We start from the raw sequence: 144,179 nt of genomic DNA, 5'->3' as shown, positions 1-144,179 counted from the left end.
ACTAATATTCCACAAAGAAGTCAGAGTGAACAGAATGAGAATGACCATAGAATGGTCACTCAAGCATTTTTGTATGAGAGCATAATCCATATATATATATATATATATATCACAAAATCTGTTGATCGTCGTGTCGCTCGAGCGGTCTCAGTAACCTCTACATTCGTCCTATCTCTAAGATTTTAAAAGCTTCTAAATGCTTCAGGGTCAGGGGAATGAGATTCAGCTGGTTACTGGCTTTGGTATATAGATACACCATGGGAAGCTTGCGAGGCTGTCCCATGTGGGCAGGAAACTCTCAGTAGCTTGCAAGTTTCTCCCAAAGGGAAAAGTAGGTTATAAAGTACACACACACACACACACACACACACACACACACACACACACACACACACACATATATATATATATATATACACACATGAATATATATACATGTTCACATTCATTTCCAGGCCATGAAATAATATTTAAGGGTTCACCTAATGTCACCTAAAAGGATAGTTTCTGGCTTTTCAGTGTTTATCACTGCAACTTTTCTTCTTAAGCTGAGAATGTCCTCGGAATGAAAAAAGCCAGTCTCTCTGTGCTCATTATACTACTTGTACCTTTACCCAAGACTTCATTCTAGTTTCTTGGGCTGTGAAAGGAAAGATAAATGAGCACTCTTACCCCTTGTGAGATCTTCTAGTAGCCAAACCGCCAACTTGGGATTCCATATTCCAGACCCAATGTATTCTGCATGAATGATACTTTGGCTGCACTTCAGTATCTCAAGCCAATCCCTCAATCATTTTATAATCCATTTTGTATTACTGTACCTGGATAATTTACTTTTTAATTTCCATATCAGCAGCCAATTATGTGGATTGCTTCACTTCAGCCAAAAGATTTAAGTCAATTTATAGCATTAAGGTCAACTGAAGCCATATCAAATCTCAATGTAAGCTTACTGGTTTCATTTAACATTTGAAGAGTTGCTTTTTTAAGAAATAAAATTCAAATAAGACAAGAACTAAAAATAGCAGAAAGTGTGTTAATGATGTCTTGTTTTCTTTTCAGTTGTCAGGGGAATATTTCTAAATTGAATGTTTTAAATAAATAGTTAAATAGAAAACAATACATTCACCTATGTGAATGAGTGAACATTCAGCAATGAATGTTGATAATTCCTTATCTTTCTCACTGATATTATATTGAGAAAACCATATAAATATTGTGTCTTCATGGGTAGCCTACTTTGTGAGCAGAGGGGAGAAGACAAGTGGAATAGAGAAGGGGTCACTAAGAAAATGATGGCTGGAGGAATCAGTCATGATGGGAGATGTGTGCCGAAAGTAGATAATGGACCAAACATGATGACCTCTCAGTGTCTGTGTTGCAAGCCATAATGCCCAAAAGTAGAGAGAGAGTATGGGGAATATTGTCTGCCATGGAGGCAGGGGGAAGGTGGGAAAGGGGGAGTATACCAGGGATATTGGTGGTGGGGAATGTGCTCTGGTGGAGAGATGGGTGTTTGATCATTATGTGATTGTAATCCAAACATGAAAGCTTGTAACTATCTCACGGTGATTCAATAAAATTTTTAAAAAATGGGTATCAACAAAGACTTCAAAGAAATTAGCATGAAACTTGATTTTGAAATCTGATTGTGTGGAACACTGAGTAGATAAGAGAGATGCAGTGTACTGTGGAATCTCTCTGCAGGCACAGGTTTTATGAGATAAAATAGTGGCAGTTGGACTTTGGCGACATTGAGATGAGAGGAAGGATTTAAGGGCAGGAGGTGACAGGATTAGTCAAATTGTGATGGTGCAAAACCTAGGACCCCACAGGGAAGTTGCTCCCATACACTCCAGGTAAAGAGAAAGAGTGAGCTCAACTCATAGAACCCACCTTGTGTCTCAATCAGAAAACCAGACTTTAAGACTCTTGCTCTTTGCTGACCACCTTAAGAGTTTATTTGAAAAAGGCTTATCTCAAAAAGTAAAATTGAAAATTGATACTCCAGATTTTATTAACTTTTTCTGATTCCTACCTGTACCATTACATTGGGGAGTAATATATTAAGTTTTACATAGAAGCTCAGGAACAATTATCTTGTTTACAGGGAAAAAACACAGAAGATAATGCTTAAATTTATATACTAAAGATGCATTAATTGCAATGAATTTGAAGATGCAATAGATTACAACTCTATCAGTAGTAAATGCATGTTGTATGGCAATACAGGGTTTGAATGAAGCAGAAATGTACCTTCAAGCAAACTGTGAAAGTACAGATAGAATTTATTATTTTTTTCCTCTGCTAGGGGTTTTGGACTGGAGCCATATCACAGCAGGTAGGGCATTTGCCTTGCACGCGGCCGACCCAGGTTTAATTTCTTTGTCCCTCTCGGAGAGCCCGCCAAGCTACCAAGAGTATCTGGCCCGCATGGCAGAGCCTGGCAAGCTACCCATGGCATATTCGATATGCCAAAAACAGTAACAACAAGTCTCACAATGGAGACGTTACTGGTGCTCTCTCGAACAAATCGATGAAAAACAGGATGACAGTGCTACAGTGCTAGGGGTTTAGGTACGGGTAGATTTATTTAAAAGTTGCTTCATGGAAAGCCAACTTGTGTTAGCTAGAGGAAATATTGTTCCTGCATTGTTCCATTCTCCACAGGCTCTCCAGTGACATCATCACAGAGCAACTGAGTGTCTATCACAAGGGGGCGGGGGGCGGGGGAATGTGTGTGCAAAAAAATAAATTCATATTACACTTTGTGTGAAATTCATTCCTTAAAATTCTTTTACCCCTATCTTTAATGTGGTTTTTATAAACAGTTTATACTGCAGGTCACATAATAACCTCCCAAAGAAGTCATGTCTCAATCCCTAAAATTTGTAAATATCTCACAGGTATGACAAAGAGACTCTGCTGTTGTGATTAAGAATCCTTTGAGAGATTGCTTACTGGACTGAGCACACGCTATATATATGGGAGGCTCCTGGGATTTGATCCTAATCGTTCCCGTATCCAACACCAGGAGAGATTCCTGAGTACCCATCAAAAAAGAATCATGAGTTATCAGAGTGGACCCACAGTAATCCTAAGGCCTTTTATGAGAGTCTAATAGAAATGTCAGAGTCAAAGGAAGACTCTAGGTAATACATTTATGACTTTGAAGTGGCAAAAGGGAACATGTTCCCAGAAAAGCTTGCAACATCTAGAAATGGGAAAAAAAGGAACACCTTTTCCCCTTGTATCTCTAAGGGGAAATGGAGCCTTGCTCCATCTTTATTTTGGATTGGGAAGCCCTTGTTTTGGTCTTCTGACATCCAGAATTATGAGAAAATAAATTAGTCATTTTAAGCCATTAAATTTCTGCTGGGCTGGAGAGATAGCACAGCGGGTAGTGTGTTTGCCTTGCATGCGGCTACCCGGGTTCAATTACTCCATCCCTCTTGGAGAGCCTGGCAAGCTATCGAGAGTATCTCGCCCTCACGAGAGCCTGGCAAGCTACCATGGCATATTCGATATGCCAAAAACAGTAACAACAAGTCTCACAATGGAGATGTTACTGGAGCAAATTGATGAGCAACAGGATGACTGTGATACAGTGATACAGTGAAATTTCTGCTATTTTATTGCAGTATCAATGAATAGGAATATAACATCCATAAGAATTGAAAATCTGGACAGAAGTTTGCATTAATACAAGCAAAAGTTGTGAAAATAGAAAGCTTGTGTGCTACTTGTATAAGTATGACCTGGTATATTTATTATTAAAAACAATTTGAAGTTTTAAGAAAATTGTGTTTTTGGTATGACATGGTTTTTATTACTGCATATATAGCACTGAGAAGTATTCTCAAGTATTTCCATAAGGATATCTTTTTTTCAAGAATATTTGTATAGAATAGTTGGTGCTACTCAGGAGTAAAGGAAAGCAAAGTGTTTCACTCTAAGATAAGGGATAAGGAAGCTAGTGATATTATGCATCATTTAGAAATGTCAAGCCAGATACTATGCTATCTAGTATCTTGGGAAATAAAATATTAAATGGAAAAGACAAGAAAAATGTTTCTTAGTAGTATCTAAGCACAAAATCTCAGCATCAGCTTTTTTATTCCATTGTTTATTTTTATTAGTTTGGTCTTGTTAATATTTACTAATTCTATAAGTTATAATCAAACTAATTTTTGTTAGTTTGGTCTTGTTAATATTTACTAATTATGTAAGTTACAATCACTTATTTATTTAGTCATTTATTTTCTTGCACAGATTATTTTATTTTGAACACTGAGGGCTCCTTTACATTGGTTCCCATACTAGTTTATCTGTAACTTAATTAATTTGTTTATATTTTGCCATAATTTTTTTCAGAAAATTTGCTTAGAGTTTGGTTAATTTACAGAGGAAGAGGAAGAGGAGGGTGGGAAAAAGAAGAGAAAGCAAAACACATTGAAGTAAAACATTTGAACTTAGCATATTTCAGAAGTAAGAATGTAATTCATTCATTATTAATTAAATTCAGATGCTTTCTCATAATCGTATCACATCCATGTCCTCTCTTCGTAAGTTTGATCTCTAGTATCTTAACAACTCCAACATTTATATTCTGGGTGAACTAACAGACAATCACCAGTGAAGAGACAATAGGGGCACCATGTGGTTATTATAGAACTTACTGTAAGCGTGAAAGGACAATCCCTGAGGATTCCCAGAAGTAATGTGTGTGTGTGTGTGTGTGTGTGTGTGTGTGTGTGTGTGTATGGTGGGGGGGCGGAGCTTGCATGTGCATGGGTGTGGACACACTGTGCTTGCTACACATGTACATGCATTTGTAGTAGGTGTACATTCAGGATGAAAGCAATTTTAAGCAACTCTAAGATATTTAAGTAACTTTAGGATATTTCATTTCCAATTATTAGCAGCGTCTCACAGCTACTATGTTGACTCCAAACATAATGAAGTGCCATTTTAGAAAGCTTAACAAGATCTAGGGGCAAGGAGTGTCTTGCCCCCTCGCCTGGCTGTCTTTCCCAGGGCCCTTTGGAGGGGGTGGGCTTCAGTTTCCACCACCACCACCCCCCCGCCCTAAGCAGAGCTCCTGAAGCTGAAGACCTCTGGAGCCCAGCCACAGGCACCTCTCCACACGTTTGGACGAGCCTCACACATGAAAGAACCAACAGAGGAACCCAGGTGTGTGGGACCCAGGGCTGATACCAGGAAGCCTGCTCTGATTGGGACTGGGTCTCTTCCGCCCAAATTCCCCAATTTCCAGTAGCTAGGTGGTCACACCCAGGGACTGCTCCCAGGTGCCATGTAATCCCATCAACAGCCAACATCCAAAGACTATAAAACCAAGCTCCCAAAAGCAATATCTTATAGCCTAGTTCTCCCTCCAGGAGAACCTGGCAAGCTACCGAGAGTTTCCTGCCCACATGGAAGAGCCTCGAAAACTCCCCATGGCATATTCATATGCCAAGACCAGTAATAATGATGGGTCTCATTCCCCTGACCCTGAAAGAGCCTCCAATGTGACACTGTTGGTAAGGACGAGTAAGGAGAGGCTTTTAAAAATCTCAGGGCCAGGACAAATGGAGACGTTACTGAGACCGCTTGAGAAATTCGGCGATCAATGGGATGATGATGATGATGATGGTGAACAAGATCTAGATACAGTGTTTTCTCACCTGCCACCCTTTCCCAAGATCACTGATTCCACAGATGTACACATTCCTTCTCTAGGCACTTTTCCCCTTGGTGTCCAGGATACCATGGGTTCCAGCTCTTGCTCCTGACCTGCAAGCTATTCATTCTTCTTCTTTCACTAATCCCTTCTCATTGCCCCAACTTCTAAATGGTGACGTGTCCTAAGACTGTACTTTTGTCTTGGCTCTTCTTTATCTAAACTCTCTACTAAGATGCTTTTGCACTTAACAAAGACTCTAAGTTCAGCCTCTATATGGGTGATTTCCAGATTTATATTCCCCAACCTGGACCATTTCCCTAAGCTCTGTATGTGTCTACAAAATGGCCTCTATCTTACCTTTCCTTTTTGGTGGGGGGAGGGGAAGGGTGGCTAAAATATGTAGGAAAATTTGCAAGTCGTAAACAAAACTGTTGCTTTTATCTTACCACACCCCCCCAACTCCCTACTCAATTCACTGTCAGAAATGGCAGTATCGGTTCCTCAAGTCAAAACATTTTAAATTATTCTTGATTCATTTCTTTTCCTGTATTCCCTTATTATGTTTCTTTGTATCCCACATATGAGAGAGATTGTAACTTATCTTTCTCTCTCCTAACTTCACTCAGCATGGTACTCTCCGGATCCATTCTCATGGCAGCAAATTGTATGATTTTTGTCTATTCTGATAGCCAGCAATGATATCAATGCACAACAAAATACTGCTTGCCTGCATTTTTATCGCTCTGAGCGCTGTGCTATCCTACCATCCCCTCCTTAACCCTGGAGAAAGTTCTCAAAAGAATCATTGTTTAAACTTTGGTAAAACTATATCTCTTCTCTGCTGTAAATATTCCAAAGGTCTCCATCCTAAATGTCCATCTTTACAACAGCCTTAAGACCCTGGTTGTATGTTCCACTGCCCTCCCTTCTCTAGTCTGATTTTCTTCTCTCCAGCCATGCTGACTTCACTTTTCACTGGAAAGAATGAGGCACACATTCCTCAAAACATTTGCATTTGCCAGTTCCTCACCTAGAAGTATTTCTTCTTTTTTTAAAAAAAAAGTATTGAATCATTGTGTGATACAGTTATAAGCTTTTATGTTTGAGTTTCAATCATACAATGATCAAGCACCCATCCTTCCACCAGTGCACATTCACCACCACCAATGTCCCAAATATGCCCCCCCTTTCCAACCCTCCCCCTGCCTCCATGGCAGACAGTTTCCCCCATACTCTCTCTCTCTACTTTTGGGCATTATGGTCTGCAATACAGATAATGAGAGGTTATCATGTTTGGTCCTTTATCTACTTTCAGCACACATCTCCTATCCTTAACGAACCCTCCAACTATCATCCTCCAACTTAGTGATTCCTTCTTTATTCCACTATGCTAAATGAAATGAGCTAGAGGTATTTCTTGAACTGTGCATTATGCCGCTCTTTTCTGAATATTGTTCCTGTGGCACCAACTCAGAGCTACCTTCCACCATGTTTGGAGCTGCTTCCATACCAGGAACTTGCACTCTCTTTTCTTGATTTTATTTCCTTCCAGAGCACTCAATAGCATTTCCTTTTTTTCTTGGTCTTCTTCAGTTAGAAAAAAAAATACAGCACCCATGAAGTCAGGAACAGTCTACTCTTATTTCTCCTAGAACAGTATTTGGCACGTTCTGAGTGTTCCGTACATTGTTGATGGTTGAATGAGTTGAACGAAAGCACAAAAGTATTTCCTTGATACCGTACCAATCAAAACTGGGGCAGATATTGTTACCTCTCTGTTCAAAGAAGTTCAGTGTTTGTCACGGCTGAATTCATATTAAAAGGCAACTCTGGGGGTTTCCTCTCCAGGACTTTGGACCAGTCTCTGGCCAATGAGGGGAGTTTGTGCTTTATGGTCAGTGCCAAGGAAGGTTGAGGTCCAGAAAAGGGACAGAAAGTGGCAGAAAGAAGCAGTTGGCTAGCAAAAGAAAACTCGGCCAGTCTTCCGAATGTGCATACAGACAGTGCACTCCAAAGGCTACTGAGACAGCCTGGAAGCTCTTTCCAGAAGATCTTTATTTCAGCTGAGTAGTCAAGCATAATCTGAATAAAAGAAATAAGGCGAGTTATTCAGTTTCTAATTGCTATTTGCACAACTTTTCCTAATTGCATTTTCCATAGACCATTTGTGCCAAAACGAACATTCAAGTAATGATGCTGGCAAGACAGTTTGTCAAACACTGACACCTAGTGAATGTTACTATACAGACCTTGTTCTGGGCCCTGTTTCAGGTCCAAGAAATTCCACAGGCATTCAATTTTGGAGGCAGTCAAATCTCATTCACCTCCTTGCAGTATTAGACTTGGCAGAGGTGGACTCCAGAGCGGCGCTCCTACTCATTACGGGGCCCTTGTGCACGAGTGAGGGTGAGCCCTTGGAATGCCAGGGAAATTGCAATCAAAGAAAAACATCCAGAGGAGAAGAATGCCTGCAAAATGACCCAGAGAGTCTCACAAGCCAAGTACAAAAGATACGTTTTTGTCAACTACCTGGGTACGTGTTCAATACCCACCTCTGCTCCTTCGGTGACCCAGTGAGAAGATGTTGGCCAGGGGTGGAAGGGCAAGGGTCCCCCCTGAGTTCCTGCTGGGCCAATTCTGAGATAAGAATGACTTAAAGGCTGAGAAATGCTACTCAAGAGGTCCTCTGTGCGCGCTGGGCTTTTAGATACATAGGGAGAATAGGGATGATGGACTCAAGAACAAACAGTGGCTGTGCCTGAGGACGGCACTGCACTTAGGAAGATCTGTAGTTTTCCTTTCTAAGGTTGTTCGAAAGCAATCTCCAGGGACCTTGCTGTGAGGAGCAACAACCAAAGCAAGATCCTGCGTTTTTCTATCTGCTGTCTTGGAACCAAACAACACTGGGCTGGACCAAGCTGCAAACCGGGTGTGCCATTGAGGTCTGTGTTTTATCTCTCCCTGCCCGCCTATCCCCCTCCCCTCCCCCCCATCCCCGTCCATGGTCACAAGTGCAGGCTCTCAGATGGGAAAAGCAGGGAGGGGAGAGAATCTGCCATCGCCTCCCCTTCCCCTTTTCATTGCAACTCAGACTCAGAAAATCTACGTTGAAGCTGCCCAGAAAATGGAGAATGACCTTGGCTCCCAATCTGTTTCCCTGCTTGCTTACACAGAGCAGTATACTCTCATGCCCACCTCTCTGAAGTCTACAGACAGTCAAGATTCAGTTTTATAGATCAATGCTGAACCCAGCTGCACCTCTTAGCTGCTTGGGCTCAAAGAATTTCAGCTCTTCCCTGGTTAACCCATTTATAAAATGTGCGCACTTACTCCCTCAGTTGCTGTGAGAACTACATTGGTATGCGTATATCTTAACTAGTAATACTTATACTACCCTACGTAAATTTTAAAAAGCATCATGGTAGGGAACGTGTGGAGTGTTCCAGGAGTAAGCCCGCAGCTTCAGTGGGTGTGACTGGCCCAAAAAAGAAAAACAAAAAGGTGCACGCATGTGTGTTTTTTTGTGTGTGTTTTGTCGTGACAAGAAAGCTCATGCCAATAACCTGTGTTGATTACATTTACTCTAGCTGGTAGCCACAAGATTGAAATTTTGTTCATGTAATGTGAAATTGGAATTGCGGGGTCATATGGAAGCTCAATTTCTAGTTTTGAAGGTCTGACCGTATTGTTTTCCAGAAAGGCTGGACAAGTGGGCATTCCTAACCATGAAAGAGCGTCCCTTTCTCCCCACATTCGCACCAGCACTGGTTGCTTCTGTTCTTTTGAATATATACCAGCCTCTGTGGTGTGAGATGATATCTCATTGTTGTTTTGATTTGCATATCCCTGATGACTAGCAATGTGGAGCATTCTTTCATGTGCCTTTTGGCCATTATTATTTCTTTTTTGAGGAAACTTCTGTCCATTTCTTCTGCCCATTTTTTGATGGGGTTGGAGGTTTTTTTCTTATACAATTCTACTAGTGTCTTGGATATCCTGGATATTAATCCCTTATCAGATGGGTATTGGGTAAATATTCTTTCCAATTCTGTGAGCTCTTTCTGTATTTTGGTTACTATTTCTTTTGAAGTGCAGGAATAATTTACTTCTTAGTTTGATGTAGTCCTATTTGTTTATGGTTGCTTCCACTTGCATGGTCAGTGCTGTTTTATCCTTACAAGATAGATGCTGTTAGCTTCAATGTCATGGAGAGTTCTACCTACATTTTCCTCTATGTACCTTATAGATTCATGTCTGATATTGAGGTCTTTAATCCACTTCGATCTGACTTTTGTGCCTGGCATTAGACAGAGGTTGGGGTTCATTTTTTTGCATACCACTTCTGGGAATATATCCTGAGGATGCAAAAAAGCACAGTAGAAATGACATCTGTACCTATATGTTCATTGCAGCACTGTTCACAATAGCCAAAATCTGGAAACAACCCAAGTGCCCTAGAACAGATGATTGGTTAAAGAAACTTTGGTACATCTACACAATAGAATACTATGCAGCTCTTAGGAGAGATGAAGTCATGAAATTTGCTCATGAGTGGATAGACATAGAGAGTATCAGGCTAATTGAAATGAGTCAAAAAGAGAGAGACAGACATAGAAGAACTGCACTCATTTGTGGAGTATAGAATAACATCACATGAGGCTGACACCGAAGGACAGTAGATACAAGGGCCAGGAGGGTTTCCCCATAGCTGGAAGCCTGTTTCATGAGTGGAAGGGAGAAGGCAGATGGAATAAAGGATCACTAAAAAATGATGGCTAGAGGAATCAGTCTATTTGGGAGATGTGTGCCGAAAGTAGATAATGGACCAAAAATGATGACCTCTCAGTGTCTTTGTTGCAAGCCATAATGCCCAAAAGTAGAGAGTATGGGGAATATTGTCTGCCATGGAGGCAGGGGGAGGGTGAGAAGGGGGGGTATACCGGGGATATTGGTGGTGGGTAATGTGTACTGGTGGAGGGATGGTGTTTGATTATTGTGTAATTGTAACCCAAACATGAAAGCTTGTAACTATCTTGCAGTGAGTCAATAAAATTTTAAATAATTAAAAAAAATAAAATTGAAATGCCTATAAGAATAAAAAATAAACTGAATGGTTTGTTCCCTTTAGTCTTTGCAAAAAGTTACTTTTGGGTATCTTTTATTACTAATTTAATGTTTTACAGTCGACAGTTGTAATATATTACTGCATCGTTATATAAAAAGAGGGATTTCTAAGTCCTTATTGTACTAATTAGCTACAAGAGCTCTTTTAGGTGCATTAGTCTCCTCCTAACTCTGAATTTTGGTACATTCTTTTTGTCATCTTTGTTACTGTTAGGATATATTTCAGTCATAGCAAAACTTGGAATGAATTATGTACTTATCATCGGTCAGAAAACATGACAAATAAGACAGATACTCCTGTCTTAAAATTAGTTGTGAAGCTACTATGACTTGTATGCTTGTTAAGTATATCTGTTTCTTGCATAAATAAGCCAATAATTTATCTGAGTTATATTAGATTTTTTCCCTACTGTTATTCTTGTGTTTCCTTCAGATATGCTCATTTTGAGAAGCAGAGTGCACACCTGACAGTGTTCTGGGTTCCTCTGGACTCTGTGCTTGGGAAGCAATCCTAGCAGAGATTGGGGAACTGTATGGTGCCAGGGGCTGAACCCTGACCTCCCACACACAAAGCATACACTCAGCCTTGTAAATTCTCTACTGAGAATTCTTACTCATTTTCTATTTATTATTTTTTCCTTTAAAATGTTTATTTGGGTTGATCAAGATTTTATTTCTTTATGTTTTTACTATCCTTTACTGACTGGTTTGGGAACAACATATTTTATTTCTCTTTTATATGACTATTCTTAAAATTTTTACCTATTTATACAACATTAAGCAAGTCAGCTAATCATTATTCAAAGGTAAACCTTTACTGCTTCCAAATGATAACATTTAACAGTGAATATTTATAATTAATATTTTTACATTGACTATTATCTCCAGTAAGTTAATTCCTGAATCGACTTACCAATTTCTAATAGTTTTTGCAGTAATGGCATTTATCAAAAAAATTTAATAATTACTTCTGCATTCTGATTTTTTGTTCTTTTCTAGTCAGTTTGTCTTTTTTTACCTGCTTGATATTAAGATTTTATAGCAATAGAATTTAACATTTGGGTGTTACCTTGTTTGTGATTTGGTGGATTCCATGAATCTGTGGGCCTAGGACTCCTACATCTCTGGAAGATAGCAACCTATTATCTTTTAATATTACCTTCATTTCTCATCAGTTTATTCGAATTGAATAAGAGATATGTTTGCTTTTCTCCTTGTTTCCTTTACACTTACTAAATTTGGGGGGTATACTTCACTTTCTCTTTTATATGCTACATTATAGGCAACCACTTTACAACTATAACAGTTAATTATTTCTCTTCAAAATTGTTTCTGATATCTTATATTTCAATTCCAGTCATTGTTTTAATAGCAGTGGCTTTTTTTAATTTTGTAAAAGTAAATTATACTTGATTTTTGTTTACATCTGCATTTTAATGAGTCCTAATCCTATTTTTATTTTTTTAATAGTATAACATTTAAGTACTACTTACTGAGGTTTTTATAGTTTTCTTTGGAGTGTAAATATCCTGTTATGCTTAATGCTTTGTAATGATAGCTTACATGTTCTCATGTATTATGGTTTTGAACAACATACTATGTTGAAGCAACAAGAATGCTTTACTTAATGAAATGTTCTTGGACTTGATTGACAACAGGGTTCTCTGGAGCTAGTGTATGCTGTTTTCTGCTGCAAGACTTCTCAGATGGGTTATCTTGAGTCCTCTCAGGTGACATCTGTATTCAAAGACCATTCATGAATGTAGATTTGATTCAAAATAAATTTGAAAGCATACCTGTGGCTGCAGATTCTCAGAGATCTTTTTACACAATTGTATCTACTTTCTACCCCAATCCCACAGAGATCTGCTTTCTCTGCATAGTTCCATAAACTACTAGATGAATTTTACCTGTTAGCCTTTTCTTTTACTGGAAATTTCCCCTTTGATGGTCCTTGGATTAAAGCAAGCATTTCGATCACTTCCTCACCTTGCAAAATCTCCTTTCCTTCATGACGCCTGGGTGATCATTAAAAACGTTAGCTCCTTTCCATAGTCTGGGGTCACCTTGGCTTTCACCTTTCCTTGGCTTTCTTCTTACGTGTTCAAGTAAGGGTTTTAAGGTATGCTTGTCACATTTCCTAATTATATAGGGTGACAGAAATATTTTTCAAAGTAAGGGTCTTAAACCATAGTACACCAGGTAGAGTGCTTGCCTTACAAATGGCAGACCAGGGTTCTATCCCTGGCACCCAGTAGGACCCTCCTCTGCCAGGCGCAATTCCTGAATGTGAGCCAAAAAGTAAGCCGTGATCACCACCAGGTGTGATGCCCAAATTAAAAAAAAAATAAAAGAAGATGTTGGTAATGAGAGAGTGAAAAACTGGAACTCTTGTCCATTGCTGGTGGGAATCTAAAATGATAGAATTATTATGAAAAATAATATATTTCCTCAAAAAGTTAAATATAAAATTACATTATGAATTAACAATTCCACTTCTGGACATATACCCCAAATCAACTGAAAACAAATGCTTAGATAGTTACCTGTGTGGACATGTTCACAGCAGCATTATTCATGACAATCAGAAAGTAGACGAAATTCATATCCACTGAAGGAGTGGATCAACACAATGAGGAATGCACATACAATGGAATGTTGTTCTGTTTCCTAAAGTTAGGGAAATTTTTAAACACATATTAGAATGTACTTAAACCTTAAACATCCTGTACTAAGTGAAAAAATATCACAAACGGACAAATATTAAGTGAATTCAGGATGTATTTTAAGATATTCATATTGCGATTTTCCCAAGAACTGGCATTTTCCTAACAATTTTGTCTATTATTTTTGTTTGTTTCATTGAATGTGTTGCTGAGACAAGCAAGAGGGCAGATAAAGTCATTGGGTTCTTTTGTAGATAATTCTGGTTTTCTTCATTTGATTCCTAAGATAGTTGTATTGTATTAATATAATATAATAGAGGTATGACATGGCTCCAAAGATAAGAAACAAAGTGGAACGTATCCTCACAAAAATGTAACTGGGGCTCAAAAGATAACAGCAGTTAACGCATTTGTCCTGCAAGTAACTGACTTGAGTTTAATTCCTGGTACCCAATATGATTCTTCCTATCCCACTGGGAGTGATACCTTTGTGCAGACAGGAGTAAGCCTTGAGCACCTATCAAAAACAATCAAACAAGCAAACAAACAATGAAACAAGTGGAAATTCTATCAATGCAACTACCTACTTCCTTTTTAATGACTTTTTAAATTTCCTCTAACAATTATCCCATTATCTTCACTTTATTATGCTATCCACACACATTAGTTTGTTGTAACCCTTTCAAATGACCCAGTTTTTTCGCTCATGGAAATTCTTGAGCTGCCATTTTGGCTTATGCTCTTCTGGTAACCTCAGTAGGCTCTTGGCTTACCAAAGTACATCCTTAGCATTTCTTTAAATAAAATAATTTTATTGAGAGAGAGAGAGAGAGAGAGAGAGAGAATACATCTACAGTTGAAAAATAGGTGAATTCCCAAGATAGAAAATGCAACCGAGGGGCTGGAGCGATTGCACAGCGGGTAGGGCGTTTGCCTTGCACGCAGCCAACCCGGGTTTGAATCCCAGCATTCCATATGGTCCCCTGAGCACCGCCAGGGGTAATTCCTGAGTGAAGAGCCAGGAGTAACCCCTGTGCATCGCCGGGTGTGACCCAAAAAGCAAAAAAAAAAAAATGCAACCGAACTCCAAATTCTGAGAAGAGTCTTATTTGAGGATGATTTGCATTAAATTGTCTGAATTTATTATATTTTTTCCCAATAATGAGTATACAAGGAAGTTTCATTTCCAGCATGGAAAACTGTGAAGTCGTATAGCCCCACTCAATATCCACAAACACTAAGAAAAAATAGCTTTAAATTTTCAACCATTTATAAACAAATAATCAAATGTCAACCACTTACAGTTTATGGAAATGGTCCAAAGTGGACACAGTAAGTGAAAAAAAAAAATTCAAGGAAGTCTACTAGAAGTTGGTAAGAACAACAAAATATGTGACATTTTGACCACAACCTTCTTTGTTCACCATCCATACCAGTGTAATTCCAGAATGACTCAGCTAACAGTGTACTTTCTCTTCTTATAGTGCTCAGTTAGAGGTATAGCACCTTTTCTGTGGGAAAGAATTTTAGAATTTCTCCCAAGCACTAAATTTAGAAAAAAGAATGGATAGGGCCCTTTTCTTCAACCTACTCTCCACTGATGGGAAAGAACCTTCAGTTTAGGTACAGTAAAAATGATACTAACAACTCTTACTCTACTCATAGACAAAAGTTCAATGACCCATTTTGGCACCCAGAGACTTATAGAAATGCATCTAGACTGTGAGCTGAGTTACGACCCCATGCCTCCAGGGGAGGGGAAAGGATTTTCTCTCCCAATGCTTTCTTTCTACGGGAAGATAGCAGCGGCGGCAGCAGCAGCAGCGCCCACGTGGCATTAAACATTTTCTAGGACTCACAACCCAGAGGTACTAGCTTGTAGTGACGTGGTGCACAAGAGATCATGGGATGGGGGTGTTACCCGCATGCCCTCTGCCCAGATGAGATCTGGAGCAGCTGCGCACAACACAGCCATTCTGCTCTTTAAAAGCTATGATCTGGGAAGTCTACTAACCCATTTTGGCACCCAGAGACTTATAGAATGCATCTAGACTGTAAACTGAGCTAAAACAACAGAAATCCAAAACTGTGCGGCCGCAAGCTCCTATAATCTTCATTCTCAGCAACGGAAAACAAACTACCAAATAATTCCTTTTCAGCAGCTTTGATTGTTGGGGGAAAATTCCAAATAATAATAGTCAGTTCTCTGTTGAAATATTGAATATCCAAAGTATAGAGAGAATAAAGTGAAGATCATTGGCCACTCAGGTGTTGGGGGGTGTGGGGGGTGAGAGGGGGGTATATTGGAGTTCTTGGTGGGGGAACAGGTGCACTGGTGAAGGAATGGGGGTTTGATCATTATATGACTGAGACTTAAACCTGAAAGCTTTGTAACTTTTGTCACGGTGATTCAATAAAATAAAAAAAAACTTTTAAATTTCAATGATACGAATAGTAAGCTGAGTCTTGATCATACTGGTTCTGAACTCCTGCATCACCAAATGCCCTACATCCTAAAGCAAAGGTGTCAGAGAAATGGGTGTCACTTTCTCTACCCTGAGCTGTAGAGAGAAGTGGAAACTTCACCTATAGATTAAAGCTTCCCATAAATTAGATAATGAAAGAACTTTATAAAGAAATTGATTTCATTTGTGCCCTATGGGGAAGTTCAATGCTAAGGACTCAAATTAGGGTGCAGAGGCCAGAGAGAGTACAGCGGGTAGAACGCCTGCCTTATACATGGCCAACTTAGGTTTGATCATCAGCACCTCATATGATTTGCTGAGCACTGCAGGTGTGTTTCCTGAATACAGAGCCAGGAGTAAGCTCTGAAAACTGCTGGGTGTGACCCCAAAACAAAGACAAAAGATATGAAAAGAAATGGAGTTTGTGGTAAAAAGCAATTTCAAGAAAATTGAGTGATACAAACCAAATCATAAACCAGTTATATTACCAAAATTGAGAAATTTTTTTTAGATTTATGTATATTTCAGTTTTGATCCCACACCCAAAGGTGCTCAGGACTTATTCCTGACTCTATGATTCACTCCTTACAGGACTCAGGGGACCATGTGGTACCAGGGATCAAACCCAGGTCAATTGTATACAAGGCAAGTGCCCTGTCTACTGTACTACTTCTTTGGCAGGCCCCAAGAAATTTTTTTAGATAGATGTGGAATTTTATACCAAAATAAAAATGGTGAAAGTAGGAGCTAGAAGATATTTCCTGGGTAGGAGAAATAGCAAGAACACCAGGTAAGGTGCTTGCTTTGCATACCACTCAACCAGATCCAATCCCCGAAGCACTACCATGAGTAATTCTTGAGCACAGAGCTAGGAGTAGGCCCTGAGCACCACCAAGCATTCCTCTCCTTCAATACCACCCTCCCCCCAAAAAAAGCCTGACAGGTTAATTTTTTTTTTTGAAGAAAAGGTCAGCTGGCGTCAGGACAAATCTGAAACATTGATCTAAAATTAAAAGATCCCAAACCAAGGATTCTGAGTTTAAGTGGATAAGTTCATGAACATTTTATTTTCAGAGAATTATTAAAAGCAATATGGCATATACAACTGTGAATTAGTTGGACTTAAAGGCAAATTATGAGCAAAGAAAGAGACGCTCAAGAGGAGTCATTCAAGAATGGAAATGATGCTCCTTCTAGAAGTGACATCAGACGCTTCTGTGGGGAGAAAAGAGGAATGAAAAGAGGAAAGAGAAAGAAAAAATTCTATGGGGAGGGGGCTAGTGGAGAACACTTGCAAAAGCAATCAGATATCAAGGGCCATAAAGATGTATGGCAAATATGATTAAAAACACTATCAAAGGACACAATGTATAAAGATACATTGAAAGTGTCCAATAAAATAGAGAATATTGACAAAGTGCCTGAAACTCTGAAAAAATGGAAATTCTGGTATTTACTAAAAAATAATGAAACTATCAATTCACAAGATGGATTCAACAGCACATTTGAACTAAAAGAATTAAAAAAATGAATGAACTTGAGCATAGGTTAGTGGAACTTATGGAACCTGAATAACAGGGAAAAAAAGGAATAAATGAAAGATGAACAGGACTTTGGAGGATTATGGGAGACCTTTAAGTGCAACAATATACACGAAATGAGAGTACAAGTAGGAGAGGGCAGAAAGAAACAGAACTGGTTCAGTACTCCAAAAATGGGTAGAAAACTTCTATCTGTACATCCAATTAAGCTAAAAAAGATCTAATCAGCAGGAATTTTTTATTAGTGAGAATTCTGATGTCCTTGTATATTTTTGTTTCAATTTCATCTTACTATCATAAGTATGAGGTATATTGACTTAAATGTTATTGTAGAATATTAATTCAAATAAGGAGTATCTCTCAAAGAAACATTTTCTAAATTAACTTTTTACCCCTCTAGGAGAGAAGATGTGTTGTGTTAAAGCATTAAAGTTTGAGACTTTAATGTGCTTCTCCTCTGACATCATCCTTTTAGTTAAGCTTCTGCTTCCGGAACCAATGGAGGTGATGCCTTAAAAACTGAATCAACCTGTGGTGCTCACAAACCCAAAAAAGGTAGAATCCCTTTCCAAGGAAGCTCCAACAGGAACAAGAAAAGAAATTCAAAGAGGATCATGGACCACCCCAAATTCTACCTCCTTGGCCTACCAACAGACTTTTGCCTAGGTAGAAGCCCCACATGGGAGGAAGTTGGAGAAACCCTAGAGAAGCCACCTTGAACAAAGGAGGGGCGCACATATGCTGCCTGAGTCCATGCGCTCTTTGTATCCACATATTTGAGCATATGCGGTGCCCTAGTACCTGTCTCATTCACATCTCTCCTCTTGAGATGCGTACAGTGGTTCTCTCTGTCTCTAGAGAAGCCTGCGTTCTCTCTTGAGCATGTTACTCTCTTCCCTTCCCCCCCTTTCCTTCCTAAAAACTTCCAAATAAAATCTGCTGTGTTTCTTTTTCAAAAAAAAAAAAACTGAATCAACCTTTGACATGAATTTGAATGAGCCAATGTTGTGCTTTCATAGGGAAAGGTAGAGAGTTACCCAAGAATCACTGAAAATGGGTAGGGACACAATTTGTGCAGTGCCAGGGGACTGTGAGGCTCAAATTGAACAATTTTTAGAGCTTTTTTATTCCCTGATCATATGAGAAATTTTGAAAAGTAAATTTCTTTTGCTTTTTGGAAAAAGATTCCAAATTTGCTAAACTCATTTGCTTTTATATCAGTACTCAAATATTTTTGAATGACTACAATTTGCAGTAATAACAGAAAAATCTATAAATAAAGAAATGTTCTCTATAGTTAGCCATACATAGCGGAGATATGTTGTGGTTCTAGAACATATACTCTTTCTGAGTCTTAATCAAAAGGAGACCATAATAAGCATGTATTTAGAAAGAAGGCTAAGTGTTTAAAATACAGTGAGCGTTGTCATCCACATTCTCTTGGAAATCATAAAACTTAGAAGGAAGGAATGCCAAATAACGAAAACTAGTACTTTTTATAAACAAATCTGAATGTCAAGTGGCTTCGATTCTGATTTGATGTAAGACAGGCCACAAAATTCTATCCTCCAAATTTTATTAATAAAGTGCGGTATTAGCTCACTCCTTTGAGTCCATCTTAATGACCCTGACCACAGGGATGCAAAACATTTGGTCAAATAAAAAAATGCATATATTTTTCAGTAATTCATAAAATCTGTTAGAAAATATATTTTTCATCATAGCAAAACTTAAAAAATGTGTTGAAACAGTTTGCTTTTATGTGTTTTTAGTTTTCTTTGGGGTGAAAGAATGTATTGGACTCATCAGACTGCTGGTGGTGGTTGGAAGGGTCAGCAAGGCTGACCCCTAAGCCCAACCATGAAGAAGAGTAGACAATTCAGAGAAATCAGGGTCTTCTGGAGAGTAATCCAGACAAGAGAAGCAAAGTGCTCAAAGCTCCAGGGTAAACACACATGAGCCTGATATGTGTTGTAGCTGTCAATATGTCAACTTTGTTGAAGGAAAGTAGGGTTTGGGGGGATGGGGGGTGAGGGGGTAGTAAACCCGGCTGTCTGGAGATGGGGCTACAAAAATCAGGGAGAGACTCACCCCATAACGTAGCAGGAACTGAATGTGGCCTTAAATCAATGGGAATAATAACACGTGGAGGGATTCTAGAGATACTAAACATGAGATAAAGGGCAACAGAATATGTTGTCTTTTATGGACATCGAGGAAAGTGGAGGCAAGCATGTATGCCCTGGTGTCTGAAGCAATAGGAAACTAACATTTCCTTTCCTGAGCTCAAACGACAAGTAGAAGAAAGAGAATGTTTGGCAGGTGTGATCAAGGTGGTTGGAAGCAGAGATCAGTATTACTGGTAGCATTGTAGCACTGTTGTCCCATTCATTGATTTGTTCGAGCGGGCACCAGTGACGTTTCCATTGTGAGACTTGTTACTGTTTTGGGCATATCGAATATGCCACGGGTAGCTGGCCAGGCTCTGCCGTGTGGGTGGAATACTCTCGGTTACTTGCCAGGATCTCTGAGAGGGATGGAAGAATCGAACCCAGGTCGGTCATGTGCAAGGCAGATGTCTTGTCCGCTGTGCTATAGCCCCAGTTTTACTGGTAGTTCTACAAATTCCTCCTATTGTGAATAGTATTGCTGTTTTTGGCCTCTCTCGTTCAGAATTCAACTCTCTCTTACATGGAGTCAAAAAAGTAGAGCAGAAATATTAACCTTCACGGTTATGAGAGACACCTGTTCCATCTGATTAAGATATTCCCACAGCTGATGAATGCCCACAAGTGGTTCCGGTCAAAAGGAATTTTTTACCTGGATTTAAGACAAAGCCAGGGGATACCTTTTCCTGTTTTTCTGGGGATAATTTTCATTCTCTATTCCTTCTTTTGAAGCTTGTCGTCACGTCACAGTGAAACTTAAGTGCTTTTATAAGGGGAGGGAATGGATGTTTAAAATCATTCTCCTTTAATTTAAAATAAATAAAACTTGTTTTCCATAGTGACTATAGTTACAACATGTTTTAGATTTTTTAGTCATGTCCAGGAACATCTAAGAACACTGACCGGGATCCAGAAATGTTTTTCACATATTCTTGATGGTAAGTTAATTCGATCTTCATAAGCGCTGCCTTGGCTGTTGTCAGAGTGTGAGTAAAAATGTCTGAAGTTTGAGAGGAAACAGATCATCTTGGGAAGTCACTCCAGATGACCAGGGAGCTATAACTTTAGCATTCAAACCACATCAGCCATAAGGGTGGAGGACTACTGAGAAGCTCCATATGAAAATAGATGGGTTCTTTCCAAAGACAGAGGAGAAAAGTATATTGCAAGCACTGTGATGTTGAGTTTTAGGGGTGTGATTCTTTCTTTCAAAACATTGGAATCATTTTTAAAAGATACATTTCCTTATATGTTACGCTGACTGATCTAAAAACAATATAGCTAAGAGCAGCAGAAGGTTTTGGTTGCTAGAGTCGAGACTGATACTCTGAATATGACACATGTATATTTTCCCCGAAAATTATCGCCTGCTGGAATATTTCATATAAATTAATTTCTATAATTTGAAGATTTTTCTCAGGAAGGATAAACAATTTTGATGTTTATACATATGATAATAATATCTTTCATATGCTCTAGCTGGCAGAAGAAAATTAAGGAAGCTTATAACAAGGGAAGTGGTGGAGGTGAAACTAGAGATCACAGGACATCCTCGTTGAGGCATGAGACTGTAGGTAATGTTGATTGAAAGGGAGATGGGAATAACATATTTAAAAAATTGAAAGGTGGAAAGTATCATGTTAAGTGAAATGAGTCAGAAAGAGAGGGACAGACATAGAAAGATTGCACTCATTTGTGGAAGATAGAACTGCCTGGCCAACTCACTGTGTTGTCAGCACAAACGCTAAATCATCAAACTGACAGAGTTAAGAAAGTACCACTGGAAGTGGCCACTGAACTGTGAGTAATATTGAGGGGACCTTCTCAAAAACAGTGAGTAGAAATTTTTATGGTTCTCATAGGTAATCAAAGAAGAGAGAATTGGGCAATGACTTCATTTATGGTGGTATGTTAGTAGGGATGTGGAGTGAAGGAAAAATTGAGGGTGAAATGCTGGGAAGCAGGAGCAGGATAGATATGGCAGGAGGAAACAGGTACTTCAGTTCCTCAGTTGAGGAATGACAGCTGTAGAAAAGGAGAAAGAGTGACTCAAAATGATGAAGAAATAGAAAGGAATAGTTAAGGATAAAATTCGCAGAGCTTTAGGTCAAATTGAAGATAATTTTCTTTAAGAGGAATGTTAGTGGGTAAATTTGGTGCTGGGGAACGGGCCCACCCCCAGCAGTGCTCAGTGGACCATGCAGTGCCAGGGATCTAATCTGGGGATCTCACATATAAAACATGCACTCTGGTCTTTACAATCTTTACAACCATCACCCTAACCCTGATAAAAATATTGTAAGCAGGGGCTGAAGCGATAGCACAGGAGGTAGGGTGACCCGGGTACAATCTCCGGCATCCCAGATGGTCTCCGAAGCACTGCCAGAAGTAATTCCTGAGTGCAGAACCAGGAGTAACCCTATAGTGTCACTGGGTGTGGCAAAAAAGCAATAAATAGATATGTTTGTATGTATATATAGTAAGCAGATATCATATTAGCAAAATCATATTTATCGAAGTGTGAACAATGATTGAAAGCAAAAAAAGGGGAGAGGTGACGGAGAACAGCAGCAGATGCAAAGGAAAGATCATTGAGAATTTGTTTCAGGGCCAGATAGAGGGTACAATGGGTAGGGCACCTATCCCTAAGCTGCTGAGGGCCTAGTATCACCAGTAGTGCCCTCTGGGCCCCCTGAGGACTGCTTAGATGTCATCCTCCAAAATTAAAATAAAAAGAATATTACAAATTCCCACAGACTTGCCACTTGTCACTTGTCATCCCATTGATCTTCTATTTGCTTGAGTGGGTGCCATAACATCTCCATTTGTCCCTGTTGCGTGCTAGTGTAGCCCAATAATATCTGCTTGCTCCAGGAACACGAAGAGCCTCAAACCATTCATTCACGGTTTTGATGAAGAAGTCTGACCATCTCGTTGCGGGGCAGCCATGAAGCCTTTTGACGTCCTGTGGAATCCAGTAGGTAACAGCTGTAGTCTAGTAGTTGTCTCTAAATCGCATTACGTATTTGACCCAGCTGATTTTTGACGCCTTGGCAAACGAGACAGCATCCCTGATTTTTTAAAAATTTTTATTAGTAAATCACCGTGAGGTACAGTTACAAACTTATGAACTTTCATGTTTGTATTTGGTTTACATCCCTCCACCAGTGCTCATTCTCCACCAATGGTCCCAGTATCCCTTCCACCACCTCCACCCCAACCCCTACCACCCCTCCCTGCCTCTGTGGCAGGGCATTCCCTTTTGTTCTCTCTCCTGTTGGATGTTGTAGTTTGCAATAGAGGTATTGACTGACCATCGTGTTCGGTCTATAGTCCACTTTTGGTACGTGGCTTTCAATCCGAGTGGGTCCTCCCAACATTCTCTGCTATGTGTTCCCTTCTCTGTCTCTGCTGCCTTTTCCCCCAGCATGTGAGGCCAGTTTACAAGCCGTGGGGCAGACCTCCTGGTTCTAATCTCTACTACTCTTGGGCGTTAGTGTCTCATTCTGCTACTTTATATTCCTCATATGAATGCAATCTTTGTATGTCTGTCTCTTTCTTTCTGACTCATTTCACTCAACATGACATTCTCCATGTTGATCCACTTATAGGCAAATTTTATGACTTTATCTTTTCTAACCGCTGCATAGTATTCCATTGTTTAGCTGTACCAAATTTCTTTAACCAGTCATCTGTTTTTAGGCACTCCAGTTTTTTCCAGATTTTGGCTACTGTAAACAGTGCTGCAATGAACATACAAATGCAGATGTCATTTCTACTATACCTTTTTGCCTCTCCAGGATATATTCCCAGGAGTGGTATTTCTGGGTCAAATGGGAGCTCAATTTCTAATTTTTTGAGAATAGTCCATATTGTTTTCCAAAAGGGCTGAACCAGTCGGCATTCCCACCAGCAGTGAAGGAGAGTCCCTTTCTCCCCATATCCACGCCAACATCGGTTGCTTTTGTTTTTTTGGATGTGGGCCAGTCTCTGTGGTGTGAGATGATATCTCATTGTTGTTTTGATCTGCATCTCCCTAATGATTAGTGATGTTGAACATTTTCTCATGTGCCTCTCAGCCATTCAGCGTCCCTGATTCTTGATCGTCTACAGAGATGGGAACTCTGGATTCCTTCTCTCTCTTGAGTGAAACAAACGTGATACTCCAAGCATAGCTCTTTTGATTCCTCTTTGGGATACCCAAATAGTGCTCTCATCCTGTTTTCGTAGGTCCCAGGTCTCTGAGACGTATGTTAGTGCAGGAAGAATGGTGGAGTCAAAAAGATGTACCCGGAGCCAGAGGTTCTTTGTCCTCTTAACCACTTCTTCAACGCTCAACACACACTAAAATAAAAATAATATTTTATAAAAATGAGTATTTTTAAAATAAAAAGAATATTTCACTACACAACTACCACCATGCTCCAGCCACTTTTCCAGATGCTTGGACCGAGCTTCATGCATAAATGAAGTTCCACAGATCCAGGTAATACAGAACTTTGTGACCTTGGACTTTAGGCTCAATGGGACCCGGAAGCAGAGATGCTCTGCCTGCTTCCACCAATCTCCAGCTACCCAGGGCTCACAGCATAAGATTCACCTGTCGGCGCCAGATAAATTCCTCAGGGCCTGACCTCCACTACATAACTGCCACCACACTCCAGACCACTTTTCCGGACCACTTTGCGGCTGCGTGACACATCATAAACACTTCCTACCCATTTTCCATCATTAGAACACCATAATTGACTGGGTTCAAATATGGTGTGAACCATCAGAACACCTATAATGGCGACTGGGTTCAAATATGGTGTGAACCATCAGAACACCTATAATGGCGATTGGAAGCTGCCCTAAAAGACTCCATCCTTCTCGGAGAGCCCAGCACGCTACCGCGAGTATCCCGCCCGCACAGCAGAGCCTGGCAAGCTACCCATGACGTATTCAATATGCCAAAACCAGTAACAACAATGGGCCTCATTCCCCACAAACCAAAATAAAAAGAATATTACAGCTGGGCCAGGGATATAGCTCCATGGAAGAGCACCTTTCTTCCGAGTGTGAGGCCATTGATACAGTCCTTGGCACTGCAGATAAATAATTATCTATTATAGAAAAAGAAACCAAGCTAAAATGATAAGAAGAAACTGTCAATAGTAGTTAATGGAAATGGAGAAATGTGTTAAATTGGATGGCTATTTAGGTAGCAAATAGAACAGTGGTCAGTGATAAATTTTATATCATGACTTAAGAAGAATAATGTATCAGTAATGTTTGTGTAAAAAGATAGTTGAGATGACTTATCAAAAGAGGATTCAGTATAACAGAAAATATATTTTGCTTTTGGATATGTTTGAAAGCCCTTGAAATAGCAAAGAAAGAAAAGAATGTTAAGTGTCAAGAAGATATTTGGAGTTAGCTCAATGATTATGTTGGAATATCTGGAGCTCCTTAACACCTCTTGATCTGTTTGTAAGAAGAAAATGGTATGTTGAGCTTTGAGGCTCCCCTGTGCCAGAAAAAAATTTGCTTTCAGATCATGCAAAGACCAATTAATTCATGTATTTAATTTTATTTTGCAACCCCCTCACTTTATCATCTGAAAGCCTATATACTTTATTGAATAGCACATGTAATGAGTGACATGATTGACTTCCTTTTTTCTTACTTTTTTATTGAATCAACATGAGATAGACCACTATAAAGCTGTTCATCACTGAATTTCAGTCATACAGTCATATAGCCAACATCTATCACTCCACAAGTATACATTTTCCAGCACCAGTGTCCCCAGTTTCTGTCCCATCACTCCCCCCTCCCCGATTGCCTCTATGGCAGGAGCTTTTCTTCTCTCTCTCTTTCCCCCTCACTTTCTCTCTGTCTCTCCATTTCTACTTCTCTCTCCATCCCCCCTTTTGGGCATGTGGCTTGCAATATTGATATGTAAAGGTTGTCAAGAATATCCCTTTACCTACTTTTAACCCTCAGATCTTGTCCAGCATGACCATTGCCAGCTATTATTGTCATACTGGTCTCTTCTCTATCTTACCTACCCTCAGCCCCGCTTGCACTTGTGGTTAGTTCCAACCACTGACTAGTCCCCGTAACCCCTGTTTTCCCTGGCCATGAATATTATCTTCTACTATATATAAATATATATGTATATATGTTTATATAACAAGTTAATGCAGTCATTCTACATCTTTCCCTCTCCTTCTGACTCATTTCACTCAGCATAATACTCTCCATGTCCATCCATTTATAAGCAAATTTCATTACTTCACTTTTCCTTAACAGCTGCATAGTATTCCACTGTGTAGATGTACCATAGTTTCTTTATCCATCCATCTGCTCTTGGACACTCAGGTTATTTCCAGATTCTGGTTATGGTGAATAGTGCTGCAATGAACATGGAAGTGTAGATGGTGTTTCTACTGTGTGCTTTAGGGCCCCCAGGGTATATTTTCAGAAGTGGTATTGTTCTGTTTTAATATACTATATAGATAGCTTTTAAAGCAAACCACAATCTTTATAGTGATTTCACTAAGAAAAAAATGAGAACATTTTCCAATGATATAAAGAGAAAAAGCAAATTATTTTGTCAGCAATATTTTGGCTTCTGCTAAGGGCAAAATTCTCCTGAGATGTTGAAATTGAGAAATAAACAAACAAACGAAATCCTTTAAACTCAGAGCTTAGGATATAATGAGCTATTTTTTGTGAAATAATATAATTTTTATTGAAGAAAACTTACTTAGAAAGATGCAAGGGGAGAAGCGAAGAGCAATGCATGTTCAAGAAGAAACAAAAGCTTGAAAATAGAGCAAGCTGAGCTAAATTTTCTTTTGCACGATACATCATATACATAAAGCAAAAAGCATGTGTTTGATTTATATTATATTTATGATAAATATTTGAAAAGAAAATATCAAACAGGAATCCACAATGTCAACTACTTTACTTTTGAAAAATAAACTGCACACTTCTTTTTGATATCAAATAGTTGAGTGAAAGCCATTTAAGTTATTCTTAATATGAATTTAACTGATTTTCCCTTTAGAACCCCAGATGGCTTTATTGAACAAATAGCACTAATTAGCTATTTGCAAAGTTTTTCTTTTGCCAGTAGTGGACTCATTAACAGTATTGCTTCACTTTCATATGTTCTCAAGAAATCTGGGAATCAAAAACAAATGCAGTTCATTTAGAAAACAATCTTTTGATGTAAATGAAGATCATGCGTCACAGGCTGACATGTAAACACATTTTCTTTGATTGCAATTCCACATTGTTTCAGACACAGTATTATTGAGGTAGATCTGATGCTACTTTGTCAAATACGAGTCTTCTATTAATGGGTTCTTAGGGGTCTCACCAAGAAGTGCCTAGGGGGGCTGGAGCGATAGCACCGTGGGTAGGGCATTTGCCTTGCTCATGGCCTACCCGGGTTCAATTCCCAGCATCCCATATTGTCCCCTGAGTGATTCCTGCATGCAACGCCAGGAGCAACCCCTGTGCATTACTGGGTGTGACTCCAAAAGAAAAAAAAAAGAAGTGCCTAGGAACTACTCCTACCAGCATTCAAGGGATGATATGGAGTGCTGGCGATTGAACCCAGGTCTGCTGCATGTAAGGCAAGTGCCCTACCCAGTATACTTCAGCCCTGGCTCAGATGTGAGTCTTCTAGTTTCTATGTGTGACACACTACAGATAGCTTGATGACCAGGAAATTATGTCCATTCGGTACAGGTTACTTTTTACCATATTTCATCTTGAGAATTCATCAGGAGGGGATTTTTTGTGGTACATATTATTACAAATTCTAGAATAAATTCCTAGTTTACCTTCTGATTTAAAAGTATGACTTTCTTATGAGATATAAGCCATTCAGTTATGTCCCTTTGTTTTTACTTCTCCATACAACATTGTTTTTTGAATATTTTTTCAAAATATTGAATGTTTGTTGCCTTTCTTGAGTAGAAAAACTGCATAATTAACTATTACATATTTTAAGCTAAAGCTTAAGTTCTAGAGAGTGCTGACATATTTAGAATGTATGACTGGAATGTGTGAAGCCCTTGGTTTAATCAATTATACCACATGCTAAGACCAAAAGTTCATACTGAATAGAAATTAACTATTAAATTTTTATCTCTCCAATCCAAAATACAACTAATTTTTGTATGCTTATTTTGTATCTTATTGCTTTACTGCAGTGGTTTATTGTTTTTAATCATTTTTGGTGGAATCCTTAAGGATTTTCTCTGTATATCTTCATGCCATCTGCAAATAATGATAATTTTGTTTCTTCATTTCCGATGTAAATCTCTTTTCTTTGCCAAATTACTGTCATTAGAACTTCCAGTACTATGTTGAATAATAATGAGCTTCTTATTTAGTACCAGGTATCAGAAGGAAAACCTCAATTTCTCCCTATTGAGTATATGAGTATATTTAGCAAATTGTTTGTTGCTTATGGTCTTTACTATGTAATAGAAAGTTCATTCTGTCCACATTTAATTGATTAATTTCACAATAAATGGATATTTAATATCATCTAAAGTTTTCTCTGCATATATTGATTTTATCATATAGGTTTTATCTTTCCTTTTGTTGGTGTGCTTCTTAAATGAATTTATTTGCATATGTTGGATCAATCTTGCATCTCCGGAATAAATCCCATTTGATTATGATGTAGAATTCTTTTAGTATATTGTTGAACTTGGTTTGCTAAGGCTTTGAAGAAGTTTTTGCACATATTCTCATTAGGGATATTATTCTGTAATTGTAATAGACTTTTAGGAGTCTATTTTTTCTGTTTGTTTGTTTGGGGGGATAGAGATGCTGAGCATTTACTACTGGCTAACCTGGAGATGCTGAGTAGTTTACTCCTGGCTCTACACTCAGGAATTACTCCTGGTGGTGGTCAGGGAACCATATGGGTTGCCAGGTATTGAACCCAAGTTGGTCATGTGCATAGTAAGTGTCCTAAGCACTGTTCTATCTCTCCAGCCCCAGAGTCTATTTTTAATCTATGGCTTTTGTCTATTTGTTGTTATTTCTGGGCCACACCCAGCAGTGCTCAGGGGTTGCCCCTTGTTCCAGAACTTTTTCCATTTTAATTACATTCTGTCTTGATTTTCAACAGTTTAGGCTATTTTATTTGGAGTTCTAGGCCTCCTGAATCTGAGACTCTCCCTCAGTCCTTGGGTTAGGGGAGTTCTGGATTATTATTTCTTCAACTTAGAATTCTCTGTTCTCTCCTATCCTGGAATCTTTTTAATGTGAATTTTGTTGCTTTTGATGTTGTACCATAAATCTCTATGTTTTATTCTATACATATTTTTCTTTTTTTTTTTGGTTTTGTTTTGTTCTGTTTTTTGATGGTCTCCTTTACCACAAGCTCATGGATTCCACCTTTGACTTTTGCAAGAATCACTGCTTTTGAGCCGTGCTCTTGTGGTTTTTAGTTCAAATACTCTACTCTTCAGCTCAGTGATTTCTGTTCAGACGTTTCTTATACTTCCTCTGTCCTTATTCAGGTCCTTGTCCATTGATTTCCTCATTTTAGGAGAATCCTCAATACTGCTGCATTGATGATCATGTGGGAATTTAGGAAACTGATGTACTTGGACTCCTTCAGAGGCTTTTGTTTTTATCACTGCAGGTGAATTCCTTGATTTCTTCCTTGGGCCTAGGGTCTAGGAGTGAGGGTCTGTGTTTGAGAAGACCTGGCCGATGACCAAAGGTCCTCATTACCAATCCAGGCAGCAACTGTGACCCTGAGCAGACCTGTGTGATTGCGTTAGAACTTGTGTTTGCCAGTTCCTGGAAGCCCCTGTGATTCCACAGTAAAGCAGAGATTGGTGTCCTGTGGTATAAAGTAGCAAGAGTTTGGCAAGACCTGTGACGCCAAGTTTGAATGGACACGAGCTTCAACTGAACATTAAAAACACTCCCTTAATCTAAGGAATGAGAAAGATTCTCAGGTTCAGGAGGTTTAGAGCTTCAAACAAAATAAGCCCAACTGTTGAACATAGAGACATAGTGTAATTGGGGTTGGAGCAATAGTACAGCTGGGCGGGCATTTGCCTTACACATGGCCAACCCAGGTTAGATCTTGGGCATCTCATATGGTCCCCCAAGCACCTCCAGGTTACTGAGTGCAGAGCAAAGAGTAACCCCTGAGCATTGCTGGGTGTGACCCCAAAAGTGAAGAATAATAATAATAAAATAAAAGATATAATGAAATTAAAATGGCAATTAAATGGTGCAGCTGGGTGCCACATTTGAGCAAGCCTGGATGCTGACCAGAGAAGTTCACTGTCCTAGCGGCCCTGTGTGAATCTGCCAAGTTCACACAGGCCTGTATGACAACTTGGAGTACAAGATTAAGAGTGCCCTAGGTCACCTATGTGTCACGTTTGGTCCCAGCCAGTGGAAACCAGAAACTCAGGCTTTGAGTGTCCAGGTACAGCTTTGTGCCATGTTGGTATAATCGTGGAGGCTGTGGAAGAGCAAATCTCCTGAGGCACTGTGAAAAAAAAATGTAAAGGAGGCCTAAAATGCAGCCAGGGGGCCAGGGGTTCAAGATTGCCCAAGTCTACCACTACCTGGGACACAGAGGTATACACAGTCACATGGATCTGCACAGAGTGAGTAACCTGTGTGTGGGGGGGGGGGGGGTATGGGGAGGGATGACTCCTTCAGAGGAGGTGGGAGCCTCAGTTCTAGAACATTACTCCAGAGATGAACAGGAGTGCAACATGTGCCCTGGGAGTGGGCGGGGGTGGGGGCTGCAAACTGCCAGATATGGACTGGCTGGAACTCAACTGTTAATCTTTGGCTGGGTGAAGCTCTCCCCCCGGAGTCAGCCTCCTAATCTTCTGCACAGCAGAGAGATTTGAAATGAAATCTCTCAGCAAGGTTGTGCAGGCCCCTGAGATAGTGTCTGCCAGTGATCTTGACCCCAGTCTATGTCTGACAGAATTGTGGAATGGGAGTGTTGAGGGGGGTTGCATAAGCCCCCCACCCCATCCTTTCCCAGGGCATCTTTCTACGCCTTAGAATTCTCTTCCTGGTTGTGGCTTACTGTTCCAACCCTCACTCACTGTGCTTCCAGGGCAAAAGTTCAGTACCTTGGAATTCACTTTCTGATGGCAGCTCTCACTCAGCGATGGGGTTTCTTTCCTGGTATGAGTAGCCCTGACTCCAGTCTAGCTTGGGTGTTCCCTGCATCAGTTCCCTAGGTTCAGGATAGATTCTGGGATTAATCCAAGTTTGTAGTTACATAGTAGATGTCCACACTCCGCCCCTTTCCTTTTGTTGCTGGTGGTTTCACATGTGCACTCTTGCGATGCTTAATGAGGCTGCATGCTTCTGCTGCAGTGGTTGCACAGGGCATATGTGGTTTTTTGGGGGAAGAAGGGGTGCGGGGGGCCTTTCTCAGCTGTGGTGCATGCACACCTCCTAATGGGAGAGCTCGAAGGGCAATGCCGCGGTGCTCTCATGCATGCTCACCAGGGAACACATCCCTGGCCAATTTTTAAAAATTAATTAATTTATTTATTTATTAATAAGTGAGTCACCGTGAGGGTACAGTTACAAATTTACCTATCTTCGTGCTTGTGTTTCCCTCATACAATTTTCGAGAACCCATCCCTCCACAAGTGTTCGTTCTCCACCACCAATGAACCCAGTATCCCTCCCACCCTCCAATCCCCCACCCCCACCCCACCCCGCCTCTGTGGCAGGGTATTCCATTTTGTTCTCTCTCCTTTTGGGTGTTGTGGTTTGCGATAGGGGTATTGAATGGCCATTGTGTTCAGTCTCTAGTCTACTTTCAGCGTGCATCTCACTTCCCGAGCAGGATCTTCAACCACATTTTACTTGGTGTTCCCTTCTCTATCCAGGCTGCCTTTCCCCCAGCATGTGAGGCCAGCTTCCAAGCCATGGAGCCAATCTCTTTGTATTTTATACTACTATTCTTGGGTGTTAATCTCCTACTCTGTTATTTTATATTCCACAGATGAGTGCAATCTTTCTATGTCTGTCCCTCTCTTTCTGAATCATTTCACTTAGCATGATACTTTCCATGTTGATCCATTTATGTGCAAAGTTCATGGCTTCATCTTTTCTAACCGCTGCATAGTATTCCATTGTATAGATGTACCAAAGTTTCTTTAACCAGTCATCTGTTCTCGGGCACTCGGGTTTTTTCCAGATTCTGGCTATTGTATACAGTGCCCTGGCCATTTTTTACTCACACATCTTTGCTGGGTTTGTTGAAAGCTGCACCACAGCCATAGTCCTTGGAGATTGCACACATTGATATAATGCTGTGGGTACCACATAACCCAGCTGCAGAAATCATGTAGTGCATGTGGGTGACAGAAGGGATCAAATTTGTGACCACATGCTTACAGAGAAGGTGGGGTGTTTTGCTGGTTACCGAACTCCAAGGCCCTCTTATAGATTTTGCCACAATCATTATATTGTGTTGACACAGGTTCTACCTATTTCACCATCTCAATCCTGCCTTCACTATTGTTTGGGGGGTGGTGGTGCTGGGGGTGCACTCAACAGTGCTTTGGTGTTGTTCAGTGCTTAGGGATTGCTTCTGACAACTATGGTCCCCTGACTATGGACTATGTGGTGTCAGGAATTAGACCCGGTCCTTTTGCATGCAAAGCATTCCCTCAATCTGTGATGCTCTTTCCTGCCCCCACTGGCTGTTTTTTAAAATATTTCTGGATGCCAACACTTACTGCCTTCTCCTCTTGGACCAGAACTTAGGCAGTCAAGTCTGAAATGCTGGGAAGTGCTGTTTGCATTCTGCGCAACCTAGGGAGTAGATGAAAATTGACATTCCTGGTAAATGACAAGGTGGAAGGTAAGACTAGAGGATAACTAACCCATACAGTGCTGCATACAGTGAATTTGTTTAAACCTGGGTCCAAGGTTAAGTAATGGGAGTTATTGTTATAGAACTAAATCTAATGCCCTGTTGTATCTTGGCCATAGGGATTAGGGAGACAGTTCAGTGATTTAAACTGGCATACTAAAGTGGCATACTTTGCATGCACCAATTTTGCTTCCTAGCCCCACATGGCCTTCCTGAACTTCACCACTGAGTGTGACTGAAGAGGCCCTCGAGTGTCCGGAGGCCGACCTTCATGATTTCCACCACTGCAGAGCCTAAAGGACCCAGCCTAGTTGTTTGAATAGTCTAAGCAGTGCTTGGGAGATCACCCAAGATTTACAAAACAAAAGCAAAGAAATTTTAAAATACCTTCTGTAGTGGAAGCTAACATAGAATCTACAAATCCCATGAAGCTGCCAGCTTTTGTAGGAAAGAAAAGATGGCTTAGGGACCAGGTGTGAGCCTGGCCACAGTACCTGGGTGGACACATTCTTAGGTCTGTCTCTCGATACTACAATAAAGCAATCTCCCAAGCACCTTTGCTCTCAAGACAAATGAAGTACAGTAGCATCCTGTTGGTGATATACTGCATTCTTTAAATTTCTGGGAGACAGGGAGTTAGTCTTCAGGACAGATTAATTTGCCTTCTCCATCTGCTCTCCCACAGGAACCCTATTCTCCAAACACATTGCTCATAAATACCCAGGAAAATGATCTGTCCAAGTCACAGCGAAAAAGCATCAAAGTCATAGACACAAGGGGGAATGAAAATTACCTTACATAAATTGTGCAGCAATGCAGAAATGCAGAATCAGTTCATAAAAAAATTGGAAAACAAGGGACTATATACATTGTCTTGTGTGCATGCAGCTGACCCCAGATCAACCCCTGGCACTGAATATGGTTCCCAGAGTACATCCAAGAGTGATCCCTGAGCAAAGATCCAGAATTAAGTCCTAAGCACCACTAGGTATGTCATGGTGTCCCCCCAAGCCTTCTAAATTCCCTAAAATTGGAAAGCAGGGCTTAGGGGTAGACTTAGTAGTAGAGGATTTACTTTGCATGAGAGAGGTCCTGAATTCCTTTCCTGGTACCACATGGTTCCCTGAACATCCCAGGAATGAACCCCTGAGCTCCAAGGCAGGACTGGTCCCCAGGAACAATTGGCTGTGACCGAAGAGCAATCAAACAAACAAACAAATCAGAAGAAACACATGCTTCTGTGTAAAAAGGTTGGTTTGGGGATGACAGAATAATTAAATGTATCATAAAATTATAGACTTGTGTACTGAGAAGCAATTTTTATATATACAAAATAATTTACAGTGTAATTAATTAGGTTTTAGGGAAACTAATTAAATGTGTTTGGGGGAGTGTCGATGCCACATCCGGCTATACTCAGGACTTAATCTCAGCTCTGTGCTCAGGGATCACTCCTGGAATGACTTAAGGGATCAGATGGAGTACCGGGGATCAGATAGAATCCAGGTCAGTTGTGAACTGCCTTAGCCACTGTACCATCTCTCTTCATTGTCTTATTCAAAATTAACACTGTAGCACTGTCATACCATTGTTCATCAATTTCCTTGAGCGGGCACCAGTAACGTCTCCATTGTGAGACTTGTTGTTACTGTTTTTGGCATATTGAATACACACATGTAGCATGTCAGGCTCTGCCGTGCGGGCAGGATACTCTTGGTAGCTTGCCGGGCTCTCCGAGAGGGATGAAGGAATTGAACCCGGGTTGGCTGCGTGCAAGGATATAATAAGATGTCAAAACTGGCAATTATTCAACATTCATTGAATTTAAATGGATGTTGTCTCCTGTATCACTCAAGTCACACATTTGGTCAACGAAGTAGCATAAATTTGTTCACTTAATAACATTATTTTCATGAGCCACAAGATGGCAGCACATGCATCTCCAATATTAATTGTATTAGTACATGGTTGCTATGTTCTCAGGTTTTCTGAAATGTGAAAATTCAAGGAGTAGCCTCCATGTTTTAGAATGTAGCCAGCTTTCCTATTGCTTATTTTATCACTGTTAGCTCATGCTCTGGGTCTTAAAGGTTTATTTAATGGATAACAAAACCGTTTTGTATTCATTCCTAACATTGGTGTAAAACGTCAGATCATTTTGGTCTGTGAAGTGGATCTTACACTCCAGGAGTGCCCCTGCACCTCACACCTTCTCATTGTATTCACCAATTGTTCACATGTGTTCTCACAGGGTTCTCAAAGCTTATTATCGAAAAACAGCTGGAAATTTTATCTTTCTGATAATTCAGGTCAGACACTGGGTTTGTCATGCCTCCTTCTTTCTTTCTCACATCCTCCATGCACTGCCAGTTTTGTCATCTTATTATACCCATCTTATTATATCCTTGCACGTGGTCGACCCAGGTTCGATTCCTCTGTCCCTCTCACAATGGAGACATTACTCCAGCAAATCAATGAACAAAGGGACAACAGTGCGACAGTGCTATAGTGCGTTATATCCAAACTCTGACCACACATGCCCGTGTGTCAGGTGGAACCAAGTAGATGAATCCATCATCCCAAAGAGTTTTGTGCATTTAGGAAGTCCTAACTGGTCAAACAAGTCCGTCTGTTGTTTTTTAACTCAACACCCAGGGGTACCTGGACAAAATCTACATGTGAGTTTGTCACTCTTCTACTCTCAAATGCCATTGACACCCCACCTCATGCACAAAAGAGTTAAGTTTCATTTGGAGCTAAATTTTGTGAATAAAGTGGAAATTATTTAGAATTCAAAAATGTGTTGTGAGGATATTTTATGTTTCAGTTCATATAACCTAGAAACTGATTCTGACGATAGATATTAAAAGTGAATTTCAATGATAATGCTTGCATAATTGGGTGCTTCAAGAAAATCAAATGACCAAATAAACCAAAGTTATTTGGAAGTATGTCAAATGTAGTGTTTCCTTTGTTAATGGGAATTATATTTTGGGCATAATTTGAAGTGATAATGTTTTTCAAGGAATCAAAGTGAGATGATAGCAGGCCCTATCAGCGATTATGAACTATTTAAAAAGACATATTGAAAATGAAATATATTTGTAGAAGAAGTTTTATCAAAATCTTGAAATTCTAAAAGTTTATCTTGGCCTCATTTCCTGCTGGCATGCATAGTCTGAGACTGATATAGATGCGAAACCAGTTCCTAATATATATTATATATTTCTTGAATTTAGGAAACCAAGAGACCTAATACTACTTTTGATTTTACTAGATCACTGTGGTTGAACTAACTCTTTCTCTTTACCTCAAGTCTAAGTCTTTTGTTTTGATGATTATTTCTGTTGTGGTGGGAAGTACACCCAGTGGCTCTGGAGTGGAGGAGGACATGGTTCACTCCAGTGGTATTTGGGGGCCCACCAAGACTACTCTTCCAGTGATTCTGGGAGGGCAGGAAGGGGGACCATGCAGTGCTAGGATGCAGTACCCAGGCACTTCACTCATGCAAGCCATATCCTTGACCCATACATTTCCTCTCTCATCACTCTCTCAACGTACTTTTATTTTTTTGAGAAAAGGTCTGATGTCAGAAAAGACATCTTTCCAGATAGAAAGACACAAGCTCTCATAAACAGAAGTAATTATTGTTTAAATACCTAATTATAGAAACCTGATTGAGCTTTGAAATAATAATTAACAAGCGATGGAAGTAGATAATTAGATGTTAAAATAAGCAGGTGAGAAAATGTGTGTTAAAGAATCTGGATACAGGAGTGCTAAAGACATTTAGACATTTGTAAAACAAATTGGACTGGAGCTTGTATGCTTGACAGTGAGAAGAGGAAAGCAACATGAAAGGCATAGAGGGAGACCTGGCATTGGTAATGGGGACATTGGTGCTAAGTGTGCATGGAGATACGGTTGGGTCCTTAGCAGTAAGGTGGAGATAAGATAGCATATGTAGCCAAGATGGGGGTTCTGAGAACTGCCTTATAAGGTAAACTTGTCCTTATTAAGTTAGCGATTAATAGACGGTTGAATGATAAATTATCTAGAGGATATAAAAATTACATCTTCATATATATGCAAATGAATTCTAGTTTAAAAGCTATTGCTGAAATCATCAAAGTGCTTGTATGAGTCAACCAGGTCGAATCTCTCCAACTATGACCTGTGTGTTTAGACTTTGTCTCCTCATTACTCCAACCTATACAGGTGTTTTATGAACCTATATAAGTCACCTCTAGCAGAGGAAGCTTTTTAAAATGTGTGCATTCTGGTCATTTCTCTGAATTTTGGATTGATCTCATAGTTGCTCTTATGTACTTACTATTCACCTTGACAACTTATAGTGTATATTAAAAAAAGAACTCATTTCTGTTCCTTAACATAATTAAAAAGAGCTCATAGTGATGTTCATACAGTGAAACAGTGCCTTTATTTTTCAAAAAAATACATTCTAAGATTTTTAGGCTTACCATCACTTTCTTTTTTAATTTAATTTTATTTTTATAAAGTTGCTAATAATAATTTATTACACTTGATATTCCAACATCCATCCCACCACTACTAGACCTTACTTATCACCATTATTTTGAAATTTCCCAACTACCACCCAAGCCTGCCCCAATAGCAGGCCCTAAATAGTTTATTTTATATTGTTTGTTATGAATAATTCTCTAAAAATGATAAAAAAAAGATTCCTTAGAAGAAATTGTGTGAAGATTGTATCTCACCCTAGAGATATTGCCCTTATATAAGAGATTATTAACATGCTGTTACAGGCTGAGTCTTGTGTGCCAATATTTTTTAAATTGAGATTGGTTGCCTTCTACCTTGCATCTATGCAATATGTGCTACTCCTGGTACATTAGTGGTATGGAGTATGAGATGTCGCTCCAAGAATTCTAAAATTTTAAATAAGCTGATACAGCTGGAGTTAAATTTTTAATTGGATGATGTCTTTTAGGCCTGAGCATTTCTGCAACTTGTTGATATCTTTCAAGATTTATTTGTGAGTCTCTGGATCATGGCTGGTTAAGGAGTTTATATGGCACCAGAGGCAGCTTGTGGGCATGACTGTCAGGCTCTCAGAAGAACAGGGTGATGAGGAGAGGTCGCCTATCCCTGACTTCTGAAAGCCTGGAGATTTCAGTCACAGAGCCCAGGTACCTGAATTTTTCAACAGATCCATTCATGGATAAGGGTCGTCTGAGCCTGTGGAGATCAGCTGTGATTACCATTACTTCCTTGGTGCGAAATGTACGTATTATACATTACATTACTCATAAAACTTGAAGTTCATGATTCAGTTAAGATGATTTCTTTGTCAAGAAATAAAACTATCAAGGACAGGAAGTAGATCAATGCAGATTAGAATTTACCAGATATCATTAAAATGATAGCAATTTCTCTAAGTCACTGCTTGGGAGTGACCCACAAACAGTGAGCTGAGAATAACCTCCCCTCCACACTTCTGCTAAATGTCACTAAAAAATAAGCTATATAGAATGAGCCAATACAGTACTCAATGATATCAAAAATTCCATACACCATTGCTTTAAGGAAGATATTCTCATTCATTTGCAAAAGCATGTTATTAGAAAATATAAATACAGAAATTTGGCATTGAATAATTACTATGAAATTACAATGTTAAAAAAACACAATAGTTACAATTTCTCATCTGGAAGACTTTGAATTTTTAGCTGCACTAGTACTTTTTCTCTTTAGAGAGCTTTGAATTTGAGCCTCTTAAAAATTTACACTTAAGTTTAAAATTTAAACAGATTCTGAAACCAAAGTTGTATTCCTATGCTTCCGTCTCACTCATCAGTCCCTAAAGCATTCGCATTCCAGTTTCACCATTTTATCTTAAAACACATAATGAGTTATTTATTTTCAGTGATTCATTTTTGTTTGCTTGAGGTACATATCTGATGGTGTTTGGAGGCTATTCCCAGCTTGGTGCTCAGAGAGAGGAAAGCTCAGAGGCAGGAAATGGCAGGAAGCAAGTCTAGGAATCCAGCATGCGAGGCCTGTAATCCAGACCTCTGAGCTGTGCCTTAGCCCTCCCATAGATTCCACACATTTTATTCAAACTAAGCTTTGTACCAACTCAGTATAAAAATTGTATTCATGAGACTGGAAAATTAGTACATAGATTAAGGTGCTTGCCTCACATATGGGTGACCCTGGCTTGAACCCCAGCACCACATATGGTTCCCTAAACAGTGCCAATAGTGATTTTTGTATAGAGTACAGAGCCAGGAATAAGCCTGTGCACAGCTGGATATAGCCAAAACCCCCATCCCTGAAAGTTTTATTTACTGTGGCATGGTTATAGTGAGAATCTTACTTAATTGAACCTAACAAAAAAAGGGAACAATTAGAACAGAATCATCAAACATCATCATATAGCACTGGGATTTCTGATTGCTCATGCATAGAAAGATAATCATTTTAAGGCTTCAGAACTGTATCACTGTATCACTGTCATACCGTTGCTCATCGATTTGCTCGAGCAGGCACCAGTAATGTCTCCATTGTGAGCCTTGTTGTTACTGTTTTGGGCATATTGAATACGCCATGGGTAGCATGCCAGTTTTTGCTGTACAGTTGAGATACTTTCAATTGCTTGCAGGGCTCTCCTAGAGGGCTGGAGGAATCGAACCCGGTTCAGCCGCGTGCAAGGCAAACACCCTACCTGCTGTGCTATAGCTCCAACTATTTGGGGAAGCTGGAGCTGAAGCGATAGGCTTCAGAACAATTGAATATAATTTTCAGAAGGAACATATAAGATGTTCCTATAGTCTATTTCTGAACATACTATCAGTGACAGACAGGAGCGAAAGCACAGTGGGTAGGACGTTTGCCTTGCATGCGGCTGACCTGGGTTCGATTCCTCCATCCCTCTAGGAGAGCCCAGCAAGCTACTGAGATACTGCTCGCACGGGAGAACCTGGCAAGCTACCTGTGGTGTATTTGCTATGCCCAAAACAGTAACAAAAAGTCTCACAATGCAAATGTTACTGGTTCCTGCACAAGCAAATCAATGAATAAGGGGACGACTGTGCTACAGTGCAGTGCTACTATCAGTGATTGAGACTCATCTCTGTCCATCTGCAGAAAATACATTACCTGGATACTCAGATATATTCATCTTGGACCATCTAGGGAAGAACCACAGAATTCTAACACTCCTTTCTTCACACAAATACATTGCATAGTAGTTGGGTTTTAGCGACCTTTTCATTGACGTAATCATCTAAGAAGTGGTTGCTTGGAATTCTTTTTTTTATTTTGCTTTTTGGATCACACCTGGCATTGCACAGGGATTACTCCTAGCTCATGCACTCCTGGTGGTGCTCGAGGGACCATATGGGATGCTAGGAATCAAACCCGGGTCAGCCGCGTGCAAAGCAAACACCCTACCTGCTATGCTATCGCTCCAGCCCCCAGTTGCTTGGAATTATTTAGGGTACATAAAAGCAAATTCTTCTGTGGGGTATAAGCAAGTAAAAATTCTGTTTACCCATGCATTCATTCATGATCTAAGTGCCTTCACACTAACATTTTGGAAATGCATTCCACTCCTTATTTGTGGGGGAATCACCACTGGTATTTATTGGTACTTAATGACAATTATTTAAATTGCACTAAAATGGAGGATGACAACTAGTCCAAGGTTAAACAACAGGATTGTCATTGACAGAAAACCAGTTAATTCATGTATCATGCAGCTTTAGTGCCACTTTATATAATCATTAAGTGTAGGCTTGTCAAAGAGGAACCATCTCCTCTTAAAAATAGCTCATCTTACTGCCAGAGCAATAGTACAGTGGGCCAGCACTTGCCTTGCATGCTGCCAACCCAGGTTCAATCCCTGGTACCCCATATGGACCCCTAAGCTCCATAAGTAGTGATCCCTGAGCAAGCAGAGCAAAAAGCCCTGAGCACCACTGGGTGTGGCCCCCAAACAAAAAGAAAATATTAAAATTTAAAAAAAAAGAAAAGAACTCATCTCCAAGCAGGTAGTTTTAGCAGGGTATGGGCATGGAGGTGGAAGCCATTCTAAAAGCAAGGACAATATTAATAGAAAATCTTACCACTCTCTGCTCATAACATTCAGGATACTAGGGAAAACTGATGAGTTTGGTAAAACTGATGAGTTTGAGACACTCTCATATTCAGGCTGGGTTGCCATCATAAAACTACTGTAAACTAGGTAACATAACCCAGAAATATTCATTTCTCACAGTTCTAGAGGTTTGAAGCCACTTTTTAAAGGTCTTCTTGTTTATAAATCACTAGTTTCTCACTTCCTCTTTCGTGGTAGGAGAGAGAGAAGCTAGTTCTCTTTTGTTTCTTTTTATAAGGGAACTAATCTTATTAACGATGGCTTCACCCTTGTGACCTAATTACTGCCTTCAGTCTTACCTCCTAATACCATCATATCTAGGATGAAGATTTCAAAATATGAATTTAGGAATGATAGAAACATCCAGACACTTGGCCATCTTTGCCAAACATTATAGAACATTTCAAGTTGTTGCGATTTGTTTAGTGAAAGTTGCATTCTAAATATATTTAATGTGGACATAAGCATTTTGTATATAACTTTACATCTTTTAACAAATGTGATTCATTCTGAGAAATACGTCCTTTAGTAAATTGACAAAAATTAGATGATATAACCCAGTGGTTTTCAGCCACCAGTCGACAGACATATGCTGCTCTGCAGAAGTTTCCTGATGATCTGCCAAAAAGGTATCGCTGCTTAATCCATGGTCTGCCTGGAGCACCTCATAGCACTATTACAATTATTGAAATATATAAGTGTTATTGTTATAAATGATAATATTTATAATTTTAATGAAAGATGTATCTTCTCTCTACCAAACATCAGGTATTAAAACACTGAATGTAAGCAAATAAGACCAGTGGTCAGGGCAATTTGCCTTGCATGCGACTGACCCAAGTTTGTTCCCTGGCATCCCACATGGTCTCCTGAGCACCACCAGGTGTGATGCCTGAAAGCAGAGCCAGAAGTAAGTCCTAAGCACAGCTTAAGGTGTGACCCAGAATTAACATCAACAAAAAAACAACCGCTGGGAATCTGCCACACACCTAGGTCACTACGCAGCCTTGACTGCACACACCTCCACCATTGAACAGCATCAGTGGCATGTGACTGTTCTGCATTTAATATTCTTACACACAATCATGTGTGCACGCATGCCTATATGTGGGTGCATCCTGAAGACAGACACACAAGTTGCACATAATCGTGTTTATTCTACATGTATCTATTTAAACGCACAATCTGGGAATGTATACTTTTTTTTTATGAAGGGCCTGATAGAGCACTGCCAGTAGCTCTTGGAAGGCCATGCAGTGCCAGAGCAGGAACCTGGGGTTCCCACTAATCAAACATGCACTCAACCCTTTGAACTCATTCCCTGTGTGTACTTTGGAGTACTCTGGAGTGTGTGTTGATTTCCAAGGGAGGAGGGGAGCTGTCAAATAGTATGACTTGGTGACTTGAGACCATAAAAATATATTCTCCCACCTTTCTAGTAGTCAGAGTGGTCAAAGTGAAGGTGTCAGGTCTTTATCTCTGTACAGATTCTAGTGGGGTGTGACTCCTTGCTGGCCCAGCTTCTGGGTAAAGGCCTCTTTCTGCTCACTCTGCCACTGTCTTTTCCGTGCCTGCTGATTGGGCCTCTGCGTACTCTTCTGTGTCTTTCATATGAAAGCCCTTGTCTCTGAATTTAGGGTACACCAGATAATCCAGGATAATCTTAAGAAACTGAGTTACATTTTCAAGACCCTTTTCCAAATAAGACAGCATTCACAGTTTCCAGGGGCTGGAGTATAGACCTTTGGGAGCTACTGTTCAGCCCAATTACAGTAAGGAACATACTTTACTTTCAGTTGCGTTTTGGTCTTGCTTAACTGGATATTAATGCTTTTACTGTATTTTAAGTGATAAGTCCATGTCATCATTGTCAAAATAATCCTACTGAATTATTTTTTTCCACTTCAGGCAATCAATAATGTTGTATTGAAAAGAATGTTGCTCTATACCAAATTTGATCTTACTCTAATCAACCATGATCATCTTCAAACTGTTCTTTCTTACTTTTATTTTTTTTATTCAATATTAAGAAGGTAAAAAGGACTGACAACTGGCTGTTTTAGCCAAGATGGAAGGAAGTCTGAACTAAGCTTCAAATTCCAGATGGGTCAGGAGACTCAGGCAGACTGTCTACACAAAAGCATGCAAACATTTATCTTAGAGAAAGCAGTGCCTTGGCCCAGAGATATTTGCATAGATGAAGACAAATACATTTTGCTCTGCACATCTATAAACGTCAGATGTTTTCATTGGACTAAACTATTGAAGAAACTCCTTAGAAGTCCCAGGTCTTCTGCCATTCCTCAGGGTCATATTTGCTGGGTGATTGCTTTTTCTACCAAAAAGGTTCCATTTGGCATTTTTCACATGGACTATAATCAGTGTGTGTGTGTGTGTGTGTGTGTGTGTGTGTGTTTATTTTGTTTTGTTTGTACAGTGTTAAGGAACATCTCTGAGGTTAAAATGCTAGTATCACTGTTCATCTGTATGGCTTTATAAAAAAAAGCTACAATATGCTTTCATTTCTATCATTAGATAATAAATGAAACCCTCAGGAATTTTGCTGACTTTTTTTAATGGCTTCCAGGGTCTGAAAATTCAAAGTACAATGAGTCTATTGCAGTCTCTTTCTCAGGATGAATTTTAAGTTAGCCTGTGTGTGTCTATGGTAAACAGAATACTTCATTTCTTATTTGTTCCTTCCTGTGGAGAACTCTGTCCCCTGGTGATAACCAAGGACAATCTGCGGATTGTCTCAGAACACTGTGACTTTGTCTCTATGTTGCTCTTAGATTTTGAAATGGGAATTTTAACAGTGGTGTCACATGGCCTTAAGATGGGCGATGCCATTCTTTAATACTCCTTAGCCCTTGCTGGGTAATTTGACTGAATCTACTCTTTCACAATTTACAGGAAGGCACATAATAAAGTCGTATGGATGATAATGGTTATAGTCAAGACATTATCTAGAACAGTTCTACAGCAGATATCTACTTGACTTGAAAAATGGAAATCAGTTCTAATTCTATGGCCTATCAACTAAACAAAATGCCTAGCTGCACAACTGAAGCTTCTTAATTTGAAATGTACACTGCATGACTTAGAGGAAGGCCTTCACTTTCAGTGCCTAAAAATAATTTAAAATCAAATTCCATTCATACTTCTTTCTTTCTTTTGATTAATTTTCTTTATTTTTATTTTGGGGGAGTGGGCCACACCCCGTGATGCTCAAGGATCACTCTTGGCTGGGCACTCAAGAATTACTCCTGGCAATGCTCAGGAGACCATATGGGATACCCGGAATCAAACCTCTACCTGCTGCTTCCAAAGAAAGGCCAGACCTGCTGGACTATCTATCACTCCCACTCCCTTTTGGTTAATTTTCTAACTTGAGCTTTCCTTTGAAGAAAAAAAATCACTAGAAACACTCTTAAATTTTCCTTGTTCTTCTCCTATATCAGGGTTCAGGAAAACATTTCCTTATTCTATCTGAGTTTTCTGAGACTGGACAGATTAGTAAGTGAAAAAGTCCCAGAACTAATAACATACACCGGGCTATGAATTTGAAATTCAGGATTGACCACAGATCTAGAACCTGTCTTAAGATATTTGGAGCAATAAAAGAGGAGAGAGAAGTGGGGCACTTTCCACAGCCAGTCATTTGCCTGTCCTCATCTCTTCTGAGAATACAGGGATGCACCTTGCAGGTAGAGAGGACTGATAAACCTAGACCCTCTTAAGTCCTCAAATGACTCCAGGTTATAAAGGACAGACTCTAAGTCATTCTGCTAAATCATGAAAAGGAAAGTGCCGACTGCTCCTCAATTAGGTAAAACTGCTTCTTCAGCTAGGAGAAGGTCAAAGGACAGAGGCAAGGACAGACCTACTCATGCCTGAAGGCCCTCACTGGACCTTACTCAACAGTCTGCAATCCTTTGAGAAGCTGTGACTTCCCAAGGCCACAGGCCTCCTATGACTTTGACTCTGCCCCGTGACTCTTCTGAGCTTATTGACCTGTTTTGCCTATTCCCTATTTATGACAGCTATTTGTTTTCTCATGATTAGTTAGATTTTGTCTCATGGTATCAAAAAAATACTCTGTAACAAAAAGTCAAGATTTTACATTTTTTACATATAAAATATTATTATGGAGATGATACTGAAAAAGTTGCACAAAACAAGACTTTTGTGTCTTTGCTATTATGCATAATTAGGGATGGTGTAGTGTACCTAGAAATAGGCACCAGTTAGAAAGGACAAATAGCTAAACTAAAAGTACCAGTTTCCAACTAAAATCAGAAAGCATTAAAGATCACTCAAAAGGATTTGAAATATCTTTCTTAATAGGAAGTCCCTTTTGGTTTTGTTTTTGCTTTGTTTTGTTTTGTGACCACACCTGGCAGTGCTTGGGGGTTACTCCTGGCTCTGTGCTCAGGGGTCACTTCAGGCAGTGGTAGAAGTCCTTGCAGTGCCTAGGATATAACCCAGGACTTCTGAGTTTATAGCATATATTCAGCTTCTTAGCTAGCTCTCTTGCTCATGGTTTATATTTTTTCTTTACAATCTATAAATGCTTAGCTAACTATTAAATATAAATAGGGGCCAAGAGATAGCACAACCATTAAGGCACAGACCTCACATGCTTCTGGCCCAGTTACAATCCCTGGCACCCCATGGTGCCCAAACATGACTGGGAACATCCTTGGAATCCCCTGAGCACTAACAGATGTGGTCCTAGAGGCTGCTGAGTGCTACCAGGGTGGGTTAGATAATCCCTGGCACTGTAGGGCATACGAAGCATGTCATCCTTGTGCCCTTACATTGAATCACTCCACAGTTGGCCAGAACCTCTGATGTGGTCTTTAGGCCTCTTGATCTTTGCTTAGTCAAGCATACATACATATATGCATACATATATACATATATATGTTCATGTATTTTATGTATATTGTTTTGCATGTGTATATATAGATAGAATATTTCTCTTAAATGTTGCACTAAATTTTTACTTGCTTTACGTTAAATGTAACACTATTTGATGGAGTAAATTGCAAAATGCATTTGACATACTTGTAGTAGTAAGAATTTGGGAAGAACGTCACTGTAATTTATAATGAAGACTTCCGATTACTTTTTATGAGAACTCATATTTGGGGATGATCTTTTGTTTGGGGGCCACATCCAGCAATATTCAGGGCTATTAACAACTTACTACTGGGGTGGCTACTGGAAGGCCATGCAGGGATCAAACCCAGGGCTCCAGCATGCAAATCATGTGCTCCAGCCTTTGAGCTCTCTCCCCAGCCAGAGTTTTTATTCTGTATTATTCAATTCCCTAGGTTCTTCTTTATGCTAATTTATCTTGTTATTCATATTGATTTAGAAATTAAAGCAAAAGATGACAGAGAGAAAGAGACCTTCTGTAACACCAGAAATCAATTGAAGGTGTCTCTGAAAAGCGAACATCCTCTCTGAAGTCTGTTATTAGACTGAAAAGAAAGAATCGCTCAGACCCAGGTGAGTTGAAAATGTACAAGTGAAAGCTAAAAATAACAGTATACTTTATTTTGCTTTTAGAATTTTAAATAAGCGGTTTCCATTAAATGGTTTGTAATGTTATATTAAAAAAAACCTGAGAACAGAACTGTTCTTAGTCACTTTTATTTAAATATGTTAAACATCATGTATATATGGATTCTTCCTGAGTTTATTTCGCATGTAATCAGTATACCCGGCTATTATACAGTTTTTTAAATTTCTTCAAACCTTTTTTTATACCAAACTGCAACCAAAAATCAACTGATAAATTATTTGTGTCAACTCTGTATATCCTCCATTATAAATGTTCATTTCAAGAGGTAGAATTTTAGAATTTTTTTCTTCATCTTACCAATTATTAAAAAAAATGAAAATAAGATCACTTTGGGATAAAATTCAAGTAAATGAATATGTCACTGTAATTATTCACACCAACAAATCACCACATTCTTACCACATTGTCCACACAGCTGAGATATTTCCACCCTTTTAGATACATAAGATGTGGTCAAGCCAAGGAAACCCAGACTGCTAAGAGTATTCTCAATGCTGCATCCCTAACTTGGCAGATAGAAGTGGGGGGGGGAAGCTGTCCTAGACAAATAACCATTAACTATAAACAAATTCCTTAAATGTCTGAAAATTCTAAACACTTGTCAAATTGAACAGTTTTATGACTAAGGAAAGAGATATTTATGAATCATTAACATCCATTCGGCAGAGAAAATTGGTGATATGTATGACAAAATTGGAAAATCATCCATTACAGCCTGTTGATAATAAAGCTAAAGGCAAGAAATGCCTTGAGGACTCACCTGGGCACAGGTAACGTTATCATAAATATTTCCCTTTTAAAACCAATATAAAATATCAGGAAATAGAGATAGAGAGGGAGAGAGAGAGAGAAGGAATAGAAAGAGAGAGGGAGAGAGAGAGAGAAAGACCTAGGGGGCTTGACTTAGATTTGGGGGGAGACAGAGAGCTTTACTTGGATTACTGAATTCAAATGATAAAAGATGAAATTTACAGTGAAGGAAGAGAGACCAAACGAGAAATTCAGTCTCAGCTGATGAATTATTTAGATACTTTCTCCAGTCATGTAACTATGGAGGTAGCAAACAAGTTTTAAAATCGGTTTTAAAATGCATTTATTTTTGTTTTCTTATCTGTAAATGTTTGGTTTGGACTTATTTTATATACCTATATACCAGGGCCATGTAAAAAATATCAGGCTAGAAAGGGTCACAGTGGAAAATACTTAAGAAGTCCTAGTCTAAATCAATGAAGATCTGTAAAACCTCAGTGGGTGGAGGTGGGGTGCTGGTCAGCTTTGGAGAACTCAGTGTCCATCCTTGAGCTTGGGTACCCATTGACAGGATGTCTGGACCATCAAAGAAAAGTCAACTCTGGGAGCATAAGGGCAATTGTTTACATTTTAGATTTTAACTGCAAGTAATGCACTGACATTAGTATTGGTTGGAGGAGTAAAAGCCATTCCTACACCCAATTAGTTGGCAATTAAGTTCCTCCGATTTTGTAAGTTGCATTTTCTAGAAGCGTGTGAATTATTAGTTGTGCAGGGCAGTCATAGGCCAGCAGAGATGCAGGGGAAATGTCATCAAGCTAGCAGGGATCTCGGGAGTCAGACTGGATCTGGCCCATGTCGAGAATTGATTACTATGTGTTTCTAAAACCTTTTTTCTCTTTGTTTGGTTAGTTATTTCTAAAAACTTGGGCAAACGGTTCAATTACTTTGAAAAACTTGTTGCTGGCACAAAGCATGGCATGGTGACCTGATATCACATATAGAGGGTCACAAGAAAAAGAAAATTTTTCCATGTGAAATCCCAGAATGCTCTGATAATTGATGAAGACAGTTACTGATTAGTAGCAGATGCCAGCCTTTGAGCAAAGTAGGTTCTTCCCTGTCTCCATTCAAACTTAGCAATTTAGGCAAGTTTGAAATGGGGGGGTTAGATCATTCCTTGTCGTGGATGATTTTTCTGTTCATTGTATTTTGTAGTTCCCGCAAGAAAAGATCTGGTCTTTCTGTTCATAGCTAACACTCTAGAACCAAGAATGGTGCTGAGCACAGAGTGGCCCAATCCATAAATAAATCTACGTTGTTATCAAGCATATTAGCATAAATATTTGGAAGAAACAAAGTTAAGAATAGTAAACTAACACTGACCATTTGGGAGGTTGCCCATGCTTTAAATCTACTATTTTGTTTAATCCTCAGAACTCTGGGAGGTGAGCAGTTGCTTTTTTGTTTGTTTGTTTGTTTGTTTTGTTGGTTGGTTGGTTAGTTGGTTTGTTGGCTTTGGTTTGGGGGACACATCTGGTAGCACTTGGGGTCTACTCACTGGCTCCAGCTGGGGTCAAACCTAGAACTTCAGCATGCAGAGTGTGCTCTCAGCCTTTTAAGCTATATCTCAAGTCAGTGATATTTTTTAATTTTTAGGATGGATCAGAGTTCACCCAGAGCTCTGTACCGGAGCAGGGTTCAAACTGACATGTTCTTACTACAGCGCGTGCCTTTATTCTTTGCCCTGTACCATTGCTGGTCAACAAGCTAGTACTCCTGGGGTTGAGTGTCAGGAAACGCTTCCAAAAGGAGGGCTATTTGTAATTGAATTTTGAACAGGAGGTGGTTGTGGTGATTTCTCCTGCAACATCTGGGGAGAGAATAGCACGGAAAGAGAATGAGAGGTTCGCGTTGGTGGGAGTCCAGAATGAGCTATATTGTAAAATTTGGAACTGAGGTAAAGATTATGATTTATTTATTCTCTAAATGTTTGTTGAAGAAATGACTGGGCTCAGCTTTTGCAGAGTATTTGTTTCACTTTTCTAGCCACACTTTAGATAACTAAAGGTCTTCCTTGCTTGTCCCGTCCCGTGGGACTTAGTCAATGTGGGTAGCCGGGAGAGGGTGCGCAAGTGAAAAGGAGACAGACACAAGAAGAAAGAGACAGACACAAGAATGGGAGAAAGCTCCAACTTTATTTTTCCTAAGCTAGTCTTTTATAATCGATGATATGAAGAAGTGGGCAGAATGGGAGAATAGCAAAGAATCCAAATGTTTAACAAAACTGGATGTGGGCCCTGGTGACAGTTTCCCTGGGCATTGTTCTGCAATCTTTTCCAAGAAGCAGTTGTTCCTTAGTTACAGGTCAGTTTGTACTGACATATTGGTTCCCGGGCATGGGTTTCTGGCTGTTCCCAGGCATTGGTTTCTGGCACTTGCTCTGCTTTCTCTATAGGATGTTATAAATAATTCTGATGCAGGAGTGCTTGCCAGGAAGATGACCATTTGGGCCTAATCCTGGCGCCAGGTTCATTTGACACAAATAACAAAGAATTAAAGCACAAATCAGTGAAATAAAGGATAGAAAATAATTTTTAAGGAATACTAAATAGTACGCACTCTAAGAGTCAGAGTGCGGTCTAGTCCAGAGACAGTAGCACTGTCTCTATATGTTTTAAATTCAGATGGATATAAGAAGAGGAAATTGGGGGTGAAATATTCATGATATTTCAGAAAAGAAGAAACCTGGGGTGTAGATTTTCTGGATTCAAGATACCACTCGGTTCTAACCATATTGGTCACTTCTAGGGATTGCCGAGCAGTTGTAAACTGTCATGGCATAAGTAGGTGCGGTTTTATTATGCAAATTAATTTTAGTATATGTGCTGCCAAAGCAAGCACTGCAGATAAATTTTAATAGGGGGAAGTTTTCCATTGCTCACCTAGATTCATCCCTGCGTCCTGAATTCTCTTGGCTTCAACTAGTATTACCCTAGTCTTGGTCCTCATTGTTCTCACTTCTTAGGTGTTTAACATCTGTAACATATTAACTCTTTTTACAAAACATTTTGTGGTTAATACACAGAATAGGTATTATTTCAAAGAACTTGCGAACTCTGTCATGGAACATTATTTTACCAACACTTAAGGTTTTTTTATTTTAGATGCCAAAAACAGTAACAAGTCTCACAATGGAGATGTTACTGGTACCCGCTCGAGCAAATCAATAAACAATGGGAGGACAGTGCTACAGTTTTACCAAACTTTTAAATTTTAATTAACATTTACATTTTAAATTTCTGTCACAATTTATCTTTCTTATTTTAAATTTAATTTTTTAATTTAATTTTTGTATTGAGAATCTGTGATTTTTAATACTATTATTGACGGTTTTTCACATATGCATCACCAGCATATCCACCTCCCTTTCCTAAGGACTCCAAGCCCATCTCTTTCAATGTCTCCTTCCCCAAAAAAAAATCCCAATTATGTTAATCAGTTCTCCCTTCATGTTGCCTTTGACCCTTTGTTGCTACTTTACTGTGTATCTTTTGGTATCACATATGAATGAGATCATTTTGAATTTCTTTATTTCTTTTTTTTTTTTGCTTTTTGGGTCACAGCTGGCCATGCACAGGGGATACTCCTGGCTCTGCACTCAGGAATCACCCCTGGCAGTGCTCAGGGAACCATATGGGATGCTGGGAATTGAACCCGGGTTGGCCGCGTACAAGGCAAACGCCCTACCCACTGTGCGATTGCTCCAGCCCCTGTATTTCTTTCTTTCTTTCTTTCTGACTGACTTCATTAAACATGATAGCCCCAAGTCCCATCCATGTTCCTGAAAATTGCATAGTTTTATTTTTCTTGGAGTTGCATAGTATTGCATTGTGTATATATAATGCAATTTCCTGGTCCCATTCATCTATAGGTGGGCATTTGGGTTGCTTCCATATCTTGACTATTGAACGTTGTACTAGGTATGGCAATAAACATATATGGGATACCCTCATTGAATTAATGTCTTGTATTTGAGGAATAGATACCAAGAAGTGGTATCACTGGGTTGTGTGGAAGTTCTATTCTTATTTTTTTTGAGATATCTCCATATTGCTTTCCACGGAGACTAAAACAGATAAAATTTCTACCAACAGTGGATGAGGGTTCCTTTCTTACTAACACTAGCTGTTTCCAGACTTTTTGATATTTGTCATTCTCACAGATATGAGATGATATCTCAGTGTTTTGGTTTGCACATCTCATCAAAAAAATTCACATGCCTGGTGCTATTCATATATCTTCTTTGGGGAAGTATCTGCTCATTTCTTTGTGAATGTGGTAATTGAATTTTTTGTTATTGGGTTTTATGAGTATCTTATAGATATTAAATATCAGCCCTTTATCTGTGTACAGATATTTTCGCCTATTCAGTAGGGTGTCTTTTTTATTAGAACGAAGTTTTCTCCATGAAGCAGGAGATTTTTTATTTGATGTAGTTCTATATGTTTATTTTTGCTTTTGTTGTCTTTGGTACTGTGGTCATCTCATTGAAGACTTGTCTGTGATTTGTGGTCATCTCATTGAAGACTTGTCTTGTGTTTACTGGAGAGTTCTAGCAGTGTTTCTTTCACTGTATTTTATAAAGTTGGGTCTAATGTGGGATCTTTAATGTACTTTTGAGAAGAGTGTGAAATAAGATTCAAATTTCTTTTTTTTCATTTTTGCATATGACTATCCAGTTTTTCCAGCACCATTTGTTGAAGAGATGTTCTTTGCTCCATTTCACACACTTAGCTCTTTTGTCATAGATTAGCTGTCCATAAATTTAGGAACTTAACTCAGCATGCTCAATTTTTTTCACAAAATTGGTCTGAAGATTTATCTTCTGTCTAATACCATGCAGTTTTGATTATTATAGTTTTGTATAACAGTTTAAAGTTGGGAAATTCAGTGCCTTCCATCTTCTTTTATTTCCCTTAGGATTGTTTCAGCTATTTGGTTAGTTTTATGGCTTTATATGAGTTTTAGTAGAGTTTATTCCATACCTTTAAAAAGTTATTGGAATTTTAATGGTAATTCCAGTTTGGATAGAACAATCATTTTGACAATGACGATTCCTATGAGCCATAAATAGGGAATATCTATTTATTTCCTGATGTTTTCTATTTCTCTTAGCAGTAATTTATAGTTTTCACTGTATAAGTCTTTCAGCTCTCATGTTAAGTTGGTTCCTAGTATTTGATATTTTCGGGCATTATTTTAAAAGAAGACAGTCTTTTTAATTTCTTTTTTTTCTAGCCCATTATTTGTGTACAGGAATGCCACAGTTATTTTTTATGAATTAATTTTGTATACTGAAATACAGTATGTAGGGCGTTTTCCCTTGTATGCGGCCGACCCAGTTTCGATTCATCCGTTCCTCTCAGAGAGTCCTGCAAGCTACTGAGAGTATCCCATCCACACGGCAGAGCCTGGCAAGCTCCCCATGGCGTATTCAATATGCCAAAAACAGTAACAACAAGTCTCATAATGGAGACGTTACTGGTGCCCACTTAAACAAATCAATGAACAATAGGATGGCAGTGCAGTGCAGTGCTACCTTATTTGGACTAGAGTGATAGCACAGCAGGTAGGGCGTTTGCCTTGCATGCAGCCGACCCAGGTTCAATTCCTTTATCCTTCTCAGAGAGCCCGGCAAGCTACCAAGAGTATACCGCCAGCACAGCAGAGCCTGACAAGCTACCCGTGGCATATTCGAAATATGCCAAAAACAGTAACAAGTCTCACAATGGAGACGTTTCTGGTGCCCGCTCGAGCAAATCAATGAACAATGGGATGACAGTGCTACAGTGCTACAGTGCTACCTTATTTATTGGTCTATTAAACTCTAAGATAATTTTTATGTAGTCTTTAGGGTTTTCTATGTTTATCATTTCGTCTGCAAAGAGTATAGTTTGACTTCTTTGTTTCCAATTTAGATCTTTTGAATTTTTTGTCTGACTACCTGTTTCTGAAGGCTTTTTTAAAGTCATAAATGGGTGTTTTATCTTGTTGAAAGAGGAGACTCCCTTTTTAATATAGCTTTATAACTCGGGTCACTTATACATTCCACTTAATATTGGCCATTTTCCTATCTTAATTCCAGCATAGCTAAGGTCTGGATGTGGGGTTTGAAAGTTAGTACATAGATTAAGGTGCTTTTCTTGCATCCTGCCAAGCTCTGTTCATATTCCTAGTACCACATGTAGTCCGCTGAGCAATGTCAGGGCTCACTCCTGAGCACAGAATCAGCAATGGCTCTGAGCACCACTGTGAGGCCCAAACTCCCTCATAATCCACCCTTCAAAAAAAATAAGAAAAGAAAACTGAGGATGTGCTTTTAGTATTCATATTTATTTATACCAATTAGCTTCCTAACTTGTTTAGAATCTCCCTGAAAGCAGGAATAATGGCACATTTGATTTGTCTGTGTTATTCAAATTCAGTATTCTGCAATAAAACAATCTCTAACGCTGGACTTAGATTAAAGTCACTGTCACTGTCATCCCGTTGCTCATCGATTTGTTCGAGCGGGCACCAGTAATGTCTCTCATTGAGAGACTTATTGTTACTGTTTTTGGAATATCCAGTACGCACAGGTAGCTTGCCAGGCTCTGCCACGCGGGCTTGATACTCTTGGTAGCTTGCAGGGCTCTCTGAGAGGGGTGGAGGAATCAAACTCAGGTCGGCCTCATGAAAGGCGAATGCCCAACTGCTGTGCTATCGCTCCAATCCAGATTAAATATTTAAATAATTCTATTCTCTAGAAAGCCTATAGAATTATTGACATGGGGAATCAGCTGTGTGCTACATGTAAATATGAAAGTTGTTTATGACAATTATTTGTTGTTGTTGTTGAAAAATGGAGGTTCCATTTGTATTTTCACTGAATGTTTGCTTAATGAAGACTATTCTTGTTGGAACATTAATCCACAGGGGACCAAAAGAGTGTGTGAGTTTAAGAATCTAACTATCAAATTGTGACAAGCAGGAGTACAACTGATATACAACCTACCGTGGGACTCCAGTAAGCAAAGTTGGTGTCAGATTATAAGTTAAAGCAAAGATTTCATGGAATAGATGACAAGTCAATTAGCCAGTGTGGCAGAAACTATCAGTGGTGTACCAGATGTCTCTGATCCCTGCTTTGTTTCTTAGTCCAGAATACTGAGTATATATATATTTTTAATTATATTAAAACACCGTGAGATAGTTACAAGCTTTCATGTTTGGGTTACAATCACATAATGACCAAACACCCATCCCTCCACCAGCGTACATTCCCCACCACCAATATCCCCGGTATACCCTCCCTTTCCCACCCTCCCCCTACCTCCATGGCAGACAATATTCCCCATACTCTCTCTCTACTTTTGGGCATTATGGTTTGCAATACAGACACTGAGAGGTCATCATGTTTGTTCCATTATCTACTTTCAGCACACATCTCCCATCCCAACCTATTTCTCCAGCCATCATTTTCTTAGTGATCCCTTGTCTATTCCAGCTGCCTTATCCCCTCCACTCATTAGGCAGGCTTCCAACTATGGAGCAGTCTTTCTGCCCCTTATATCTACTGTCCTTGGGTGTCAGCCTCATGTGATGTTATTTTATACTCCACAAATAAGTGCAGTCCTTCTATGTCTGTCCCTCTCTTTCTGACTCATTTCAATTTGCATGATACTCTCCATGTCTATGACTTATAAGCAAATTTCATTACTTCATCTCTCCTAACAGCTGCATAGTATTCCATTGTGTAGATGTACCAAAATTTATTTAATAAGTCATTTGTTCTAGGGTACTTGGATTTTTTCCAGATTTTGGCTATTGTGAACAGTGCTGCAATGAACATATAGGTATAGATGTCATTTCTACTGTGATTATTTGCATCCTCGGGATATATTCCCAGAAGTGATATTAGAGGGTCATATAGAAGCTCAATTTCTAGTTTTTGAAGGACAGAATCCTGAATTTTAATTGAATATGTTGATACATGGAAAGTCTTAATTTTTTTGCCTCATGACTTCTGGCTCACAACTTAGATACAGTGGATGGAGGATCGAATCACATGTGACTTGAGGATAGAAACCTTGTCCTTAAGCTGGTAGCTTCAAATGATAGCAGTCGTGGTTTCTGATAAAAAAAAAATCCCTTCGGCACACATCTCCCATCCTCATGTTATGTATACTCCACAAATGAGTGTAGTCCTTCTACGTCTGTCCCTCTCTCTCTCTTTCTGACTCATTTCAGGGAGATGTGTGTCAAAAGTAGATAATGGAACAAACATGATGACCTCTCAGTGTCTGTGTTGTAAACCATAATGCCCAAAAGTAGAGAGTATGGTTAATATTGTCTGCCATGGAGGTAGGGGGAGGGTGGGTAAGTGGGGGTATACCAGGGATATTGGTGGTGGGGAATGTCCGCTGGTGGAGGGATGGGTGTTTGGTCATTATGTGATTGTAGCCCAAACGTGAAACCTTGTAACTATCTCACAGAGTTTCAATAAAATAAATAAATAAATAAATTAAAAAGTTTAACATAAAAAAAACATAGGATAGATTTTCTACCTTAAGATTTCTTTTATGTGAGAACAAAAGAAAGTGCTAATTTATGTAAGCCCATGTTACTCAGTCCCATTCTGGTGTATACAGCTGAAAATGATTCTAAAACTAAACACTTTCAAGAGTTTATGTGAAGGAAGACAGAAGTTATGTGAACAAAAAAAATAGCATTTTTCTGAAGAATGGTTTCACTTTACCCTTATTCTCATTTTAAATGTTTGTAAAATGTCTCTGACAATATTCCTTGTGGTCTATTTTCCTTTCAACAGTAATTCAAAATCAAGAGAGGAAGTTGGGCTCATTATTACAGGTGTTGACTCTTGAGTCAGACTACATGGTTGGATCCCAACTTGGCAACTCATGAACCATGTGACTTTAAACAATTTAACATGCTCCATTTACTCATTTTCAAAAAAATAACAGTGAAAAATATCCAGTCCATGAAGTTATTGTGAAGATTAATTAGTAAAGCATGTGACAGACAATGTTGGGAAAAAGCAAGGGCATCACATTCAAGAATAATTTGTTGTTGAGTGTCACTTGTGCATAGAGCTCTATGTAACCAGGGACTCATCACATTTCTTCCTTCTAAAAGTATAATGTAATCAAACAAATGAGAAACTTCTTGCCATTCCAGACCCAAATTCTAACTTCTGTGGTTAGAAGAGAAAATTTAATGCTCAGTCTACCAATGGTTAGGTTCCTAAATTAGTTTTTAAGTTAAATAATATGGATTAAGACAATCATTTCAATTCCAAAAAAATGAAATGAAAGCATGTCTTGGGTATATGAGAGAAATGTGTCTGCATTCTTAGTGTTGGTATCCTTTGTATTTCAGTGGTATGAGAACCACACCACATTAAGCTAGTCTGAGCTACAGAGCAATGTTTGATCAGCAGAGAAACTATGCATCTCAGTCCATCTGTTGGTGCCAAGAAGAGGTGCCCTGAAATGGTTTACAGGAAAATTGATGTGATAGTATCATGTGGCTTTCCCTCCCACTTATGAAAATACCACTATGGCTCACAATAGCGTCATGTTAATGGCAATTCAATTTTATGGAGATCTGAAAATGAGTAATGACAGACTGTGACGATATTAAAAATGTCTAGTAGGGCCAGACGGAGACTCAAGAAACTGGATATTATATTTTGCATGTGGGAGTCTGAGATTTGATCCCCAGCACCTCATGGTCTCCTGAGTACTATGGGGAGTGACCCCCTCCTCCAAGTATCCCCCCATACAAATGTCTAATATTACTGAAATTTGCACAAATGCTAAATAAAACTTTTAAAATGTTTTTAGAAGAATGCTTGCACTATGAAAAAATGGTAAAGCTATTTCTATATAACTTTACCATCTGTTCATTTATTTGCAGAGAGAGATACTTCCTCTAGAGCCTACAGGTTTCATTTTAACATTCTACTGGATATAAAGGAAAGCATTACCAAATCATTAAAAAGTTTTGTTAGGTCTTTAGAAACAGAACGTATTTTCTATTGAAATAATGTAAGTATAGCCTACCTAATTCATGACTTGTTTAAATGGACTTGTAGATTCTATCATGGTACTTAAAGCTTTATTTGGGGAAAATTTATCATGAAATATACCTTCAGTAATAACAGGAGCCATGTCCTACTGTCATTGCCCTTTATAACACTCTTAAATAACTGGCAATGATCACTGATACACAGATAGAGTTTCAGCCATCTGGGGCTTAGGTAAAGGACAGTAGGGAGAGCACAAGAAGTTCTCAGAAGTCCTTAGTTCTTCATTGCCTCATAGGACCGTGTGGAACGCTTGATTAGTTCCAGTTTTTCAGTTCTGATCCCTGTCCTATTCTACTGACCACAGATCTCTCTTTTCCTAAGTTGCTGCTATGAAAACCTAGGTTTATTCTCCAGTTCTCTAAATCCCTGAATCAAAGTATACTGTTCTTAGCACTTTGTTTTTTACCATGAGTCACAGTAACAAAAGCATTTTGCATTGTAAATAAGCACATACCCCTATATTTACCTAATTGAAGCCAAAGTTTTTATGAAACAAAACTCACGATGTGATATAAAATGCACTTTTCTTATTCATTCTAATCTATTAAAAAATATTAGGCCAGGGGAGTTGTTCTAGAGTATAGCACTTTCCTTGCATATGTTTGATTTCTAGCACTGCAAAATAATTGTTTTAAAAGTTCTCCTATTGTTGAAAGCACCTGACTGTTTATAAACGATAATAAAAGTTAACAAATTAAATTAACAAGAGAAAGTTCACAAAATTTTAATTCGCTTGTTAAAAATTGTATTTTACTTTATTTTTTGGTTTTGGGGCCATACCTAGTGATGCTCAGGGCTTACTCCTGGCCTCTGGAATCAGGGATCATTCCTGTCATATCTGGGGGATCAAACTCTTGTTAGCTTCGTGCAAAGCAAGCATCCAATTCTCTGCATTATCTCTCAGATCTCTCAACTTACTTTTTTAAATGTCACTCTCCTAGATATTTGATTTACTTGGCTGTCTAATTGTTTAAGGTTTTTTTTTTCTATGCTCCAGAAGTTCTTTACCCCATTACACCCGGGGGGGGGGGGCTGGGGGGGAAGGGCCCGTGCCATTCTACATAACGTCCATTGTCCAAACACCCCTCTTACTCGTGCCTGGAAGTGAAGGATGCGTCCAACTGTTCAGGCTCTATTTCTGCAACAAAAATTCCCCCTGGCAGCAGTAGCTATACTGCAGCAGTGCTGAGCAGATCTGTGAGGCACGTGCTCTCAGTCCCCAGCAAGAAGAACTGGAGGTAGTGTCCACTATCCGCACAGTGTTTCAGATCTTTAGCTGTAGTTTCTGTACCCATCATCCTTTTATTCTTACTTGGCTGTGTCTAATTCTTCAACTTTTCTGAAAATTCTCTTTCTGTTAGAAGGAGTAACGTATAAGTTATTTTGTCTTGTTTGTAATCAGTTGCAATCTAAGCTTACCTAAGGTTTAATTAGACAGTAGAGGTTTCAGCTTTGCTTCATTCTGATAAAAAAAAATTACTTTGACAATTACTAGTAAAAATATGCATTGAAAGTCCTATGGAAAGAAAATGAGGAGTTCTGAGTTAGTCACACTGAGAGATTAAAATAAAAGCAAGCCATTATGGCTACCCCCAAGATAGTTTTTTATAGGCAAATGTCAATTCTGGGTATATATGAGTAGAGAATTATTTACAAAGCTAAAATATATTCACTATCCATGGGCAGTTATCTGAATTTAAATAATCTTATTGATTATTATTTTGGTCAGCAGATTGTGAAGTTCAGTTTATTTCTTCTAGTCAACATGTAGATAGCCCTGTGAATTCTCTTGGTTGATTCATCTGGTAGTGTCTCAATTTCAATAGAGTTTCAAGTCAGTTAAATTAGAACAAAGAGTACCCAAGTACCAAGTAACAGATTGTCAGAAAAAAACACTCAAATTCATCCCATCATTACTTTCCTCTTTGGAGCACAGTGTTATGATATTTAACCTTCCTTATTACATAGAAGATTTCATATTAAATTTTGGAATAAAAATTTAATGTTGATATTTTGACAAATTTAAATTATCCCCAAAATTTCACAAGCTTACAATTTGGATAGGATGAATGCACATGTGTAAATGTGGCAGCTTGCTGCCTGCATCTAAGCTCAGTGAAAAAAAATATGTAATTGTAGAAAATACACACTTGTGAAAAAATCTACTGACCCAAAGATGAAGTGAACAAAAAAGGCCAATAAAAATGCAGCAAATAATTTCATGTAAAATCTTGACAAATTTATCTTAAAAAGTGAACATTAAAATTATTATAAAATTAAATTATAAATTTTATAATTTATAATTATATAAAATTAATATAACTATTGTTCTAATATAAAAATTTCACATGAAAATCTTTTGAAAGATGTTTAATGGCATTGATTTCAAAAATTTTTCTTCTTCCCTTTGGTTTCTTTTGGGGAAGCACCTGGCGCTGCCCAAAGTCCACTCTGAGCCAAGACTTGATACTTAAGTATTGCTCCTTGGCAGTACTCAGGGACCTTGTGGTACCAAAGACTGAATCCACACAAAGCTTGTGCTCAGGTCCAATAAACGATCTCTCCAACTCACTGAGTTTTCATATTTAACATAGAGCCTTAGCACTGTAGCACTGTTGTTCATCGGTTTGCTAGATTAGGCACCAGTAACGTCTCCATTGTGAGACTTGTTATTGTTTTTGGTATATCGAATACACCACGGATAGCTTGCCAGGCTCTACTGTGCAGGTGAGATACTCTCAGTAGCTTGCCGGCTCACTAAGAGGGATGAAGGAATTGTACCCAGGTCAGCCACATGCAAGGCAAATGCCCAACCTGCTGTGCTATTGCTTCAGTCCAGTATATAGGCTTATTAGTATTTATTTCCTTTGAACTCTTCTCTATTTCATAATGATTATGATATGTACTTAGAGACCATCGGTCATCTTCCTGTAAATTTGTATATAATAGGTATTTAAGAGTATAAATAAAAGATATGACCAGGATATGAATCTGCCCAGTGCCAGGTTTCATCCTCTGACTATAATTCTAAGATGGAAAGGGAAAGAATCTTGGGGCCATCTTCTACTTTCTTTACTAAATTACTAATATGTTGGATGGGACGACAGTGACAGTGACAGTTTTGGACAATAATTCTTGCTCATGAACTAATTAATGTTAAAACTAACTCCTTGAAACTGTTCAATATACTTATCTTTAGACACATTCACATTATCAAGCATAAGAAAGGCGAACACTTGACATTTTTAGAATAAGATCAAAATGTTTTTATCTTTCATCCAAGTGATTAAAAAAAAACTTGGAAGGATTATCACAGTTACAACAATGTGAAGATTTTAAGACCTTGTTTCATCATAAATTCCTGAATGCTACTGTCTTTAGGCATGGTATGCTCAGATTTTTAAGCATATGTAGTCACAGAAAATCATATTGAAAGAAATTCTGTTTCCACAAGACTCAAATTATTTCAGGAGATTGTTTCTTGTGTGACTGTGGGTGATCAGTGTCTTTGCATCTGCTTGTCCTCATCTGTGAACCCAGAGTCAAGCAGTGTCTCCTTTATTACTGAAATGATTAAATAGCTTGTAGGAGATACTTTTAAAGATGGGTCCATTTTACTTCCCTGTACTACATTAGCGTATCTCAGCAGTCTCACTGTTTATGACTGTCCTCAGTGTTAATGACTAAAATAAAACAAAGAAACTGAGTAACTTTGCCACATCACCCAAAGCCCAGGTGAAAGACAGACCTTGACTTTTCTTGGTCAGAAGTTAAAAAATGGGGCACCCTATTTAACCCCCAAACTAGGGAGCTTACATGATTGTATTCTTTCTAGAGACTTTAGGAAGAAATCTGTTCCCTTATTTTTATCTTGTCTAAAAATCATTCAGTTCCTTGGGTCATGGTTCTTTCCTCCATAATTAAAATTTATGACATACAGTGGTCAGATGTGCTCTAATTTTGACTCTGGTATTGCTGTCATTTACAAAGAGGTCAATGTAATGACATTGGGCTCACCTGTGTATTCTAAGATAAGCTCCCCATCTTAAGGCCCTTACATTACTTACATCTGCAAAGTCCCTTTGTGGTTTGTTGTGTACAGGTATTTCCAGCTTTCGTTAGAATTAAAGAAGTATTTTTTCATGTTCTTAATGCTTCTATTGAGTATTTTCTAGGTCTTCAGTGCTGATTTTGTTGTTTTTCTAAAATATAGAATCAATTTTTGTTTCGTTTTTGAGTCACATCTAGGCTCCTCAGGACTTATACCTGGATCTGTGCTCAGGTATAGGGGACCATACTTGGTGCTGGGGATCCAACCCAGGTTGGCTGCAAGCACGACAAGTTCCCAACCCACTATACATTGGCTTGTCTCAGAGTCAGTTCCTGTATGCTAAACATGTACCCTGTAATTATTGCTGAATTCACTTTAGCAACTTACATCAATATTTTTGTATAGTCCATTAGAGTGACTATAAAGATCAACACTTCATCAATGAATACTGATTTAGTCCTTTCTTTCCGAATTTCAATGTCTATAGTTTTTAACTTTGACTTTGACCTGTTGTGCAGGCAGAACCTTCCAGGTAATGTTGGCTATAAGTGGTGAGAGAACCTCCATAGCTTCCTTCTCCTTCATTTCTTCTTTTTCTCTTTTTTTTCCTCCTTCCTCTTCTCATCTACCTCCTTCTGCTTCCCCTTTTTCTTCTTCTATTCTCTCTACTCTCCTTCCCTTTGCTGCTCACATATTTGAGTTGCTCTATAAGCCCAAGTGTTGACCCACTCAGTGGGGCTTATAACAGACCTTACTGAACTTACATGCAATAGAAAATCACTTACAGACCTTACATGCAGCAGAAATTCCTGGGAGTATTGTGGATCTCAGACACCATAGCTAACAGGATCATACCAAGCACAAGTGCTAACACTGGAATTTGAATTGGTGGTTGCACATTTGCAAAGCAGGTGTTCTGGTCACTGAGCTGCCCCTCGAGGCTCCTCTACCATTTTCTGATGTTAAAAATATAAAATTTGGTCTTTCACCAGTCAGTATGACTTTAACTGTAGATTTTTTTACTGGTACCCTGCAACAAGTTGTGAAAGTTATTTATCTAGTATGTCATGAATTCAGGAAGAATTGCTGGATGTTTTTTAAGGGTTTTCCCTGCATCTATTGAGATAATCATAAGGCAATTTTTTTTCACTATTTTTTCATGTGAAAATCAACCTGACTTTCCTGTAATAAATCTAACTTGGTTGGTATATATTTATTATTCTTTTTATATTCTTGCATTGAATTGGTTAATATTTTTGCATAAAACTTGAACTTCTTTTTCACTCTGCATAGAAGCAGTATTAGTCTTTATTCAAATGCCCTTGCATTGTCTCTGTTTGGTTTGGGTTTTAGGGAAATTCCTGCCTCATAGAATGAATTATTTCCTCTTTAATTTTCTGGGAGAGAACCAGTTTATTTTTCCTTAACTGGGTCTTCAGATGGACCCTGTGGTTTCTTTGTGAAAAGTTATAATGACACCCGCACAGCAGGCCCTGGCAAGCTACCCGTGGCATATTCAAATGCCAAAAACAATAACAATAAGTCACAATGGAGACATTACTGATGCTCATTCGAGCAAATCGATAAACAACGGGATGACAGTGCTACAGTGCACTGTAATATAAATGACATATCCAGTATCTTTTGTAGGTATAGACTTACTTAGATGATCTGGGGGAGAAGTGTGTTTTGAGGACATCTCCCAAGTAGTATTCAGGGATCCCAAAGGGTGTACTCCCGGTATACGCAGCCAACTGAGCTGAGCAGTTAAGAACCAGGGCTTTAGGATATGGTGCTAAACTCAGGACCTGCAGTGCCAAGGACCACCAGGGCCACACCCAGCAATGCTCAGGGTATATTGTAGTGCCAGAGATTGGATGAGCCCCTAGACCCATGCTAGTTTTTGGTCCCTTGGAGATCATTTTTTTCTTTTCAGTTTTTGGACCACACACAACAGTGCTCTGGGTTTGGTCCCCGTACAGCTTGGGAGATCAGATGGTGATCTCCGCCCTAGCCCAGATCTCCTCAAAATCTTTAGCCTGTTGAACTCTCTCAACTCCTTGTCTTTATGTATTTTTGTTTTTTAACAACTCAGTTTTAGTAGCCTTTTGGGGGGAGGCAGGTTTTTTTTAATTTATCCATGTCATCTAATTTTGATAAAAAGAAAAGGTTGATCTAAATTTGTTTCTATTATTTCATTGTGAGGTAGGCATAATCATGGTCTCTAAAAGTGTCCAGGCAGCAATCTCCAGACCCTAAAGTAAGTAACTGCTATTCTTTAAAAGATGTTATTTTGATCTGGAGAGATAGTTTAGCTAGCAGGGAGCTTACTTTGCATGCAGTCAACCAGGCTTCAATCCCTGGCATCACATATGGTCCCCCAAACCTCGACAGGATGATTACTGAACATAGACTAAGCCCTGAGCACCACCAGGTATGGCCCCAAAACAAAACAAATCATAAAACACATTCTTTTGTTGTTGTGTTCCAGTGTTTTGGCTACACACAGCTGTGTTTAGGGGCTATTCCCAGCACTAGCCCTTTAAGCTATTTCCCCAGGCCCTAAAAGACATTAAGATAAAGCCTTTTTTAAAAATAAGCAAAGATTCGGACCCAATATTTGCAAGATCCAGGTCAGATCATTTTACGAAAATATATAAAAAGAATTTTCTGACTCAGAGAGATGCTCAGCAGGCTGCAGTGTGCTCTGCCTGCTGGAGGTCTTGGTTTGATCTTTGCTACTGTGTCCAGTGCTTAGTCCCCTAAGCACTGCCAGAAGAGACCCGTCAGGAGCACAGAGCTGGGAGTCTCTCCAGAGCACTGCCAGGGTGACTGAATTCATTTTCTTTTCAAAACTCAAGAGGAGAGCTGGAGTGATAGCACAGCGAGTAGGGCGTTCACTTGCACGTGGCTGACCCGGGTTCAATTCCCAGCATCTTATATGGTTCCCTGAGCATGACCAGGGGTAATTCCTGAGTGTAGAGCCAGGAGCACGACCCCTGTGCATCACTGGATGTGACCCAAAAAGAAAAAAAAAACCCTCAACAGGAAAACTAAATTCTAACACAAAAGTAGGCAAATCATTTAAATAGACACTTCACCAAGAAAGCTCTATGATGATAAAGATGAACTTGAAAAGTAGCTTATGTCAGTCATTACTTGGTAGAAGACTGGAACATAAAACTGCAATATCAACTGTTATTAGAATGTCTTAAATGAAAAGGTTTTATCTTACATATTGGTAAGACTGTGTAGCAGCAGAAACGTCGAGTCACTGCTAATGAGGATTTAAAAAAAAGTCCAAGCAGTTTGGGAAACATTTTCGCAACTTCTTTGAATGTTAAACAGATTCTTACCCCGTGATCTAGTTATTTATTCAAATAAATGAAAAGCAAATGTCCACACAAATATGTGTCCAGCAGTGTCCTTAGCAACCTTCTATGTGATGGCCTAAAACTGGAAAATGACCCAAATGCTCATCATAAGGTAAATGGAAAGCAAATTGTGGCATATCCATTCAATGCAATGCTACATAGCACTATAAAGAAATTATTTCTACATGCATCAATTGGGTTAATGTGAAAGTAATTATGCTGAGCTAAAGAAGGCAGGCTAAGCAAAGAAAAGTATGTTATATGATTCATTTACATGAAATTCTTAAAATGGCAAGCTAATCAGTAATGATGGCTAGTCCTTTCAGAATTACCTACATTGCTGTGAATTAAAACAAACAGATTAAAACAAATAAACTGTTATGATTGTCTCCGAAATACATTTCTGTACATGTGTGTATCTGTATTTTTGTCCACTGAAGAACATGATTGATTTTTCCTCAAAACTTTCTGCAGTCCAGGTGCACACAGAAGTCAAACAGTAAATGTGAGTATCCCAGGAAACAAACTACTAGCTTTGCTGAGTATATATGAGAAGCTGATGGGGGGAGGGGGCGGCGGGGCAGTGGGAGGGAGGAGAAAGAGAGAGAGAGAGAGACAGAGACAGAGACAGAGAGACACAGGAAGGGAGGGAGGGAGAGAGAGAGAGACTGGGGGTGCGAAGTGCTGAGAGGAAAACTAGAAACACTGGTGTTGGGAAATGTACACTGGTGGAGGGATGAGTTTTTGAACATTGTATGACTGGAACCTAATCATGAACAGCTTTGTAAAGATCTGTCTCACAGTGATTCAATAATAAAATCTTTAAAAAGATAGAGAAGGAGGGAGAGGGAGAAGCTGATGAAACAAGTGGGATAGTAAATGGGTGGATTAGTCCTACCTAGAGCTTTAAATAAATCCTTAGGCATAAAATATAAGTACTGGGGAGTGGGCAAACAGCTCTGAGATTACAGCATATGGGTTGCATGACTCCCCAGACATCACTAAGTACAGCCCCAAAGGCCCCCAAGCACCAGTGGGTATGGCCCTCGAGACCCCGAACACTGGTGAGATGTCTCAGATAATCCCGGCACAGCTATCCCTGCAGGGCAGTCCCCCACCCTCAGATCTTTGTATTGAACCAGCCTGGCTGACCAAGAATAGCCGGGAGAGGTTCCAGGCTTCAATTAAACATCAGTTGGGAGGGACCAACTGAAAAAGTGGAACCAGGGTAAAAAGTAAAGTCTGACAATGTAACAATTCCTTCTAAAGTTCATGAACCCATCATGTAACACTTATATGCAGCTTCAAATAATTAAGAGACTTCAATAGTTTTTTTTTAAAAAAAAACAGCAATAACGTATTAAGTCTTATCTGTTCATTCCTCATTCTAGTTCTGTAATCTTCATCTATCTGTAGATTTCTCATGCTTTTCCCAATCTGGTATATGGAAATACACAAAGCATCCTACTCAGGAAGAAACAATCTGGACTATTCAAAAAGTTTCCATGTTGTTAAATGAGGTCCCTGTCTCCTCCTGCATCTCTTGCCCTGAGGTCTATTCCAGTGACCACTGTCTTGTTTTATATTCAAAGGATAGATTGACTCTTAAATTCTCTGTTTATCAGTTGGGTTGTCCTTTCTTTGCTTCCCCTGGTCGTGTTGCTGCCGGGTTAATTGGGTTATGCACAATTCAGTATTTGTCTGGAAACCCCTGAAGGTATAAGACAAGCCTGAGGCATTGGTTGCAACAGAGAGAGTTGCTAAGGAAACACTAAAATATTAAAGAAATTCTTGATAGTTGGCACAAAGAAGTGGCTCAATAAGCACATGGCTTGTATGCAGGAGGCAGGGCTCAACACCCAATACTTCAGGGTTCCCCAAGCACTATTGAGACCAACTCCTGGTCACAGAGCCAGGAGCAGCCCCTGAGCAATGCCAAATATGGCCCCAAAACCAAAAGAAAAAAATTTAATATTCCAACAAATTATTTGGTGAATTAAATTTTGATGAATTTGTCACTCATCAAGCCAGTTTTTGCACATTGTTAAGGTAAGGATCAACCAAGCATGACTGTCAGCAGGAAATAAGCCAGCCGCAGAGGTGGAAAGATTGCAGTATGTCAGCCTGTCCATGCCAGAGCCTGCCGTACTTCTCTCTCAGAGGGAAGGGGTGCTTCAAGAATTAAACAGTCTTACTCCTCAATCAGCCAGGAGGTGCTGTCTGCTAAAGAAGGTCAGACTGGGTCCCTAAGGGGTTCTGCCAATTACACTGAACCTTATGATCATTTAAGTACTAGATTATCATACATTATATCCCAGTCCTTTTGCACTGAGATTGTGAAGAAACACATGCAACTAAGTAGGATCATGATGGTTGATGACATGGTTGAAGGCAGGATCCAAGTCAGTTTTCTTGAGTTATTAGCTTGGGCTCTGAGCACTGACCTAGAACATCTTTGTTTAATGAAAAGTAAAATGCAATCAAAGTAAAATGATTATGAAAACTATGATTTATGTCTACTAATGCCTTCTAATATGAATGGACCTTAAAAATGTGGAATTTTTTGGCTATGGTTAGAGTATGTCAATTTGGGCTTGTTTTAAAGAAATGAATGAAATAGATATAGATATATAACTTATACACTATATAAATAAGTATTATATAAATCTGTATTCTATAGATATTTTGTTTTTTTCTTTTTCGGTCATACCTGGCAATGCACAGGGGTTACTCCTGGCTTATGCACTCAGGAATTACTTCTGGTGGTGCTCAGGGGACCATATGGGATTCTGGGAATCAAACCCGGGTGGGCCACGTGCAAGGCAAATGCCCACCTGCTGTGCTATCGCTCCAGCCCCATAGGACACAGCGGTTGGGCTTTCGCTTTTTACGTGGCTGACCCATGTTCAATTCCTCCGCCCCTCTTGGAGAGCCCAGCAAGCTACCCAGAGTATGGAGCCCACACGGCAGAGCCTGGCAAGCTACCCGTGCATATTGGATATACCAAAAACAGTAACAATAAGTCTCTCAATGAGAGATGTTACTGGTGCCCACTCGAACAAATAGATGAGCAATGGGATGACAATAGATATGTATTATATAAGTACATATTATATAAACGTGTATTATTTAGATGTGTATTTATACACACATACCTATATATATAAAATGCAAGTCTCCTCCAGTACTATGTCACTGGAAGAGTTTTGTACTAGTTTCTGCATTTATTATTGTGTGGGAGTAGATACCAAAAAGCTATCTATAGGTACCTGGAAAGACTCCAGGTACCCTGTCTATAAGTACTGAAAAGGGTCCACCAAGAAAGGATTTGAGTCAGATTGTTTTTAAATTTTTATTAGTGAATCACCGTGAGGTACAGTTACAAACTTATGGACTTTCGTATTAGCATTTCAGTCATACAGTGATCATTTACCCATCCCTCCACCAGTGCCCATTCTCCTCCACCAATGTTCCCAGTATCCCTCCCACCACTGCCACCCCATCCCCCACCGCAGATATGGGGAGAAAGGGACTCTCCTTCACTGCTATTGGGAATGCCGACTGGTTCAGATTCTTTAATCTTGTATCACATGATTTTGGAAGCCAGAGGACAGAAAAACCTGAGTACGAGGGTCTGGTGATAATTCATATCAGGGAGGAAAACCTTGATAATATAAATATGAATATCAACATGCAGGTTCACTGAGATCAATCCCCAGGGTATTAGGCATCAGGGGCAGGTACAGAAAATGCTTTGATCCATGAACCGAGATGAAGATGTTCTGTGCACTGACGACCATTATCCCTTGTGGGTGTCACCAGATAGCACTGAAGTCCAGTTTGTGCTTTCTGTTGTTGGTCCTCTATCAGGACAGTTCCAGGGCACAGTGCCAGAGAGAAACTTGTCAGATGAAAGGCTACTTAACATTCCTTCTAGAGTCAAGGATAGATTGAGTTGCAGGAGGCCCTCCTGTGTCTAAGCTTAGCCCATTATGTGCCACATGATAGCATGGGTCTGGTTGAGCTCCTATCCTTCTACCAGTGAGTCTTCAAGCCCAAAGTTCTGCGGCACGTTTTTACTACAAGTCATGTTCTAAGCTTACATTCTGATTTTAAAGGATAAAAGTCACCTTGCGTGTTCTTTTTCTCGCTGTACTGCAGCAGAACCATAGAATCTGTTGTGGACTACTGGAAATTCAGAACTTTGCTAGAGAAACAGATCTTTCCATATGTTTAGGTATATCTCTCATTTACAAAAGAACTTATTCTCAAATTCTTGGTTCAATTCATGGAGTTTTCACATAGAGAAATGTCCAGATTAGGCCTTTTGGAGTCTCTCTAGGTTTCAAAGGTAATTTTTTTAAAAAAGTCAGTCTTATTTTGTTATTGGCAGGTGTCAGAAATTCCTTATCTGTAAACTTAGATTTTTATTTGCTACTGTATTATGCAGCTCATGGATATCATTAATTAAGCACAAGCCAAAATGTGTGTGACTCCTGTAATAAATCAGAACAAACATTTTATAATAATTTAGAGAACAATATCTCTTTGAAGCCTGTGGTCCAAATTTTGAGGCCCTGTTACTGCCATGTTTCTCTCTGAAAAGATCTGCTAATTCAATTTAGCTTTGGTTTTGACTTTTTTTTAAAATTTACTATAGAATATACACAAGAAATTTGGTACTGTACAAATCATAAGAACATGGAGTTTGAGTGAGATAGCTTCATATAAAATAAAGGAAAATTAACATTTGGGCATAAATTAAAATGAGCATAAAACACTTCAAAAGTGTTGTCAGAACCAAAATATTTACTCTATATAACATGAATGAACTTTTATGTATTTGTGGTAATTTCATGAAAACAGTCTTACTAGAGATTTTTTTTTACAATTCCCTATCCCTCCTTGCCTTGATGGTGGGTATGACATTGATACTACTAGCATAGAAGAAAAATTGACACTATCCAGAAAAATCACAAATATATTTAGTATTAGACTCAGTGATTCCATTTCTAAGAAGCTTAAAATTATACTTGCTACAGTGTTCCAGCTGTACAGAAAATATGATATTGCCTTATAATGGACTATATATGTAACCCTAAGAGAAAATGAGAAAAAAATCTCCACATGGTTAGGGCTTATGATTACCAGAATGCAGTAGGTGACATAAAGCAAAAGGCACATCAATTATACACAGAAAACTAAATTTTACCAATAGTTATAAGCTGTCAAATTCACAACTAGATGTTGTGTTTTTCTCTATCAAATACAACATAAAGTGCATGACATCTTTGAAGTATACTAGCCAAAAATATTTTAATTGAATCTCATCAAGAGTTTTTTTTGTGATTACCAGCTTATGGAAACTATGAAGATGTCAAAGGAACATAGTAAAGGGTGAGATGATAAATTTATGGGCTACAGAGCAGCAGATGAAAAGTCTATAAGGCACAGACCTTGGGGAAAAAGAAAGGGGTTGCTATTAAAAAACAAACAAAAACACCTTATTCTAAATTGGGGCTGGAGAGAGTACATTGTGTAGGGTCTTTGACTTGCACACAGCCAACCAAATTTGATCTCCAGCAAGCAATATAGTCCCCTAAGCCCATCAGGAATGATCCCTGAGTTCAGAGCCAGGAATAAACCCTGAGCAGCTCTTGGTGTTTCCCCTCCAAAATATATATACTCACCAAAAAATAAACAAAAATAACAAGAATCATTCAAATCTTTAAAAAATTAGGCTTGAAGTGCTTGAATTAATTATTTACCAGCCAACTCCTAAAGATATTTTGCAAGGAATTTGATATGGACTAAGTATTTGAGGAAACTATAAGACTAGCTCTAATTTGCTAGCTATAATCATGAGGAAATAGAGAACTATTCTTTTTCAAAATCACACCCAGAAGTATTTAGGGTAAAAATGCCATGGTGTTAAGAATAAAAATAGTTTAGAAAAAGATCATTCAAATGGATTGGTAGAATGTTAATTTGTTACTGTCACTGTCATTCCGTTGCTCATTGATTTGGTCGAACAGGCACCAGTAATGTCTCCCTTGTGAAACTTGTTACTGTTTTTGGCATATTGAATATGCCATGGGTAGCTTGCCAGGCTCTACCGTGAGGGCAAGATACTCTTGGTAGCTTGCCAGGATCTCTGAGAGGGGCAGAGGAATCAAACCCAGGTCAGCCACGTGCAAGGCTAATGCCCTACCCCTCCAGCCCTGGTAGAATGTTAACAATCTCGAAATGTAGATGCTGAATATATAGTGGGAGTATTGTTATTATTGTACTGTTTATCTTTTTGTAGGCTTGAGACTTTTCATTTAATGAAAAACTAAATAAATAAGTAAAACAAGAACATTGTATAACTTCCCTAGGTGTCCTGTTAACGATTGGCTGTGGGAAGAGCTGGAGCAGCTGCCTCATTCTATTCGAGGAAGCCATAGGTTTAAGGTGAACAAGTCCACCTGGAAAGCCCACTTCCTCACTCTAGGCTACCTGTCTACCTCAGCACAATGATCGCTATAATTAAGCTCTTGGGATGAAGAATTTTAATTGTAGTAAGTTTGCAGGGTATGTGGAGAAATGAGTCATGCACTCTGAACTGCAGATATGCCTCTCACAGATTCGATCTTAAAAGGCGTGCTCTCATGAGAGCCCACAGAATAACCTAACAATTCATTGATATTTTGCAATATTGTTAATTCCTAAAATAAATTGCCAGAAAAATAATTTCTTTGATCTATCTCACTCATAGTCTAATGACCTGGCTTCATATAGGTGGCTTATAAGATAGAAATCAAGCTGCCCTGAGGTTGGAAGATCAGCAATAAAACTTTACGTCAATATTTATTCCAAATCAAATACTGCACCAACACTGAGCAAATTAACATAGAAGTATCTGGGTACAAGAAAACTGGTTTTAAAAACTGACTTGAGATTCATGTGTAAAGCATTGCCGTGGCAGGATCCTGACTGGCACACATTTCTTTCTAGGTATCGTTTGTAGTCTGTGGCAAAAATGGTAGTTAAATATTTAATGGGTTTGGGAATTGTTCTCAAGACTATTATTAGAAGATCACTTGTTTGGTGCTATAAAAATTTTATATTTCAGGAAGTGTTTGATGTGTCCAGGACATGTAGTAATGCTCATGCCTCCCAACTCTGTAAGAGTGCTCCTCATCTTTAATGTCAAGTTTGTTTCACGAGTCCCAGTGAGGAATAGTACTCTGGGCAATGATTGTTCATTGATATAAACAAACAGATGGTAGGAAGAGTAAACTTCCCATTAAAAACAAAGCTATGATCAGAGACTAAAGCAGTAATTAAGAACCTGAGCAGGATCCTACTCCCGTTCAGAATTAGAAAATGGATGTGTCTTAACATTTCAGCATTCTCACCCTCAACTCTGGGACACTCTAACAACCTAACATTTTCCACTCCACCCTGTTCCTCTCCTCAAGCTCTAGCTGCAGTCTATGTGTGCAGAGCTCCAAGGCCCGTTGGGAACAGTTGTCAGGTAGTACTTTGGTATCAACATAACATCACTGGGGGGCTTTTTTTTCCCCCATGGTAGACAACAACGGTCTTTATTGGCTGTCATGCTCGGTGAAGGGGGCGGGGCTGGAGGGTTGGAACTCACAGGACAGCTCCTGCTCCTGGGGCCATGCAACCGCTCCCCAAAGTGGGACCTTTCTGAGACTCTCTCTTCTCCCCACACTCCAAATCTCCCATAATCCAAAATATTATTGATGATGGGAGATTTCATCCAAAGACTTCTGGAGACATGTAATTTAAATGCACAGTCAGAATTCTACATTACAGCCCTAAACTCCTATGGGTGTAAGATAGATATCGGTGTGCAAATCACAGTACTATTTACTCACTTTTACTTTGCTCTAAACACAGTTCATCTGTACTAGAACTGGATATGCATACGAGCTTCGGAATGGGTCAGACAAGAAAGTAAAATCAAAATTTACAAAGGGGTATAGAAGCACACAGAATATAAAGCAAGATTTTTGCTTCTTGAGTTACAATTGTTTTAAATAGCTATGTTCAAATGGTATCCAAGAAAAAAATTGAAATATTTTTTTCTGGTGGGAAACCTGAGAAATTTTGCACTAACCTTGAACAAAAGTGATGTTAACCAAGATGTCTAATTTATTTGCATATTTATTTCTCCTTATTTTAGTTAAATGATTAATTTTTCTGATTTGCAACTACTTCTCAATGTCTTTCCTCCATTTTTTAACAGTTGTATTGATGACTATACCTATTTACATGGCACTCTCTGGCACTATTTGAAGATAGTGCACAATTTCTGGAAAAAAATAGGAGTAAATGCATGGGCTGTTAGTTATGTGTATGATACTGCTAGGTGCCTCTAGATTGACTGTCTTTGATTCCTTCTTTCACAGTGAGATACCAAATACAAACTTGGCCATGACCAATATCAATTTTGGCAAAATATGCTTTGGCCAAATATGTAGTTCTCTAAAGAAATCAAACTCTAACATTTGTGATGCTAAATATATTCTAATATTAAAAATATTCTAATATTCTAAAATATGTGTCACCTATATCAGTTACTTAAAAATTAGATTTACTCCATGGAATGTATTAGCGGGTTTGTATAAGAAAAGCAACACAGTGCGTTTATCATGGTTAGCTCTATTTGTTTTTAGAAAACTGTCCTTTATCATTTTGATTCCCTTCTCCCATTTTTGTTGTTGAAATAAATCCTCTTCATGAAATAACAGTGGCAAAAATAGATGGTAATTGAGTGTGTATTCCATGTTTTTAACATAACAAAATTAACAGGTGTCAAACTTCAGGGGTTTTTTTACATTTTTTCCACTAAAAAGAAGGCAGATTCTACTTGCTATGAAAATCCAAAAGTTGAAGATCAGTTAGACCATGTTCTAATCTCTGCTTCAAATGTTGTTTTCTAGAAGGTGGCTGAATGCTCTGAGTCTAGACCTAAGAAGACAGAAGAGAATTTTACAGATACTTTTCGAGTTGTAAACTGCCTTTTGAATTTATAAACTGCTTGTTATTTTGTTATAATACCTTTTCCCTAACTGAAAAGTTGTCCCTGGATTGAAATTTCTGAATTTGCTTCCGATTTTTCCTTAATCTCCATAAAGAATTTTTAGAAGCCTGTTTGGTTTCTGGTCTCTTCACTGTGATTTCAGAGTAATCATTGGCACGTTAATAAATCAAAGTGTGTCTTGGGAACTATCAATTTGTTCTTTATTAGAAAATCTGAGGTTAGCTAGAACTCAGCTATAGAACAGAAAACAGAAAGATGAGGAAAGCTGGAGGATGTGAGGCAATGCTTAATGGGTTCAGTGTGTGTTCCTCCTCACCCTTCAGACCACTTCAAACTTCAAACGGCAGAGCCCTGCGTCCTGGTGTCTGCAAGAAAAACAAAATGAAATTCAATATTCCTCAATTTATCTTCAATAGAAATGTCTGAATTCTATAACATTTTGTTGGTGTTCTTTGCAGTTAGTTATTTCTTCCCCTCTTTCCCCGTCTACATTAGAATCCTTAGCTGAAGTCCTGATTACTCATTAAGTTATCTAACTAGGGGAAAAAAACTGTTTAAGTCTAGAGTAAATAAACATTTACTAGTAAATAAATTTATCTATTTACTATTTATGTATTATTTACTAGTAAATAAGTATATTTTTAGTAAATAAAACATTTACTAGCAAATAATCACCTAGTAAATGAATATTTACTACTGAGTCACGTCCCCAGCCCTAGCATCTTTTTTAAAAAAAAGTAGATAGGGACTTAAACTCATACATTTTGGCATAATTCGTAAGAACGGGCCTAGGCACTCTAGAGACTGAAATTCAACATAAGATGTCGATGCCAACCCATTTTAGTTTTCAAAAATGTTTTTTAAGTTATGTAACGAACCAATGTGTTTTGTGAAGAGTTCAACTGTTTCTTAATCTGTACAGTTGCAAACAACCAATGTTTTGTTCTCTTCTTCCTCCCTCCCTAACCCCACACCCAAAGGGGTGGTTGTTCTTTTTATCTTTTTCCCCCCAATCTGGAATCGTTCTCTGTCCACTCCCTACATTCACTCCCTTTACGTGTTGATCGCAGTAATGAATGCGCCCACCCCAGCACCTCGTTCCCCGCGTGCCGAGATCCCTCCCCTTCCCTCCTGGGCACTGTCCCTGCGCGCACCAGAGGCCCGGACGTGGCGCACGTGCCAAGCCCCGCCGCTGGGTGGTGGGTGCGACGAGGGCCCGGGCGGCGAGTGCGGATCGGGCTGTTCCCGGGCGGCGCGGTCGGAGCCGGGCTTGGCGCGTAGCCTGGAGGCGGGCGGGAGGCGGACTGCACCTCGGCGGGGCTGATGTGACGGCGATAGCCCGACGCGGGGACACAGGGGAGAGGAGCTTGGGCAGGCAGGCAGGAGGCAGCTGCCCCGAGCCCGCGAGGAGGCGCCCCGGGAGCGCTGCGCCGAGACCCGTGAGTTCCAGGCGGGATCCGGGACGCGGGGCTGGGGAACTGCGGGCGGCGTTCCGGGGCCGTGAGTACCAGGAGGAGCCACAGTGTGGCCCCTAGACCCCGCAAGGGTCGAGATGCCAAACGGCCGCGTTTCTCAACCCCACCTTTCCCTGGCTGGCATGCAGCTTGCAGGTTGCAGAGGCTGCTGAGACTAGCCCGAGGACCAGCGCAGCTGGCTCCAGACCTACTATGTGCCCCCAAGGAGATTGGTGGGGTGCGGGAGCCTGGGGCCGCCGAGGCGCAGGGACGGACCCCAGCCTGTCCGGAGAGGTCTGGAGAGCGCCCGGAGAGACGCAGACGGGGCGCGCACCGCCTGCCTTCGGGGTTTCCGAGAGGCGGCGAGGCTCCTAGATGCCGCGCTCCCGGGAGCGCTGAGTGGATTTCGCGCAGGATCCAGTCACTCTTCTACCGCCAGGGAACCCAGCCTTAGACCCCGCCAGGTGTCTGAGCACACCCCCCCCCCCGCCCCACCCCCCGGCCGCCTTGGGAGACCTTCTCCGTGCAGATTTTGGATTGTCTTTTACAGGATCACCCTCCAGGCTCCGGAAAGGTCGGCACGAACTGCAGGCGCCAGCCCTGGGCACCGAGCCACGCTGCTTCCCCGCCGCCAAGCGCCGCGCCTAGGAGACCAGGGTAGGGCCAGGGTCAGAGCTCCTCTGGCCCAGAGGCACCCATGTCTCTCTCATGGCTCGCAGGACTTGGCGCTGGAATGGTCTTTCTGCACTTTGTGCAGAAACTCGTCTTCCCTTACTTCTGGGACGACTTCTGTTACCTGCTGAAGGTGGTTCGCTATGGGATTCGGCTGCAAGTGTACAGCTACAAAGGGGAGCTGTTTACCGTCTTGGATAAATTCCTGAGCCACGCCAAGAAGCAACCCCAGAAACCGTTCATCATCCACGAGGGAGACATCTACACCTATCAGGACGTGGACAAAAGGAGTAGCAGAGTGGCTCACGCCTTGCTTAACCATTCCACGCTGAAGAGGGGGGACACCGTGGCCCTACTGATGAGTAATGAACCCGACTTCCTCCATGTGTGGTTCGGCTTGGCCAAGCTTGGCTGCGTGGTGGCCTTCCTCAACTCCAACGTTCGCTCCAACTCTCTGCTGCATTGCATCCGCTGCTGTGAGCCCAAGGCCGTCATTGTGGGCGCAGGTAGAGTATAGGGTGTGGTCTGCTTGTGCAGAGGGACATCTGTCTGTCCTCTCCCAACCCCCAAATCCCCACAACTTTTCATTTGAAAACTATTCTGTATATAAGGAATACTCTGGGTGTTTGATGTTGTATGGTGAGTATTCAAAACCGTTTTACAGTTCTGAGAATGGTGGTTGATATCTACCTCCAGTGCTCCTCACTATTATATTATAGATTAGTAATTATCAAAACTTTGCACACAAATATGGGTGTTGAGTTTTACTATCTTTGTCACCGTGGGGGGGGGCGCGCATAGGATTTGGGCCACACCTAGCAGTGCTTGGGGGCGACTCCAAATTCTGTGCTCAGAGATCTCTCCTGCCACGTGCCTTAACCCCTGCACAATCTCTCTCTCTGTTGATGCCTTTGGTAACTGAATGGAACACAAAGAGCTAGAAATTGCTCAGTCCTAAACTGAGTCAGATCTGACAAAAATATTCGATTGATAGGAAAGTTATTTTGACCTGATTAGAGAATGTGTATCTGCCTCTGATAGTTAACATTATCAAGACTGACAGCATTGGCAAAACACATGCTTACTCTGGAGTACATGCACAGATTTTGTTCTTCACTTGCACACCTCCACACTGCTAGCGGGCTAGGATTTGCCTGGTGAGGCAGGCTCCAACCTGTGGTCCACAGGAATGCTCTGGCAGGCTCCATGCCTCTTTCTCTCTCTTGCTTCACATCCTCTATGTGTATCATTTTTCTCTAGTAAGTTCTAGGCTACTTCATCCTCCTGCTAGAGTGTCTAAGGGTGAACATGTTGGTACTGAACTAATTAAAAAAAATACTTTTAAGTGCCTAATTAACAAAGAACATAAGAAGATGGGTTGTTTAACAAAATGGAATTAGAGATTGAAAAGTGATGCGTACTTGGCTTGACCCAAGTGGTTTGTGCACATTCATTTTACACGGAAGTTGAAAGAGGGAGAGTAGAGGAGGTGCCACAGCAAATACCTTCATGAAAACGGAAGCATTTTAGATGACTAGATAATTATTTACTAATATCTCATGTGGTGCTTTCAGGTTCACAGGCCATAATGAAAAACATAGTATGCAGGAGAATTTCTAAGATTAGAACTTTTCAGGTAACATCTATTGTATATTTAAATTACATAAGTCAATATATAAATTAAGCTTGATAATATTAAAAAAGAAAAGGTTAGTCGTTGAAGACTTTTCGCTTTGCTTCCTCCAGTTGTCCTTCCAGCTCATGTTGTGTGACCCGATAATGTAGGAAAATATTTATGCTCAAACACTGATATTCTCTTGTTTAAGCACAGGAGTGAAAGAGACAGAAAGTCTCTCTTATGTTTTTTTTTTTGGTTCATTTTTCCCTCAGTAATCCTAGCTCACAAGATTGAGATTTGGCCCCTCATTTTAGAAAGAAATGAAATCATGTGCTTTTTTTTTTCTTCTGAAAATGCCTCTCTAGACTATAGCAATGGTAGAACATGTGGATCTCAGAAGTTTGATAACATGGTGAACACTGTTTACCAGATTTGAGCTGGGATCAGAGCAATGTGATTTAGCAAGAAAAAAATATTGCTGTTCAGCAAAGGATACACTCTAACATTTCATTACACTCCCCATCTTACTGCTTCATCTGGATTCAATAGGAGCTTCTAAAGCAGGTGTGAAATTTTGCTTATGAATTGATAAAGACCGAGATTGAGAAGAACAGACTGAGAGTTCCACAGTAGCCCTGAAAAGATTTCTGTGAGCATGATGCTGAGGCCAATTGGATGGAGAAGCACCCAGTGGCGGGTCTCCTGAGGTCGCCCTCTTCTAGTGCACAGGGCTGGTTACCTCTCAAAATAGAGTGTTTTAACTTAGCTGTTGACTGAGTTGTTGCTTAATTAGGTCCAATTAATTTTGTGGCTTTATTTGTGCCAACTTTTGCTGTGCTTGCCAATAACTAATTGCATTGTTCCCTTGTTTTTGTTTTCAACACCTGCAGTCAGGTTCTGTATGTAAAAGTCACTTTGGGATGCTGGACTTCAAAACCGTTTCAGGGCAATCTTAACACTGACCAACAGTTTTTGTTAGTATTCCTCCAAAATATATGGTGCAGGTGTTTTCAAAAATGCTTGTTATGTTGAGTCTATCAAGTAAACATAATTCCCATTTAATTTTCAGAACTTTCATGTCATAAGTCTTAGATTCCCATCAATGTTTCTGAAGGAGATGCATTATTAAATCATTATATCTCCAAGGAGAGTGCCTTCAGGTGAAAGACAGGCTTAAAGGCTGAAAGAACTGAAGAGATGGTACAGAGCTTAAGGCATAATCCTTGCCTGTAGCTGATACTGGTTTGATCCCTGGAACCACAGTCTCTTGAACCCTGTGCATTCAACCACTGAACCATTGGCCTGAGAATCTCAAGTGGACTTGGGATGGGCCTGGATCTCTTGAGCACATCTTGGTAGTCCCTTCCCCTCAAAAAAAAATTAAGCAGGCCTGGGCCTTCAGCTAGACTTAGCAGTGTCTTCTCTCTGTAACTGAAGATCCTGGTTATCTTAAGTTTTACTTTATTTAGTTGTTAAGTGGTGATAATACCATCTATTCACAGTGCATTCTGAGGATTAAATGACCTAACTTTTGTAAAGTGGCTAGCTAAGTGTCTGGTATGTACTAACTAGATCCTTGGTGAATAGAAATAATTGCTTTTATTATAGAGTCATCCGAGACTTTTAATAAGGGGTCTCCTTTGGATTTTGCTGCTGTAGCCTAATTTGGCATGAGCTCTAAAAAAGACTAGTCAATAGTTTGTTTGCAGTGGACATTGCATACTTTTCTCTGGTATGATTTAATACTTTATTTTGCAGGCTGTACCAACTCCAGAAAGTCCTTCAGAAATTTCCCTGAAAATTTTCAGCACTTACATATAAGTGTTAGATGAGACTTGATCTCACCCCCACACCCAAGGGGTTAGTTGTGCCTCTAGCTTAGATGATTATTTATATATACATTTTTTTCTTAAACCAAACAGAAAGAGATTTGGATACCTTATTTAATTTTTTTAAATTTTATTTTAACCTTATAAAATTGCTCACAATAATTTATTACATCAATATTCCAACACCATGATTATACCCACCACCATTATACCTTACCCTCCACCATTATTTTGAATTTTCCCAACCATCATTCTAGCCTGCCCCAATGGCAGACCCTAAATAATTTATTTGTGTTGCTTGTTATGAATAATTCATTACAAATGATCAAAAAATGTTTCCTTGAAGAAAGTGTGTGAAGATTCTTGTATCTCATCCTGGAGCCATTGAGCCCTTATATGTGATTACTAACATGCTGTTACATGTTGAGCTTTGTGTGCTAATATTTTTTTTTTCAATTGAGATTGGTTGCTTTCTACCTTACATCCTATCCAATGTGTGCTACTCCTGGTAATCAGTAGTATAGAGTATGAGATGTCGCACAGCCACGAATGTGGACGTGTGCTCCTGGAATTCTAAAATTTTAAGTGAGATGGAGTTAAGTGGGCTACTTATAATTTAGATCAATGTATGTAACTATGGCCCTTGACATATTTAAGTAATATTAAAAGTAATGATAAAAGCAATGGTACTGGGGCTGGAGCAATAGCACATCGGGTAGGGCGTTTGCCTTGCACGCAGCCGACCCGGGTTCGATTCCCAGCATCCCATATGGTCCCTTGAGCACCACCAGGAGTGACTCCTAAGTGCAGAGCCAGGAGTAACCTCTGTGCATCGCCAGGTGTGACCCAAAAACCAAAAAAAAAAAAGCAATGATACTGTTAATCATAACTCATTAGAATCCCTTTCAAAGCCTTTTACCATAAGCACCTTTCACCTCCTAACCCCTCCTGATTGAGAATCACTGTGACTGTGCACTGTGACCCAAGGGAATAAGAATTCTCTCTGCCAGTTCACTGGTAGATGCTGTGTTTTTTGAGGTCAAGAACCTATAACCCCTGGGTCGAGAAACTTTATTTTATATTTACAACCAAATACTCAGAACTTAGCACAGAGGGGAGGTTCAATAAATATTTATTTCCAGGATAGATGAGTGAATAGCTAATGAGGAGTGAATAGCTAATGAGTGAATAGCTAATGAAAAAATGAGGAATTACATAGAATTCACTAACTCTAAACATTTATATATTTTTTAATTATTAAAAAAATTCTATTTCCCTTTCCTTCCCTATTGTTGTTATGATGAACTCAGAGACACTTGATTGTCAGGTTAAGAGCGGTGCACACTTTATCTACATATATGCACACATTGGCTGAGGTGTGCCAGAGATGGCACACATGTTGTGGCACCAAGGATCCCAAACAGCAGTTCCTGGGATCACATTCAGGCATGTGGGGTGGTGCCAGGGATACGATCTTGGAAGTGTTTTTTGCTTTTGAGCTATTCCAGAGCCCTCAGTAATTTAATTTTTTGTTTGCTTATTATGGCCAAAAAATTGTCCCTAAGTTGTTTTCCATTTCAGAGTAGTGACATCAGCAGAATTTCTTTGTTTTGTTATTTTTGTATCTGTGTTGCTAAGTTAGAATCACAATTCTTCAAAAGAACAGTTGCTTCCATACACTAAGCATTCACTAGGCTTCACACATTCACTTGCAGAAATAGATCTTTTACTCTTCTTTTCACATATAAATTGTTATACATGGAAACAAATTTTATGTACATATTTTTGTTTATATGCACACACTGTGTTGTGTGTGTTACACACTCATTCATGTTTTCCTGAATTGTCTCTTTAGATTGCATAGTATTTCTTGTTTTAACATATATGAAAGAGTCTTGTGAAGAGCCTTGTGTTTCCAGTCACAGAAGTAAACATCCTGTGTCAACTCTGTAAACTCACAACAATGCCACAACCTTGCCCTGTGCATTTTCATGAACTGCTGCATTCAGATTAGGCCTGATTAATGCTTCAATTAACAATTGAGCCATTGTGGTTCTTTGAATGACTTTCAACTATCAAGGCATCAGCTCTTTAAAGATCAAGAGAGTTAGGCCAAAAATAAAGACCCTCTAAGTCATACAGAGAGTGATGTGTATTCTCAAAGATGAGATGCAGGGCTCCTGGGAACTGTTTTATTTTCTCCATGTACTGGGATACCATTCTATTACAGCTATTTTATTTTATTAACTTTTTTTATCGAATCATTGTGAGATAGACCCTTACAAATATTACAGCTATTTTAATTAAGACATTTTTTATATTTTGTTTGATTCCTCTGTCCCTCTCAGAGAGCCCAGCAAGCTACTGAGAATATCCTGCCTGCACGGCAGAGCCTTATAAGCTACCTGTGACATATTCGATATGCCAAAACAGTAACAACAAGTCTCATAGTGGAGATGTTACTGGTGCCTGCTTGAGCAAATTGATGAATAATGGGACGACAGTGCTACAGTGCAGTAGAAAGAATGGTTGCTTGGATTTTTACTTTTTCTTTTTTTCCATTTTAGACCTATACTATTTATCCAGCCCCATTGTGTTTTATTCCTTTTGACTGACCTTTCTTTTCTTTGGCCCCTTGATATCATTCCATTTTACTATAAATGGCAACTTTTAATCATTTTTATAGCTGAATAGCATTCCATTGTAAAAATATACCCTATCTTCTTTTTTCATTGCCAGGGATCAAACCCATTGTTCATATACATGAATACCTGGTTTTGTTAAAATATCTGCTAAAACTTTTTTTTGTTTCCCTTTGTTCTTCATTCCAGGATCACTCCTGGTGGACTTGGGGGACCATTTGGGGTGCCAGATATGGAATCCTGGGGTCCACATGCAAGGCATGAGCCTTCCCCACTATGCTATCTCTCTGGTCCCATTTCACTACTTTGTGAGAAATAGTTAAGTCATCATATAACTGTTTTCATATATGATTAATAATTATTTGTTATCAACAGGTGATGTGTTAGAAATAACAGCAAATGAAGTTCTATATTATTGTTTTTCACAGTTTTCCAAACTATGGCTTATGCCTGCTCTCCCAAAGATAGAGTTGAGAGAGAACAAGTGAAGGTCTTGAGAAACTTATGTGGGATACTCAGGACAGTTATCAAGATGACTTCAGGAAGGATATGTTTCTCCAATTCAAAGATTTCTCCTACATCAACACTTTTTCTTATTCCTTGAGCGTCTCTAGGCATGAGAGCTCACAATTTTGACTGATTGTAAGTTTTATCTTAGAGTGGGGGAAATTTTTGAAGACACTGATAAATAATGGATGAGGCAAATTATTGCATGCATGACACATGGACTCCAGTCCCTGGCTCTGCATGGTTCCCAGCATGAGGGCCCCCAAGATCTCCCAGTTGGTTTTTGGGGGGTCCGTAGGTTGTATAAAGGCCAATAAAATTCTGTGGTCTGATCCTGGTGCATGCATGATGGGGCACACAGACATCACCACAAACTGGCTGTCTGCAGCCCCTCTTCCTTTATTGTTTGGCCCACCATTGATGTTATAAATATCTAAATGGCGCTTGGCAGAAATTATGTTGCCCACCTCTGCTTTAGGACTTTGAAGATCAACTGAGAATCAGACTTCCAAATGAATGCCTGCCTTGTACTTTTCTTTATTAAGCAATCACCATGGTCTGGTTTGGAAACAGTAGAGTGAAACTCCCTCCCCAGCCGCACTTCACCCACAGAGGAGTGTGGAAACTAAATCTCTTCCTCACACGAGGCCTCCTCTGCCCTCCATTGTTGGTGTTCTCTTCATTTCAGCTCTCAGCTCTCTGTTTAATACAATTGAGATGGTACTTGATCATCAGGATCATAATCCCAACAACAGTCATAGTTGTAATGCAGAACACCCAAATAGCTACCGTTTGCTATGGGCTAGTTCTGTGCCCCCGCATCATCAAGCATAGTTCACAGATATCATTTATTTGAGCCCGCAACTAGAAGAACTGCATGGAGTCATTTTTTTAGTTGAAGAAGTAGTGGCTCAAAGGAGTGAAAGGATTTGCCTATCGTCTCTAACTTGGCAAGTGGCAAAAGCAGTTTGAAAGACCCTTTTGGTTGAAAGGTCTGTAAGAAATTAACCTGGAATGTAATATTTTGCTGATAGTTGGTGTTTATTTTTATTTGGGGGTCACACCGAGCAATGCCCAGGGCTTACTCCTGGTTCTGCTTTCTGGGAACACTCCTGGTGGGGTTCGGGGAACGAGGGTCAGTCGCTTGGAAGGCAAGCACCTTCTTCACCCATACTCTGGCCCATGTGGTGTGATAGTTTCTTAAAGGCACAGGGCTGGAGCCCCAGAGTGCAAGTTGAATCCCATTCTTGGTGTTTCCCAGGTATGAACTTTTTCTAATCTTCAGTTCCTCCTCATAGACTTCAATTCCAACTCGTATAATCAGGAAAAACAAATCAAATCTTCTAATTTCCCGACTGCATCAGAACAGCGCATTTCATGGGACTGAGGGAAGGGACTACTCCCAGTGGTGTTTGGGGTCCCCTAGAGTTCTAGAGATCTAATCCCTCCCTCCTGCACAGAAAGCATGTGCTCCAGCCCTTTGAACTCTCTCCCCAGACCAGCAGTACAGTTTGTAATTGTAAATTTTATCTCGGAGGGGTAAAATAACAAGAATTTTTGAAGACCCTGATAAATAACTGAAAGGGATGAAGCACATGACTTACATGCATGATGCCTGAAGTCCAGTCCCTGGACCTGCTTGGCCCCAGCACTAGGGCTCCCAGAACTGCCAGTTGTTTTCTGGGGGTCCTCAGCACCTCCTGGCATCAGCAGCACCTCATCAGAATAAGGAGCACTGAAATTATGAGGCCTAACTACAGAGCCAATTACCATCAAGAGTGACTCCCAGACTCTCAAGAACTGCTGAGAAGACCCCCTCAAATGCAGAGATAAAGCTAAAATTAATAAATTTTTGAAATAATATTTTTAAAGCAACGGGTCAGCACAAAACAAGACAAAATTGATAGGTACAGATGACACACCTTAATTATGGAAAAGGGAAGAGTTTTTTTAAACCATATTAATCACCAACTTTGAAAATAGCTCTAATGATTCACAATGTACTACAGGGCTTAAAATCTAGAAAGCTGATTTGGGGACCCAGGGCATCTGCATTAAAATATGAGACTTATCATTTACTAACTTAATTAAGTTAATTTTTATGTCCCCTAATTTCCTTCCAATTCTCATGCTCAATTTCCATAAAATAGAAAATAATATTTGTAGCAATAGCTATTCCACAAATACTAGACTAATGCATTTATGATAGATAACATGATATGAAGTGTTAGTGTCAGTGTCATGTCATGAATCACTTTCAGACATTACATAAGCATTTGTTTTCTTAGAAACCATTGCCTAACCTAAACATGCATTTTATGAAAAACTAGTTGAGTTGACCTAAAGTGAATTTTATTAAATGTTTTAATTTATAAAATGTTTGTCAAGCAAAATTATAATTAGAAATATTTAGAAAGCACATGCTTTCTTAGCATGTGGTAAAGTCTATAATCCTATTTGGATTTTGTGTCAGTATTGCTTTGCTCTATGAAAATTTCATCATTTATTTGAATTTTATCATTTACTTGAATTTCACATGAGGTGTGCTCATGCATGCAATTTTAAAGCTCACGTGTGTACAAGTATAAGCTACAAGGTACTTTTGAAAATATTCATTTGTTTTATGTAAAATAAAGCTCTGTGGTGTGTGTGTGTGTCTGTTTGTCTATGTATCTGTGTGTCTGTGTGTCTGTGTGTGTGTATGCATGATCAAGCCCAGGTACTCTTGTGTAGGAGGTATGTGCTAAGCCACTAAGCACATCTCTACCCCCTTTGAGCATCTCTGAGACTGTCTGAATTGCATATTACCACAGGACATTGGCTCTAACTGGGCCCTGGAGCCTGTCTCTGTTGATGGATGATCAGCTCTCAGCAGTACTCTTGGCTGCCATGTCACACACTCCCCAGACCTCTGAAGCTTATTGTCTCTAGCACACATATTCTCTTCCTCCTTATGTTTGTTTTTTTGTTGTGGCTTTGTTTGGGGCCAACACCTGGAGGTGCTCAGGGTTTAAAACTGACTATGTTAGGGATCGCTTCTGGCATGATTAGGGACCATATGGTGCCAGGGGTCAAATCCAGGTTAACCACAAGCAAGGTAAGCAAGCACCCTACTGACTCTATTATCTCTCTAGTCCTGCTTTTAGAGACTTTTCACCTTTAATTTTCCTGATCCAGAGTCAAGGACATCTCAATCTCCTCACTTCACTTTTGGGTCTGACATCATTTGTAATCTTGATCACACCAGGTCTGAAGAGTCTCCCTGCTGTATAGTAGGACTATGTAGGAACTGAAACAGGTGGCTCTCTGGAATAATGAGCTACCAAGTTGTATTTCAAGGAAAATGTTAGGTGCAGAACCTTGAATCAATGTTTAAAAACAGAACATGAAAATAGAGTTGCAGGGGCCAGCAAGATAGTACAATGGCTAAGGCACTTGCCTTGCACATGGCTGGCCTATATTCAGTCATATAGTACTCCGTATGGTCGGTCCCCTGAGCCCTACCAGGAGTGATCCCCAAGCAGAGGAGCCAGGAGTAAGCCCTGAGCACTGCCAGGTATGGCCCAAGTCCCTCTCCCACAGAGTTTCATTTTAAAATTGGGGACATGGTGACATTTCCAGAATTCCATCTTAATCAGCTCATTTATATTAATTTAAGCAGGTGATAGATTTGCCTTTAAGTTGGTTCTGTAGGTGCATTATCCTGACTTAACTGTGATGCTGCTCTCCAATTTAAAAAGGAAATCAGCATTGCATTTACTTTTCATCCTTGTTCCAACGCACAAAATACAATAATAATAATGATAAAAGGTTTGAAAATTTGCTTTTGTTTTCCTATTCCTAAACTTTATTTAACAGATCTGCTTGGAACTATAGAGGAAATCCTTCCAGACATCCCAGAAGGAATCAGTGTTTGGGGGATGAAAGATTTGGTCCCAAAAGGAGTAATTTCACTCAAAGAAAAACTGAGCACTGCATCTGACAAGCCCGTACCACGAAGCTTCCATGTGGCTTCAAGCCTCAAGTCCCCTTGCCTGTACATCTTTACCTCAGGAACCACAGGTATGGTCCATTTTCTCTTAAAACTTAAGAAGGAAGTAATGAGGTTGCAAAGTAACAATCTTGACTAACTTCTGTCATGTGTGATCCTCAAACAGCTAAGAAAGCATACATCCAAGAACACTGTTGTTTTTCCTCCGATTTTAGAAGTCTCATGTATGTATGAAAGAGCTAATTGCTTTACCTTTAACTTGTCAAGCTCACGTGTTCACTCAATGTTGTCAAAGTTGTTTGAAATATGGTAGTACAAGGGGCACTTGAGTGTGAGTGTTAGTAGATTTTGACCTAGCACAGTGGAAATAGTGAAACATGCCCAGTCTCTTTGGTCAAATATTTGCTGGTGATCTCTGTCCCTTAGATTCCAAATATATAAAATGAATAGACCAAATATTTATTATTGTTTTTTGGTATTAAAAAATCTGTTTTTCCAATCTGAAGCTGTTCTATTCTTGCATAAAGTGTTGAATCATGAAAATAATATTACTATATCTGTAGTCTCCTGATTTTTTCCTAGGATGATTGGAACTTGTGGCAATCAGAAGTCCTGAAAGCTCTACCAGAAAACGCAAATTAGAATCAATTAATGAAAGTTTCCTTTTTAGAGGTCCCCAAGCCTATTTGGCCTATTCCCTCTTTTCAGGAAAGTCACTCCGTACCGCCCCCTTCCCAACCCCCCTAGAAATTTAGCTTCTTTAACCAAACAGAAAGAACCCCCTAAATTCCCACTTTCACCCAAGGCCACTGCTCTCTGTTCCAGAGCATTCCTGGACCACACAGTATAGCCACTTCAGAAAATCATTTCTACATAAACAACAAGGATTAATGAACAGTAAAATTGTACAGGAATTTAAAGGAATTGTTTTTAAAAATTGATTCTTAGGGAAAATGGAATGGCATTCATGGTAGGCTAAATTATAAATTAGCATATAGAACTAGTTTCAAGATGATGGGTATGAGGGAGATGAATTATACATATTAAATTATGTTGTTACTAATTTCTTGTGCATGACTAATATTGTAAGCCAAGTTACTATTCATTATATTAGTAGATATTTATTACTGTTTTCTTCTTTTTTTTAAATTCTCTTTTTGCTATGTGGAGCCTAGTAATGCTCTCTTTAAAATTGGAGAGTAGACTGTATTTTTGACCATGTTAAGAACAACTTTGATAAATTGCCTGGAAAAATACTAATATGTCAGCAAATTACCAGCATAAATTCAGTCTAGTCTTGGTCTCTGTTAGAGAGTATATGGTTTTGGAATTGCTCTGCTTTGAAATCTTCCTGCTAAGGTTCTTAAACAATTTATCTTTATAGTTTTTTCTTATGAAGTGACTCTGGGCTGTAAAACTGCCCTTCCTCTTCCACTCCCTTTTCCCCTTAAAGAGAACGACAGTGGACAGGCCAGAGCACGCTGTGAACAGCTTTTGTTGCTCGCAATAAAACCAAAGTGTTCTATAAAAATGCACAACATGAGAACAAATCCAGTATCTAGTACGGGCCTTTTCTCTATTTGTTACCTATTTGTGTTAGTGCTGTGTGGCATAGAGGTAAACAAATTTAAGAGCTTTAGAACTTTTAGAGAAAAGTGCTGTATTCATGCCCCTATTTTTTCATCCCCAAACCAACAACATTCAGTATTTTTGGATCTTTCTTTGTGCAATCTTCTCCATATCTCTAAATAGAATGGGTTTTCTTAATGCCTAATTGATACTGGACCCGAGGGAAAATTCCCCTAAACTCTCCCTTCCCAGGCTTCTGAAGCAAACAAATCAAGGTCACATAGATTAGTAGGACAGAAAGACCAAATCCAATGACACAGCTAATAAAAATTTACATAGCTGTAAATTCTAGAGAAAATGAGACCATCTTGGGGTTCTGTAATCAGAGGGGAGGGGGAGACAGGGCCTGGTGCATCAGTGTGAGAGGAGGGGACCTCAAAGTCGAAGGAGAGGGTGACAATATAACAAAATCCTGCCTTTGTCATAACCTTTATCAGAGTTTTCTTCTCTGAAAAGCCTCAACAAAATCTTCTTTGATGAAAAAGGAAATTTCTAGACATGGCCCCCAATCTGGGTCATCTTTATTCTTAAATAAGAGATGAAATTTATTATTAAAACTCAGAACGGCATCACAGTTGCTGTTACCGCCACACACCAGCCTGGTGGCTGGTGCTGAGAGAAGCCTGTCTCATCCCCCCAGGCTTGTCTGCCACGAAACCCTTCCTGAAGAGCATCATTGCTTTGTATCTGTACATAGGGAGTTCATCTCCTTGTGTTCTTTCAGCTCCAGCTTTCAGATTTTCCTCCTCTTCTCCTCTCTCTCTTTCTCTCTCTCTCTCTCTCCCTCTCTCTTTCTTTCTTTCTTTCTTTCTTTCTTTCTTTCTTTCTTTCTTTCTTTCTTTCTTTCTTTCTTTCTTTCTTTCTTTCTTTCTTTCTTTTCTTTCTTTCTTTCTTTCTCTCTCTCTCTCTCTCTCTCTCTTTCTTTCTTTCTTTCTTTCTTTCTTTCTTTCTTTCTTTCTTTCTTTCTTTCTCTTTCTTTCTTTCTTTCTTTCTTTCTTTCTTTCTTTCTTTCTTTCTTTCTTTTCTCCCTCCCCCCTCTCTCCCTCTCCCCCATAATGTTTTAGCAGGAATTTTAGCTTGACTGGGATGAATAGCATCAGTTAATAAATGCTGAGCCCTGGTATGACAAAATGATGTTTCTTTCCTTTCATGTAAAAGTCTCCCCAGTGTGAAACTGGTCATTGTTTTAATTACTTTGTTTGCTGGTTTGTCTATTCATCTGCAACTGGGGGTCAGTTTTAACCTCTTGTCAAAGGGCAGCCCACCTGTAGATAATGCGGTGTCTGTTTCCTTTTCTTTCTCCCTCCCTCCCTCCCTCTTTCTTTCTTTCTTTCTTTCTTTCTTTCTTTCTTTCTTTCTTCTTTCTTTCTTTCTTTCTTTCTTTCTTTCTTTCTTTCTTTCTTTCTTTCTTTCTTTCTTTCTTTCTTTCTTTCCTTCCTTCCTTCCTTCCTTCCTTCCTTCCTTCCTTCCTTCCTTCCTTCCTTCCTTCCTTCCTTCCTTCCTTCCTTCCTTCTTTCTTTCTTTCTTTCTTTCTTTCTTTCTTTCTTTCTTTCTTTCTTTCTTTCTTTCTTTCTTTCTTTCTTTCTTTTCTTTGTGAGGAGTGGGGGCTTCCTCCCAAATAGTATTCAGGACCACTACTGCAATGCACTATTAACTGAGTCTGAGGGTTTATACTGGGGTCCAGAGATGTGGTGTAGCTCAGCCTGGCAGATTTGGGAGTAGGGTGGCATGGCAGGACTATATCCAAGGCTGTGGATAAGCAGTGCCAGGACTCAAACTGGGATCTTTCGCATGCCTTGCACCCCTGACTGCGAGCTGTCTTTGCAGTCCAGCTCTCTAATTTCCTTAGCCTTGGAGTTCGCTGTCTCTTTGCTGCTTTCTCGCTCTTCTGGGTTCATTCTTCAGCATCGTCCTTGGGTTGACTTTCAACTCCTATTTTTTTTAGGGGTCTTACTTTTTTTTTTCTTTTTGGACCCACTCTTGGATGGTTTCTTGAAATAAGCCAACTTGTCCATAGTGTATGATTCTTTTCATGTATTGCTTAATGAGGTTTGTTAATGTTTTGTTGATCATGTTTGCCAGAGATATTGGTCTATTGTTTTCTGTTTTTTTGATATCTCTGGTTTCCAGGGTCTTCGGGACTATATTCAACAATGTTCAGGAGACCGTAAGGTCATCCCAAGATTTGAAGGGTCCCTCCCATCTCATGCAAGACAATTTCTCTGATTGCTGAACTATACCCTACCTGTATTTAGTTTTGTTTTAAATTATTATTTCAAATAACAAACACTTGGTTTCACTTATCTTTTTAATGGGGGAGGTCTCTATTTCTCTCTCTACCTCTCCTTTCTCTTATCCCTTTTCTCTTTCCCTGTGTTCCTCTGTGCACTGGCTTTTGACTTTATTTCTTCTTTTTATATTTTTCTTAAGGTAGTTGCTTGTATTTTAAACTTGTGATTTTTCTTGCTTTCTAAGGTATATATTTCTCTGAAAATATCCTTCTTCCTGTAACAATAAGAATGTGTATTGCTACAATTTATGTAGCTACAGATATTATCCATATTGCTATAGACATGCTTCTTAATACCACTTCTGCTGCATTTCATAGGGTCTGATAACTCATGCCTTCATTTTCATTTGTCTGCAGATGTTTTCAAGTTTCATCTTTTGATTTTCTCCTTGCCCCAATAGTAACCCAATACCATGATGTTCATTTTCTAAATACTAGTGTTTTTATTTTCTTTTGGTTAAGTTCTAGTTTCCTACCACTGTTATCTTGAAAGATGTTTGAGATGTTTTATATCAATTTTTGTGACTTTATTGAGACTTTATTTTTGTCCTGATATACAGCATTCTTGAGAACATTTCATTTGCACTTGAGAAGATTATGTATTCGGTTGTATTGGATTGCTCTGTAGGTACCTGTTACATCTGTCCTGTACGATTTGACTCTAAGCCCCTTATTTCCTTCATGATTTTCTGTCTGTCACTGATACAAGTGGAATGTAAAAGTGCCTTATTATTAGCATGTTGCTTATAAGTGCTCCCTATAAGTCTAATAACATATGTTTCAGTATTTTGGTGCTTCTATATTGAATGCATATATATTAATGTTATATCTTCCTGTTAAACTGATCTCTATCATATAATGTTCATCTTTGTCTCATGTTGAAATTTTTATCTGTAAATCATCTTGCCTGATAAAAATATAGTGGTCCCTAGTTTTGAATTTTTTAAATTTATTTGGGATATATCATTTATCCATCTGTTCACTCTGCTTAGCTCAATAGTTTAAGTGAGTTGTACAGTTGAATTTGATGCAGGAGGGACTGTGGTGGGTTGGACCCCCACCTGGGGGTACTCAGGAGCTACTCCTGGTTCTGGACTCTGGGGTCACTCCCAGGCATATTCAGGGGCCCATGTAGTGCCAGCAAATAAATAGAAAAAGCATGCGCTCTGCTCTTTGAGCTCTCTCTCCAACCCCTGGGTTGGGGTTCCTTATTTTATCTAGCCCCCTGTGCCTTTTGGATTGGTTAGTTCAGTTAATTTTTGCTCTGATTATTATTGATTTCTGAGGGTTTGCTCTGACATTTTGTCTTTGGTTTTTATTCTTTTAATTGCCTTCGTCAACATTTTGTGACCTTTCTTTGGTTTTATTTAGATAGACAAGAAACTTTTCAACATTTCTTAGAAGAAAGGTCTTGGGGTGGTGAACTCCTTCACTTTTATTTCTTTGCTGAGGAAAAGCTGTCATTTCTTCCTCTTCTGAACAAGAGCCTTGCCAAATATTGTATTCCTTGCTGGCTGTTTTCATCTTTAAGTATCGTGAAATGTCAATCGATTTCTAAGTCTGCTAGTTGTCTGATGGAAATAGCACCTGCTTTTTAGAACAGCTGCTTTTTTACCCCTAGTCACCTTTAATATTCTTGGGGTTTTTTAATTTGTACATTTTAATTGAAACAACATTGCATTTTAACTTTATAAAAGCTTGAGATGTATAAAAAAAGTCAAAGTACTACATAAAGTTTGCCACTAGAAGTCCAATTCTGTCCTTCATTTTGCACTTGACCCCTAAAAGGGTCAGGTTCATGACCATTTTCCCTCTTTGCATCTGACGTCTTGGTCTTTTTCTTTGTCTTTGTCAAAGAAAAAGTCACTGTCTTTTTCTTTGCCAGCAGGTGCTTTAATAATAATTATTATTTTTTGGTCACTGCTGTCTGCATTGGTGATGTGGGGTTGGACAGGACAGTGGGTAACTTCTGTGCTCTTGAGGTGAAAGGGAGTGTGGGGGACTGTCATTGTCATGAACATACTTTTCTGCCATCTGAGTCCCTCTTAGATTGGCACCTACAAATGTCTTTCTCTACCCATTTCCCATTGCACAGATGGATGAATTTCTCAGCGTCCCTTCTAATGCCATCTATGGTGGTCCCAGAGGTGAATGAAGTGCTATAGCCTTACCCCCAGGCTGTAGGATTCTCTCATAATTGTCCCATTTATAAATTATTGGTAATTGTTATTAGTGTGCAAGAGAAACACAAACAATAGCCTAGTTATCATCTTGTTGACATCATTTCTGGGAACTTTGGGATGTCATTAAATAAATCTGTTCACCTGGAGGAAAAAGTGATCCTGGATTCTGAGTGAGACTGCAGCCTGGTTGACCATTTAAGCACAAGCAGTTCTGGCTACGACAGATCACAGGATATATAATTAAACCAAAGCAAGTGAGCCAGAATTGGGATTTTGTTTGAGTGAATAGACAGAAGTTATCTGAGATATATATTGGAAGAGAGAAGGAGCAGCAAGAGTATGTCAAATGTCAGGTGGAGCAGCCTGTTAAGGAAGTCAAACAGTGACAGTTAAATACTCCATGACAAGGGTGTCTGGGAAGAAATAGCAACAACAGGGAATTGGCTGAGATCAGGTATATTCAAAAAAGCATGTAATAGGCAGTAGGGAACTTGGACTAAAAGAAATTGGAAACCAGAGACAGGAGTGTGTTTTAATGTTGGACTCAAGTTTTCCACAAGCAGACAGTAGTAAGGAGTTACCCTAGTCTGAAAACACACTATCATCTTCAGGATAGAATTTCTAGAATTTTGAGGTAAAGTCCAATCAGATGTAGCAACAAGTGTGTGCAGAGCCGCTGATGTTAGTAACTTATCCATCCTTTGGCGAATGACCAGTGGAGCTATTCCTGTATTCAGGGGAGAATGGAAGTCCAGTCAGTTTTCTGCCCTCCAGTCTTCATTCTGGACCCTGCCATTGGCTTCTGCCACTGTGTTCCACTGGCCTCTGAGACATCTCATGGTATTGCTTTGCACCACAGTTTTATATGAAGCCGAGACTCTATATTGATGAACTATCTTGGAGTGGAGTAATTCTCTGCATGAAGACATTATAAAAATATTAGGACTCTTGGAACTGACAGAGAGAAAAAGACCGTAATATCATTTAAACTATTAACTTCACACAAGATGATAGCTATTGTTTTGAAAACTCATATTTTTTAGTAAGGAAGTATAGGTTAAAACAAAATTTCTGATATTTAGCCATAAACATGGCGATTTATGTTAGTTGTGTATTAACTAGATAAATGATAGATTTAGCACTGCAGGTAGGGCATTTACCTTGCACGTGGCCGACTCGGGTTCGAATCCTCTGTCCCTCTCGGAGAGCTCGGCAAGCTACTGAGAGTATCTCGTTCGCATGACAGAGCTTGGCAAGCTACCTGTGGCATATCCGATATGCCAAAAACAGTAACAACAAGTCTCACAATGGAGACTTTACTGGTCCCCACTCGAGCAAATTGATGAACAGTTGGATGACAGTGCTACAGTGCTAATGTTAAACAAAATACCATATCAACATGGAAAATATTTAGTCTAAATGTGCCAAGTAACAAAAATAATAAGCAAAAACTTTTTTACTCTCATTGTTGTTTTTACTTGTAGGCTTTACCCAGTAGTGATCAGGGGTTACTACCAATCAGCTCAGTGCCAGAGTCACTTCTCAGTGCTCAGACAGCCATGTAGTGCCATAGGGGATGGAACCTCCTGCATGCAGAGCATGTATGCCAACCTACTGAGCTGTCTTTCTTGCCTGGAAAATTAATCATAACCATAAATTTTATAGGAACGGATGGTAAATGGAAGTCTGGAAGAAAAGGAAATTGATATTTTATAATAAGCACTTGACAGAATATATGAAACATGACAAAATGAATGATATCAGGGTAAAAGAAAGTAATAGCTCTATATATAATTAAATGACTTTTCAAGAGTCATGTGGACAAAGAGAAGCTCACGAGTTGAGGCTATAACATTCACAATGTCCTGATTAGGCTTAAGCATACTGGGTTGGATATTTATTTTCTGGATTTCTTTGCATGCCTCAAAAGTATTGAGATCCCCACAGTATTTAAGTGTAGTTATAGCTATTAATAGGCATTAAAATAGAACCTTCAATAAATACATTTTAGCATATTTATAATCATTTATACGTAAAATAATTAATTCCATTATATGTTTATGTGGTCATATTTGTAATTCTACACAACATAAATTTTCCAAAAATAAAACTAGAAAAATGAAATTCTTTTACAACTCTAATAACTCCTGTAAATGTTAACTGCTTCTGTATTCAATTTCTTGTGGTAATGGTGATACTTTAATCTCTGTAAAACAAGCCTACACTTGTAAAATAGTACAAATTTAAAAACTTAATATTAGCACAAAATGGATGACTTATGATTTAGACAGAATCACATTTAGAATTGGAGCTAGTCACTAGAAAAAAATTTTACTTTAAATAAAATTTAATTAAGATGTGACTCAGTGATAGAGCATTTGACTTGCATGTGTGCAATCCTGGGTTTGAGTTCCAGCACTGAATTTCCTTGCAGAAAAAAATGCTAGCAAGTGCTTCATGCCTGTGAGAAACCTCAAAGGGCTAGAGCACATGTTCTTTACATAAGAGGCCCAAGTTTGGGGCTGGAGCGATAGCACAGCGGGTAGGGCATTTGCCTTGCAAGCAGCTGACCCAGGTTCAATTCCCAGCATCCCATACAGTACCCCGAGCACTGCCAAGAGTAATTTCTGAGCACAGAGACAGGAGTAACCCCATTGCATTGTTGGGTATGACCCAAAAAGCAAAAAACAAGACAAAACAAAGAGGCCCAAGTTTGTTCCTCTGAGATCAGGCACAAGACAAGGATGCCCACTCTCACCACTCCTCTTCAATATAGTACTGGAAGTACTTGCGATAGCTATTAGACAAGAAAAAGAGATTAAGGGCATCCAGATAGGAAGGGAAGAAATCAAACTCTCACTATTTGCAGACGACATGATACTATATCTAGAGAAGCCTAAAACCTCTACTAAGAAACTCTTAGAAACAATAGACTTATACAGTAAAGTTGCAGGCTACAAAATCAATACCCAAAAATCCATGGCCTTCATATATGCAAACAATGAGGCAGAGGAAAGGGACATGAAAAAAGCAATCCCATTCACAATCGTGCCCCAGAAAATCAGGTACCTCGGAATCAGCTTAACCAAGGAAGTAAAAGACCTTTACAAAGAAAACTACATAACGCTACTCCATGAACTCAAAGAGGACATGAGGAAATGGAAACATATACCCTGCTCGTGGATAGGGAGAATCAATGTTGTCAAAATGGCAATACTCCCTAAAGCATTATACAGATTCAATGCGATCCCTATAAATATACCCATGACATTCTTCAAAGAAATGGATCAAGCAATCCTAAAATTCATATGGAATAACAAACGTCCAAGGATAGCTAAAACAATTCTTGGGAAAAAGATGATGGGAGGCATCACCATCCCCAACCTCAAACTTTACTACAAAGCAGTAACAATTAAAACAGCATGGTACTGGAACAAAGGCAGAGCCATAGACCAATGGAACAGGGTGGAATATCCCTACACACAACCCCAAATGTATGACCATCTAATCTTTGATAAGGGAGCAAGAGAAGTGAAGTGGAGCAAGGAAAGCCTCTTTAACAAATGGTGCTGGCACAACTGGACAACCACATGCAAAAAAATGGGTTTAGACCTTGACCTGACACCATGCACAAAAGTCAGATCAAAATGGATTAAAGACCTCAACATTAGACCACAAACCATAAGGTACATTGAAGACAAGGTCGGCGAAACCCTCCACGATATTGAAGATAAGGGTATCTTCAAAGGTGACACGGAACTAAGCAATCTAGTAAAAACAGAGATCAACAAATGGGACTACATTAAACTAAAAAGCTTCTGCACCGCAAGAGATACAGTGACCAGAATCCAAAGACTATCCACAGAATGGGAAAGGATATTTACACAATACCCATCAGATAAGGGGTTGATATCAATGGTATATAAAGCACTGGTTGAGCTCTACAAGAAGAAAACATCCAACCCCATCAAAAAATGGGGCAAAGAAATGAACAGAAACTTTACCAAGGAAGAAATACGAATGGCCAAAAGGCACATGAAAAAGTGTTCTACATCACTAATCATCAGAGAGATGCAGATCAAAACAACCATGAGATACCACCTCACACCACAGAGACTAGCACACATCCAAAAGAACAAAAGCAACCGCTGTTGGAGAGGATGTGGGGAGAAAGGGACCCTTCTTCACTGCTGGTGGGAATGCCGACTGGTTCAGCCCTTCTGGAAAACAATTTGGACGACTCTCAAAAAATTAGATATTGAATTCCCATTTGACCCAGCAATACCACTGCTGGGAATATATCCCAGAGAGGCAAAAAAGTACAATCGAAACAACATCTGCACATGTATGTTCATCGCAGCACTGTTTACAATAGCCAGAATCTGGAAAAAACCCGAATGCCCCAGAACGGATGACTGGTTGAGGAAACTTTGGTACATCTATACAATGGAATACTATGCAGCTGTTAGAAAAAAGGAGGTCAAGAATTTTGTAGTTAAGTGGATGGGCATGAAAAGTTTCATGCTGAGTGAAATGAGTCAGATAGAGAGAGACAGACATAGAAAGATTGCACTCATCTATGGTATATAGAATAACAGAGTGGGAGACTAACACCCAAGAACTGTAGAAATAAGTACCAGGAGGTTGACTCCATGGCTTCGAGGCTGGCCTCACGTTCCGGGGAAAGGTCAACTCAGAGAAGCGATCACCAACTACATTGTAGTCGAAGGCCATGTGGGGGAAGAGAGTTGCGGGCTGAATGAGGGCTAGAGACTGAGCACAGCGGCCACTCAACACCTTTATTGCAAACCACAACAGCTAATTAGAGAGAGAAAACAGAAGGGAATGCCTTGCCACAGTGGCAGGGTGGGGTGGGGGGGAGATGGGATTGGGGAGGGTGGGAGGGACACTGGGTTTACGGGTGGTGGAAAATGGGCACTGGTGAAGGGATGGGTTCCCGAACTTTGTATGAGGGAAATATAAGCAAAAAAAAAAAAAAAAAAAGAGGCCCAAGTTTGGGCCCCAGAAATACCTGATCCCCTCAGCACTGAGTCAGGATTAGCACCTGACCACCACTGGGTGCGAGTCATCCAAAAATAAATAAATATAAGCAAAAAATAGAGAAAATGTAGATTTAAATATGTTAGCCTTATTTTCAATTTACATTTTAAGACTGTAATCATTTTTGGCATTTTTACAGTAAGCATGACTGTTTTTTTTTTATTGAATCACCATGTGGAAAGTTACAAAGTTCTCAGGCTTATGTCTCAGTTATAATATCCAAACACCCATCCCTTCACTAGTGCCCATATTCCACCACCAAAAACCCCAGTATACCTCCCGCCCCCGCCCCCCCCAACTGCATAACGGATGAATTTCACTTCATTTTCTCTTTACCTTGATTACATTCCATATTTCAACACAAAACTCACTATTGTTGTTGGAGTTTCCCCCCAAGAAAGACAGCCCTACTACCAAGGAAGCATTTGATAATTAGTTTTCCATTGCTTAGAATGAAGAGATATGTAGTCCCACTGCTCCAAATACATAACTCTTTTTTTTCTTTTTCCTTTTCCTTTTTTTTCCCTCATCCCCCTTCCTGCGCCTCATAGTATGGTGGACCCCACATTTCTCCCCGAAAATGGGAAACAACTGGGAAAGAGGGATATTTCCTCTTCTCGGCCGACGTGGGGCTATTGCTTAGTTCACAGTCTAGAGAAATGGCTGCTACTTTGATTACCTTCAATATTTCAACAAAAAACTCACTGTTATTGTTTAGAGTTTCCCCACAAAGTCAGACCTGCTTAAAAGGAACCGTTTCACATTGCTGACAATTAAGAGATGTTAAGTCAGCGGCCACACGGTTTTGGATTTCTGTATAAAGTCCAGGGAAAATTCTGCCCGAAATTGCATAGCCCAGCTCACAATTGGGATTGTTGTAAGAAGCTGCTCTGGATGCCAAAATGGGTTAGAGGGCCTCTGGAATCAAAGTATTTAGGCGCAGAGGGTCCGTTTCACTCTCAGCAGCTCCGGATTTATCTGGGCCGAGGGCGTGCCGGTAACATCCACTTCCCATGATTGCCTATGAGCCCAAAGTATAAAAACTGTATACCTCTGGGTTAGGAGTCTTAGAAGGTGGCTCTCGCCACGTGGATATTGCTGCCGCCGCCATTTTCCATGCAGAAAAACAGGGTGGAGAGGAAAGATCCATCCCCGGGCAGCGCGGAGTTGTAGCCCAGCTCACAGTCCCAGTGCATTGCTGTAAGAAGCTGCTCTGGATGCCAAAATGGGTTAGAAGGCCTCTGGAATCAAAGTCTTTAGGAGCAGAGGGTCCAAGCATGACTCTTTGAAGCTTTAAAGTATCTCAAATTCTTTGTAATTTTATCACTATAACCCATTTGGTCTACCTAATATTTTAGAAGCTAATTACAAGAGTAACTTAAATTTGCATACCCTTCTTTTTAAGACTTGTTTTTAAAATACAGGATTTCAAGTTGCTCCTTGTTTGTCTTTGCAAATAGAAATTTGGTGCATTTTATTTTCTGGAACTACTGCAGTTAATGCCAACATAACCTTGCTTTCTATTATATATATATATTTTTTCTTTTCTTCTAGGTCTACCGAAAGCAGCTGTAATTACTCAGCTGCAGATTTTAAAAGGTTCTGCTGGATTGTGGGCTTTTGGTTGCTCTCCCGATGATATAATTTATATAACCCTGCCTTTGTATCACAGTTCAGGTTCTCTTCTGGGAATTGGTGGATGTATTGAATTAGGTAAGATTTAGTTTTTGTTTGATACATTAAGGGGCTTGGGGGCTTTCTGAGAGATGTACATGGGTTGGGTCGGTGGGGCCAGTGGGGCACCACATTCACCACCACATCCGCAGTTCTCATGACTGGCTTCTAGCTCTGCAGCCAGGAATCGCTCCTGGCCATGCTCAGGGGACCAAATGGGATGCCGGTCAATGATCAAACAGGGCTGGCTGCGTGCAAAGCTTGCACCTTACCCACTCCCTCTCTGGCTCTGTATGCTAGGTCTTTCAAATGTCTGCTGATTGGAACTGATGTTTGAAACTATAGCAGTAGAATTCAGAGTGGTTGTGTATATATGCTTAATTAGAATATTTTCTAAAAGAACATAATTTCATGCCCTGCTCAGTGTATTTCTGAAGTAGAAAGAGTAGTGCCCTGAGAATGTGGTCCTAGGGTGGGATCTCACTGCTGGCTGGGCTTCCCTCTATGTGGTCTCATTCTTCTGTGCCCCTCCCCCATTCCGCCCCTGCCTCTCTGGATGGTGGCAGGAGCCTTCCTGGGTCTGGGTGGAGGGACTGGAAGTGGCCTAGAAAAACCTAGGCCGGCTGTGTGCCAGGCAAATGCCCTGCCTGCCCTAATCTCTGTCTGGCGCTTTGTGAAGTTTCTTGTTGGTGTTCTCTTACTCAGTAGACCTTACTCTCACCCTCAAGATATATCGAAGAAGCTCTAAAGGTTTTTTTTAAAATAAATAATCTGTGTATATTCAGGGTTGGAGCGATAGCGCAGCAGGTAGGGTGTTTACCTTGAACTCGGCTGACCAGGTTCCATTCCTCCACCCCTCTGGGAGAGCCGGCAGGTAAGCTACAGCGGAGAGTATCTCGCCCGCAGGGCAGAGCCTGGCAAGCTACCCGTAGGGTATTTGACATACCAAAAACAGTAACAACACATCTCACAATGGAGACATTACTGGTGCCCACTCTGGCAAATTCATGAGCAATGGGATGACAGTGATACAGTGTATATTCAAGGTCAAACTAAACAAGTATTTCCAGTCTTTGTAAGGAAGGAAGTAGTCTTGTTTTGATACTTGTGAGTCTTCAACTTCTTTGAATGCTTCTTTCATTCCACATGCTGCAGAGGGGATATGTGCGGTGCAAATACAGAATTTTAGGGTGACTCCTTTCTAAAGCATTGTCAGACTGCAAGGTGGATGTTTTCAAATGAACCTGAGAATAATGGATAGTGATAGATTATAAAAACTTTGAAAGTGAGCAGAAGTACTTTAGAGTCATTTGTGTTTTACACTGAGTCTACCCCTGGATTTTTTTCCACCCCTGAGTGCCTCTATTGAATTTTGTTTTTTACAGGAGCTACTTGTGTGTTAAAGAAAAAGTTTTCTGCAAGTCAATTTTGGAATGATTGCAAGAAGTATAATGTGACCGTGTTTCAGTATATTGGAGAACTCTGTCGCTACCTTTGCAAACAACCTAAGGTAAAAGTAATTGTTGCTAGAGGAAAAAGTTATTTCAGATAGAAAAAGTAATGTTTATGGCTTTTTATTAAGCTTGTGTTCTCTTTTGAACATATATCTCTCTCTTTCTCTCCGTGGCTTTTTCCACTCCGGAGATGCCCGTGTCCTCTCTTGACACGTAATGCCTTCTCTTTCTCTGACTGTCTCTTACAATAAAAATTATTTTGCTTCACTATAAAAAAATTTTTAAGTAATGTTTCTGAGTATCTCACTTTCTGCAGAAGTAAGTTTAGCTGACTTTAAAAATATAAAATAAATTTTTATTTTATTTTATATTTTTATAAAGCAGAGAAACAAAGCAGAGAAAATATGAAGAACCTCCCAAAAAGGTGCCCGGGGACTTTCTTTTATGAGGGTAGAACAGACCCACATTTCCATCCATTTCAAACTTGGACTGATTAAAATTTCTATAAACCTAAAATGCATCTTATTATTAAGTTTGAGGCATGTTATCTTTCCATAAACCAGTTATTCCAAAATCTAACTGGATAGCATTTTTAAAAGTTACAAAATAGTTTGTCTTTTTTTTTTGGCACTGTGATTTATATTGTTGTTTACAATAGATTTTCAGGCATACAGTGTTCCCATCTCCATCCCGACCAGTCCCCACTCCATATCCCCATTCTTCCACTGTGTGCCCCAAATCCCCTGCCACCCCACAACCTCACTCCTTGATTGTTACTTTTTTAAGTGTAACTGTATTTAGGTCCCATTGTTAGTAGTGTTGGATGTAGTTGGATATATACAGATACTTTGCCTCTACACCAGAGAGGGGCCCAAGACCAGTGCCCTTCACCCCTATGTGACTTCCAACTAATAACACTGACCATTCTTCCATTTTTTCCCTTTAAGTAATTACATTAGAATATCTTTTCGTTTGTTTTTGCTTTAAATGTGAATTATAAGTTTTGTTTCCAGATGTACTCATCTCCCCCCCCAGCCATCTTTTCCACATGCTTTTGGCCAGTAGACTCTTCCATCTGCAAGTAGACAGGCAGAAAGAGTTTCAGGGGCTGAAGTTTGTCTATTACTTTGCTTGCTTTTCCACACCTCAGAAGTCATTTTCCTTTGCCTGGTCTCACTTATGTTTTTTAAAAATTGCTAATTTTCTCGACATTCTTGAAGCTCCATAGAAATTTCTCATCCTGCACTCAAATCAACGCCAACCCTTACAGAATGGTGAGAGTGGCTGCCTCACCAGACACGGGGTGGGAGCAACCCCCTGACCTGCCTTTGGCCTTGGAGAAGCACCAAGAGGTCCTTACTCAGCAGCCCCCCTGGCACCCCACCATCTGAAGGCGTGTGTGCTGTGCTGGGATTCTGCTCGGTGACTTCTGGTTACCACTTGGATGCAGAATCCCTCCTACACTTACCTGCAGCGTGGCTGATCCCACCGTAGGCACTGAAATAAGACTCTTCTAATGATCACAGATTGCACAGGGGCGACCACACAGAAAAGGGTGTGAAACTTAATCATTTAATTTGCAATATGCTTTTATTCACTTTCGGCTTCTGTTGCCCAAGGAGGAGAGCCCTCCTGAACTTCCTCCTTGTGGCATGACTCATCCTCTCATTCCTTGCTGGGAGAATATCCACAGCCATAAATGCCCACATTTCATCACTGAGACAGAAAGTCCCTTTTATTTCTGTTTTTTAAGATAGCGGTTCATTCTGGTTCGGGTAACATGGTTACAATAGTATTAGTTACTCCTTTGTTGCTCCCCATGCCGCCTCCCCACTGCTTGGTGCTGAGTTTTGTCATTCAAAGCCAAAGGTTTGTCATTGTTCGATAATCTTTTTCTTTGGGGAGACTGCTAGTATCAGGGTTGGAGACTTGCCTGAAAAGCCCTGAAAAAAAAAAAACAGTGATATTGCCAAAAGCTTATTGTTTTCTCTCCTAGTTTGCACTGTATTCTTTGGTGGTGTAACAATCTGAACTAGGGTACCTTAAGGAATCATTGCTCTCCAGTGACCTACAAGCCACTTTCAGTAAAAGACACAGTAGGTTGTACCTGGGACACTTCTTCATGGATTTTCTGAATCAGGCTTCCAGCCATTCCTGTTCTTCTGGGATAGCCGCATTAGCCCTGGAAAGCTTATTTTCTCATTTCTGGAGTTCTGCTCTCTGAAATCAAGCTGCAATTAGTGTCTTCAGGTATTTTAGCTTGTGCAGGGTCACACAGAAGTGAAGTTGGTGGAAAGATGTTGAATAGTTTTGTGATTTTTTTCTTTTATTGAATCACCATGTAGAAAGTTATAAAGCTTTTAGGTTTAAGTCTCAGTTATACAATGCTTGAACACCCATCCCTTCACCAGTGCACATATTCCACCACCAAGAATCACATATACATTTTCCCACCCCCTCACCTCCCCAGCCCCCCACCCCACCTATGTAGCTAATAAATTTCACTTTACTTTCACTTCTCTCAACTTAGTTACTAAATACTTAAATACAGAAATTCAAAACTGTGCGGCTGCTATTGTGGCCGCTCGACCTCATATCTCTTCATTCTCAGCAATGGAAAAATAAATTATCAAATGCTTCCTTTTCAGCAGGTCCAACTTTGGGGGGAGAAACTCCAAACAATAATAGTGAGTTTTTTGTTGAAATCTTGAATGTAATCAAAGTATAGTTTTGTGATTTTTATGAAGTGTCCCAGATTGCTGTTCGAAGTGATTGGCATGATTTTCATCTCATCAAGGATGTAGGCGTATGCTTATTCAAGACTTACCTGCATTGGGTGGTATGAAAAATAGTGTCGACTTTCACTTCTGCTTCCAGGGTAACAAGACACTCCTTCCAGCCCACTCAAAAGTCCCTTGAAGATGAATAACAGGAAAAGTAGGCCAATATTTAAATTATCCCCCTTTAAACACGGTGCCTAAAATCCAATTTTTTTTGCTTCTTCTTTTCAAATAATTTTTATCAAATTTTGTGTGCAATTAATTTTTTAAATTTTCCTTTACATGTGATTTTTTAAATTACTGTTAATAGTAATTTTCATGTGCACACTATTGCTATATCCTACCTACTGACAGTACTGACAGAGTGTCAGCCGTCCTCTTTCTCGGTCTGTCCTCCCCTCCACTTAGCAAAGAGTTCTGTAGGTCAACTCTCAAGATTTGTTTTCGTTGACGATTGTCTGTTCCCCTTACTGAGTTTCCTTACACTCCACTCACGAGAGATTTTTCCAGTCAGCATTTGTCCTTCTATTTTTGTTACACTTTTCCAGTAACACCTCTAGTTCCATCCATGGAGCAGCAAAAATTTCATCTTTCTTTATAGCTGAATAGTATTCCAGTGTGTTTATAAGTCACAGGTTTTTTTTTTACCCACTTGTTTGTTCTCCAGCACACAGGTTGTTTCCAGATGTTGGCTATTGTGAGTAGTGCTGCAATGAACACAGAAATGAATAGCTTTTTGAATAATCGTTTTTGTACCTTGAGTGTAGTATTTTGAGTGTACTTTGACAAGAAGTTGAATCTCTGATCTTCTTAATAATACTTTGTTTGATCCATGGACACATGTGTTTTGAAATGGGAAACTATATCAATTTTTTGCAATTTTGTAGACTAGACACAAACAGTTTTACTTCCAAAACTTTTATTTCTCATTTAAAATGTCTCTTCTGAATATTCTATTCATTTATCTGTTTGACACATGCTTTTATCTATTTTAACTTTTATTTCACCTAATGAAGATATTAATAATTTGTTTTATTTACTATAAGGTGTGTGCCTTCACAATTTTTAAAAAATCTTTTAACTTATTTTTTAATCTTTTAACTTCTGAATAGAAGGAAAATATCATAGCCTCAGAGTATTTGAGAGAGAGAACTTAAAATTGAGAATAGGATTCCTGACTACTCTTAGTTTAAGTAAATATTTTAATTTTTAATAAAAGTTCTTTGAATATAAGATTGTGTTTGTGAAAAAAAAAACCAAAAAAACAAAAAACCGCTAAACCTTTACCTGACTGTAGACTGGAGAGGAGAGAAGCAAGTAGAGCTCTCCCCCAAGGAAAACCATAATTATTTAAAGCAGAGATGCATCACATTGCCTAATCCCCTTCACTGATTTTGTAGAAAACAGTACAAGCAGTTCTTGGCATTAAAAATTTTTTTTAAAAAAGATGACTCTGATTTAGCATCTGACTCTTAAGGAGACAAAGAGAGCTTGCTCTTCCGTCCATTGTCTCTATATTTGCCCCTGAAAAGGTGGGCAACAACATAGCCACTGTCAGGAGGGCAAGAGAGTGAGCAGGTGGGATGTCCTCTCCCTTGAAATGTTAAATATATGACTCTGAAGCTGTGACTGGGAGTCCTACAGACACTTACTTAAAATAAATCCTCATGTGAAAGAAAACAAAACCACATGCTCACTAAATCCATCCAGACCTGTTTTCAATATTAGGGTAAGAATTTATTCCAGACGATCTCTAAAGGCAAAAGTTTGCGTGTTCATAGAGCATTGCATGAAAGTCCCAGGGGTGCCTTCAGAAGGATTCAGCAATCACCCACACCTTAACACACCCAGCCTCACCCTTATTTTCCTTTTTAAAGCCTCAGTTACAAATGCTCCTTTGTCGGGTTCTTTTTTTTTTTTATCTTGAGTGACAGTAGTTACAAAGTTATTTATGATTGGGTTTCAGTCGCCCAATGTTTCAACACCCATTCCTTAATCAGTGTACAACAAATATTCCTTTGGTACAAACATCGGGTGAGCCCCTTTAAAGTGATGGAGCAGAGCCAGAGAGATAGCACAGTGGGTAAGGCAGTTGACTGTGGACTCGGGTTCAGTCCCAAGCATTGCATGTAGTCCCCTGAGCTCTGCCAGAAGTGATTCCTGAGCAGAGTCAGGGATAAACCTTGAGCACAGCCAAGTATAGCCTAAAATACAAACAAAAAATTTAAATAATAAATAATAATTTAAAAACGAAAAGTAAGGGAACGGTTAATATCATGAACAATGGAGTTATCATTCTCTAGCCTTAAGATGAAAAAATAGCTCATCCTCACCTCTAGTTTTTCCAGCTTTTCATTACTTAAACACCAACATCCTACAAACTGCATCTACAGGTTCTAGTTTTTATGCTTTTTAATACCAATGTCTCACTTATCACTGATAAGTGAGGAATTCGGGGGCATCAGTGAGTCTCTAGAGGACCCCTACCTTAGATTCATCTTATATCAGGAACTTGACAGACCAATTGGCAATTGACCATATTAGGGATCGATTTGGTTTCTAGGGGTAGAATCATATGTTTCACTCACTCACACACTCACTCATCCACTCACTCACTCACCCACTCATTCTCTCATTCATTTATGCAAATAACGCTGTCGAATGGAACATACAGGAACACACAATGAGGTTATGGGGACCCTCTTTCTCATGGCATTTACACGTTAGTATGAGGAGAAAGAAAATACATCAACAGATACATGAAGAACAACTGTGAACAATAATAAGATGCTGAGGAAACAAAATAGGGTAAAGTGATGGGAAGGAGGACAGTGAATTGGGGTGTGCTCCTTTCATTGGGCAGTCAGGAACCCCAGGAAATGAGAAAGATGCAGTAGACTAGGAGAATGAAGGTCCTATGTGGGATTGTGGGGGAGGGGCAAAGTGGTGCTGACTTCATCTAGATCTTTGGAACTTGCAAACTGGATTGCTTCACCAATGATGCACTGAAAGAGTATAAAGACAGTTGCAGTCTGAATGTTTTACATTTCCTTGTCCCTGGTTAAATCCTTAGTGCTTTACTGTTTTTTTCTTTCCTGTTAAAAACAAATGTATAAAAGTAATAGTTCTTTTACCATGTTCTCACTTTCTTAGCTTCTACCTAATTCCCAGTGTTTTATCACCATGTTTCCTTCCACTTCACATCTTGTAAAAGGTGTCATTATTAAAACACTTGGCTTTGGAAACTTTTCTTCACACATAGTAACCTGAAAAATGACATTTTAAAACTAATTCAGGCGTGGTTGTTGAGGTAGTGATTTGTTTCACTACCAGTTTTCTTCTCTGCAGCCCTCAAAACAATGTTCTTTCCAAAATCCTACTTTTTTAAAAGATATTTGAAAACTGTAAGTTATTTTTCCACAAGTAATTTAAGTGTATTTACTATGTTAGAGAAAATAATCTAGCCTTTAAAAACGTGGTTTCCTTAAATCAGAGCTGTATTTAGTAATTTAGTATTTTTATACTTCATATGAAATCACTTAGAAAAGTTAGCAAAGTGGCAAAACCTTCTTTTCTGCTTAGAAACTACAAATATTATAATATGGAAAATGATAAGAAAAAGCAATTAGCAGCCTAGATTCTAGTGAAATTATAAAGAAATTCATTAATTTTGTGAAATGTTTTAAACCGTAAATTTAGCCTTTTATTATTGCTAACATTAATATTTAATTATTCATATTTTATAGATAGTGGCACTACAAAACATAAATGTAGTTGACTGTTAATTTAATTAATTTTTTGTTTTGAAACCATAAGCAGTGGTACTCAAGGACTACTCCTATTTCGCTTCTCAGGAATCACTCCAGGAAGTGTTCAGGGAACCATGTAGTGCCAGGGATCAAACCCACTCCTTTTGCACACAAAGCATACACTCTACCCTGATGAGTTATCTCTCCTGCTCCTTTTAGTCAACTTTTATAATTGTGCTGTCATTTCCGCTCAGATTACACATATTTCGAATTTAACCTTATGTAGAAAATCAGCAGAGCATCTTTCTTTTCTTTTTTCTTTTCTTTTCTTTTTTTCTTTTCTTTTCTTTTCTTTTCTTTTCTTTTCTTTTCTTTTCTTTTCTTTCTCTCATTTCTTTCTTTTTCTCTTCTCCTTCCTTCCTTCCTTCCTTCCTTCCTTCCTTCCTTCCTTCCTTCCTTCCTTCCTTCCTTCCTTCCTTCCTTCCTTCCTTCCTTCCTTCCTTCCTTCCTTCCTTCCTTTCTTTCTTTCTTTCTTTCTTTCTTTCTTTCTTTCTTTCTTTCTTTCTTTCTTTCTTTCTTTCTTTCTTTCTTCCTCTCTCCCCTCCTTTCTTTTTCTCTCTGGGCCACACCCAGCAGTACTCAGGGGTTCACTCCTGGCTCTGCACTCAAGAATCACTCCCAGCAGCTCAGAGGAACACATGAGATGCTAAGGATCAAATCTGGGTCAGCTGCATGCAAGGCAAGTGCCTTATTTGCTGTACTATCACTCTGGAACCCTCAGGGCTATTTTAATTCTACAGCCCCTTCTGATGACTTATGATTTTCCTATGACATTTCCTCTTCTCTTGCATAGTTTGCTGTAAGTATAGCATACATAATACACATAAAATTCAAAATGTGTGTTTTTTATGTTATTGTCAAGTTATTATAGTTATTTTTGGGGGGAGTCATTTTTTAAAATTTGTTTGTTTTATGGGGTTTTCCCAATGGTGCTCAGGACTTACTCCTGGCTCTGAGCTCAGGAATCACTTCGGGTGGTGCTTGAGAGATCTTATACGTTCCCAGGGATAGAACCCAAGTTGGCTGCGTGCCAACCTGCATACAGCAGGTGTCTTACCTGCTGTACTATTCTCAGGCCCCTGTGTAGTCAAGAGTTTTTATACACAGAGTTTCAGCTCTACTGACTTGGTGCCCAGCCCTGTGCTGTTCAAGGGCAACTGTATTTCTCAGTCTTTTCTACAAAGCGGGTCCCCACTTACCACTCCCTCTCCCCAATACCACCACATCTTTCCTGCTCCAGGACAAAAAGGCAGCTTATCTCTCTGCCTGCCTTTCTATCCTAGGCTGCTCTTATCTGTGGGCTTCTAAATTGGCACTTGGCTGCGGACTACATTCTTCTGCTGTTGAATGCTGAGTGTCTGTGAAGGAAGCCAGCTGTTGAAATGCACGTCATTCTGAGTTTTACCTAAGGTGTGTTGGTGTGGAGTAGAAAAGCAGATCTCCAGAGGTTTTTAGGAAAAACAGGCCCTATCTTAAATAGAATCAGAATGGAAGAAGTCATTTTCCCTCAGGTGGGTGATTTCATACTTAGGTGCCCCATAAGGATTTAGACAGATCTTTTGTTTTCTACATCAAGCAATGAGCAGGCTGAGGCACAAGTGGTTGAACCCCTGTTCTCAGTGTGAATTTATGTTTCTTTTCTGTTTTTCACTTTATCAACAGATATTCTTTGTTTTCTGAGTAATCAAGGTTGACACAAAATTACCTGCATTTTAACTTGAGACCCAGAGGTTCGCTTTTCATTGCCATATAAAGAAGCTATTCAGTCCCGGATGTTAGGGATTTTCTGAGTAGGATTAAGCACTTTTTTCTGGAAGAATGAGACTTTGTTTCTGAGAGAGTATTGTTAGAAGCCTGTGTTTCAGCCCAGAACAAATAAATCTGTGACCTGAGAGGAGGTAACTATAGTTCAACCACTAACTTTGCCACCAGTACTGGGAAATAGCCCCCAAAGAAGGTTCTGTGGAAAGAGCCGTGGTTCAAGTTGCAGTCACTCCCCTATTAATCTCATGGCACTTTGATGCCTCCTGCTTGAAAGTGTTTTTTAGTGAAACTCAAGACCCTGGACTCCCTAGATTAAAAGTTCTGTCCTGTTCAGCAAATACTCTTTAACCTTTTGAATGGGATTCCAAATTAATGGATATACAAACATTTAAGCCACAAGGCCTGAATTAGAAACTTGATTTGGATTGATTATTGTTGAAGTCATGGGATAAGGCTTGACAAAGTGGAGCATGGGTTTGGGGACCTGCTGGGTTGCACGAGACACACACTCAATGATGCTCTGGAGCTATTTCTGACTCAGGAATGACCTCTGGGGTTGCTCAGGGGACCATACGGGGTGCCAGGGATCAAACCAGGCCCAGCTGTGTGCAAGGAAGTTGACGTAACCACTGTACTACCTATCTAGCCTGGGTGTAGGTACCTTTTAAAATCTGGTTTTATCCCTTCTCCCCTTCTTCTCTCTCCCTCTCTCCTTTCTTCCTCAACTTGCCTTCTCTCTCTCCCTTCCTTCCACAGGAAGGTTGTGAACCTGTCTTATACTCCTGGCACTGTCCTGGGCAATGGGGGACAGCAGAGGACCCAGCAGGTAACAATCCCTACACACATAGTCCTGACCTTTCCATGAATTCAAATTCTCTCTTGTCAACTGGCATGTGACCTTTGATCTGAACTTTAAATACGCTAAGTGTAAAGAATGCTTTTGATTTTACAAGATTATCATGATGAAAATGCAATAATGCAATAGATGTGGTGGCCAAACATATTCACTCACTTTACTTCTTCTGACTTCACTGCAGATCTAACTGTTGCTGTACTGCACTGTCGTTTCGGTATTGCCAACTTTCTCTCCTCCTCACTACTTCAGAGTCTGCATAGTTTCCTGGGAGTCCCTCCGAGTTTCAGTGTCTTCCACTCCTCCTTTGTATGACTCTATGTGGTGCCTCTTTCTCAAAGCTTGCAGTAAGTTTCTCCATCTTTTCTACTTCCTATCTCTCATGCACACCCTATGACTGCATCTCTTTGTTATGGTTTGCATCTTAGTCACTGGTGCACTCTCTCTCTCTCTCTCTCTCTCTCTCTCTCTCTCTCTCTCACTCACTCACTCATACGTGAGTGATCGCTTTGCAAATCTGGACAATTTTTTTTCTTCCTTGTGTCAGTCTATTCATCCTCCATTTCAATGTCCCCTTTTACTTATAAAGAGTATTCATAATTTTATCTTTTTAAAATCTGTTCTTTCCAATTTTCTGTGGTATGCATGAAGATATCAGAAGAAATATACATTCTGTTTCCATGGCAGCAGTAAATAATGACTCCTTTCATCTTTCTTTATAAGCCTCAATGTAGAGTCCTCTGGGTTTTCTTTCAGAGGAGAGTAAAATAGAATAAAGCTATTTTGAGTGTTAAATAAATGAATTAGGTTATTCTGAACAAGTATCTTATCCTGATTATGATCATTTGCTTCGTTATGTTAATTAACTTTTTGGGGATTGAATTCTTGTTCTTATTTAGTAAGCTATCCACACAAGTTAAAGTCCACGGAATTTGGTATAAACCACTTTCTTACTGGTTTCCAGAGTATGCCAACATGTTTTATAAACAATGGTCCTTATTAAAATTAATTTGTGACCTGAGAAGTGTTTGAGTTATGCCATATAAAAGATTGTTGATTTGCAATGCTACTGTTTTATGCAGGAAAGTGGTGGTGGAAATTTGAGAGCTAGTTCCTTGCAAGATAAGCAATATCTGACATCCTCATAGGAGGTGGGAAACAGGACAGAACAACTCAAGATTCTAGTGAGTGGTAGAAAAGGTTCATCTGGCTTGGAAATGGCTCTGAGTGAGTTCTTCTCTCTCTGCAGAATATTTAACTTTACCAGCTGATGTAGGCCTGTAGGCCTAAGAGACTAGCAGGCTAGATATTCAATATATCCTCAACCTTGGCTGACTCATGTTATATTTTTAAATTTGATGTCTATTTCATCAAATTAGTACACTCGTGCTTGAAAACAGCAGCAGCAAAAAAGTTCCTGCAGGAGAAACAGTGAGCCCTACTGCCATATTCAGTCTCTGAGGGAAATAGTATAGTATTTTAATATATTTTTGTTAACTCTCCTTTTTCATCATAAAGTATGTTATGTAACTGTTTTCTGACTTTTTTATTCACTTTTATTTTTTTATTTTTTGCTTTTTGGGTCACACCTGGCGATGCTCAGGGGTTACTCCTGGTTCATGCACTCAGGAATTACTCCAGTTAGTGCTCGGGGGGCCATATGGGATGCTGGGAATCGAACCTGGGTTGGCTGCATGTAAGGCAAACGCCCTACCAGCTATACTATCTCTCCAGCCCTTGTTCACTTTTAACTACTACCTGACCACCTTGTAATTTATCATTTATTTGTCTTCCTACTTACATAACACCCACACACATACACATACATACACACACACACTTATGCCAATATACTTATGACATGTTAAATATATATATATTGATATGGGGATGGAGAAATAGTAGAGCAGGTAAGGCATTTGCCTGGCAAATGGCCAACTGAAGTTTGACACTGGCTTCACATATGGTCCCTTTAGCATCTCTAGGACTGATCCGAGTACAGAAGAGCCAGGAATGATCGGAGCTCTATTAGCCATGGCCCCCTAAGCCCCAAATATATATGTGTTTGTGTGTAATGCTAACCAGTTGTTTAAATTATTATAGAGGACAACATCTTATTGCCTATCACTTATAATAAATGCCTTGTTCATTTTTGTTTAACCTTATAAAAGCCTGGCACTAATTCATCTTAAGCTGTGCATCATACAGTTAATAATGCTTCAAGTTTGTTTTCTTTAAATTTCTGTTTGTCCTTAAGAACCAGTCATTTTCCTTCTAAATGTGAGCCATGTTCTGATGTCACTGTAGACGATTCTTCTGGGATCAGAATAGAAATGTTTTGTGAGCTCACCCTGGAGTGCTCAGAATTTCATCGGACACTGCTCTTCTCATGACATTCCTCAACCCAAAACAGTGTCTATTTAATTCGACTTTTCCCAAGAGTGAGCTTCCGGGACTTAGCTATGGAGTTGCTAGGACAGACTCAAAGATGTACTCTCTAAGTTTCTAAGAATGTAACTTCTTAAGAAAGTCTCCCTAAATCTAAAAGTGATGAAACTGCTTCTTAAGCAAGTTTCCAGCCAAGCCTTCTGCCTTCTGCATCCATTTGCTTTCGGGAGCAAGTTCTTACCTGTAGACTTAGAATTTAGCCTTCTCCGCTCCATATCAGCCCCCTACCTCTTGCCTTTTCACTTTAAAGTTTCCGAAGCTATCCTTTATTCTTTTTTAAAATTTTGTATGTTAGCTCTGAGATAACATGGTTTACACTAGTGTTACTGTTTCTGCTTTGGGTGTACAGAGATACAGCAGCACTACCAGCAAAGTACCCACAACCCTTCACTTCAGTCCCTAGGTCTCTTCTAGCCCATCCCCAACCCACTCAATGACTTATGCTAAATACTTTGCAAACATTGCCAGTGGTGATTAGATATGAGGTTAGAGATATGCAATTGGTTACACTTTGTATCATTATAATCCTTTGAACAAATTTTCTTTGTTTTATTTAGGCACTGTGATTTACAATACTGTTCATATAGTTTCAATCATGCAATGTCCCAACATCACACACACACCACCAGAGTGTCAGCACACCTCCACCAATGTCAACAGATTCCCTCTCATCCCATCGCACCCCCATTCCTCTTAATAAGCTGAATTTTATAGGCTACTCTCAGAACCTGTTATCATTGGTTGTTTGTTGTTCTGTGAATGTTTTTGTATATCTTTATAAGACTAAAGCAATAGCACAGAGGGCAAGGTGCTTGCCTTGCACGTAGCCGACCTGGGTTCGATTCCTCTGTCCTCTTGGAGAGCCCGGCAAGCTACCAAGAGTATACCACCTGCATGGCAAACCCAGGCAACCTACCCGTCGTGTATTCGTATGCCAAAAACAGTAACAACAAGTCTCACAATGTAGACGCTACTGGTGCCCGCTCCAGCAAATCGATGAACAACTGTAGGACAGTGCTACAGTGCATATATCTTTATATTTCACAAATTAGAGAGATCGTTCTAATAGTTACCATTTCCCTCAGACAGACTTCATTTAGTGTGATAGCCTCTAGTTCCATCTTTGCCTAAGAAAATTCCAATTTATGTATCTACTCATCTGTTCTTGGGCACTTGGTTTGTTGCTAAATCTTGGCTAGGGTGAATAGTGCTGCTATGAACATAATTGAAATATCTTTTTCAAATACATTTGGGGGCTCTTGGGGTAAACTCCAAGAACTAGAATTTCTGGGTCCTATGGAAGCTCAGTTCTTAAGTTTTTGAGAAATGTCCATACTGTTTTCCATAAAAGCTGAGCCAGACCATATTCCCACCCACTGTGAATGAGGGTGTCTTTCCCCCAGCCAGTGTTGATTGTTTTACTCATTTTGATATAGGCATTTCTCACTGGCATTAGATGATATCTCATTGGTCTTTTGATTCACATTTCCTGGGTGAAGAGTGACAAAGAGGACTTCTCATATACCCATTGACTATCCGTCCTCTTTAAACAAGTTCCCAATATTAGTTCTTTTTTTGTAAGATTTAATAGATTAAAATATTTTAAAACTGAGATTTTAAAAATATTTTTAAAATCTGAGGTAAGTAATGTGAGTGATCATTTTCACAATGTCAGGAACATTTATTTCTCTATTTTATTAGTTATTAAATTATTATTAGTTCTCACTTTGTTTTACTTTTAGTGAAGTGAAGATAGAGGTACCTTGGAATCATGGATTTACTGTGAGTACACTGATAAAATGTTCCTTAATTTTTATCAGTGTATTTTTATCAGGTTAATTAGTGTTCATAGAACAAACCAGAGTTTCATTTTTCTTTTATTTTAAAATAGGAACTAGAGTGAAAATAGGGGAATATTCCACATACAAAAAAAATAAGTAGGTAATAGTTTTGATTATATTTGTAAATCCAAATACCACATGCATAGTAAACATTATAACAGGCATTAACTATGTGTTGCAGCATATATGTGAGTAGTTAGTATTAATTTTAGGTAGAGGAATAAGTTAAGAATCAGATGGGGAGGCTGGAGCAATAGCAAGTGGTCAGGGTGTTGCTTTGCCCTCGACCGACCCAGCTTCAATTCCCAGCATCCCATATGGTCTCTCGAGCGCCGCCAGGAGTAATTCCTGAATGTAGAGCCAGGAGTAACACCTGTGCATCATTGGTGTGACCCAAAAAGAAAAAGAATTCAGATGGGACTCAATCTCTGGTTTAAAGTTATATAAATAATAAAGAACAGACTTGAAAATACAAAATCACATCGTTTCATTAGCCAAATGACATGGTTTATAACTTGTGTTTGTTTTCTGTTTTAGTCCCTTTTCTTACCACACACAGGCATTCTTGATATTTGCCATCTAGTTAATAATAATGAAGGAGATAATTAGAACCTGGAATTAAATAAATCGCAAATATGATCTTTTCTTCCAACAGAGAGAAGGAGAAAAGGATCACAAGGTACGTTTGGCAGTTGGAAATGGTGTGCGGAAGGATGTATGGAAAGAATTCTTAGACAGATTTGGAAATATCAAGATGTGCGAGTTTTATGGAGCTACTGAAGCAAACATTTGTTTCATGAACCACACTGGGACAATTGGATCCGTTGGGAGGACCAATTTCTTTTACAAAGTAAGTATAGCATATTCCTTACAAAGAAAGTATTGTCATTGATGAACTATGGTGCTACAGGCAATGAAAATCTCAGGCTTCTCCCAGTATTCATCTCTGTTAAAGTGAACAATTACACCTAACTCTTTTGTTGGTTTTCCAATTTAATAACATACTGTGTAAACAAATAGCAAAGGGCTATGATAGACAGGTAGATAGATAGACAGGCAAACAGACTATATACTAAGCTGACTCTATTTTTTTTTTTTTTTTTACTTTTATAGTTTAGGTAACATTGCTACAAATCAATAGTATTAAAAGTTTAGGGTACTGATGTACAGACTTACTACTCCCCACCGCCAGAGTATTCACAACTCTCCACCACTGTCCTGTGTCACTGCTAATTCATTTCTCTTGAAAATTCTTGAGCCACTATTTCCGCTTACCTTTTTAGGGGGAGTGTGGAGGGGGAACACTCTCCACAACCATCAGCCCTTGGTGATGCTTAAAAGCTGACTCCTGGCTCTGAACTCAGGGATCCCTCCTGACTGTACACAGGGACCATGTGGGATATCGGGGATTGAACCTAGGTCTGCCACATGGAAGGAATTTGCCCTGCCTGCTATACGAACACTTTCACCCAATCTTTTATTTTTATATTACTCAAAAATTGTGTATAGGCTTATAATATAGGATTTCCTTTAAGAAAATATCAAGTGCCATGAAAATCTTAAAAACAATAAAAAAATCATTTTATAGGAGCAAAAGATAGATCACAAATGACTAAATAACACATGTGGAAGATGGAAGATGGTAGCCAGATGTCTTCAGCTAGCTTGAAAGACATAATTACCAGGAAAGAATTTATATTCAACAATGCTTTTAAAGAATAAAAATGTTTGGTGTTGGAAAAGATACTGTAAATTTGTACATCAAAAACACTTTTTTTTTTTTGCTTCTTGGGTCACACCCGGAGATGCACAGGGGTTACTCCTGGCTCTGCACTCAGGAATTACTCCAGGCAGTGCTGGGGGACCATATGGGATGCTGGGAATCAAACCCAGATTGGCCGTGTGCAAGGCAAATGCCCTACCTGCTGTGCTATTGCTCCAGCCCCCAAAGCCATTTTTGATGTACAGAGTAAGCACTATTGTGACCATGTTTCTGAAACAACAGAAAAAGTAAATTTTTTTAAAGAATAAAAGTGAAAATAGGTTCTAAAATGTATATAACCCCCAAGAAAGCTATAGATATAAAAAGCAAATTGAGAATCATAATAGGACATTTTATCATTTGATCAAAATCTTCAATGATGTAGAATATTTAAATCATGCAGTAAAATGTTTGCATTACAGGGACAGATATGGAACACTGTGTCTGAAAACTGCAAAGTGGTTATTTTTCTCAGTGATTTATGAGGCATTCATAATTCATTAAATATAATTGGGTCACTTTGGGAATTCCAGCAAATGTCATTGGGTTGAATATAGATGTATGTATATATATATGGATTATGTTCTCTGACAACAGTTTAATTAAGAAAGATAATTCTAGAGGATGGATCATACGGCTCAATTGACTGAGGACATGCCTGCAGCCTGAGACTTAGGTTCATTCCCTGTCACTGCATCATTCCCCACTGCATAGATGGGTGTGGTCCCTGAGTACCACCTAACATCACCACCACTACCACCACCGCCCAAAGTAAATCAGATGCTTTATATTAGGAAAACAAATGATCTCCAAGTATCTGTGAATCATCAAAAACAAATAATTTGAGCTGAATCATATAAAAAATTGTGACTCTTTCAAATGTGTGGACATAGTTAAGCACAGCTGAAACGCGATGAGCTGAATATCTGTATCTGTAAATGGAATGAAAAGCATTAAAACAACTGAAATAAATTCAGAAACCAAAATGGAAAAAAATGACAGAGAGAAGGGATGACTGAAATATAAAGGAAGTGTCAAAGATATAATAATGAAAGTGTTATATTACACCGAGCCAGTAATAGTCTACCAGGTACCACAGTAGAAACGAAACAAGCTACTTGGTGAATTGAGCCATTCTATAGTACTCCTCCAACAAGGGTAGCAATGTAGATATGTATTTATGTCATTGGTTTGACTTTACTATCATTTTATAATGTTTGATATTCTCTATAAAACTATAATAATGATAATGCAGAGTGATTCTTGTCATTAATTTATTTAGAAAAGTTCTGATTTTCAACTCAGCTATTTTTTCTGATTGGAAATGAAAAAATTTAAATTTCATACATAAATTCCAACCTGTGGGGTTTCTTGGTAATTCATATATTGTTTGTTATATGACAGGTGATCACTAGATATTGAAACAATAATTAACTCATCATTAAATGGATATATTTAATAATTTCTTCTTTCAAAACTTAGGCCTAATAAGAATGAATTTGTGCCTTAAGGGAGGAATCAGACTGTAAACAAAGATGAGATATAAAAAGTGAAGGGAAAAGATGAGGCAGAAATATAACTCCCCTGACCTAAATGTCTTTGTTGCTGTACTTATTGTATAAATGCAAGAGACTAAAAGGACATAATTTTCATATATGTTGCCACAGCAAACACTATAAAACTTTGGTAACATTGCATTTGAGATAGACTCTCAAGTAAAAGCTATGATCTGCCTTTTTCTTTTTGACACTTCAGGTTAATAATTGGAAGGAACAAGTATGAAGTCCATAGGGCAAATAGAACTTGGAAGAAGGAAGAAAATAAATCCAAATAAAAGGAAGCTAAAACATATAGATGTACATAAAAATGATAAGTCCTCCAAAATGGCCTAGAAATGTTTAGAAAAGCAATGTCTTATAGCTAGGAAAATTGCAATCGTATTCTCTTGGAAAATTAGCTCAGAGAAGAAAAAAATGCTCAAGGAGTACATAAACCTACATTAAAATTAAAACTAGCATGCTCAACTCAAAGTACAAAATACAAGGAAAAATGAAAATTTATACATATGAGAGTCACATTAAGGACCTTCTAAATAAATAGGACAATACATCATTAAAACATAAGATGATAAGATTGAGGAGTCTTACAAATACAAAAAATAGCAAAAGCAAATAACAACATAAAAATAATTGTAAAGGATTAGGTTGGAAAACATAAGCAATGATCTGCTTAACTGGTGCTCCTGCAGGGGGGAAAAAAACATCGAGGATTTTTTTTCTGAAATCTAATGATGAAATTTTTTTTTTCTGAAACTTAATGATGAATACTGAATTTTTTTTTCTGAAACCTAATAATGAAAGAAAGCTTTCTAAAAGACTTAAATCACTGGCAAAAGAGAACATTGTATGTCAGAAGATAAAGAAATATGGTACAGAATTGTCATCAAAAAAATATACCCAGGTAGGATAACTATAAAGCATGTATGAAGTGTGGGGAAGATCTCTGGCATCTCTCTAAAACAAATTTCAAGGGGAAAAAAAGGAAAGTAACATTTTTGTTAAGGAATTTTGTTCTGAACTCAGTGTCTCCGTGGCAGAAACATCTATCTTGGGACTAAAGGTAGATGTGACGCATTGGTTTTACAGAAGGATACCAGGTCACACTTTAAATGTAAAATGTAGAAAGCCTTGTGGTCAATTGGGAAAAGAATCAATGGCTAGCGCAGAGGTGGTTTTGGCCTCACACATGGCAGGTATCAGGTACCAGATGGTGATAGAGGTACAGAGTTGAGTACATGTTCTAAGCAGAAGATCAAGTAGATCTATTTTCTTTTTAGTGTGATCTGACTATTAAAGGTGTAGTACACCATTTATGATAGATTATTTTTTGCTTGAGATTTGGAGCAATGCTATTTTTTAAAATTTTTTTCTGTTTTGCTTTGCTGGTTTTTTAACAATGTTTTTTAGTGCAGTTAGCTCTGAGAAATATTCAGAACTCTGCAGTTGCAGAACTGCCTTTTAAGAATGCTCAAAATAGCCAAAGGATGTAAAATATTATATGAATTGTTATATAAATCATATTTATCATGTATCTGTGTGTTAGGGCCTTTGTTTAAAGGAACAGAAACCGATCTTGACCTAGGGTACCTGTAATCTGAAGCTCTGCTGCCCAGGTTGAGGCCCTGGGGTGTAGCACAGGGGCCATTGCCTGAAGTGGAATTGCCACACCCTGGGCGCTAGTCCAGTGCTGGCCCTGATTCAGAGTCCCCCTTACGTATGAATCAGGGAAATAATTTTGTTTGTCTACTTTCTATCGTTCTCAGTATACAAATCTGAATACAGAAAGTCAAGCTGTTCTGTGTGGGGACTGCCGGGGCCAATGGACACAGACACAAGGGTTCACTTGATCTGTTCTGGGCCCTCTATTTACCCAAACTTCTAGAAATGGGACCCCCTGCAGCTATGCTCTGGATACACCACATCTGCACACGCACGTTCGTAGCCCTGTACAATTAAGAGATGTTAAAGTGTAATACCTGTGCAGGAGAGATGGTATAATGGGTAAGGCACTTAATCCTCACGCTCAATTCCCAGCACCACATATGATCCCCTGAAACCTGCCATGAGTGATCCCTGAGCACAGAGCCAAGAGCAAGCCCTGAGCACTACTAGGTGTGGCCCCCAAAACATATAAAGTGTAGCATCTTCCTTTTTTATTTGTGTTATTATAATGTAACACAATTTATTTTTTGTGATCTCTTGGCATCTCTTGAAAGGAAGAAGAGTGATAACCATACTCGCCCACCCTTTTTTTAGTCAATACTTATGCTATGATCTAGTCTACTTCTGGCAGACATGTGGTCTTTCAAAATCTAACTTGAATTTTTAAATTATAGAGTCTCTCTCCATCACGTCCCCTGCTTCTGATAATACTCACACTGAATAATTACATGGTATAGACTAAATAAACCCTTACATATGGCTGCTAAACTCATTTAAGTAACAGAACACTAAAGTTGATATCACCAAGTACTAGGAATTTTTGCCCCTAAACTAAAGCATGTTGAAACAGGAGTGAAAAAAGATGGGTAATAATCAGAGCTCTGTTCTTGTTTGGCCAAAATGATAAAGGCAGTTCCAGAATTATTGCAATTTTTTACTTTTTAAAAGTTGTTTGGCTAGTGACCAATATGGTGTTATCCCGGCTATTGACAAAATCAAGACACAAGCTTATACTTTTATCTATTTCTCTATTTATTTTGGTTTGGGGGCCACACTCAAAAGTTATCAGGAATTACTCCTGGCTCCGCACTCAGGGGTCACTCCTGGCAGTGCTAAGAGGACCAGATAGGGTGCCAAGAATTGAACCTTTGTCAACCGCTTGTAAGGCAAATACACTATTCACTGTGCTATCTCTCCAGTACCTTCATTCTGTTTTGTTTGTTTTGGGGCCACACTCAGTGATGTCCAGGAAATACTTGTGGCTCTTGACTTAGTAATCAATCCTGGTGGCGTCATAAGAGATTCCAGGTGAGGCTGGAGCGATAGCACAGTGGGTAGGGCATTTGCCTTGCACGCAGCCGACCCGGGTTCGATTCCCAGCATCCCATATGGTCCCCTGAGCACCACCAGGAGTAATTCCTGAGTGCAAAGCCAGGAGGAACTCCTGTGCATCACCAGGCGTGACCCAAAAAAGCAAAAAAAAAAAAAGATGCCAGATGTTGGGCTGACCATGTGAAAGGCAAGTGCCCTACTTGTTATGCTATCGCTCCAGCCCCACCTTCATTCATATTTTAATTCAAATAATGAATCATGGTTTTAATTACATGTATACTTTACTGAGATTAGATCTCAGTAAAATCTAGATTTTAAAAAAAAATTTATTTTTATAAAGTTGCCCACAATAATTTATTATATTTAATATTTCAGCACCAATCCAATCACCATTAACCTTCCCACCACCATTACACCTTCCCACCACCATATTTTGAGTGTTTCTACCCCAACCTCCAAAGCCTGCCCCCAAAGAAGGACCTAAATAATTTGTTTTGTATTGCTTGTTATGAATAATCCACTAAAAATGATCCAAATATGTTTCCTTAGTGGAAAGTTTGTGAAGATTGTTGTATTTCACCTTGTAGCCACTAAGCCGTTGGGCCCTTGTGTAAGAGATTACTAACATGTTAAAGATTGAGCCTTGTATGCTAATATACATATTACCCCACCCCCCAAGATTGGTAGCTTTCTACTTTATACCCTGACAAATGTGGTGTGCTACTCTTGGTTCATCACTGCTATAGAGTACGATATGTCATGTGGCCACATTCCCTCCAGGAATTCTAAAATTTTATTTTCTTTTTAATATTTTTAATTTATAAGGTGGTTCACAATATTTGATTACATTTAATACTCAAACACCAATCCCACCACCATTACACCTTCCCACCACCAAATGTGGGATGTTTCCATCCGAAGTCCTAATCCCTGTCCCAAAGCACAACCAAAGTATTATGTTGTATTGTCTTTTATGAAGAACCGCTGAAAATGCTTTCAAAAAAGAATTCATATAGGAAACAGTGTGAAGATCTTTCTGTTATGCAGGGGCCATTAAGTCATTCTTTAGGATTATGGCTAACATGTTGCTAAAAGTTGAGTGATGTGAGCTTTAGTATACGTATGAAAATATGTATATATGCATATATATATTTCCCCCTATGATTTGTTGCCTACTATCTGAACCCCATCAAATGTGCTGTACTTATGGAGAGTGGGTAGGGAGTGTCTTATGACGTGCATTCGAAGCTGCATGGTTCAGGAATGTGTTCGCTCATGTGTGAGGCTCGGCCTGAGTATGTGGGGAACAGCCTTGAGCATGGCAGCGTTGGGTTCTGGAGGTTTTCAGCTGCCAGGGCTGGGTCCCTTGGGATGGGGAGGGCTCTCACTTGCCCCACTCTGGGACACCCCAGGAATTCTAACATTTTAATACACAATACAGCTGAGGTTAATTAATTTTTTTTAACTAGATGGTGACTTTGGGTCTGGAGGCATCTCTGTGGCACGTTGCTCTTGTGTGGCTCTCTCCCGAGAAATTTAAAATCCAGAGACTTTTGTGTTTAATTTTTCACTATAGCTAATACTCATTTATTTCATTAATCTTATTTATTTTTTTATTTGTTCTGTTTACTTCTCTCTCTTCTTTTTTCTTATCTCTCCTTCTATCTCTTTCTCTCCCTGATATGTCCCTCCTTACTACTCTTCTCAGTTTGCTTTATTATCTGTTTTTAATTTGATACTTTCCATTTCAGTATAATAGAATTGCTTATTTAACTGATCAGGAAAACCTCAATTTTCTTGTATGTAAAATTAGGAGAGTTGGATTGAATTTATTTGTATGTTTCTCTGAGGTCAGATTTCACTGCAGTTGTGAATCTGCTTGATACAATCATATGGACATTTTGCAGGAGTAGAGGAACTTAAAGTACTTGAAGAAAAGGAAATTGTCCAATTAGTAGTTTTAACTACAATATGGGTATTCAAGCACCCATGAATGAGTCTCCATATCGTTCTTTATATTTACTGTACAGAAATCCTCAGAGCTATTTTGGGACCTTAAGATACAAGACCCTAGGTAGGAAAGATCCAAATTTGAATAATTCCTTCGTAGGCATTTGTTCTTTTTTCTTGGATCTATAATGGAGTGAAATAACCAACAGATCCTTTTATTTGCAGAGTTTCCATTTAGGTCTAGTAAAACATTCCATTTCAAGCAGTGTTTCAAAGATTGCAAAAAGGAAAAGGCAAGAAAGTGGTTCCCTGACTGAGAGCTAGTAGACTGTGTGATTGAAAATGTGGCATGCACAGTTCCTGATCACTTGTTCAAGGTTAAACTTAGCAAATATTTGCTAAGGAGATGTGCAATAATAGGAAAGAAATGAAATTCACTGTTGGTAAATGAGAGCTGTTTATCTTCAGTTCTGATTTTCAGCTATTTATCTGTAGAGCTTTCTCATTTTATAACTCCACATTCTAATTCTTTAACTAAGCATAAATTCTGCTAGCAGTAAATGTCACTGCATGAATAACTAAAATCTTGTTTTTTGATTTTGATTTTGCAGCTATTTTTTAATTTCGATTTAATAAAGTATGACTTTAAGAAAGATGAACCCATTCGAAATGCTGAGGGCTGGTGTAGCCGTGTGAAGAAAGGTAAGAATCTTGTATCTGAAGAGGTCTCCTCAGGCAGACTTTCTGGACTTCTGCTTAATTACTACAAAAATGATTTAAAAAAAAGAAAGAAAGCATCATGATTTCAAATATGAAATGTGACTTATTTTGAATTTCAAGGTCAGTCCAATGATCTCATCATTAAACGTGAGGAGCCTTGAGTAGTTCGCTCAGATGCTAAGTTGTTAAAAATTAAAAGTGGTGGTTCATATTTTTCCTAACCTATCACTTCTATCTCGTTTGTATGAGTTACATGTGAGTGCTCTTCTGTGTCACATAATGGATCGTCTAAGGAAAGGACAGAGGACTAGGGGTGTGGCGCAGTGGTGGAGAGCCAGACTTGGAACTCCAGCCCTGAAGAGGCTGGAAGGATGGCAGCATTTCAGCTGTTGTACAGTGCAAAGGCAGACAGGCAGGGCTTTGAATATGAGCTCTGACACTGAAAATCTGCACAATTAGGGGCAACTGCTCAACCTGAACTTATTTTCTTTATCTGTAAAGTAGAGGAGAGAGTCTTTATTCCCCAGGATGAGTTTTGATGAAAGAAGTAGGGAATGTAGCAGGTGGAGACCTCAGAAGAGTTCCTGCCTGTCCTTGTCTTCTCCCTCTCCTCCCTGCTTCACTGCAAGGGAAGTCTCATCAGTTTGGATTACAAATTTTAATGAAAGCAAACACTTCAATGAGCTTGTGGCTGCCTATGATTTACATGTGGAGAAGTGCCCTTATAAGTTATTAAGAATCTAGTCTGAATAAATCAAAAATAATTTTATACTGTTTTTAATACAGAGATGGTTGCCTTTATTTGTTTCCTTTTTTTCCCTTTTCTTTAATGAGATTTTAGTTTTTTCCTTTTTTTATTTAAGTACCATGGCTAACAAAGTTGTTCATCATATATTTGTTATGGGCTGTTGATGTTCCAACACCAATCCCTCCACTTAAGTAACCTTCCCTCCAACATTATCCCCATTTAAATTTTTATTATCCCCATTTAAATTTTTTAGATTTGCAAGAATACTTTTGACGGCCATTTAAAGGGATGCATCTATTATATATGTCTGTATACACCATATACATCATGTACATATATATCATATACATCATATACCTCATACCAGCTTCATTTTTTTTCGATTTTTTATTGTTTATGTAGTAACCTTTTTTTTGTATTTTTTTATTGAATCACCATTTGGAAAATTACAATGCTTTCAGGCTAAAGTATCAGTTATACAATGCTGAAACAACCATCCCTTCACCAGTGCCCATATTCCACCACCAAGAAAAGAAAAAATCCCATTATACCTTCCATCCTTCCCACCCTCAACCCCCCACCAGTCCTGGGTAATTGATAGATTTCACTTTACTTTCTCTTTACTTTGGGGTTTTAAAAATATTCTTTAATGTGGTATTTATTTTTAGCCCTCAAAGGTGAATATTTTTTTTATTAATTTTTTTTTATTAATGAGTCACCATGAGAGTGCAGTTACAAAGTTTCATGCTCTGTGTTACAGTCATACAATACTCAAGTACCCATCCCTCCACCAGTGCCCATTCTCCTCCATTGATGGTCCCAGGGTCCCCCCCTTCCCCTTCCCCCCTCCCCCCGCCATGACAGGGAATTTCTTAATGTTCTCTCTCCTTTTGGGTGTCATGGTTTGAATGGAGATACTGGGTAGCTATCATGTTCAATTTATAGTCTGCTTTCAACCCGCCTCTCCCATCCTGAGTGGATCCTCCACTGCACTTTGGTTGGTGTTCCCTTCTCTGTCTGAGCTGCCCTCTACCCCAGCATGTGAGGTCAGCTTTTTATTGTGGTATTACAGTTTACAGTGCATTAAAGTTATTGTTCTCTAAATTGGTCATGCTTTTTTTTTGGCTTTTTGGGTCACACCTGACAATGCACAGGGGTGACTCCTGGCTTTGCACTCAGGAGTACCTGGCAGTGCTCAGGGGACCATATGGGATGCTGGGAATCAAATCCAGGTTGGCCGTGTGCAAGGCAAACGCCCTACCCGCTGTGTTACCACTCCAGCCCTAAGTTGGTCATGTTTTGAGAAGTCCCCAAGCTATTTTCCAAAATGGCGGTACCCCACCATAGTCCACCAGCAGTAGAGAAACTTCCTTTTTTCACCATCACCCTTCAACCCGCCATTTTCACTCACTGCTGCAAAGTCTTTTTCATGCCAGAAATGCCAAATGATGGAGATGATTGTCTTCAAAATCTTTCCTGAAAAAATGAGCAGAACAATTCAGATCCAAGTTCTCAGAGCTGACAAAGATTTTGAGTTGAGATCAGAGAAAGTCCGGAAAGCTGTAATCCTGCCACCCACCCCAGCAAAGTCCCTCGGCTGTGGCCCCTCCCTTGTCCTGTCTTGGAGAATGAAAATTGTGGGGTGTTAGCGAGGTGAGGTGTGGGACTGTTGGGCTATCTGCAGATAAGAAGAGAGATACATTCTCCTTATCTTTATTGCAGGGTAAACATGAAGTCATGTTCTCCTCAGGGAAAAACCCCTTTTCTCTCCCTGTCACCCTTTACCCTCGCCCCATTCCTAGTTTAAAATTCTAGCCTCAATCATGTCATCTGCAAATAGTGAGAGCTTGACTTCTTCCTTTCCTATCTGGATGCCCTTAATGTCTTTTTCTTGCCTAATAATAATATTTTTTTTAATTTAGCCTCAATCCAAGACAGGCCTTGGACAGTGAACATTGATTCCCACTGTGCAGTTATAACTTCCTTTTTATTTCTTTCTCCCTGACTGATTCTGGGAAGAGTTTCTTTTCTAGGGAAATTGTGTAGGGGTGTGCCCTGATAACTTCCAAAAGCGAAAATATATAGAGGTTGCTAACCTGCAACCCTGTTTCTGATAAATGATAGTTTTATTCTTATAAACTTCTGGCCAAGAGAAATAGTACAAGCAGATAAGGCATTTGTCTTGCATGCTGCTGACCTTCATATATTATGGTCCATGCTTATGGTCCTTGGGGCCCACCAGGAGTGATCCCTGAGTGAAGAACTTGGTTAAACCCTGAGTACAGCTTGTTGTGGCCCCTCCCTATTCTTTTTAAGCCTTATCTATATTTTTTAATTGCCCAAGACTGAGAGATTGCTCAAAGCACTGGAGTGCATGCCTTGCATGTGTGAGACTTGGTTTCTTCTTGCACTCCTCTCTCTTACCAGCTTTTAGCTGGGAGTATCCCCCGAGCACTGCCAGTGTGGCCCAAAAAGCTCAAAAGCAAAAGTTACATAATTTTTTGAATTCCAAACCTAAGAATATTTATCAAATATTTTCCTCATTTCAACTCTGAGTAGTGTCCAAAAGAAAAGCAATTTGTCAAAAGATTACAAAAGAAAAGAAGTCTATTTTCTAGTATGTTATATTTATTACTATAATATCTGTCATTGGAAGTTGAATCCCAGTATTACTTCTGCAATCTCAGAGTTTTCTAAGAGCAGGTTGACTGTAAATATGTTGTTTATATTATTTTGCACTTATGTCATGGGTTGCTCAAAGTTTCTTCTCCACTGAAACATCGTGTCTCCACAGGATAAATTATCCCTAGGGAGAACAGATAAGAAATGCACTATGAATTTTTCAAGTACTTTGAATCATTAGTCAGGGAATAATTTGTCACCCTTGTTATCAAGGAGAAGAAAAAAATCAATTTCAAAAGAAATATAAGAGCCTTGGAAAGATTCTGTATTTAATGGGAAATGTAGACTAATACAATATGTGAGCAAAGAGAGGAAATAGAGTCAGACAGAAAAGTTCAAAACAAATAAAACCCCTCAATCTCCAATATCTGGCTGCTGTATAACCTTAGGAAAATTACTTTTTCCTCCTAATTTTCTTGACCTATAAAATGAAAGTATCGGGCTTTTAATGAATAATAAATGGGATAAATACATAAAGCACTCAGAATGATGCCTATGCCCCAGAAAATGAAGTATAGTAATGGCAGCAATGACAGTGGTGGGGTTGATGATGATGGTGATGACGATGATAGTTATGGTGATGATGGTGATGGTGACAATGGTGATAATAATGGTGATGGCAGTGATGATAGTGGTGGTGGTGGTGACGACAGTAGTGATAATGGTGATAAATGTGGTGGTGTTGATGATGGTGGAGATGATGATATTGGTGACGAGAGATGTTGGTGATTGAAGAAGAGCTTTTGCTATGGTAGATCATATTTTGGTTTGTTTTTTATTTTCTTTTTGAGTCATACCAAACAATGCTCAGAGCTGGCTCCTGGATATGCACTCAGAAATTACTCCTGGTGGTATACTCAGGGAACCAAAAGAGATGCCAGGGATTGAAGCCGGCTCAGTCACATGCAAGGCAAATGCCCTGCCTGCTGTAATATCGCTGCAGCCCCTAGATCAGATTTTTTTTGGCCAGTGACATTAGTCTCTTGGAAGCTAAAATATCTAGGAATAGAAATAATCAGAGTTGCATGAAAAGAGTAGAAATTATATAAATTGCTTTGTTGATTGTTTTTCATTTGGGATCCACACCCAGCTGTGCTCAGGACCTAGTTCTGATTCTACTCAGGTGTCACTCATGGTAGGACAATAAGGGACATATGTGATGCGAGGGATTGAACTAGGTTGACCACAAACAAGGCAACCTCCTACACACAGTATAGTTTCTCTGGACTGACAATTGTTTTGTAGTTTGCTGGAGTTCAACCCCATTTGATGTTGTCATCTTTTCATAGAGGGTAAAGAAAAACAAATCAGCAATACCCTTAAAAACCCTCCTGGACAGAAATTGTTGCTCCTCTTGTCTTCTCAATTTCTCTTAAAAGATGCTTTTTATGTTGAAGTTTGCTGAGCAAAATCTAGACTAACTTGGATGAGTTAAATAAAAAATTATCCCAGATTATGTTTAATTATGAGTAAAATTAATATATTTCATGCCTAATCTCTAATTAACTGTCTAATCATGCATCATTAGATTAGATATAATATACAGAAAACTTGCTGCAAGATTCTAGACATCTAATTTGAGTTCTAGCTTCATTTCTTTCTCTTTGATTTTGGCAATTTACTTTATCCTTTGAGCCATAATTCCTTTGCTGTGAGAGAGCAATTATAATGTTAATGTAAAAATTTCATAAAGAATATATAGAATGATATTTCAGTGGGATCATTGTGATTAATATATAGAAAGTTCCCAATAAATATTGTAACTATCATTTTAATGCTATACTTATAGTGGATATTATTTATATGATTTTCATTATTGTCAGTGTTAATATGCTTGTAATTCAAAACAATCACTGATCTATCCACTCAGCTCATAAGATATATTTAGGATGCTTTTCTTTAAATTCAAATTTCTTTTGTGACTAGAGTAAACTGTTTGTGGCAATCGGTGAAAGACCATAACAGATATAGGCACACAGAGTTAGTGATGTCATATGTAATAAAGTTAAGATTCAGAGGAAGCTGGAATGAACAACACTGTATTGGTCCATCGTGATTCAGATACACACATGGTGTGTGTGGTGTGGCTTCAAATACAACACTGAAAATGCCTCTCTTCTCTCCTAGGAGAACCAGGACTTCTCATCTCTCGAGTTAATGCCAAGAATCCCTTCTTTGGTTATGCTGGGAATAAGAAGCATACAGAAAAGAAGTTGCTTTGTGATGTGTTTAAGAAGGGAGATGTTTACTTTAATACAGGAGATTTAATGGTTGAAGATCAGAGTTTCCTCTATTTTTGGGACCGTATAGGAGATACTTTTAGGTATGGAACCTCTTGGGTGGCATTGCTAATTCTGGGCTGTGAGTGAATCTTATGAAGAGCAAGACTCTATGAAAACCCTATAGAATAGTGTTTTGTTAGTTTTCAGAACAATGTACTTTTATCTCCATAAAGGCATCTTATTAAAAATAATTCATTAGGCAGCATATGGCATGCCAACTGAGACTTGGGTTCAATCCCTGGTGCCGCAAATAAATAAAAAGACAGACTTACAGAAAAGGCAGAGCTAATAAACCATTAATTATCTGTTGCTACGTTGAAACTTATAGGTTAGACATGATGGGAAGTTTACAATAACTTAATGAAGTCATTTGGGCAAACCAGTGAGCATCTTTTAAATAAAATATAAGCCATCAGGCATGAAGTATCAATAGTAGTTTAAAACATAAAATCACTGAGGCCAAATAATGGTCTGATTCTTGACCTAATGAGAAACATAATGAAATAGCAAACATTTCCGTTTTATATTTCCTTTTCTAATTCCTTAAGATTACTTCAGGCTAATGAAATTGAAATTACTCTGCAGTACTAGCTACTCACTATAGAACAAGGTAGGCCAGAGAGACACTTACAAAATGCTGTAATAAATACAAGAATGTTCATTCTACTACTTTGCCTTCTCATACCTTTTTGTAAAATTGTTTTAATTACATGAAATATTCATTAATAGTCATCAAAGGAGCCAAAAGGGACAGACTAAGAGACAGCTATTGCTTTTTTTTCATTTTCATATTATTTTCAGAAGAGACAAGGGATGTTTTGTTGCTAACTATTATTGTATTAACCCATAAAATTATATTTATCATGAATTTATTTTATGACATCTTATTAAAATTTTATGATAAGCAATTATATCAGTGAGGCACAGATGATGTAATTTAAACTAACTACAGATGTTGATGCATTTGTTAATGAAATGTACCTTTTGAAAATCCTTTCATTTTGAAAATTGCCATTCTTTTTGCTTAGGAGGCCCTGGTACAGAAGCAAATGTGAGGCAGTGAAATGAAAACAGGTGCCTAGGTCTTCAGCTAAAGGTGCACTGACAGAAGCTTGTTTGTTTGTTTGTATTTAGATGGAAAGGGGAGAATGTTGCAACCACAGAGGTCGCTGATGTTATTGGCAAGTTGGATTTCATAGAGGAAACTAATGTCTATGGAGTGGCGGTGCCAGGTAGGAGTATACTTCTGGTTCTGGAAGGATTCCCTGAATGAAGCGTGCTCCTATTTTTTAGTTTTGTGATGACTGAATAATTCAACAATTCACTTTTTAAAATATATTGAAACAAGTAGCTCAGTTTTGTCTAGGCAAGTTATGTCCTAAATCAAGCTAACAACTGTTTCCAGTTTCATCAGGGAATACATACCCATTACATTTCAATGTATGTTTGTACTTTTTTAAATTTTGTTTTGTTTTTGTTTTTGAACTACACCCAGCAGTGCTCAGGTTTTTAGTCCTGGCTCTGTACTCAGAGATCAACCCTGATAGTACTCTGGCACCATATGCACTAGCAGAGATTGAACTTGGGTTAGCCACATGCAAGGCAAGCACTTTACTCACTGTCTCTCTGATCCATATGTATTAAACTACGTTAGAAAATTCTGGAAAGTGATTAACTGGTTGAAAATATTTATAGCTTTTTAAGTATCTATTTAAATTTTCTCTCTATGACTAGACTTTTTATTCCCCAGTAAAGGAGAATGTGTTCTAATTAAAATGTTAATATTTAAGACCTGTTGGAGGTTTCCTTGGTTTATAAAAACATGCACATGATGATTGCTTCATAATGATGAAAATATAGAAGTGACCACTTGGGATGGAAATGAAAGGACAGCTGTGCCCATCCCATTGACTTCTTTTTTTTCCCCTTTTTTAACAAATTATACTTTCTAACTAATGAACTACTGAAATTATTTCAGGGCATCCTGCATGTGGGGATGTTTCTTAAGACACGGTTTCTTAAAATTTCTTCTCACAACCCCTTTTCACCCAGGGAATTGTTATGATATCCCAAGTATGATTTACAAGTCAAGTGCTTACTGGTATTAAATAATAAATAAATATATTGTTAAACAATTTTTTTCTGGCTTGAAGCAATACCTGACGGTGCTCAGGGAATCACTCCTGGTGGGGCTTGGGGGACCATTTGGGGTGCCAGGAACCCAACCCAGGTCAGCCACCTTCAAGGCAAGTGTCTTAACCACTGTACCTTTGCTATAGCCCCTACAACAATTCCCAAAGATTTTTTTTTTGGTGACCCACCTCCCCCACTCATTCTATTTAAGAAACAAGTTTCTAGGAGAGCAGAGAAAAGGGATGTTTACTCTCACAGAGAGTAACTGAGTGCTGGAAAAATGCTACCAGAGATCCTAAGCCCCAGGGAAAAAATATCTGTAAGTGCATGATAAACAGGTATCATGAATCTGCTGGATTAGTTATGGAAATATCAGGTTCTAGTTTTCCACATAAAAATATGTGTTTTATTTTGTGTATCTATACATAGATGGGCATTTCTCTGGAGTATATTTGCTTTAGTAATTTCTTTCTTAATATTTTACACTGATGGTAGTAAGATGCAAATTTTGGGTCACATACCATGTTTTCCATTTCATCTACTTCATTTCTGGAGACATTCATTTGAATTCCTAACTTGTTTTTAGGGAGTAAACCATATATGCAGGGGAAGGCTCAATCATCTATGGTAAGGGTATGCTGTTATTGTTATAATAAAATAAATGTTCTTGCAGTTACTGCTATTGCAACAATACATAAATGAATTATGTTTAAATCTCTTGTAGTATTTGTAAAATTGACTCTTTTCAAACTTTCCCCCAGATTATGAAGGAAAAGCAGGAATGGCTTCTATTATCTTAAAACCAAATAAGTCATTAGACTTGGAAAAACTTTATGAACAGGTTGTGACATTCCTACCAGCATATGCCTGCCCTCGATTTTTAAGAATTCAGGTAATTTTCTTCTGACCTAGATTTATAATGAAGCTAAAGATGGTGTCGTGGTCATCTTAAGAGTGTCTTGCTGAGCAGTGTTCATGGCTGAGTTACTCACTGTTTCACCAAGAGGACCCAGTATTTGTACTCATATTGCACTCACAGACATTTGCATGATATTTCTTTCATTTATTGGAGGGAGTGTGGAGTATATCCTAAGCAGTGCTTCGGGGTCTTCAGGTTCACTCCTAGTTCCACTTCGCTGGCTGTGCACTCGACCATGCAGTGCCTGGCTCTGAGAATGCAGAGCTGCTTGCATCCACTAGTGTTGGATCCACCATGGCCATGCGTGGAGGTGTTTGCAGGTCCTGCAGAAACTCAGGCCCTCAAACATGTTGAGCCATTTCTCCAACCCATATCTCATTGATTTTAAGAGTTTTTACATATGTTATCTCAGGGTTACATTTGGAATAATCCTTGGAAATATTAAAGGAAACTATATATGAAACAAATCACATTTTTAATTGAAAGGGTTTTTGAGATGGTTGTAGATTTGTATGTGGAGATAGGAAATAGTACAGACATCTTGTGTACATTTACTCAGTTTTCCCAAGGGATGCTATTTTGCAAAACTGTAACAACCAGAATATGGTATTGCTGTAATTGATGCTTTTATTTAAGCAATACCAAGATGTGGTATTGCTTAAATAAAATCTTATTTAATATTTACTGTTCATTTAACTCATAGTTGTACATATTATCTTGTAGACATTGTACTACAAATGCAGCTTAATATTCCAATAACCAGGATATGAACAATTTCAGCACAAGGATCCATCATATTTTCCCTTATCACCACTCCCAGATCCATCTTGCCCCGAAACAAATGCATTTTGATGATGCAAGAGTTGATTAATTAAATAGTATTTTTAACATTTTCCCCATGGAACACATTAAAATTCTCTTTCAACAGAAAAACACAGACAGATCTCACTTGTCTGTGGCATGTAGGATACTGGATGAGGAAATGTACTATAGTAAAAGGGGGATGCCCAGATCACTCCTCACCACAGACAGAAGGACAGAGGACAGACATTGAGGAGGAAAGAATGGGAAGCCATGGGTGAACAGACATCAGGGCTTAAGTTATCCTGGTGATATGAGTGAGTGTTAGAGCCATTTATTCAAAACACAGACTCAGTAACACTGAAAACAAGAGATCTAATCTGTAACCACTGAAGCTTTGTAATGTGCCTGTCAAATTGACAGGAAGTAATGGAGGGGGGACTGGAGGTAGGGAAGTAATATGGGAATACTGGTAGAGGGAAGCTGACGCTGGTGGTGAGATTGATATTGAAATATTATATGCCTAAAACTCAGCTATCAATAACTTTGTAAATTACAGTTCTTCAATTAAAAATAATTCTCTTTCAATAGCAAAAGAAATATTTTGGCAAAAGATACATATTTAGATCTAAAAAATCAGTTCTTTGTATAAATAATGCATAGAAAAATAAAAGAAAAAATACTTTTCCATGGATTTAATCAATCTATTAAAATAGAAAAACCAAATAAAATAAAATAATCTAAATAGCCTCAAGTTGGGCATTTGCAATGCTTCAAACCTTGGAATTAGATTTAACTATACAAGACCTTATTGATTTGGGCTGTCCTGGCTTACTTTCTTGAGTCCTCCTTTATCTTCCCTTTATTGTGGTTTGCCACAGACTGTAGACATGATTGTGACACTGGGCACTCCATTAAGCAGTGCCACTAGGATGGTCAGGGATGAGCCTCTCAGTCTCACTAACACCCTCACAAGGCAGGCAGTTTTATTACTCTGCTGCTAAACTATTTCTAGCCTCAACTGCATAGTTCTATTACAGCAGACACTAAAATCCTGATTGTATATGCAGCTGTGAATATCTGAACAGTGTGTATCAAAAACCAACATAGAAGTGTTCCAGTGGTGACTAACAGGTGTCACATGGTTTCCCTTAAGTGTTTTAAGTATATCATGGGAACCATTGAAATTCAGAGATGCCACAAGGCATCCCAATAGGAACCCAAGTTCGAACTTTCTTTAAACCTTCTGGTTCTTACAGAATTTTGCTTTATGAAATAGATTGCCATCTTGCATGACTTTCCATAGATTGCCATCTTGCATGACTTTCCTTTGGGTCTTTAGCAGAAGTATAGCAATAGTATTCAAGTGAAGAGGTAAGTCTATATATTATGGACTTTTCTACTCATTAGCAGTTACTAACTATATTCATAATCCATATATTGAATAAAGTTCACTGGTAAGCTGAAATAGTGAAGTGCTCTAGCGGGCATTTATTTTCTAATGTTAAATTAGTTTAGTGAATATAGGTATCTCTTGTATATAAAATATTATAGTTAAATATTTCAGCCTATTGTTATATATATTACATATAATATTAAATTATATCACTAATCTCAATAATCGATTTACAGGAAAAGATGGAAATGACAGGAACATTCAAACTGCAGAAGTTTAACGTAGTGGAAGAAGGATTTTGCCCACTGAAGATTTCTGATCCACTTTACTTCATGGATAACTTGAAAAAATCTTACGTCCCACTGACTAAAGAACTTTATGAGCAAATAATAATTGGGAAGATGAAACTTTAAGGTTTTTTAATATGTGATATTTTCATAAGTCTGTCTTAGGAGGTGTGAGAGTGTTATTCTTTTGTGTGTTAATTTTCCCATATTTTTAAATAGCTTTTCTTTACACAAAAACTTATATTTGTTGAAATAATAACAGCATTTAGTTGAGTATTCTTTTTTAATTCTTGAAGATTCAGTGAACAACTAAATGTTTGTCTTTGTCTTAAGGATTTTAAGTTATAAATGTGGCTAGCAGTTTTGACACATACTAAAAATGTTCCTTTTAATGTTTAAAATTTCTCATTTTGAATAAATATTTAAATTTTGTCAAATATTTGATTTTTATGTGCCTTGCCCTATAACTCAATAAAACCATCTTGATTAATGTGTTTTGAGTTTCTATTCTGATGTCTCTAATTGTAAATTTCCAGTCAGTATTAGTTTGAGCTCATAGTTCCCTTAAATTGAACTCATAATAAGATAGAAAATTCAAAAGTAAGACACAACAAAGAAGAAAAACTGATCAACACAAAACATTCCAGAATTTTTGGAAAATAAACAAATGAGATAGAATGGATGATAAAATCCAGCAGTACTATAGAGACTATTAATTACATAGGGAACGCATAGAATATTTTGGTATTGTTGCTAAGATCAGAGGCAAAAGAGATTTTGAGTTTGAACAAGTCTGTGAGTAGTTAACAAGAAAAACATATAGCAAGGAAAGTGTAATAAAAACATGTGGACTTATCTCAAGTTTCAAGGCTCTAATGTTTCCTTCAAGATAGAACCGCAAATGACTTTATTCATCATGTGAATCTCTTCAAAAAGGATTGGAACTGACACACACAGAAATCTCGGACCCAAGCAACTTGCGGCAGAGATGGCCCAGGACTTTGCTATAGGCCTTCCCCACTGGCCCGCTCCAGACGGGGGCAGGTGCCGTCCCACCGCCTGCCTTCTAAGAGCTCCAGCGGTTGCCATTTTATAGAAGCCAGCAAGAAGCTCCAGCGCCCACGCGGCCACGATCCGGAGACACACACAGGAATCTCTGACACGAGCAACCTGCAGCAGCAATTTCTTCAGACCCTAATTATTAAAATCTTAGAATTCCTAAAGCGCACCGCTGCTTTCATGGCAGCGTGACATAATATCCGTAACAAGCAATACAAAACACATTGTCTAGCAATAGTATTTTTGGCAGATATAAGGGGAGGTAGGACTGGTCTCGAAATATTGAAGGTAACTAGAGAAAGAATACTAGGCAAATTGCCTGCCACACAAGTAGGGGAAGGTATGAAAAGTGTGTGTGTGGGTGTGTGTGGGGGGGAATACTGGGGATTTGGGTGGTGGAAAATGTGCACTGATGAAGGGATGGGTGTTGGATGATCATATGATCTAAGTGCAAACATGAAATTTTTGTTACTGTATCTCGCAGTGAATTAATTAAAAAATGAAAATGAAAGGATTGGAACTGAACCAAGAATGGATTAATACCCTGCAGAAAGCTTCTTTGGCCATAAGGGTAGGTCCCTGTACAACCAGACTCCAAACAACCCATTCAGGGCTTAACTGTTTTATCCGCAATTTGAGTTGGACCACAAGAGAATAAATGAACATGTTTTGACCACTGCTTTAATTGTCTGCTAAAACAAAATTTTAAAAATCAGTGCTCTTCAAAAGACTGAAATATTTGCTGTGGTTAAGATATTCTTCAAAAGAATCAGCTAGGCAAGTAAACATTTTATTGTTAAGAAAGTCGAAGTATGGAGATAAAATGGCCCAGATAACGGAGTAAGCAGAAAAGGAATTTTTAAAGTATTGTTTTTGTTAATAATGAAAAGATAAGAAATAATCAGAGGAATAATAGCAAAGGATAATTAATTCTAGACTGAAAAAATGCAATATCAGAAAATTTTTTGTTATAGCCAGGAGAATGAGATGACAGAGGATAGATAGAGACAATGAATTTCAAGATAGGACTCTGAAAGTATTCCATCTAAAACAGGATTTCAAAAAGTAGTCAAATTAACATAATGTTAGGTATCTGTGAAGAAATAAGATCATGACATTGGACTTCAGAAAGAAGCGATTAAAAGGATAGGGAAGAAATTGTACTGGAAAAAAACAACATTCAATAGTTCCCAGACCCTAGAGGAGAAAAATGCCATCACTTATGTGAAAGTTTATTCAGTTCAGGGCAGTGTTTTCATATAAAGACAGCATAGTAAAATAATTAAATAACTTGGTGGAATCTATGTTTGGTTATGCTTGGCATAACAAGAATGACTAATGATCAATATACATTTATTATTTTCAGCATGCAAGAAGTACAAAAAACTTCAAACTGGGAAAATATATAATCAAATCTAGACAGATTATGACCACACTTCTGGAAACAAATGATAATGATAAATTCTTACACCTCTTGGAGAAAAATAATTCAGATTACTACTTTTTAAAAACTCAATGGTTTGAATTACGGCTTCTCATCCAACTATGAAAGGCAAAAGAAAATGAAAGAATATCTTTTAAAAAGTAAACAGAATTTGACATATAGTAAAAATATCCTTTAGGAATGAAGGTGAAATAAGACAGTTTTAGATTAAATTAAATAATTCATAGCCAGAAATCCTGAATTAGGAGAAATAACGGAAAATAATAGGAATTCTAACATTAAAAAGAAAGAAAGAAAGAAATTCGAATCTTCAGGAATAAATGAAGAGAAAATGAAAAATAGGTGAGCAAAAATAAAATTTTCTTCCTCCTAAAAATATTTATGACTGTTTAAAGCAAAATTTATAATATTGTTTTGTCAATTCTTAGTGGAGACACAATTCAGATAAAAATTGCAGCAAAGGTTGAAAGATCCAATAGAAAAAAACTATAGCTACTTAGTAAGCATTGGGGGAAATTTGTTTAAATTTGGGGGTTGGGGGGCATAGAATTCATGCCACACTCAGCGATGCTCAGGGCTTACTCCTAACTCTGTGCTCAATGTCATTCTGCAGCCCTCTGGAAACTTCCTGTGGTTCTGAGGATGATGGTGGGATCAGCTACATGCAAGGCAAGTGCCTCACCACTTTCCAGTCCTGGGAACAGTTTTAAAAAATACATATTTGCCAATTAGAAAACAACAACTTATATTGAGGACAAGGTTTTAAATTTTGCCAATCAGATTTGAACATTAAAAGGATTGGACTTATTTAGAGTTGGCAGCTTGTTAGAGATAGAACTGTAATGGGCAAAGTTGGTGGAAAGAAAAGAGTGCAGCTTTCTGGAGGAAAATACCTATCAGAATTCAAAATGTATAAAGTTTGACTGGTAATCTTTTTTATAGAAAAAGAATTACAATTGATATGGGATCAGGATTTATGTCAGCGTTTTCAGCTCCTGGCAGCTTTATTATTTCTTGAAGAAACAAAATAAAAATTAGCTAAAAATTGGTGAAATTCATCTTTTATGCTCTGCACAAATTATAAAGTGCGACTAACAGATTGACATGAGGCATGGATAGTACTCTTTGTCAGAATCACTAAGTAGGAGGAGGTTGTTGCACATATTGCCATTTATTTGGTAAGAAAAACACTAAGAAATAAATATTTTCAAGGACATTCTAAGTTTTAAATAGTTAATTAGGAAATGTGGAGTTGTGTAGAGAGTGAGTGAATGTTTTTACTTTTTACTCTTGTCATTTGAGCTGGTGTTACTAGGATTATTATATGGTACACTGTCTATGCTTTGAAGACAATTTTAAAAAACAAAATACAGAAGCAGAACTTTAAAGAAAATGAAGCATATAATTAACCAGATGTCATTGTAGATTGTACTTCCTGTGACATTTTAAGTGGAGTTATCTTAAAATCATTGAAGAAACAAATATTAACATCTAGTATTCCTACTAATTCCTCATATCAATGTCAACTTTTTGAGGAAAACGTGCTGGTCAAATTCTGCTCATGTATCAGTATATATGTAAGTAAAAAAATATTAATGCAACAAAAGCAAAGTTTGAACCACACATACATGCTAATTTGTCTTTATTTCACGTAGCTGCAGTTTTTCATTTTTTTATTTTTTCTTCTTTTTTTTTTTTTTTGGCTTTTTGGGTCACACCCAATGATGCTCAGGGGTTACTTCTGACTCTGAATTCAGGAATTACTCCTGGCAGTGCTTGGGGAACTATATGAGATATAAGAAATCAAACCCAGGTCAGTTGCTTGCAAGACAAATGCACTACCCACTATACTATCACTCCAGCCCCAGTTCTTTCTTTCTTTCTGGCAATATTTGGTTTCTTCATTTAATCTAACTGGCATTTAATCTACATAAACTATTTGAATCTGACTAAACCCTCTGGAGATGGCTATATAACTACCTGTGTTGTCAGTGATACATTTCTATAGTAAGGTGAAAGGGTTCATTTTAACCTGAGGGAGCTGGTCTTCTTTTATAGGCTAAAAAAATAAAAATAATGGTTCTGCAACTTGTGAATATAACCATTTCTATACTACATTCTAGAATGTAATATATGGAATAAAAGAAGGGAGCACAAAGCACAAAATGTGGGATCCCCAGATTACCCTGGAATTTTGGTTACAGAAGTATAGATAGGGGAGGAAAGAAACTGAATGAGGGAAAAAGCAAGAACAGGTGGTTGGAGGCATGTGGGGCAGAGCCCCAGACACACAGAGGTAAAGAAGATGTAACTAAGGGCTAGAGCGATAGCACAGCAAGTAGGGCATTTGCCTTGCACAAGGACGATCCAGATTCAATTCCCAGCATCTCATATGGTCCCCCGAGCACCACCAGGAGTAATTCCTGAGTGCAGAGCCAGGAGTCACCCCTGTGCATTGCCGGGTGTGACTCAAAAAGCAAAAGAAGAAGAAGATGTCACTATGTATCTGAACCACTAAACTAACAAAACTGAAAGCATGAGATTCATACTACAATAACCAAACTTAACAATTCCTGTCAAGGAGAGAAACTTAAGGAAGAGGGGAGGGAGAAGAGGATTGTTGGAGGGAAGTTCACACCGATGATGGCTTAGATGTTAGAAAATTGCATGCCCGAAACTGCACTGTGGATAACTTTGTAAATCGTGGTACCTAAACTTTGTAAATTAATTTAAAAGCATGGAGTAAATGACCATCCAGACCATGCATCTGTGAACCTGTAGCAGTGCTGTGAAATGAACTTGAGCCAATACTCTAAATGCTATTAACCTCAATTCTAAGGTAAGATGCATAATTTACTGTTGGTATTCAGTATTCAATAATAGTATTAATTATTTTAACACTTTTGAAAAGATTTGAGTATTCTCTTTTCATATCATTACTTAAGAAAATGGGGGATAGATCTCTAAAAGGAGTGTGAAGTTATTACTATGTATAATTGCCTGGGTAATAAAGGCTTCTTTTTTGTGAGGACTCTTATCTAGTCCTAAAGGAGATAAGAGCAATTCTTCAAAGCAGGTGGAATATGAAAGTGCCAGTTGGCCTCCCCAAGTAATCTGTAAGCAGCGTAAAAGTTACAGAATGGGGCCATAAGGGAGGGAAAAAGAGTGGGAGAAGTGGAATTCCTACCAAGATTTGATTTGAATTTCATTTGAGCAAAACCAAGAAAAGAGAGACTTTCTGAACTGCATTTCTAAAAAAATATAAGCCTTAGAAGTTTGTAAAGAGGGATTTGAGAAAAGGAGAGCGTCTCTCTTCTGTCTTTAGGAAGAGTATAATGGGAGTTGGAGAAATTCAGAGAGTAGAAAGGTCAGATGAGAAGAATTGAGAATTTCAGAAATAATGCAGTTTCAGCAGGAAGTTAGTAAGAAAGCTGTTGACCTCAAGAAACCTAGTAGCTGGGACTAAGAGAAATCTCACCTGCTAACTGTTTTACTGTTTTGTATCTTTGGCTCCTGACCAGAAAGCAGTAAAAAAAAAAAAATGTTCACTGTTTAATGACTGATTCAGAGAACACTGCTTGCCAGTAACCCTGCTAGCCCAAAGAACTTAAGATCCAGTGTTGAGGCAAATAATAGGCAGAAAAGAAGCCAAAATTGTCTGCAAAAATTACGTATTCTGGCTAGAACTGGTATTTAAATTTCCTAATTTCTGATTGTTAATATCAAACAAAGATTTCCAAAAAAAAACAAAAGAAAGAAAGAAAGAAAGAAAGAAAGAAAGAAAGAAAGAAAGAAAGAAAGAAGGAAAGAAGGAAGAGAGGAAGAGAAAAGAGGGAAAGAGAGGAAAGAGAAAGGATTTCTATCTATAGACAGATGAAAAATTATTTCTCAATTGTGTTTCTCGGAAATTTTGCAATATGATTCGTAACACAGATCTCTTGGGACTCATGGACTTTGTGCCTTTATCTCATTGTACATTAATTAGGACTGGAATAATAAAAGCAGCAAAAAGATTACTTTATGGATGACAACAAGGGGCTCTACCAATAAAGGATGGATCCTAAAATAAGCTAATACCATGCAATTAGATTTGAAAATGGAACAAATCAGGTAACTAATTTGTTTTTTTTTACCTGAGCTCTATTTCTGTAAGTGGATATATACCAGCTGAAAAATATCATTTTTTAGAAATTATCTACCATAGTAATTATATAATTATATCATTATCTACCATAGAAACTTCCCCCGGAGCCATGTAATCCCATCAACAGCCAACATCCAGAGACTATAAAGCCAAGCTCCCAGAAGCGACATCTGATATCCTAGTTCTTGCTCTTGGAGAACCTGGCAAGCTACCAAGCTCTTCTTGGCGTATTCATATGCCAAATACAGTAACAATGATGTGTCTCATTTCCCTGACCCTGAAGAGCCTCAAATGTGGCACCATTGGGAAGGACGAGTAAAGAGAGGATGCTAAAATCTCAGGATGAGGATGAATGGAGACGTTACTGGGCCCGCTTAAGCAAATCAATGATCAACAGGATGACAGTGATACAGTGATACAGTGATATCTACCATAGAGGGGGTGGCGGGAGGGAAAATTGGTACATTGATGATAGAAAATGTACATTAGTGGAGAGATGGGTGTTCGACCATTTTATGACTGAAACTCTATCATAAAAGCTTTGTAATTATATCTCACGGTAATTCAATTAAAAATAAAATAAAAAATAAAATAAAATATCATTTTCTATAGAGATATTATTTTGGGTTTTTGTTGTTGTTGTTTGGGGACCACATCCTTGATGCTCAGGGATTACTCATGTCTCTGCATTCAAGAATCACTCCTGATGGTGCTTGGATAACCAGATAACCAGATGAGATGCTGGGGATTGCACCCAAGTCAGCTACATTCAAGGCAAGAGCCCTACCCGCTGTACCTATGTCTTCAGACCCATGGAGATATTTTTTATAAAATGTCGCACTGTTGTACTGTTGCCCCGTTGTTCATCAATTTGCTCAAGCAGGCACCAGTAACGTCTCCATTGTGAGACTTGTTGTTATTGTTTTTGTCATATCAAATACGCCACAGGTAGCTTACCAGGCTCTGCCATGTGGGCGGGGTATTCTCAGTAGCTTGCCAGCATCTCCAAGAGGGATGGAGGAATCGAACTCAGGTTGGCCAGTTTATAAAATGTAAATAACATAATATAAAATGTAAAAAAATTACATTTAATCATTGCACTATTGAGGGGTTGGGGTCCCCAAACAAACAAAAAAAAATCCTTGTCCAATAAGTCAATAATCCTTACTTGATTTCTATGGCAACATCATGAAATAATTGCCTTTTTGTTGTTTTTGTTAAAGTCAGCCTGACAGAAATTGTTCATAATTTCATTGCTTCTTGGCCTAGCTTTGGTGTATCATCTTCAATATTCTTACCTTGTTTTCATGAGAATATATTGTCTGATCTCAAATATCTCAATGATGCAACTCTTTATTTGAAGGCAGGAGGATTAGGGCTACACCTGACTGTTCTCACAACTTACTCCTGGCTCTGCACTGAGGGATCACACCTGGCAAGCTCAGGGGACTAGATGGGGTACTATGGATCAAACCTGGGTTGACTGTGTGCAAGGCAAGACCCTTCCCTGTTTTATTATCTCTCCAGCTCCTCCCTTCCTTACTTTAAATGAAGGCCAATGGAATGGGAGCTGGGAGATTAGAGTATGTGAAGCTCTAGTTGATTTTGAGGACAGAAGCGATGCTGTCGGCCAAAGAATGCAACTTGTCTCTAGAAGCTGGAAAAAGACAAGAAAACAGACACTCTCTTTGACCTGGTAACAATGAATCTGTCTCCTCTTATTTTAAAACTTTTGACCACCTGAGCTGTAGGAGGATGGGGGTGCTCTCGAGCAGTTCACAGAGGGTCCCTGTACCATTCCCAGAAATCTCAGTCAACCAGACCAGAGAGTTTGGTTCTACGGCCAGTCATGCTCTGCTGTTCAGGCCCTGCTATGTTTGGGGGAACTTCCAGGACTGCACCCAACAAGGGCTTGGGGGAACATGTGCTGGTCAAGTTCTGGTCCCTGAATATGCAAGGCGTGCACGCACCTTTGCGGTAGTCCTGGCCCAAGTTTGTGATGTTTTAAGCCAGGGTGAGGAAGGAAGGCTGGAGGAAAGCCAGATAGCATGTCAAGTCTATAGAAGCTCACCTGACTGTTTCTGAACCGTTTTAGAAGTAGAACTTCATGTCTCAGAACTCTGAGACCATTGGTTTCCTGCAAAAGACCAGCCCAAAGGACTTAGAGGAAGAGGTTCTGAGTTTGGAGAAGGGAGCCCTCTAGTGTTGCCCCAACAAACTGTCTGCATTACCTGGGTAAAGTGTGCTTACCTGGTTTTCAATAGTTTCTGAAATCAAATTCAGGCTGGAGGGATAGTACAGGGGTTAAAGTCTTACATGTGGCCAATCCCAGTTGGATCCCTGACACCACATCATTGACAGAACCAGGAGTATCCCCTGAGCAGCACTGGGAGAGTCCCAAAAACAAATAGCAAAGTAAAACAGAACCTAAAAAAGATTTTATTAAACAACTACTTTCCAGTTTGTTTAATTTTATTAAGCAATCTTGTAAAGAATTATTAGTTAGCATTAAAGTTTTAGTCATATAAAGAAATGAAAGATACAGATGTTTCTATGACAAACATAAATAAACAGAAAGGTGCTGATATATACAGTGTTGAAACTGGAGGCTCAGTTCCAGATTGTAAACAAGTGCTGTTTGACATGATAACAAAGGGAGGATACTTTTATTTATGCCCTTCATCAGACCCCTATAGCCATTGTGATATGAACAGAGGACTTTGTGCTTGTGATGAGCCATTGTTAAATATATTCTTGCTTTCTCACGATTCTCACCAGAGCCCCAAGTGTTAGTCTCCTGAGGCATCTGATAACTTAGGTCAATGATTCAGCCTTGGCTAATTTCCTGTGGTCTCAGAAGCTAGGCTTATAATATCAAGCTATATTAAATAAGATTAGAGCAAAATGTTTTGGTTGGAAGTGGCAAGTACTAATGAGCACTGCATTCTGATTTTAGAATTTCTTAGTTATTCTACTGTGACACAGCCACACAACTCCAGCACAATCTCTGCTTTGTTCTGTCTCCCCTTCCCTTCCCTTTGTTGTTGCTGTGGCTGAGCATCATGCACACATGATTGGTTGAGTATTCCCTGGGAATCATCCATTTTTTTGTTGTGACATTTACTCC

The 144,179-nt window shown here is 38.9% G+C and overlaps 1 protein-coding gene across 1 annotated transcript; it reads left to right on the top strand.

Annotated features, from left to right (window-relative positions):
• The first annotated feature begins 74,902 nt into the window (after window positions 1-74,902).
• SLC27A6 (solute carrier family 27 member 6) lies at window positions 74,903-134,861 on the top strand. Its single transcript, XM_004609829.2, has 11 exons — window positions 74,903-75,112; window positions 75,678-76,305; window positions 86,254-86,457; window positions 99,104-99,262; window positions 100,609-100,733; window positions 114,828-115,022; window positions 123,049-123,139; window positions 128,715-128,910; window positions 130,004-130,101; window positions 131,764-131,894; window positions 134,355-134,861. The coding sequence occupies exons 2-11, from the start codon at window positions 75,825-75,827 to the stop codon at window positions 134,529-134,531; spliced, it is 1,857 nt and encodes a 618-aa protein (XP_004609886.2). The 5' UTR covers window positions 74,903-75,112; window positions 75,678-75,824; the 3' UTR covers window positions 134,532-134,861.
• The last annotated feature ends 9,318 nt before the right edge of the window (window positions 134,862-144,179 follow it).

The sequence above is a fragment of the Sorex araneus genome, chromosome 6 (genome assembly GCF_027595985.1).
Source record: "Sorex araneus isolate mSorAra2 chromosome 6, mSorAra2.pri, whole genome shotgun sequence".
Classification (NCBI taxonomy): Eukaryota; Metazoa; Chordata; class Mammalia; order Eulipotyphla; family Soricidae; genus Sorex; species Sorex araneus.
The sequence above is the reverse complement of the archived record's forward strand: the minus strand, read 5'-3'. Positions and strand labels throughout refer to the sequence as shown.

Bases quoted from the DNA above. Each gene is read 5' to 3' on its own strand.
- SLC27A6 (XM_004609829.2), top strand. From the start codon at position 75,825: ATGTCTCTCTCATGGCTCGCAGGACTTGGCGCTGGAATGGTCTTTCTG. The intron at 123,140-128,714 runs GTAAGAATCTTG...CTTCTCTCCTAG, and splicing joins GTGTAGCCGTGTGAAGAAAG to GAGAACCAGGACTTCTCATC. The intron at 131,895-134,354 runs GTAATTTTCTTC...ATCGATTTACAG, and splicing joins CTCGATTTTTAAGAATTCAG to GAAAAGATGGAAATGACAGG.